General features: G+C 38.8%; 1 protein-coding gene across 2 annotated transcripts; it reads right to left on the bottom strand.

The window, feature by feature from the left end:
* Nucleotides 1–44,726: 44,726 nt before the first annotated feature.
* MYOM2 (myomesin 2) lies at nt 44,727–121,560 on the bottom strand. 2 transcript variants are annotated; one of them, XM_069851540.1, is made up of 38 exons: nt 121,477–121,560; nt 116,913–116,992; nt 114,672–114,805; nt 113,144–113,263; nt 111,399–111,540; nt 111,031–111,188; nt 110,043–110,135; nt 101,332–101,420; nt 101,201–101,251; nt 100,762–100,926; nt 95,423–95,584; nt 93,361–93,502; nt 91,576–91,775; nt 90,363–90,416; nt 87,600–87,727; nt 84,238–84,421; nt 80,888–81,062; nt 79,427–79,548; nt 77,828–78,015; nt 75,161–75,287; nt 70,667–70,845; nt 70,383–70,497; nt 69,635–69,791; nt 69,427–69,533; nt 67,279–67,323; nt 66,683–66,819; nt 62,942–63,086; nt 62,770–62,829; nt 61,605–61,672; nt 57,750–57,863; nt 56,232–56,319; nt 54,522–54,560; nt 53,782–53,887; nt 51,485–51,648; nt 51,141–51,177; nt 50,992–51,014; nt 50,089–50,144; nt 44,727–46,217 (listed from the first exon to the last, which is right to left on the bottom strand). In XM_069851540.1, the coding sequence occupies exons 3-38, from the start codon at nt 114,776–114,778 to the stop codon at nt 45,873–45,875; spliced, it is 4,392 nt and encodes a 1,463-aa protein (XP_069707641.1). In that variant the 5' UTR covers nt 114,779–114,805; nt 116,913–116,992; nt 121,477–121,560; the 3' UTR covers nt 44,727–45,872. The 2 variants fall into 2 exon arrangements, with proteins under 2 accessions (XP_069707641.1, XP_069707642.1); XM_069851541.1 differs by lacking the exons at nt 116,913–116,992; nt 121,477–121,560 and adding an exon at nt 115,357–115,375.
* Between the last annotated feature and the right edge of the window lie 8,633 nt (nt 121,561–130,193).

Here is a 130,193-nt window from a genome sequence, read left to right on the forward strand (position 1 = left end):
AATTTTCACTTCTCTTCTAGATCACTCTGATAGCAAGTTTAGAATTGAAATGCTGCTGGATTAGTAGCATTACAATCTATCAAATGTGTAGATGATTAAATTATCTTCTCTTCTTATTGAATAAGTGATATAGAAATATTGATTTAATAGTCATATGCTACTACATCATACTGAATGTACCAGCTCAGTCTATAATTAATGCTTTTTGCTCAGAAAAAAAAAAAGGTGAAAATCTATTTTCAGAGAGTGACAAATGTCAACATTCAGCACTCTGTGATCAATTTTAATTTCTGTATGGTGTAAACACACATGTTAATTTCCTGTCATTACAGTAATCTTTCAGTAATTATGATTAAAATAAACATGTATCTGCAGTTACTTTATAGTTGTACCTTGAGCTATTACTGCTATTTCTCATTCTAAATGTGTGTACCTAACTGCAAACACCTCACGGAAATTGAACAGCTAGATTTTAGTGCAGGAAACATCAAAACAACAAACATTACCGGTTCTTACAATTTAGGACAGGAGATGAGTACCCTCGTGTATTTAATGAACTGATGAAGTGAGAAGAAAGATTTCATAAGCAAGATATTCTCATACAAAAGGACATCTGGGGAGATTTGTATTATTTTGTTTGGTCTTTACTGAAAGTTAGAATAAAAATCGATAATTGATTCCTGACAGTTATAAACGTGTGAAAAGTTCAGGAAGCAGAACTTTTAAAGTATATATAATATTTTTAGAAATGCAACAAATGAAACCTTGAAACTTTTCCTTTTGGTAAAAAGTATTTGGTTCCTTTTTTGTTGTTGCTGTTATTTAAAGAAAAAAATACTTTAAGAACAAAATTCACCAGCATGAAACAGATTTTCTTTCCCATCAGGTTAAATGCTTTGGCTTGTTTATAATCAGTTTTAAATATATTTATTCATTGTTTTATTGGGGTAATGAAAACAGCAGGTATTGAAAAATAAAAACCCTGTATGCTTTATATTCCAGCATTTGACCCCTGCTGAGGGAGGGCTGTGAAACACTGAGGAAGAGCTGAAGATTCCTGCTGGTACATTGTGCAGCTTTGTAAAAGTGTTTGTTATTCTTGCAGGCTTCAGCTGGGCTCACATGCAAGGACGATCTCAGCTGTGATCTAGGATCCTGACTGCCGTGGTACTTGCCTGCCCTCAAAAACAGCACAGCAGAGTTTACGTTGCAGAAAAGTCAAACTTAGCAATGTCCAACCTTAAACTGGTCTTCCAGCACCTTCTCAAGTTAGAACTGGCCCAACTCATCAGGTACCAGAGATAAAAATGTGGTTTGTGTCTGCAGATGACACATCAGTGTTTGCTTGCCTTCATAAATAAGATGCCTACCTGTCACGCTCACCTGGACAATCAGGCCACTCAAAAAGCACCTGAGGTCTTATCAGAATGGAAGGCATTCAGCTGAGAAAAAAAGAAAAATTCAATCTCATTAAGCTTCATATGACTCCCAATAATTTCTTTTCACTGAAGGAAATCTCCCCTTTTGCCACCTGCCCCATCGACATAGGAGTGTGAAGGGCTCTAGACAGAATGGATCTAATGTCCAGAAAGCCTGCTTGATTTTTAGCCTGGAGAAGAGGAGGCTGAGGGGAGACCTCATTGCTCTCTACAGCTACCTAAAAGAAAGTTATGGAGAGGAGGGAGCTGGCCTCTTCTCCCAAGTGACAGGGGACAGGACAAGAGGGAATGGCCTCAAGCTCCGCAAGGGGAGGTTCAGGCTGGACGTTAGGAAAAAATTTTTCACAGAAAGGGTCATTGGGCACTGGCAGAGGCTGCCCAGGGAGGGGGTTGTGTCACCTTCCCTGGAGGTGTTTAAGGGGCGGGTGGATGAGGCGCTGAGGGACATAGTTTAGTGACTGATGGGAATGGTTGGACTCGATGATCCGGTGGGTCTCTTCCAACCTGGTGATTCTATGATTCTATGTTGCAAATTGAATACCTGCTTTACATTTTCTGGGAAAAATAGACCTTTGATCATCATCATGGCATTCTTTTGGATGGCCTCCAGTCTACCCTCATCTTTCTTGATTTGTGGGATCAGAGCTGGACACGCTACTCCAGCCTGAAAAGCATTGTGGAGAATAGCCTTAAAGAAAATGGTCGCACCCAGGTTACCTTTGAAGGTAGTTTCTGGCTTGTGCCAACTTCATGGCATGCCTGATTGATCAGGACAGTACCAGCTGGGCAAGACCATAAGATGTGCCAGGGAGCACTGCAACAATTTAGCTGTAAAAGCAATTCAGTTCCAGTGCATACTTGAACTCTACTTAATGTACTTATATAGACAAAGCCTGCTATTCTAAGTGATGGGAATGTACCCTAGGTTCTAAGGGAACTGTTCCAGACTTCCCAGCATTTAGGATAGGTGGGGAGGATCACCTCTCACCGTGAAGGCACTTGACATCCCCTATGGGTCACACACTGTCTTCATCTTCAGCACTCTTAGTTGACGCACCAGGTAACACACTTGGGGGCTGCAGGAACTGGACACACAGGAAGGAAAGCAAAAATTTTAAAAATTCTTATGTAGCTGATTATCCCTTCCCTTCTTGCAGCCTTCCTCTTTCTCAGCACTTCCATATCCATCCTCATTACCCTCCGTCCCACAGCTTCTTACTCTTATCCTTGCAAAGGCCAAAATACTGAGCATATGTCTCCGTTGTGAATGCTTGTCATTTCCCAGTTTTCTGTAGCTATCAGATCCTTACAAATATGTATATACGTATAGACTGTTCGTGAGATTTGATTTCTACTTTGACATTCACTGCAAATCCAATAGTCTTTCTCATGTTATAAAGCCTGTTCTTAGTAAGGGACGAGCATAAGAAGAGTTGTTTTGGAAGCTCCTACTCCTCATGGACCTTTACATCATTCTTAACATATGATGAACCCTGAACTAACTGAGTTGTACCATTGCAGCCTCTTCAGGGTCTTAAGGAAAAAATCCAAGATATTTAAGAACACCTTCAAGCAATTGAAGCTTGTGCTATTGCATTTGGAAGTCATCATTTCAGCTGTGATTGATGGAATTCCTTCAAAAAAAATACATGAAGGAAACATGAGAACACACTTGCTGCATCTTGGGTTTGCTTCATAGCTTGTACATACTAAGAGTCTGAAAGGAAAGTTTCCCCTGAGCACTGAAGTCGCAGCAGGGTAAATGTGTACAGGACTGGAAGAGATTTCTTGGATCAAATCTGTTCTTCCATTATCACAGATGATGGTAACTGTGACAAACTGATAAACTGGCCAAGATATAGCTAACTCGCATTCCTCTCACTAGTCATAATAGAGCTTCTCAGAGCTTCAGTACTGTGGTGACAAGACTCCTTCCAATTCCCAACCTAAACATATTTACAGCTCCTTTACACCTCTGTTCCTACACTGGTATTGTCTAAATACGAGTACTTTTGTTCTTTTGCCTTCCTCTCAATTTTTCATCCTTTTTACTGTCTCAGAATCCTTGAATCATCTTTATTGAATGCATTTTTCTAGTGCATTATACTAATAATGCTTCTCTATCTTTCCTGGAAAAATCACCACCCAATAATGCCCATGTTCATATTTATTTTTTTCACGGCTACATCACAGCGTTTGCTTCTAGTCATCCTGCTATTAATGAATGCACCTTCTTCTTATTCTTTTTTCAGTGGCATGAAACAAATATGAGCCCCTATCGTTTAGGTCTCATCTGGGCTAAGATTAGCTTAAAAGATAGGAAAAAGAAATCTCTTTGATAGGTTCACCTATTACTGAAGCAGCATTTTATAGCAACTTCAGTATCTAAAGCTGCATAATTTTACGTTTGAAAAATTATTTGTTTTCATTTGTTTTTGCTATAAGTAAAAGAAGTGGAATGACTTTTAAATCCAGATATTCCCAAGTTTTCTTGATAGCATGTGTATCTATAACAAAGGAACTGAAATAAAGAGGAATACATTAAAAATTCTCTATGATTACGTTTATAGGATAATATAAGAACCTCATCTCATTCAGCTGAATTGAGCAAGTGAAAAGACCAACAGGGAGACAAGGAAGTGCTTTGAGTCTTCTCTAGAGGAAGGCTACACAAAGGCAGCAGTTAGATTTATCTTGCTGTTGGGAGTCTGATGTTGTATTCTGCACTGTCTGGAGCTTCCAAGTAACTGGTGATTATTTCTCTTCTCTTCCATTAAAACAGAATTAATCTTAGAAGAGGAATGTTAGAGCCCAGAAATTTTCTTGGCTATGAGTGGTCTGTGTTGAAAACAGGGCTTGACCTGCAGAGGACAAAAAACTTCAAGACCAAAACTTTAGTAGTACACAAACTGTGCCAAGCAACGACTTTTAAGAGAGACCTGTCTAGGCAAAACAGCTTTCATCCATACTACTAAATCATCCTCCAATACAAGACAGTCAAGTTCAAATTATCTAGTGAGTGTGACCCGTGACCCATGTTAATCCTGAGCTATGCTAAGGAACCATTTGTGAAAGTGCTAGCTCAGAAGCATGCCAGGAACTGCTCTGGCAACTGACTTGTTGAAGTTTCAGCATGCAGAAATGTTCCTCAGCATTATAGCATTTACTAGTCAAAGGAACAAATAGATGTGGTCACAGTGTACAACATTTATGCACTTTAGCAGGTTTCAGCTTGTGTTAAATGACTATTATTTTCTACATGGTCTGAGAGAAGGATTAAGCATCTCATAAACTGTGACTGTAAGAAGTTATGGCCAATACCCAGTGAGATATATGGCAGAGAACATGCCTAAGTGTGTCTCCAGAAAGACCTACATTCAACTACGATGCCAGTACTGTGAGCCTGAACCTCAGATAGGTCTGAGTTGCCTGCTCCATCTCTCATTTCTGAAGCTGTTTGATGTTACCTAGTCTTCTAATAAAGTCTAGAAATAATCCTGTGAGTAAAGAAGCCACATCATCTGTCCAACAGGAATATCTCACCATACAAAGTCATGCTTATTCATATATGTTCTTATTGTCCAGAAAATCTTGTCATCACCTTTACACAGCAGTGCAGAAAATGCAGTTCTATGGAAAGGCTGCAATGTAGTTCTACCCAGAAAAAGCCATTTTCACGTGGTTCAAATGCTATCATGGGGAACATGGTCAGGAACACACAAGCTGAGAAGGGAATCGTTTGAAAGAACTTAAAAAGAAATTGGCAACAGCAGATGTATTTTGAGAGGTTCTAGATACCATCAGTGTGAGTCAGGACACACTCTGAAAATTCAGCCTCAACTCTGTTTCTATAGACTTTTCTGGAACAATTCACTTATTTCTACATCTTCACTGAATTTGCAGATTAGATGGGCTGCTCTGTCAACCTGGATCTCTCTGGAATATTGTGTGACATCAAATTCTACTTCTTTTACACTGTCTTTTATGCTTTTTTTTAATCACAGTTTGATACCATAACCTTTGGCTAGAGAAAAATAGGAAACAAATGTAAAGAAATTATTCTTTTTTCTTAAGTCCAATTACCAGCATTCCACATAAATACACATGTTTCAAAACTCCTCTCCAAATAGGTCATCTATAAGCACAGAGAATGATAGGAAACAAAATAATTTCCTCCACTTACATATTCTATTTTCTGTGTAGCTTTTATAATGTGCAAACCATCTGAGTGAAATAGTTTCTTGGATCAAACTGAGCTGAAAAAGCATTAGTGACTGCCTAAAGCAACATAAATAAAAGAACAAAGTGATGGGGTTTTATTCAGTGTTTGACTTTTGTTCTTGTTTTCTTTTCCATTGCTGAACCACACTTCTTAACAAAAAAAACACCGAATGTTCACAGGTCACTTACATAATTTCACCTGGGGACTGTGAGCTTTAGTTCTCCGAAATCTACTCCAAACATAGCCAAGAACACGAACAAAAAGATCTACCACTTATAAGCACTAGGATGTTTCCAATTTTGAATTCTGCTGTAAAGGAAATACAAATTTCAGCATGTAGACATAAAGTAAGCGCCCCTGTAATTAAGTCTTCAAGACCTCATATCCTCAAATACTGCAATAATAAAGGATGTGAGGAGATTCAGGTGCAAGGATAATATCAGTATGGAGAGAGCAAACCTTTCAGAGGAGTGACTTCTCAGCTAAGCTGTTTGTATTGCTTATGCGCATACATCACTTGTAGGGCTCATGAAACAAAGGGATTTAAAGATAATTTACAGGTCACTCATCTGAAAATACAGTAGTGAATATCTGCCACCACTTGCCAAACAACAGACAGACCACCTTATCAAGCTTGATTTTCATTTTCATCAGTGTAACCTTGAGCATGCCCTAGACCTGTGTAAACAGATATTTATTTAATATTATAATTCTTATTTAAATGAAGTGGAAAAGTAATAATTCTACATATTGCAATGCGAAGTTAGGGATCTAATTGTCCTGTTGTGTTTCATGTATATTTGTTTGTCGGCATGAAGCAGCTTCTTATCTCTTTTCCAAGCCCAAGGCAAACAAAGTTAACATTTAATTAGAAACCTCAGTTTCTAAACTTATTGATGTTGTTGCCTTACAGTGATCTCCCTGCTCACGGACAAACACCCAAACAGCACATCTTTCCAAACACTTGTATCAACTAACATGGATAAACTTGTTATTAATATCACAGATTGCCTGTTATTATGTAAATTCCCTTATATCAATGTCATTTGAAGAACCACTGAGCAGACAAAGGTAGATGGTTTAACCTGGTAAACTAACCACTACTGGTTTAGTCCAGTGAATGCATATACAAATGGCTGATGATGACTTTAATGGAAATTTGCCTATATAGACATTACCCATAATGGGGAAGGGGGAAAAAGAGCTACTCAGAATTTATATTTGGATCCTGTGGTTCATAATCCTTTTAAAGGAATGGGCTTTATTGTGTTTTTATGTACTACTTTGATTAACCTTCCATCGCTTCATAGACTTTGAGGCTTCAGGGATCTTCAGATCATCTAGGCTGATTTCCTGGATATCACAGACCATTTATTTTCAACCAGCAACCCTTTTATTAGTACAAAACAAGAGCTCCAAACCTAACTGCCTTATGTTAAGGCATTTCACTCTGCAGAAACTGGAACTGTTGCGTAGCTCGAGGAGAAAAACAGGAAAGCTCAGGGTACAGCAGCACTTCAGGGCCCCAAAATAGCAGAGTACTAAATAGAGGATATAAGCCTCAATAATCCTGCAGGTGCTCTCTGCTTCAGGTTGCCAAGGAAAGGAAAAATAAAAAGGAGGAATTCTGCAGACCTATGAATCTGAATGGCAAGAATATTTCTTTCAATCTCCAGTGCTGATCGTTGCTCATGCTGTAGTTTTCTGAACAAAAATGATTGTTTTACTCCCCAGACAGGTGATGCGATCCACCTCAGAGCTCTGCCTTACGTTACCTTGGTCACCTCGAGGGTGAGAGAAAGGGAAAAAAAATCAAAATAAAATTAAAAAAAAATATAAAAAATACTTACTTGCTGGTGCCTAGAAGAAAACCTTTCTTCAAATCCTGGAGAAAATATTAGAAATGGTACTCTCTAATCCTGTTTGTCCTAATGCTGAACTGTACTGTTTTGGGCAATATCAATGATCTCAGAAGGTAAAACTTGTTTATATTTCTCTGAACTACGGTAAGTCCATCACCTCCCTTGTGCTTAATCACCTGCCCTTCAGGTAAAATTCTTCTTACCTTAAGGCCAATTTGTTTAACATTATCTTCCATTCATTGAATCCTGTTTTGACTTTTTCTGGAGAAGTTAGAAAATTTCCACCCATCAGATCCATTTGTGTGTGAAATGATGTTTCAGCCTGCTTTTCAATAAACTCAGTGAGTTGAACACTTTCAGTCTTGCGTTGTTTTGCTATTCATAGGTCATTTTGCATGTCTTCCTTCAATCTGTCCCCATACATCTCCCTTAAAATAAGAAAGCAGATGCAGTGGATTACCATTTCAGCCTTAACAGTGGTGCAGCCAGAGGCAAGCTCACGACCCTATTTTTACTCTTTACCTATACAAGGATCACATTAGGTTCTTTTGCCCCTAGCATTCCACTGTGGAGAACACGGGGAGCTGGATATTCCTGGTATCTTAAAGCCCTGTTTCCCAAGACTTATATTCTCCTCCTGTAGACTCTCTGCATTTCTTACCTAACCTAACTTATTTTTCTGCATTAAAGTGCATTTAGTTGGCAACTGACTACTTATCCTGACAATTTATAACCCTGCAAGAGAATACGCAACTGTCATGCCATGGCTGGATTTGCCTACAAAGTTGCTTCATCATCATTAAGAAAATTGCTATATAAGTAAATTATAAAGTAAATTATAAAGTGATAGTCCAAAGAGAGTCTTCTGTTATTTATGACAAATAAGAAGTAAATTTAGAGATTTGCAGTAATTGTTGCAGTAATTTGTCTATTGGCAGGAGGAGAAGCAATGGACACAAACTGAAACACATGAGATTACACCTGGCACAACAAAGCCACTTTTTACTGTGAGGGTGGTCAAACACCAGAACAAGTTGCCCAAGGAGTTTGTATAGTCTCAATACTTGGTTGTGTTCAAAACTCAAGTGGACATAGGACAGGATAACTTGGTCTGCCCTGCAGATGTAAGGGTGTTTTAATGTTTGATTCTCAGTTTTGTTGTTGTTTCACAGAATCACTACATTGGAAAAGAACTCTTGGATCATTGAGTCCAACAATTCCTGTCAACCACTAAACCATGTCCCTGAGCACCTCATCCACTTGTCTTTCAAACACCTCCAGGGATGGTGACTCAACCACCTCCCTGGGCAGCCTGTTCCAGTGCCCAATGACCCTTTCTGTTAAAAACTTTTTTCTGATGTCCAGCCTGAACCTCCCCTGGTGAAGCTTGGGGTCATTTCCCCTTGCCCTGTCCCCTGTCACTTGGACAACATCCATTTCCCAACATCCAAATTAGTAATGATATATTTATATTAACTGGCAATAAATTAATTTCCCCAAGTCAGGTCTGTTTTCCCCACAGTAATAACTGGTAAATGATCTCCCTATCCTTACCTCAACCCAGGAGTTTTCTCATTCTGGGTTTTCCCATTTGCCTCCCTGACGCACTGAGGAACGGAAAGGATGGAGTGAGGGAGCAACTGCAAGGTTCCTTGGCTGCCAACCATAGTCAACTCACTACAAACTGGAGAGATCTGACATGCTGTTGGATTCTTGAAACTTCATGTCTCCCAGAGCTGCAATGAGGGCAGGCTTAAGCAGGGATCTGACTTCCTGTATTCACTGGAATCAGAGGGGTTTTTTTGGATATTGCTAACAGCAATGTTAGGAGAAACTCATAATTTAGAATCATAGAATCACCAGGTTGGAAAAGACCTACCGGATCATTGAGTCCAACCATTTAGGTTTGAGTTATTTATGTATATTTCTCCGTTCAGAAAATTAGCCTTAAAAAGTCTAATAGAATTCCAGGTGATGTTGCCTTTTGACAGTGGACTGCATGTTAGCAGAAATAACCCACAGAAAAGGGCTAGGATGGTAGATGTCTAGCTTTTTCTGAAATGTAAACACAATGGTGGAGGGTTCAACATGCCTTGTGTACCTGAACCAGCCTCCCTAGGTTGTACCTGAATTTATGTATATGTTTTATTCATAAACATTGGTTCCTTTTCTTCCCGTAAGAGCATTCTAAAGTGCAGTTTCCTACTTTCCTCTAAGTAGATAATCATGGCCTATAAAGGACAGAAAGCCAGCAACAAGAACTATGCTGCTTGCTACTTCATCCTGTAGTGCTTAGAGTTTAAGGAGTGGGGCTGGATAACTTGGAGATAAAGCTTTCCATCATCTCCTTGAACTGCAGGCACAGGTTAAGCTCAGGTTTTTACTGGAGGCTGCCTGTGAGTGTGGTCTTAAAGCTGACTTAAAGCTTGATTGCAAAAATTATTGTGCACTGATATTTCAGGAGTGCTCAAGAACTTTCTGAGAAGATTATTTATCAAAGCACTGGCTAGGTGAATGGAAAAGCCATTCAACCAAAAAGTTTTTGGTTTTCCGCTTTACAGGGAAGTCAATGTAGTTAATTGTTCTTTGCTTATGTTTGATTGGCTTCCAGAAGAAGCATATTAATCTAGTCCTCAATTTTAGACAATGTTTCTAAGGGACAGAAACGCTACTGCCAAACCAGAGAGGTCTCAAAGGTTTGTTATGGTCTTCAAAAATGTTAGGACTCCTTGCACAGAAACATCTCTTTCAAAGCTTATTGATGGCTGCTGATTCAGAAACACATTCGATAAAACAGCTAGGCAATTTGAGAAAATGGCAAAGGCAAATAACAAACACTCCGTTAGGAATGAGAATATCTGGTCATTTTTACCATGTGGAGGAAAAACTACAGCACTTAAGGCCAAGCTTCAAACATCTTCTGAATACGTTATCACAAACATCCAAACTTATCGGCTTTCTCTGTAATTAATTTCAAAGAAAATATTTCACAAGGCTTTGCACAAGAAAAAAAAAAAAAGCAAGAAAGCAAGAAAGTGCATTAATAGTGTAATATATGGCTGAAATTAGGACTATAAACTGAAAGTGCCATCAGCTCAAATGAGAATAAATATTTGATAATCAGACATGTCCAACATTCTTAGGAAAGCCGAAAAGACAGGCTTATGTTCCTTTTCCATAATGTTCCAATAAAACCAGTACTTTCTACCACAAACTGTATCCATGATGTTGCTAAGAGCAGACAAGATGAACCCTGAAAGATCACTATGCATTTAAAAGCATTGTGAAAACCCTATGTACTTCTGCATTGCTTCTATGAGACATAGTGACTTGTTTTACCTGTTTAATTTGATGCATGGCAGAGGTTAAGGGTGTACTTGTTTCAACAGACACTCCTTGCCAGTGATAAATAGGATGCACAAGTTGTCTGCATCCTATTATCAGATCTGTTGAGGCTGAGCAGGCTATGAGGACTTGCACATTCTTGAACATGCTTGCCTATGTAAAACTAGCATATACAAGATAAGTAAAACAAATTCTACTGTTCTTCTATAAATTTGAACAAAAGATTAAAAGCAGATGAGCTGTTGTAAAATTAAGCTCAGATATAATCCATAACACATATTGCATCTGTGTACTAACATACTCCATTTCTCATTTGAGTAAATTATCCTTCATTTAGCTCTATGCTAGACTGCCAAACTGCTTCCAAGCAGTTTGTTTGTTTTTTTTCTCTACTTAATCCTGCAATTTAGACATCCCATTGAAATTAAATATGAGTGCAGACTTTAAAATTACAGAGCTGGGAAAGAAACTATAAGAGCATGCTCTTGTAGCATGGAGTTTGTTTTTCCTATTCCATCTATGAGTGAACAAACACAAGTGGAGAAAAAGGAAAAAAACAGAGAAGGAGTAGTGCTCTGGGAGTTCACGAGAGAAAGAGAAAGCATAATTAGGAAAAAACAATCTGGAAGGCTCCGAACATACGCCAGAGATTATTTCTGAGTACTGGATGTAATAAGCAATATGTACGGGTGGTTTATTTCTTGTATTTGAACCCACACACCATTTGGGCCATCAAAATTAAAAAGTAGTTGTCCTATAATCCTTTTGGCAAGCCTTCAGTTTTGTGGTTGTACCGTAGATTGACCGTGAAAATATTTGTTTGATGACAGATACTCACACAGCAGCCACGGTGAGTGTTGGCCCCAGGCGGTCGGGTAGCTGGATCACAAAATTTGAGTGCTGTGAAGATCAAATAAGAGCCTACAGAGCATAGCACTGAGACCAAAGAAAGGGAAAATTATGGAACTCACTTGGACCATAGGCATGACAACAGTCCTCCGTAAGGAGACTCAGTCACAGCGGGTTCGTACATGTCAAATTCTGGGCTTGGGATTTTTAAACAAATCTGCCTGATTCTACGAAGGATAAGCTGCAGAGGCAAGAATGTGCAGTATAGATTAGAGTATAAGCACGCAGATATATAGGAATAAAATATTTCTAAAATTAAAACCCCAGGAAAGTAAGTGTTCTGTGGATGTTGCTGGAAATCACATGATTTTGGTACAATGGCATGAAATAGTGAGGAGCACAGAGAGCATTCAACTATGATGAGAGATCACAACCCTAGAAGAGAGGAAAGCACAGGACTGGGAGTTTAGCTTACTGTGACACAGAATCAATATGGAAAATAGTGTTGAAATCATCCTCATTCCCCTATCTTCTTCTTTCAAATACTCTTTAAAATTTTCTTTTGTCACAGTTCCTACAAGAAGCTAGACCACATGGCACCTATTTGCGCACAGAGCTAACCAGAATTCACTCATTGTCTTCTACACTCCCATCTTTTCCTGTGTCTCTGCTGACTCCGGATTGTAGCTTCTCCAACATAAATATTTTGCGCCCTATTTTTCCAGTGTGTGTTTCATACATTTGATTTCTCTGTATCACAATATAAAACTATTACAGTGCAATTACTTTTGCTCCTTGTAACATGGCATATCACAAAGATTTTCTTCTGTAAAGAGTTTCGTAGGAGGCAGACATGAAAATGCTTTATTGTCAAAATATTACTGTTTCTTATATCTCTATTAATCTACAGATTTACATTTATTGTTGTTATAACTAAACTGCTTTACCAACTCCTACTTTTACTGAAGTAGATTTAGCAGACTTTGTACAAAAATCTAATACCTATGATAATTGCGGTGGAACCAGGCTGCTTGTAGGTTTATTTTACATTTTCTAATTAGCTCCAGGGGGTATTCACTTCTGAGTGACTGACAGAATACCTACCAAATCAGTTTAGAAAAAAATCCAGCGATTATTCCCCTAACCATATCAATAGAGACAACAAAAAGGCATAATTCAGTAAAGAACAGAGGAATTCACTGTTTTATAAAAAACTAAGTGTTGTTTCACTAAACAAATTTTTCCAGGGCAGCAATGTTGTATTCATATCTGAATTGAGCCTTGGAAGAACATTCACACGCTTTCTTTAACTTCATTTTAGACAACTTGTAATGAAGAAAAGAACTCAAATAATTGTAATTATCTTCTAGGAATAAAAAAAGTCTTCATGTAACACAGTAAATTCTGTTAAGCTTTTAATACCTTCTGAATGTGTTGTTAGCAACATGATTTGAAGACTGAAAAGGAAAAAAGAAGTGAAAAGGCATTGTATTTTTACATTTCTATATGAGCACCAGGTGTAACCCAAAGCTTTTTTGTAACATTGGATATTTTTTGTTTTGTCCTTCAGCCAGGAAGATATCATTAATAGTATATGTTCCTATAGATGTGTTGGGAATGCATGTGATGATTGTTGTCACTTCAGTGTTTTTAACATTACTATATCCCTCGCAACAAGGAGATATTGAGATGGTGGTATTTTGTTCTGCAGAATAGTGCTTCAAATTCATTAATTCTCAATCATTGAATCTGTTATTTACAAACACAGAACATTTCATAGAATCATAAAATCACCAGGTTGGAAGAGACCCACCGGATCATTGAGTCCAACCATTCCCATCAGTCACTAAACCATGTCCCTCAGCGCCTTGTCCACCCGCCCCTTAAACTCCTCCAGGGAAGGTGACTCAACCACCTCTCTGGGCAGCCTCTGCCAGTGCCCAATGATCCTTTCTGTGAAATATTTTTTTCTGATGTCAAGTCTGTAGTAGGGAAATTTAAACCTTGATCAGATATTAAAAATGTACTCCTGAAAACTGGGGCAAACCTTCAACTGGAGTAAATGATCATAATTGCATTGTCTTCAATTTAATGATGTACCCTTATTGCATCCTGCTTTAGAAGCAAATACATCGTGGTGATTTGCTTGAGCCAATAGCCTGGGAACAGCTCTTCAGTGGTGGAGAAAATAAATTAGATAGGGAACCACTGCCCCTTTACCCTTACAGTGAGTAAAGCCTTTCTGCTTTGCAAATAGCATCTTTAATAACGTCAGGCATGCTAGGTTTGTATGAGTGGAATGGCACACATCACTCCAAGGGAATGAAAGGGAACATCAGGAGGCAGCCTAAATGGCAGTGTATTTACTTCAGCACTATTCATATATTCACACCAGCTGAGGATCTGGCTCCTGAAGCTCCTTTTCAGTCCAAGAAAGCAAAGTACCTCATCACAGAGCAGTAAACTGCTCACAGTTGGTGCCATTCAAGATGCAGTGTGCAAAAGCAGTACTTTGGAAATACTGGAATAAAATGAAAGGACTGTGGTTTTTTGTCCAGTTCACTCTGAATGTCACAGAAACTCTTCTCAGGTTCATGTGAATCACCAAAACACTTTAAGATTTACTGCCAGTCCATAAACTACTGAGGAAGCAAAAACCTGAATAGTTACCGATGTTTATGTTTGAAAATTAATAACTCTTCTGTTAACATTTATATCATGCTATAAAAAGTGTAGAGAGTGGTTTGTGGATATGAGATTTTCTTGTTTTCATAATTCACAAAACTCCCTTCCTCAAGCAGGCAAAACACCCACTCAAGTAAACGTATAAATCCAAAAGAGGCAGATCCCGCTAAGATGGATTTAGTTCAACAGTGCAGAAAATATGCTTTGTTACAGAAAAATTGTTCTCTAGCAAGGTATATGAACAAGTAAAGTAATGATATTGGATTTTCATGTATTTCTTTATCAAGAACTGATTTAATTTACAAGCTAAGGCCAGAAAATGCTTACAGAAGTAACATTGTTTAATTACATCCCATTCAAATTATGCTGTTTATTATTTTTCAGGATGAATGAATTTCTTTTGCCTCATTTCCTGTACAAGCTTCAGCATCACAGCCTAATTCATGCTACTAGGAGGCTTTGAGACAGGTTAGGTTTTGGAAAGATAGGACTGAATAGCGGGTGACTACCCAGCAGTATTGCCTACTAGCAACCTAGCTGGCTCCAAAAGCAGCTATATTTAAGTAATAGCTGACATCTACAATACCTCTGCATGCTATGTATATGTGGAAGAGGAAAGTATGCAGAATAGGCAGGAATTCTGACTGTGGTTGTCCTTTCATAGCAGGCCAGCACAGCAGCAATCGGCAAAGAGCTGCAGTATGTGCTGCTGGGACCTGTGCCAGGCAACATTTCTGAACTGCAGAAAGCCACTAAGGCAGGTGGCTCAGTGCTTGTAGTGGACCAGTGTTGGGTAACACAGAGAAATCTGCATTAGCCTGCATCCCCTTGCCTTTTTGGACACCTGTGTCGAAGAATTTGCACTTGATTTCTACCTGGTTCCTTGGTAAACAGTCCCATCTGCCTCTTTGTACTTTAGGAAAATGAAAAGATTAATGGCTTAAAAGACACTGGAGAAACACAGAGAAAGACAAAGGCAGAGAGCCCATATAAAGAACCTGAAAGAGAGAGGGCAGCACTCTAAGAGCAGCATTAGTTTATTTGGGGAACTTGGCTGTGCATCCTTCTTGTGAGAGATTTGCTGTGTTCCTGCTGAAAGCTCCTCCACAGTCACAAGAAATTCTGACCCATAAGGATGATGACGGAGCTTATGTTCTCGGGCTCCTGAGCTTGACCCATTATCCTTCTCCTCTGTCATACCACGTACCATCTTCAGCGAGTGATTCTGTTCAGCCCATTTCCCCGAGTCTGTTTTCATACAACGCCACATAAACATGTGTTATGGTAGCCTGTGGGCAAGCAATTTCTGCAGAGCACACAGAGGCTGTTCCTATTTGAGGAAGCAGGTTGGAGCTCCAAATCTCTCCCTGACTGAGTTTCTGTCAGTCTGCTTATGATTGGAAAGTGTCATACTGGGAAAGTGTCATGGGAAGGAGTGGGAATTCAGGAAGGAGGGAATAAGCAGAAGCTGGGGAATGAGCAGCCTTATGGGACTGGCAGGAGGAAATTGAGATTGGCTAGTTGTTTAATTGGAAGGCCATCTTGAGCCCAGACTCTGCATCTTACTTTGAGCCTAAGTTTTATATATCACAATTATTGTTATGTTCTCTACTCTGCACTGGAATCACCAGTCTGGATACACTTTCAAAAGCCATCTGTAGGCTGTATAAGTGGTCAACATGCTTCTCCATGGCCAAAGGCTATTCTTTATCAGCTATGAGCAGTGGAAATAAAAGTGATTATGTACCACATATTTACAGAATCATTGAATGGTTTAGGTTGGAAGGGACCCCAAAGCCCACCCAGTTCCAACCCCCCTACCACAGGCAGCGACACCTCCCACTGGATCAGGGGCTCCAAGACCCATCCAACCTCACCTTGAACACCTCCAGGGATGGGGCAGCCACAGCTTCTCTGAGCAGCCTGTTCCAGGGCCTCGCCACCCTCACGGTGAAAAAATTCCTCCTTATGTCTAGCCTAAATCTGCCCCTCTCCAGTTTATACCCATTGCCCCTCATCCTATCACTACAAGGCTTTGTAAATGTCCCTCCCCAGCTTTCTCTGGGCAACACTTCTCTGCAGCCAACATGATACACCGCTGCCTGTGCGTAACCCATACATTCACACTTAAGTTTCCAACACAAACAGGAAAGATGAAAACATCCCATGATCTTTATTGCCATATGTTCAAAGGATAAAGATCTAGACAGAATCAGCCATTTTCTATATAACACAAGTATTAATTGGAGTGAGGCTAATTAGTTGCCTACCTTTGATGAGAAAGAAGAAATGTGATATCCTCCTCCTCCTCTCTTTTTTAAAGTGAAAGATTTACTGCTCAATTTTAATGGCATTTTAAATGTTTCCTTCTCTTTTAATCTGTGGTACTAATTTAATATGGATACCTCTGCAGCAGAAAAGGTATCTGCAAACAGATTCTGATACACAAAACGCAACGAGATCATTTTTCAATAAATTGTTGGAGCCAACAGTAAGCTGAATATGATTCTCTGCTTCTGAGCTCAATTAATAAATTTGGGCTATGGATTTAAAATGTCAACAGCTGATGCAAACTCTAATAAATTAATTATAATTAGTATCTCTGACCATAAAATATCCATTCCAATCTCTTTGAAAAGCAAGCAAACTAATATACCTCACAACTTGTTGTGCTGACCTAATAAAGCCATGCTGATTACCACAGAGTAATGAATATATATCACACGTAGTTTCAGTGGCTTGAAGCAGCTGTAGTGAACATAAAGTATATACTAATGGCAAACAGCTTTTCTAGAAACAAATTATTTAGTTCTGCTGAGTGTAAGAAAAAAAAAATCTACTCTTCAAATTCACTGAGATTTAAGGAATGATACTCATTGTTCTCACTTCTATGGCATTGGCAGGATTAGTATAGCCACCATGTCTTGAAAATATAAAATACTCTTCATAGAAGTATTCTTCTTCGCTAGAAGAGAACTTAAATGAGAAAGCTGAATGTTCTGAAAACATTTTTGTTAAGGAAAGAAGTATATAAAACAGTTCTCCCTCGGATTTTGCAGGATTTGAGAGGTTCTAAAACAGCTAGACGTCTGATAATACATTTGATGAGTTAATGGCATGAAAAATTGAAGAGTTTTATCTTAATGAAAGCTTCATGGACTACCTCAAGTATCCTGAGGCTTATGCAGAACAACCATAGTTTTTCATAGGATAATTCAGTAGCCTGATTTCTAGGGCACTAACTTAGAAATCAAAATGGAGCATCATTATTTTGGGCAACAACGAGATAAGCATAATTTTATCAGTAAAGTCTTACCAGGATCCTCAGGACCTTAGCCTCAATGTTGAATTTCTATCGAGGACTTCACTTCCCCTTAATAAAACATTCAAAGGTAATCAACCACGTAGATAAAAGGTTTCCTTACATAACTTCACATTTGCAAGTAACAAAAATCATAATCTTTCTCAATCTACGTCTTTGTAGTACTATAAATTTAGTTTTTATATTAAAAACCTCCTTTACACATAATTTTATTTAATTGGAAACTTTTGTAATGTTACACACAGGATAAAAATACTGCACACTAAAAATTACTTTTGAAGTAAAAAATTATTTATGATGTATGATGGAACCCCTGTGCATATAATATGTTATTAAGGATTAAGAATAATGATTCTTTGCATGGCAGTTTTGTTGATAACTTCCATTCTGTAATTTCTGAAATACTCCACCAAGCACATATTACTACTTAGGGAAATATTGCAATGCTGAACTTGCTCAGCAAGTCTGATTTAATGGAATTCTTGTCTGTGTTAGCTCTGGATCAGGGTCTAGACTGTTTTCACAACGTCCAAGTATCACCTAATTTTTAATCAATGATCTAGCTACTGCTGGGACATGCCGCGAATAAGAGACGGGACGATAGCCTGATGCAAGCAAGTGTCCGATTTATTGCGTTTAAAGCACAAATATTTATAGTGATTACAAGAAGCGTGTTTCAAACTAATTGGTTCTTACAATACACTAAGCAATCATGGATTGGTTAATACAAATGAGCCTTTTTTAAACATCTACTTGCTTTTAGCAACAGCAACAGTTTCTCTTATCTACTTGCTTTCAGAAACGGCAGCAGCTCCTCTCATCAAGGCCACTGCCTCGCAACCACAGACACCCGTGCTCATCCGCACGGAGCCAGCAGTCTCCATTCCTCTTTAAACAAAAGCCTTATCTCACTCCTCCCAGGGTCTCCAACTAACAAGTTCCAGCATGTCCTGTCCTACATCTCCCCCTTCCTGTTGCACAGCAAGAATCTTATCCACCCATTCTTTCAACAATCGATCACCCAGGGACATCCTTTAACTACCACCCATAAGATTAAGAGCATCCATAATGTTAACGTCCTCCTCATTCTCGTCGACTGCTTTCGTGGCTGGGGCTCAACAGTTGTCACGCAGCAACGTGGGCTTGATCCACCTCGCAGGTGCCCAAACTGGTCCTGTATCTGTTTAAACACAAGCAGAACCTCGTCCCCATGTTAGTAGCTTATACAGACCTGTCCATTGCCCATAATAACTGTTTTTCAACAGCACTTTCACATTGTCTTATATTTGCTCTAATTTTGATGACATAGTTTGTACATGCTTCAACTTCGGCACAATTTGATTATCTCCTGCTAATCGCAAAAAATTCATTGTTAGATTCCTCGGTTCACTTATTATCGACAAATGTTTCAGGACCTTTACCCCCCAGGACACAGGCTCTGTTGCTAGTCAGATTAAGGGTTACCCCGAGGGTTTTCCTGCTTCCCCAGGCAGCCAGATCAACCAGAGAGGAATTATTGTGATAAATTCTAGCTCTGAAAGGAATCAAAGCTGTTTTGGTAAGAAGTTAGGTTATTTTTCTTCAACAAGTCTGGATCTGCCGTTAAGCTAACATCTTTTCTGAAACACCTCCTCTTGGCCCCTATCAGCTGAGACTCTGGAGTGAGCTGTATGAACCTCGTTCACCTCTTTTCTCTCTCTGTGGAGTGATTTGGGTTTAGGATTTCTTTGTTCTTCTGGATGCTAGCACCAAGATGAGATCTGTGCTCAGCATCCTATTGGAAAATATTCCATGCCTGGGTAAGCGCTTCATGTGGGAATATGTAAAAAAAAAGTTTCTGTACCTACTGGTTGATTCCATGTGTTATATGAAAGTCTTACTTTACAATAAAATGTATTGATTTGGGGGGAAAAAAAAAAAAAAGAAAAAAAAATTCATTACATATTGATCCATTGCTCCTTGGTGTCTCTCCTGATTCCCCCCTTTTTCTGTTTTGCTAACAATGTTTTTATTACTTGATAGGTACGTTCAATAATGATATGATTTGGTAAATAGATATTAATATTTTCTGGATAATCAATTAGATCTGCTCATAAATTTAAAATATTTGTCATGCAGCACTTAGCATATTCTTTTGTCATTGGGATATAAATGATTGTTAAGCCTTGGCCTAATAACTGAACACTTCTTTTTCTTCCCTCGGTGATTATCATTATAATAATTTCAAATTTAGTGAATATGGTTTTTGGGGTTAATGTGGTAAAATATCCACTCAATAATTTGCAATGAAGCTTTTGAATTTTCCTCTATTATTGCCTCAATTATCCCTAAAGGTTGTCTGCACTAGGACCCAGCAATTGCTGACGAGCAACATTGGAATGCAGAGTGTTCTCACAACATTTTCCTAGAAAGATAACACGGTTAACTCCTTTAGACTGCTGCAAAGCTGAAAGAAAGAAAAAAACTTAGAAAGGAAGGAGAAAAAAGGAGGGGAGGGGGGGTGTCTCACACACATACAGTTGCATGTTTTGCTAGGTATTTTAAAACTTTTCCTTCTGAAGCCTTTCATTCCAAAGATCCCCAGGTAAATTTACCTGTTTGCCGGCTTAGTGGATATTTGAGATTGAAAGGTCCCAGAAATGTATTTTCAAGATTGATTAAAACCAATTTTTAAGTCTTACAAACGTTTGAAGTACTTCAAACACACACACATACAACCACTCATTTCTCAGCTAGCTGAATACATTCATACAATGTTGGTTATTACTATTGGATCCAAAATTTTTCCATGTTACGGATATTTAAACTACACACGGTACCGGGAGTAAACTTAAAATACATAGATGCATTATCTAATAAGGCTTATATCGATTGTCTAACAAATATTTCACTTATGGTAGATATTTTTTTCTTTTTTTTTTCTTTTTTTTTTCTTTTTTTTTTTTCGAGACAGCCTCTGTCTCCCCATACGCCCATATGCCTATTCCCAACCAAATTATTGATAATCATTCTAATTACAACTTAGTAAAGCCACCCTCCAATGGTCCTTTTACATTCTGTGATATTGTGTGAAGTGCAGGCGCTTGCAGCACTACTGCGGTGGTGGTGATCACGTCTATGGTGGTGGTGATCACGTCTATCTTGGTGCTGCCTCTGGTTCTTGCTCTGAGGTGAGAGCTGCTGCTTGCTGCGGAGGCGTCTGTGTTGGTACGTGCCTCTGAACCATGCTTTGTTCCTGGTTTTCTGACAATACTGTCCCGTTCTTATCCCATTTTGATTTACACCACGGCTTGGTTCTCTTTTTACAGTTTTTTGGAATCTCCTCTATTGCTTCGTCACTAATTAGTTCCCAGCGCGGACCGCCGTGCCATGCACGGATCAAAGCTTGCAATATTTCAATTTCTCCCCGCTGCTGTGCCTCCCTCCTGGCTTGCACCCGTTGGTCTGAGGGACAGTGAGGGGGGGGATCGGGCTCCTTGTTGTTGTCTATCGGACCCGGATCAAAGGGATTGTCAGCCCTCCCGTCGAGGGGTGCAGAGGCAAGCGCAGCCAGTTTAGGGGGGTGAGGGGTTAGTACAGTTGTTGACGATCCTGCACTCGGCTCGAAATTATCGCTCTGCTTTTTTGAGCCGACATGCGCCTTTAACGCTTCAAAAACTTTCTGCCAGGGAGCCCTCAGCTTTTTCGCTCCTTTTTTTTTCTCTATCGTAGCATCCCACAGTTTCTCCCCCACATCATCCCAGAGTTCCCGCGTAAAGATAGTGGACGCAGTTACGGTGGGTATTTTCACCTGTACCCATTTAAGTATTACTTTAAGATCACGCACAGAAATATTCTTCCCATGCTTTTGAAGGAGGGCTTTCCTAAGTTCATATACGTCTCTTTCAGGGGAAGAAACCTGATTCCCCATTTTTCCCACAGCTCACCTCTATGCTCCAGAGGGATTTTTGACCGGTCGGTTTCTGCTTCGTTTCAGCAACTTATTCGATTCTGCTTCTTTTCAGCAACTTACTCAATATTCCGTGGGATTTCGCAGCATGCCACGCAGCCCTGTGGTTCTCTGACCCTTTGGTAATCTCATCCGTATCACGTCGGGGTCACCAATTTGCCGCGAATAAGAGACGGGACGATAGCCTGAAGCAAGCAAGTGTCCGATTTATTGCGTTTAAAGCACAAATATTTATAGTGATTACAAGAAGCGTGTTTCAAACTAATTGGTTCTTACAATACACTAAGCAATCATGGATTGGTTAATACAAATGAGCCTTTTTTAAACATCTACTTGCTTTTAGCAACAGCAACAGTTTCTCTTATCTACTTGCTTTCAGAAACGGCAGCAGCTCCTCTCATCAAGGCCACTGCCTCACAACCACAGACACCCGTGCTCATCCGCACGGAGCCAGCAGTCTCCATTCCTCTTTAAACAAAAGCCTTATCTCACTCCTCCCAGGGTCTCCAACTAACAAGTTCCAGCATGTCCTGTCCTACAGGGACACTCTAAACAATTTATGAGGTTCCTGTATTACACAAACCTAGTAAAGTATAGTACACCTAGTAAAGAATTAGTATACCAAGTTATTTCACAATTGAAATTAATTTTTAAGTTTCTGTGTGCAGAGATATGACAAAGTACAAATCAAACAGAGATGAAATCGGGCAATGAGAGTTTAATTCTGCTGCTGTTACTAGATTTAGCCATGTTTATTCCCACTAGTAAATCACTTTTCTATGTCCCACTTCCCCATCTCCAAATCAAAAGAAATAAAACACACCTTGTGCAGTTTGCAGGAAATTTGCAGTTGACTCTTGCCTTGCACACTTAGTAACCAAGCCTGTATTTGAGCATATAAAGGTTGCATGTTGGGAGCATCCATAAATCTTCCATCTACTGAACTGAAAGTCTAGAGTAACAAGCAGGTATTTGTTTTGCACTGGTTTTATTTTGCTGCAAAAAACAACTCTCTTGCCAACGACTCTGAGCATCCCCTCTCATGGCATTCACCCCCTGTGTGATCCAAAGCTGCCTGCAATCTTCATTAAGTGCCTTTCCTAATGGGAAAAAGCTGGCTGTTACTGGTGGCTAAGAGGATCCAGGGGCAGAGGTTTCCCCAGCTGCCAAGACTGCTCATGCTAAAGGGGTTTGAAGACAGTGGTACACACGTCCTGGTTCTCCTGTCAATCTTCCTTGCCTCTCTTCCTTTCATTGTCTTTCTTTGTGGCAGCTGTTCAGCACTAGCCACATTCAACCTCAAATATTTGTCTCTAAAACACAAAAAACCTCAGATGTTGAAAGTGGACACGGAGGGAGGATAGACTTGGTGTGTAAAGGGAAAACCAAATGGATAAAAAATAGCTCATTGATTGTGAAGAAAAAAGATTTGCATAAATAGCTATTTATTTGGAAATTAGGAAAATGTAATTTAGCTATGTTTCTATAAGGCAAGTTTAACACAAATTCATTACAAACCAAAGATATTTAAAAAGCAAGTTATGTTGAGGTCCAAAAACCCTTAAGATCATGAGATAGTTAACAATGAGATAATTTCACTTAAAAGAGTTTTGTTTATGGCTTTGATATTTAGGAGATCCATGGTTGTCAGGCACTTGCCATCTTTCTGAAATCAAAGATGTAAGTGAAACCCTCCAGTAATACATTACATGCTTCTCCCAAAATCTAACGTAGTACTTGTTACATCCGTATATTTTTCCATGGGAGGATGTACTCCCATGGAAATTTCCTCTCTTATTCTCTCCTTTACAAACTATTAATTCTAATGCAAATGCATACAAACTTATGTTTACCTGTTCATAACCCAGTGTTTACTGTTGAAGCTGACAGCAAATCCTTCTTTTCCCATGAAAAAAAATGCATGCACAGTTCTGCACAGCAATCCAGTAACACGACTTGCTTAGGAACTGTTGAAATATTTCCTCTTTAAATGACTATTGAGTGACAGAGACCTAGATGATGGTCCTCACGTCCTTGCTGAACCCTGCCCTGCTCTGCTGGAAGTCCAGCTAAGCTGCAGCTTTCTGAAAGGTGAGTCACAGCTGGCTTTATGGCTTAATTTACATGCACTCATTTCAAGAAAGGACAAATAAATTCTCCGAAGTATCGGGCTGTCTCAGAGCTCATCAGGTGCTTTTAAAACGTTAGCTGGGAGACTGACTAATGCAAAGAGGGCTGTGGTCAAGACAGATTCAGGGACGATATTACACCTGAGTGGGCCTGCTAATATAGCAGAAGCTTAAAGCATTAGAGATGAAAAGAAACCCAGTTTGAAAAGTCTGTGATTGGTAACAGAAATCCAGCAACTTCAATTAGACTTGCCCCCAAGGAATGTCTGAGGCTGCAATGTGGGTATAAATTGCATTGCATTGAGAAAATACAGAAACTGCCTCTTTCAGAACCACGAAATCTACTTTGAACAGACAATAGGCCTACCAGCATATCGAGTGGAACAAATTAAAACTGTCAACATCAGAGCAACTGTTTTAAATTGGTAACTTAGCATGACCCTAAAGTGGAATAGAAATTAGATGTGCTGATAACGTTCAGAAAAGTGACAGCAGAGATCAGCAGCCTGCCCTGGCAAATAGCGGAATTGTAATGTGCAGAGCCCTTCTGTGAAGCGTTGGCTCACCCACACAAAACACAGCTTTAAAAACTTTCATATGTTGTACAATAATCTCCGTTGGAATAATCATCTGCAGAAAAGACATCATCAGCATTGAGTAATCATCAGACGAGTGATTTAGCGTTGGTGTTCTAAATAATTAGTCATGGTGATCATGAAAACTTCAGCTAATAGTTTAAAAATATTATGGAGTCAACTTATAATCTCTACTATATTGCAATAGGTAACCAATAACAACATGAAGGATCAAGTATTATGCACCACTGCTGTCTTCCTAGTGCTGCTATTTGGTTAAAAAAAAAATGTATATGTATATAATTCAAGAAAACTAAACACCTGTTCCCAGGATACTTTTTCAAATCCAATTGACAAATTGAGAAATTTTGTAACTTGTTTAGAAAATTCTTACTCCTAAAATGTTCCCCATATGGACAGCAGTCACGATCAACCAAATATAAGACCCAACAAGAACTAAGGAATAAAAGTCTTAAGCAGAGTGGTACCTAACCATGAGGCATAGCTAGACCCACAACAAACAGTATGGAAAGCACAGAGCGGTCTGAGGGGAATAGGCTCTGCAAAGGGATCTGAACAGGCTGGACCGCTGGGCAGAGTCCAATGGCATGAGGTTTAACAAGGCCAAATGCCGGGTCCTGCACTTGGGGCACAACAACCCTGTGCAGTGCTACAGACTAGGAGAAGTCTGGGCCCCTCACCACAAGAAGGATGTTGAGGCTCTGGAGCGAGTCCAGAGAAGAGCAACAAAGCTGGTGAAAGGGCTGGAGAGCAGGCCTTATGAGGAGCGGCTGAGAGAGCTGGAGGTGTTTAGCCTGGAGAAGAGGAGGCTGAGGGGAGACCTCATTGCTCTCTACAACTACCTGAAAGGACGTTGTGGAGAGGAGGGAGCTGGCCTCTTCTCCCAAGTGACAGGGGACAGGACAAGAGGGAATGGCCTCAAGCTCCGCCAGGGGAGGTTTAGGCTAGATGTTAGGAAAAAATTCTTTACAGAAAGAGTCATTGGGCACTGGAACAGGCTGCCCAGGGAGGTGGTTGAGTCACCTTCCCTGGAGGTGTTTAAGGCACGGGTGGACGAGCTGCTGAGGGATATGGTTTAGTGTTTGATAGGAACGGTTGGACTCGATGATCCGGTGGGTCTCTTCCAACCTGGTTATTCTGTGATTCTGTGATTCTGTGATTCTGTGAAGTCTGTCTAGAAAGCTGCCTGGAGGAGAGGGACCTGGGGGTGTTGGTTGACAGCGACTGAACATGAGCCAGCAGTGGCCCAGGTGGCCAAGAAGGCCAATGGCATCTTGGCTTGGATCAGAAACGGCGTGACCAGCAGGTCCAGGGAGGTTCTTCTCCCTCTGGACTCGGCACTGGTGAGACCGCTCCTTGAATCCTGTGTTCAGTTCTGGGCCCCTCACCACAAGAAGGATGTTGAGGCTCTGGAGCGAGTCCAGAGAAGAGCAACAAAGCTGGTGAGGGGGCTGGAGAACAGGCCTTGTGAGGAACGGCTGAGAGAGCTGGGGTTGTTTAGCCTGGAGAAGAGGAGGCTGAGGGGAGACCTCATTGGCCCAGGGTGCTGGGCTCTTCTCCCAAGTGACAGGGGACAGGACAAGAGGGAATGGCCTCAGGCTCCACCAGGGGAGATTTAGGCTGGACATTAGGAAAAAATTCTTCACAGAAAGGGTCATTGGGCACAGGAACAGGCTGCCCAGGGAGGTGGTTGATTCACCTTCCCTGGAGGTGTTTAAGGCACGGGTAGATGAGGTGCTAAGGGGCATGGTTTAGTGTTTGATAGGAACGGTTGGACTCAATGATCTGTTGGGTCTCTTCCAACCTGGTTATTCTATGATTCTATGATTCTATGAACCTAGTGAGGAGGAGGTTTGCATTGAGTTCATTCCCTGGCACTAGAAGGATGCACAGTCTTCCACTGGGAATTTGTAACCTGGAAACCTCTTTGATCCTTTCTCTGTGCGCCTTCAAAACAAACAAACAAACAAAAAATTAAAAAAATATAACCAGCCTAAAAAGAGAGAAATATTTATTCTTCCTTTCAAAGTACTGCTTTTCATAGGAAGACTTGTCTAAGACAAAGACTCCTCTCTCTACAAATACTAGCTCGGTACACAGGGGGAAAAGATAGAGTCACACAGAGGTGAGCTTGTCCCAGGAACTCTCTGGCCTCGTCACAATTGAGGTGCTACCAAGAAGCTTTAGTGTTCTGTGCCAGGTATTGAGCAAATGTAAATGGTGGGGATTAGACAGAAGCCGGGTGAGGGTTTGAGGATCACGGTTTTGGTGTTAGGTGTTTCCATTCAGCCTAAATCCCCCATCAGACACTGTGGCCTTTTTCTGATCTTTGAATGAACAGCTTTAGGATGGCCTACAAAAGCTGCCTCATTCGCTCAAAGCCAAGGAAAACAGAGCAGGGGACTGCAGCTCATTTAATGCTGGCCTGATAAATGTAATAATGTGGTATTATGCTGAACTGATGTGCTTGACTGGTTGCTTGCTCACTGGCCCAAAATGTGCTGGAACTGCAGTCAGTGACCTTTCAGAGGTGAAAGTTGTTCCACGGCACTGACATTTACCCAGGCTTTGGGAGTTTCTGTCTCCTAATATAGTGACTGCTTTATGAGAGTTCCTGGCACATTCCATTGGAAAAAGAAATAAAAAAAAAATGAGCTGAGGGCGGTGTAAAAAGGACTTCAGCAGCCGAGGATAGCAGGAGAAGGAAAGGAGAACGTACAAAATCTAGACATGTGTTCTGACTGTTATCCCCAGGGAGCAGCAACTCACCAAAACCCCATTAATTTTACAGCTGTGGCTTAAACTGTGTGGATTTTATTGCACAGATGAGCAGTGGCTGTTCCCTGCCTGGGTCTGTCCTAGTTTCACAGGATTCAATTGCTACCTCCAAACTTCTGTTCACTGGTGTCCCTGGCTGCAGATCTTTCTTCCTGTTCTCCCACCAGATTAATTTTTGTTAGTTTGTCTGTAACAATTATCTGTGGGTGATAGAAACCTGAAGATCTCAAAATATAGTCAGAAAACTGCAAAATATACAAGGCTCTGACCAAAAGCACCTGCAATATAATAGATAATACTTATCACTAAAAAGCAGGAAGCAGAGCAGGCAGGCAGCTTTAACGTGCACTAATATCATCACACTATGAAAACTGTAGAGAGGATGCTGTAGCACTGACGGATAATTTTGTGAATAGCATTGCTTTTAAGTTACCATTTTTTACCCAGGTGAATAGCCTTTTGATATCATTAAAGGCATTTTCTTGGACCCAGGCTTTACAATTAAAGCAAAATTAGTGTTCAAGCTATTACTATAAAATAGGATGTAAAACAGAAACAAATGCAAATCGAGGGAAAGTACATTGCCTCAGCTTCCCCCTTGAGTTCGAAATGACTTACAGCATTTTACTGATTTGAAAGGTCCAGGAGCAATGCAAAGATTAATCAGGAAGGAGTAAGTTTCTAGCAGGGCAGAAAAAGTGTAGCCGTTCCCATGTTACCTTCAACCCTACAGCCAGAATATGGAAAAAAAAGGGAAAAAATGCCTGGCAGGGACTCAACATGACAGTGACATTACATGGATGCCACAACAGCCATTCAGGACCACCCATAGCAGCAGTTAGAATATTGTAAGTTATGCCACCCGTTTGGTCTGATACACAGCTGGCCCAGGGTCGTGGTAACGGCATCCAAAGTAATTTACAGCGTCTGTGCACCTCCCCCAAGTTCCACTATGTGCCTCGCGGCTGCAGTGAAGAATGCGGATCATTAACTTTAGAGTCATTTAACTTATGCTTGCATTATGACTGCTGCCTGATGGCATCCTACTCCTCTGCCTGTTCCTGGGTTGCCATGACAAAGTAAAAATCTTGATGCAATGAGAAGTTAGTAAATCAGATGGGTTCCATGAGAATTTAGGGGACAGCAGCTCTGCCTCCGATATCTTAACAGATAATCATTTTCATGGCTACTTGACAGTGGCAACAGTTATGACTTCTGCGCACTGCTTCATTAATATTTCTTGGATTCAGCACCCTGCAAAGAAGTTGCTGTTCTTTGATTCATGAACACTGCAGCACCGCACAGATACACATGGCCAAATATTCATTAAGCTGTGCTTAGGCACCTATGTACGTGACCTGTTTTTCATCATTATTGGGAACCTCTAACACATTTCTTTGGCATCACAAGAGTGTTTCTACTCCTATTGTGATAAGAAATTGGCGCCTCTTTCTCCTCCTCGTCTTAACCCTTAAACTAAAAGAACATCAGCTTCATCGATTTGTAAATTATCATTTTGGACATTGGCAAGTTCATTTTTTTACCTGTGAATCACAGAATCATAGAATAACCCGGTTGGAAGAGACACACCGGATCATCGAGTCCAACCATTCCTATCAAACACTAAACCATGCCCCTTAGCACCTCGTCCACCCTCCCCTTAAACACCTCCAGGGAAGGTGACTCAACCACCTCCCTGGGCAGCCTGTTCCTGTGCCCAATGACCCTTTCTGTGAAGAATTTTTTCCTAATGTCCAGCCTAAATCTCTCCTGGTGGAGCCTGAGGCCATTCCCTCTCGTCCTGTCCCCTGTCACTTGGGAGAAGAGGCCAGCACCCTCCTCTCTACAACCTCCTTTCAGGTAGTTGTAGAGAGCAATGAGGTCTCCCCTCAGCCTCCTCTTCTCCAGGCTAAACACCCCCAGCTCTCTCAGCCGTTCCTCATAAGACCTGCTCTCCAGCCCCCTCACCAGCTTTGTTGCTCTTCTCTGGACTCGCTCCAGAGCCTCAACATCCTTCTTGTGGTGAGGGGCCCAGAACTGAACACAGGATTCGAGGAGCGGTCTCACCAGTGCCGAGTACAGAGGGAGAAGAACCTCCCTGGACCTGCTGGTCACGCTGTTTCTGATCCAAGCCAAGATGCCATTGGCCTTCTTGGCCACCTGGGCCACTGCTGGCTCATGTTCAGTCGCTGTCAACCAACACCCCCAGGTCCCTCTCCTCCAGGCATCTTTCTAGACAGACTTCTCCTAGTCTGTAGTTGCACAGGGTTGTTGTGCCCCAAGTGCAGGACCCGGCATTTGGCCTTGTTAAACCTCATGCCGTTGGACTCAGCCCAGCGGTCCAGCCTGTTCAGATCCCTTTGGAGCCTCCCAACCCTCCAGCAGATCGACACTTCCACCCAGCTTAGTGTCATCCGCAAACTTGCTAAGGGTGCACTCGATGCCTTCATCCAGGTCATTGATGAAGACATTGAACAGGGCTGGACCCAGCACTGAGCCCTGGGGAACCCCACTTGTCACTGGCCTCCAGCTGGATTTCACACCATTTCCCACCACTCTCTGGGCCCTCCAGCCAACCAGTTTTCCACCCAGGAGAGTGTGCACCTGTCCAGGCCAGAGGCTGACAGTTTCTCAAGCAGAATGCTGTGAGAAACTGTGTCAAAGGCTTTACTGAAGTCCAGGAAGATACATCCACAGCCTTTCCCTCATCCAGCAGCCGAGTCACTTTGTCATAGAAGGCGATCAGGTTAGTCTGGCAAGACCTGCCTTTTGTGAACCCATGTTGACTGGGCCTGATCACCCGGTTCTCTTGCATGTGCTTCATGATAGCACTCAAGATCACCTGCTCCATGACTTTCCCTGGCACTGAGGTCAGACTGACAGACCTGTAGTTCCCTGGGTCCTCCCTGCGGACCTTTTTGTAGATGGGCACAACATCAGCCTCCAGTCCAGTGGGACTTCCCCAGTCTTCCAGGACTGTTGGAAGATGATGGAAAGGGGTTTGGCCAGCACATCCACCAGCTCCTTCAATACCCTTGGATGAATCCCATCCGGCCCCATAGACTTGTGGCTGTCTAGTCAGGCTTGTTATCTTTCACAGACTTGGCCAATCTGATTTCTAGCTGAGCCTTAGCCCTTCTGATTTTTTCTCTACACAATCTCACTTCCCTCCTGTAGTCCACCCAAGAGGCCTGTCCCTTCTTCCAGAGCCCATAAACATTTCTCTTCTTCTTGATATCACTCAAGATCTCTCTGTTCGACCAAGCTGGTTTTCTCCCCTGCCGGCTTTTTTTCTGGAACATGGGGATGGCTTTCTCCTGAGCTGCTAGGATTTCCTTTTTGAAGAGCTCCCAGCCCTCATGGGCTCCCTTGCCCTTAAGTACTGTAAGGTAAACTGGTTGATTTGTGCATCTGTTAATAAACACATCCAGGACTTACTACTTCCTAGACCATAGTTTTCCACTCTAAACAGAAAATACTGAAGGTTTGCCTTAATGTGAGCTCAGTTCAGACTAAGCTTCATTTTTATAAAAGAACTTCTAGATGATTTTTTTTTATTCAAAATGCATGAAAAATAAGGGATTGAATTTCTCTTGTCAGAAGCAGAGATAATATACAACAATTATGTTAATAAGAATATAATTTTTTTCTTTAAAGTAGCACAATCACAAGCTTCAACAATGAAAAGGATAGCATATTTGGTTGGAGAAAGAAGCTTATTTGTGAGTTTAAGGTTGAAGATAACAGTTCTGTCCTTAGAATTGTATATCATTTTATTGTATGTTGTGGTAAGAAGACTATTATGTGAATATGATCAGGATGTCTTCTTGCACAGAGAAGGACATTGCTGTGCCTGGAAATCAGAGCCTTGTATGAAGGAAAGCTGTGGATTTGGGTTTAAGCAGGTTCTTTTCTCATTAAACTTGATTCTCACAATATTTTAATTACATGTTAATTAATTAAGGTAAAATTCATCTCACTGTTTTCAAATGTAATTAAATATCAGCCAAACGCCTTGAGGTTTATGATAAAATTATAACCCAGGGAAACTCGACCCCACATCCTGTGATGCTTCTTGTGACCCCTCAGAAAAAATAATAGTTTACAGCTACTTTCAGCATCCCTCTCTCTGCAACCAAGGAGTAGAGTTTAAGTCTAACAAATTAAATTGCTTCTGTCATGTCATGAAGGAAAGATCACAAAGAAAAATGGTAGAGGAGCAGGTTGCAGTTGTAACAAGGACAGTTAATGCAGCTGGAGGAGACAATTCCCCACCCCATCCTAACTCCAAGGAAAGAGACTTCATAGCAGATAGTTCTCTAAGTTGCTCCAGCAGCGTCAGACCACTCCTGGATGCTTTCTTTTAGGTGCACCTGGGGAAGCCACACTTTAGAATGATGTGGTTAGAGTGGACAAAATAAGTCCAGTTCTGGGAGGCGTTAAACGCACTTGACTTGTTTCCCTAGGAAGGGTAAATTCTTCTATTCACTACCTTCTAGTATTTCTGACCTTTTCAGGTTCACGTTCTGAAGCTTTTCTGCACCACCAGATTAGAAATGCATTCTTTTGCTGTAAATTAAACTGAGATACTCAATGAGTCTAGGACATTTAATCTAAATTTCAAGGTGGTACAGCAGAAACATTGACAACATTACATCTCATTGCTGAATCTGGCGTTACCACTTTTGGAACCATTCTGCCATGACTTTTAGCAGAAATTTTAATGTTATTGTAACAAAAATAATGAATACTTATAGTTTTAGTATGGTTGTTGGACAAGATTTTTTATCTGTCCTGTATCACAAACATCACTTGAAAGATAAATCATCCTGCTACTGAAATACAAAATGATTTAATGAGACACAGTACTGTAAATTCTCTTATTCTCATCAGCTTTTTTCATTATCAAGGGAGTTTAACTACTTGACTCACAAGAGAACACAAATTGCTCACAAATTAAGATTCTCCTGCAAGGATGTTCTAGTTCCAGGATTAAATGTGAACAACAAGTTGATTGATAAGCAGAATTAACAGAGGTGAGTAAGGTCCTTGGAGACCAAACCTTCCCAGTGCCCAAGAACATGTTACTTAACATAACCCCATTTATTTCAATAATATGGCAAGCCTGTCATTTGAAATGATAGACAGGGGGCTATACTGAACTCAAGATCATTAGTGACGCCCCATCCCTGAATGCAAAGACAGCTGTATCTTGTCATGTATCTTTTGCACAGGAAAAAAGCTTTGTCTCTCCTCCTGAGTAAGGAAGGAGATGTTTCACACAAGCATCTAGTTGAATTTACCCTTTTGGTTACTTCTAACTGGTACTGAGTTGTACATCTTCATGATGACAGAGTCACTTAACCTTTTGGCCAAGACCTTGTCCATAAATCCACGATCCAAAGAAAGAATTAAGGATTCATTTACTATTCCAAGATTATATGGAGATACTGCAATTGTTTAATACATTTTTAAGGCAGGAAGAAAATAATTGACCATCCTGAAATAGTCCCCCAAAAACTAAGTTGAACAACTGTTATTGAATAACTCATGATTTAACTAATGTGTAACTATGCAGAAAAATCCGCTGTCTCAATGCTATTGAAAGCTATGCCCCATATGTTAATTGAGTCTTACTGCTGAAAATTAGCTACTTGCTTCCAATTTGAATTCCACAAACCTCAAGGATGGTTATTTCATCCTGTTATACAGGTTTGAATATTTATCAGTTAGCCATGTCTCAAGCAACAGGATGAGGGTTGGACTTTAGTACTGCTGGTATTTTCACGCGTTGCTTTTTTCACATGTTCATGGATGTCGTGTCACATAAGACACAGAGTCACCTAGTTGTGTTCAGAGGTGTATGAGCTGTATCCTTCTATGAAGAACCTGTCCCCGTAGGGAAGGTTACCCCAGAGAGAAATTGAGTTGTTGTGGTGGATCAGTCACCATGTAGAAGTGCTCAACTTGTTTCATTTTTTTCTTTAAATTCTTCTTGAAGTTTTAACAAGTGGGACAAGCTACAAAACATCTATTTTCATTTGGTTATGTTGTCAGGAATTCCTACATTCCCTCTTGCTGCTTTTACTCCAACTCACTACTTTTTTTTTTTTTAAGAAAGTCTCACTTGCCCATGATATATTTTTCTTATGTCTGAATTGCTTTACCTTTTCTCTGCTTTCCTGTCTTCTTCATTCTGATTTTCTGGGAGGAGTTTAAACATAATCTGTTAAAGCATTTTGTTATAAAATATACTTCCAGTAAATGGTAGCTAAGATGTTGCCATTCTCTCTTGAATAGGAATATTGCAGCAGTTGTTATCAAGCTTCCTAAATGTGATTCATACTTATGCATACTTAGAGCTTATGCACTCAATCAAATCCTTATTAAAAAAAAATAGGATGGAATACTTGTGTGCCTTCTGGGATTAGCCAACAAAATAAAATTAAAATAATAGGAAAATAAGAATTACCTGAAGCATCTTCCAGTTTCTCTTCTAAATTAGGTAAAGGTTCCTCAGTGAGGTATTTATTAATATTATTCAGGAGAATAAAGAAATCTAACAGGGCAGAGCTTAAAAATCAGAAAATGGCAGTTAAAATATAGAGATCTGGTTTCTGCAAGTGCAGTGTTACAGCTCTTCACACAATAGCTCATGGCCACAAAAGCAAGGTAATGAAAACAAAAGAAAACCTTGAAAACAAAATACTTTCACAGATAAGAAAAATATAAGCAAGGTTCCCGGGCTTGTTTTCTACGATGCCAGAAGAGCGAGGGAGTAATAAACATTAAGGTTATGGCCACAATGTATTCCTGGAGCCGGGTACAGAGAACCAGGGGCACATCAGTGAAACTGGCAGACCATGGTATCTCTTATTGCTTTTTCTATGAAAGATTTTGGCTTTGTAAAACCAAAGCAGGAACCTGTATGCAGCTTAACAGATGAAATCGCTGCAGAGAGAATACTGATAGCTATGCAGTTCCTGCTTTGCTCTACTTGGCATCCATCCTAGTGCCAGTCGACTAGAAAAGAACCTTTAACCAGGTTGTGTAGCCCCAATATGAACTTTTTTTGTGTTGGTAGTTTTGTTGTTAGCACTTGGACAGCTAGTAAGGCAAAGAAACTCCTCAAACTAAGGAATTCCCAGCATCTCTTCAGATACAAGACAGCATCCTGCTTCTCATGAAGAGTAATGTATTCAGATCCCTCTGTGTATTAAGTTTAGCAGATCCTCTGCTGGACAGAAATCTTGAGAAGGGGACAGTTTTAACTACCAGGAAGTTTCAGACTGAGATTTTTCGGGTTCATCTTGAGGGTCTGGTTGCAGACTTTCCTTTATTTATTTAGAATCACCTATCTGAGACCTGTAGAGAGCTTGGTAATCCTCACCTGTAGATCAAAGCTTTGCAGGAATATATCTGTCACAACTAAAGGAACAACTGCTGCATTCATCTGACTAGCCTGAACCTTCTTGTCCAGCTCCATCATACATCTCTGCTCCTGAGGCCAGTGTCCTCTGCCACCTAACACTTTCAGCAAAGGAAAGCTGAAATTCTGATGCTCTTACTGCAAATATCATCATGTAGCCCTGAATACACCCACTATCAGTCTCCTTCTCAGCCTGCAAGCTTGCTTGAATGTTTAATTACTCTCTTTCTTCCCTGCAAACTCTGATTTGTGTTAATGCCAAGTCTTGCGTTAGTATCTTGGAGCCGGTACCTTTTTGTATCACTCTTGTCTTGTAGTCTGACAAGTTACAGCAGTCTTTCTCAGTTATGGCAGCACCTTTTCCTCAGTTTCTCTCTTCCTGTCGCTCCATCTTACTGCTTAGATCCTTCAAATCTCCTGAATTTCAGCCCCACTCACCTGCCGTGCTCTGCAGCCTTAGAAGCTGCTACCAATAATGATTTAGACTAATCAAAGACATATTTCATAAAATATTCTGCTCTAAGATACACAGAGACATCCACGATCTCAAGCTCTGGAGAGAAATCTGTGTCATTCAGCCCATGCTTTTCCCCTTGCTGATTTTGATCCTTCCTATCCAGCTGTCTTCCATTTCTCTACTGCCTCTTCCACACATGTATCTGGGTACTCATCTCAGCCTGACTGCCCAACCCCTTCATCGTAGCATCCTTCCCCTCTAGCTCATGTTTCCTCTTGTAATTCCAAAACTCTTCTCTCACCCTTCTATTGTCTTTTTTCACAGTCAGGCCAGTATCCCCATGTTCAGCTGCTCTCTGAAGCTGTTCTGTTCACTTACAGTATTAGGGGTCCCCCCAACATCCTTGTGGTTTCCCTTCTCCTCTCTTCCTCGGGCTCCCCGTGGTCCTGGGGTTTCTGCAACTATCTCCCCTCACCCGCTCTGCTCAAGCATCAGCCAGCTCTGTCTTCGTACCCTGCCTTAGTCTCCCAGGGAAGTAGGAGGAAGAACAGAGGTGGTCTTCACTGCAACATCTAGTTAGGAGGAGAGCAGGTGTTGCCTCTGGCATCCTAGAGGAATCATCTCAGGGAAAGGGCAAGATAAGGTAGGTTAGAGCTTGACCTGTGCACACGGAACTGTCAGAGACTTTTGCTTCTAGGAAATCTCTGCTCATGTGTAAACTACAGTTTACCAACATGGCCAGATTTAGACCAGCTTTCAAGAGGACAGCAATAGACAATTTTCTTCTGCAGATCCCCTTTCCTGCTCACCTCCATTCAATCTCAGGAGAAATTTCAAAGCCAAGTCCCAAATGTCTGGGAGATTGAAAAGAAAGAGTTTTGAGTAGGTTTTAGTCAACATAAAATGGTTAATAAACACATTTTGCAGATATACTTTATATTATAAAAAACTTACATGCACATAGGTTTATATATTTTATATATAAGTTTATATAAGTTCATATAAATTTATATATAAGTTTATATAAATTTATATATAAGTATATATATAAGTTTATATATATTCATATGTGTATAATGCACTTCATATAATTCCTCCTGACTTCAGTCATAGGAACAGCTGATATGTTTTCAAAGATACTTCCATTTTCCTCAAAAAAATACTACAATACTAAAAGAAAACTTTTCTGAGGTAGAGATCTACCATAAAGTATTTCAGAAAAAAATATAATAGTCAAACAAAGAAGAAACTGCAAGCAGGATTTTTAAAAAGGAATTGCCATTGAGTTTTCATATGCACTACCTTTAGTTAGTGGGAATGCAAATTTCAGAGGGAAAGAAATATGCTTAAGTTTATTCACATCACTAGATCAATGAAAGAAAAAATTTCCCTTGCACAATGTTACTACTAAAAATTACTTTGAGCAGCGTTGAGATTGTTAAACTTGGCTTTTAGTGTGTATTTTATTGCATTGCAGGTAGCATCATGATGGCAATATTCAAACAATGAGTGAAGGTACTATTATCTGTTAGCACAAATACTGTACCTACTGTATGCTTTTATGTTTGTATGGTTCCGTGTGTATTATCTATCTTATTGTCCTTAATAAAATTGGCTGATTTTGTGGAAAATAAAAATTAAGAAGTCCCTGAAAATGCTTTTTAAAAAGGAATACACTTTAAAATTAACACAGTTAAGAATAAGCATCAATAAAAATAAAAGGGGTTCGTGTATTCTTTTTCATAAAAAATATCTATTGCCTGTTATTTTAATAACACTATCAATTATTGTGTGTAAGGAATTGAAAGAAGATATTTAATTGTTATTTTTACTATACTTTTTCCCTTTCTCTTGGTTGAGGCAATGAGTTTAGACCAGCCAATTGATATTCTGCTTGTCTGTTTCTAGTCAATTCTAGTTTCTCTGGCACAAACCCAGTTTTGCACTATTGAGTTGCAAACACTGCAGAAATCTGTTTATCTGTTGATCCAAAACACCTGAACGTATTGGGAATGATCAGAGAATAAGAATGCTGCCAGTGGTCTTAGATTTTGATTTTGCAGACATTGTAGAAACATTATGAGGAAACACATATTGACTTGAACAGATTCAGAGTTTCTTCAGTGTAGTTTTAGACTTGTTATCATTCCTAGTACTCCTTTGATTAGGAATTTGAAAAAAAAATATTCTGCATGTATACTTCGTATTTGTCAGCTGTTTATTCACAATAGCTTGCCCTGAACGTTAACAGCACAAAAATGTTTAGGACATGAGTGCTCCCACTCCCTGTGCTAGCCCATCTTTCCATCTTTTTAAAAGGAGACTGGAGAAAGGCAAGATTTATGTGCGTTAAACAATGCAGGTGACCGAGTATAAGCAAAGAATTAGGCCATTTTCTGTGAAAAACAGAAAAGTAAGTTAGTCCTTTGTCCATATCAGCATAGTAATTTTGTTTTCCTGCTTCTTTTTTTTGGATTCTTCCTGAGAAAATGAATGACCTAATTCAAGCCTCTAGAAATCCCTGAATGCCTCCCTTGAATTCAGCAGCTCTGCTTCCTACTGTCTGCGAAGGAACTGGGTTATATTCTGCTTACTTTCATGCTCTAGCACGAGATAAGAATCAAAACATTCCACCAAGTACACGATTTCTTTTTCTATTAGCAATGAAACCATGTGGTCTTTTTGTCCATAACATTCTTATTTATTTATTTATTTATTTTCTCCAGTTATCTGGCCCCAGAGCATTCTCGCTTAAAGGGAATAAACACAAAGGGAAGCACGTACATCAAGGTTTTTGCTGTCCCAAATAATTTTTAGAGACTATGTTGAAAAAATCTTCATGCTATAAAATTAGAATAATGCCGAAGTGTTTGAAACAAATGTTCCTCCTACAGTCAGCACTTACTAGCTCCTCTGCGTCTCTGAATAGATCCTTAGGAGCCGAAAGCCTTCAAGGCAACATCTAGAGATGAACAGGTACAGAAGGCAGATTTTCTACCATTTACTTTCAGTTTATGAAGCCGAGGAACAGGCAAGAAAGGATGATGTAACCACCAGAACAGCAAAATACAAGATAATCTGAAAGAATAAAGATGAATATTAGCAAGCTGCCAGTTCTGAGATGCTTGTGGAGCATCTGTAATTACAGCCTGAGGCCTCAGGAGGAGACATGGGAGCACAGTTACTGCAAAGTCATTGGCCCATGGCATTTTCAATTAAAGCCTGTCAGATCCAAAGGGACTGTGCTCAGATGGAAGAAGAATTACTAGCTATGCTCTAACAGTCCTATCAGTTCACATTTTAGCATGGGATACACATGAAGCCTGACCAGAGCCCATCAGAAACATCATGCGGAGCTCTCAAAGTGATGGAAATTGTGTGTCTGAGTCTTCAGTACTAGGAGGTAAAGATAAGGCTCTGCAAAGGGAAATTATGGTTAATTAAATGGAGTACAATGCAGGTGACTTGATGATACAGGAGACGGACGTCTGCAGGACATACTCTCTGATTTGCAGTGGGAGGCCAGGCAACCACAACAGGATGGAATACAGACTTACTTCAAATGAGTAAGCCTGAAAATAATAAGATCTGTAGAAATTTAGCTGCCTGAGACCAGTAAAAGGAGACCTGTGCGTGTAAATGGGATTGTGTTTAAAGGGAACACAAAAGCAGGTTTAAGACCTACTGACAAAGTGAGACAGGTCTGAACATTACACTTAAAGAAAAAGGACGTATCTGAGGCAACCATGAAGCCTGTTGACCAGGCATAGATGCCAAACAGGCTGGAGCAGCAGGGAATATGGACCAAGACAAGGAGAAAGGACTCACAAAGGCTGTCGTGTACTTGAAAGGTCAGAACATAACCTTTAATAGCATCGGCCGCCGCAGGTGTTTGATGTGCATGAACTGGAAGGCTAGCCTAAAGCCATGAAGAAAATCAGTAAGTTTAAGGTCTAAGCCTGCAAAGGGCTTCATATAATACCGAGGAGCTCAAGTATTAATGTGCCAGTTAATCATAAACCATTTTTTCCTCAAAAAATTACCCCAAAATCAGCAAGAAAAAAAATTAGTGATGGATGCTGATTAAAATTCATAATAGGAAAGGGAAACGCTTTTATCCACAAACGCTGGGTTCAGCTACCAGCAGTACAGAGAGACACAGGCTGCTGAACCAAATATTTCATTTTCATTAGGGTAAGCTTGCTTGCTGGAAGTGGTTATGAGACCAGCAGGACACGTAGGCTCAATTACTTACTTACTAACAGGACACTAAGTCTTGATGCTATCACATACACATTTCATATGGCTACTGGTGCTTGGACACTTTAGCTACAACCTCTGCTAGTAAATTAACTGGCGCTAAGGCATGAGCACTGAACTTAATTAGCTGGTACTTTTATTTGCTCAGACTGGCCTTAGCAAAGTTTTGGTGCAGGTCAGCTCACACACTCCTAAACATCTCCTAGCCTGAAGTTAGGGCGCATAAATACTGCCTCCAGTGGGCAGTTTAGATGACATCAAACTTTCAGGTAGATGCTAGAAGAGGTTAATGTCATGTACTACAGGATGTTGGCCTAAAGATTAGGTAATTAAGCCCATCTCTGTTTTATTTCCCTCTACAGATTCTGCCATTAAATCAGTATTGAAAGAGAGCAGACTGAACGAAAGAGGAACACAGGTCATACCAAGAAACCATGAAGTCTAGGCTGTAACAGAAAGATACCTGGGGACTATTTAGAGAGAACAGGAAGGCAGAAGCAGACAGGTCAATCCCAGGACCAGGGGGATTCAGGGCTTTGGCTAATTGCTGAACTGCCTTAGACACACTGGAAGAAGTTTGGCATATGAGAATCACAAAATCATGCATGACAGAGAAACTGCCCATTAGGCACGTCTTATGGGCTTAACAAAAAGGCACTAGTTGAGTATTAAAGTCTTACAGCATCTATTGATTGAGATGTTGTCACGGAGAAATGGCACTGAAAGAAGCAAAGGTAGAAATGAGTCCCACACTAACAGCAACGTCACCACCAAGCAAAAACTGGGATGAAGACAGATATGTAAAAGAATAGAAGGCCTAACACAATGCCTTGGTAAAGGCCAAATCATGGGAGTTGACATCAAGTGGCACCTGGAATCCAGCAAATGCTTGCACAGAGATTTCAGAATAACATGGATATCAAGAGAAGACAACAAACACTGCAAAATACAGGCGTTCAGTAGAGAAAGTTAGCCTATAAAAGCATAACAAAAATGCCTCTGTAAATAGATATTTTTAATTAAGGAGTTAATTAAATTAGAGAAACATGGTGTAGAATTTATCACACCGAACTGCAAACACCAGCCAGGTAGAGGTCTCCCATCCAGTTTGGTTATACTAAGCTCCTTTCACAGTCAGTGGAAAGAATAGACATGATTTATCTCACTTATTTGAGACACCTGCTTTGGAACGACATGACTTGTGACTTACTAGTACTTGTTTCTCTCCATTTTCCAAGAAGGGAGTTTCAGTGATTAGCTCAGATGGAGACATCTGCATGTGGCCTCATAACTCCCAGCCAGGGAGTCGTCTTGTGTTTTACCTCCCATTAAGCACCATGCAGGAGGTTGATTGCCATTTTCATATGTGGAAAGCATTTTTTCCCAGACAGCAAAAGTGGCACACGACTATGTGGGGTTCTTTTTTTACACATTATCTTGCAATCAGGAGGTCTGGCTTTGTGGTTGATTTACAATTGTTGGATTGGCTTTTAGTGCACCTCTTCATTCAAAACGGTCCAGTGGAGGTCACGAAGTCAGCAGACTAAAATTGTGATCATCATTTTTACCATGATTTAAAATGGTAAAGAGCTACCCTGGCTCTGACTTTAAGAAGTTGTAGGTCTTGTCTCTCTTCTACATGCTGCGTGCACCAATGTCATTGGATGGATAATGGTTTCCCACAGAGGTTCTCGCCAGGGTGGAAGTCAAATTCCCTCTTGGCACACACTAGTGTCTGGTGAAATCTGCATGGGACAAGTCTGCTAGATAGTTTAGGATACCATGGGAAAGGCTTTAGCTGCAGCTGTTAACCATATTGCTTCAAAGTGCAGTAGGGTGTATAAGTCTCCTTTTCCCATCAGACTCAGATGCACCATATTGATGTAGCAGAGGAGCAACAATAACAGAAAGTGGAGTTACATTAACTTCAAAAATGAGACAAGTTTATTGCAAGTTAACAGTCCTTCAATGCACCCACCCAAAGTTCAAATGTCCATGAAGGAAATTATGTGAGTTCAAGTGTGCTATTTTTAAAATATAACAATCTGATAAACCTTGAGCTAATAACGAAGGACAAAGCTGGTAGTGAGTTACTGCACAGTCAAATGAGGAATGAAATATTAATATAAAAGGGTACTGGTAGCTTCCTACAGGTCTCAACATCACTGAATCTTGCAGTGGCAGCACTGAGAGCCAGACCCTGTGCTCTTTGCTTCCAGACCTCCAGTTAATTTCAAATGGAATCATCCCTCTGTGAAGACTGAACAACAATAAGGCACGGGCCCTGCAGCATTAGAAACAGCATCTTGAAAACCTATGGAAGCTGCTAAGACTGAGATGTCTGCCTTTAGAGCTTGAATTTAAATCTCCCTGTGAAAATTTAGTCGATATGCTGTTGTTTTCATATCCTAAAGAGAAACTTGATGTAACATGGGTCTTGCATTCTTTTACAAGGCATGCTTAACCTCTCAATGTGTATCATGCAAAGATTTAGAGGCAGCGTTATTGCTTGCAGAATCACCTGCTATTTCCGGGAAACGGGCACTTGCTGGACCTGTCCTTGTCACTGGTGAAAGTATAATGCTTTTAATAATCTCCCATTCCCTAAATGATGTGTTTGCATCAAAATGATGGATATGCTATAGCTGGCAGGTTTTTTTAAGATCTGCTCGTTTCTATCTTGTTCTTCTGGTGCCATCTAGAGGTTTTATTCTTAGTTCCACATAATGGAAAATGAAGTGCTTTATTATATTTGAAAAGTTTCCTTTAAAAACTGTGTGTTAAGAGCACTTAGGGTGCTGTTATCACTGAACCTGTGTCTCCATACAAGAGCAGATTAATGAAGTGAAGTGTGCACAAGGCTTTGAGCTTGGGATGCAAGTGAACCTTATGAGCTGGGGAAAAGTTTACACCGGAGGCAAACAATGTCATAAAAAAAAAAATCTTTTTCTCATAAAAAGCACCTGTAAATTGGCCTTAGGAGGAATTTTCATAGAACTTGTTTTCAAGAAAATAAACAGTAACATATCAAAGCTGGTTCAAAGGAAGCAGGTGCTTGGAGAAAAGGCAGCCTTGCCAGCCTTGTAGCAAAATGCCAAGACGACAGACACAGCCTCAGCTTTGGCCCATCAGCACAACTGGCTGACATCTTATCTGCCTCCTGTGACAGGTTGATGATGCTCCATTTCACACAAGCATTGCCTAGAAAAGCGCAACATGAAACTTAGACAACACAAAACTCAACAGTGTGACAGAAAATTTCTTCTCAAAGGAAACAGAAATAGCTAATTCACTGTAATGGTCTCCTCCAGCAAATCTTCTTTTCTTCTCTTCCCCCTTCAAAATGTCCATTAATTAAACTAATGCTGACCCCAAGCCTGTGAAGGGTGTATGAAAATGTTAATATGGCTCATCAGGTCTTCCATCTGACTTGATTATCAGAGTATCCTATTTATCTCTCCAATATCCACCCAATTGTATTGCCCTTGTATAGCACCGATAACAAGATTTTTATATGTGTACAAAAGAATCACAGGTACACTGAATGCTGAAAAACATGAAACAGTTTATAAGAAGTCCTTAGGCTTTTGAATACAATGCTCCTGTGAATGATAATTTCTGTGCTTCAGCAGAGGATTAACTGTCATAATAAATGATTTCTGTTTGCCTGGAAGGAAATAAGTGAAGCTTGCTTAACTAAGAAGGCCAGCTAAAAGTACAACTAAGATGAGAGTAACCTTGTCTCCTGTGCCCAAGGATACCTCTGAAAAGCTGCCATAACATGCAATAATTTGATAGTCTCAGCTAAAATTAACCTGTGTACTGGAGAAGGAGATAAGAGTAATATTAAATTCCTGCTGATGCTCACTTTGTATGCTACAGAGACCAGCTCTGACGTTTTCTGAGCCTGTATAGCAAGATTTTAAAAACATTAAAGGCCTTTAAGAAGAAATTAGAATAGCAAATAAGAAAATTTCAGTTATTTTATCGAGAGATTTGCTGAAGTTCTTGTGATAGCAGATTCATATAAAAACATAGTTTCTAATTTTGATAAATGTTTGGAGCATAAATCCTTGCTATGCTTTGTGTCCTAAAATCACCTAATTAAGCTGTCTCACAGCAATATGATGTTCTTGAATCTTTAACCCTCTTAGACACTTCCAGCCAATGACCAGACACAGAATATGGCTCTACAGCAACAAGAATTTTTCACCCAAATGAAGCATTTTTCAGCAGTGTCCTATGTAATTCTTAGGGTTTTTTATACTGCACTTACATATAAACTCACTATTCATTGACTTTAAGTACACAAATCTTTCAAAAAGCTGTTTATTTAAAATCAAGGTAATATAGTGTGATTAAAAAACTATTCTCTTTCCAGAGCTGACCCGGTGGTTTTTATCAGGACTACTTGCAGAAACTACAATCAACCCATCCTTACCATTATCTGTTCAAACTATCAGGTTCTTAAATAGTCTGCAGTACCACACCCTCAACCCCTCTTTCAATACTGAAAACCAAGATAAAGAACAAGAAAGAGAGAAAACCTCTCATACATATGTGACAGGTAGGATGCTTATTTCTAGTTTCTTTTTAAGAGTCTGTTCACACAGTCCTAAAAAGTTAAAAAGAATGAATAACTGGGAAAAGTAGCGCTTCCAAACACAGGAATAACTGGAGATTAATGCACTAACCTTGGTGGTCAGATACAGGTTCAAAACCCCATGGATGGAGAGGAGAGGGAAGGGGAATGCTGCTCTCCTGTCTCCCAAATAAGTGCTTTAACCTACCACACCTGACAGCTTTTAAATTGCCTTTTCATTTCCTCTGCTTTTCACCTGTCTCAAAAATAAAACGTATTTTGAATCAAGTGAAGTATTTGCTTGTCAAACAAAACAAAGGATGGCCTCTGTCACCTAAATAGGGAAAACAAAAATGAAAAAAAAAAAAAGAACTAAGATTAAATTTACTCTGAAACAGTTCATATCCCTGGGTTTGGGTTATTTTTTTTTTTCACTTTGTCTGCTGGGAAATAAATAAATAAACTAATTAATTAATCAAAGCCAGAGCAATTATTTCCATATTTTCCACACTTAAACTCAGAAGTTGTCAGAGGCTCAGCGCCGGCTTACAGCTGTGACCTCAAACACAAGCTACTGTCCCAATGCTTGTGCTGAACATTTTTATCTGGTTACTCCAACTGAAGATTTTTCAGGGTGCCATTTCTCCAGGTCACCCATCATCCAAGCTTCCCTGTCCCCCACAATGTTTTTTTTTCTTTACATTTATCCTAGGGACTGGGAGATGTCACGAGAGAGAAGGGCTGGATCCAGCATGGTTTTCTCTCCAGTGTTACTTACCATTAGAAGAACTCTGCTGGAAGCTGGTCAGTAAATTACAAAGATTCAACTGGGTAGATAAACAGTCTTTTATTAAACAGAGAACCTGATCTCAAAAAAAAAAACAACAAAACAGTGCTGCAAACAATCAATCATGTATTGTATGACAGGTATGCAAGTAGTATCACTCAAGCCCATTCTTTTTGAACATTTTATGATAAGCATATATTGAAATCTTTGCCTAGCAAAACATGACTTCAACCATTGCAAGAGTTCTGTTGTTCATTTTGGATACAGGAGGATCAAAGACATAATTATCTTAAGTGACTGAATTGTATACATGTCTTGGTGCTAGTTTAAGCTTGCACTTTGATCTGTATTATAAAGACTAAAATTAATGTCTCCAGTGCCACCCAGTGACTGTGATTAACCATAATTTGCATTCTTTATTGAAAGTCAATAGTCTGCATGCTACCAGCTGTGAAATTGTGCAATAAGCAATAATTAAACAATGAAAGAGAGCAAACAGAACTAGTTAGGTGTGATTTGGCAGAATGAGTAGCAAAGGTGACTTCTAAAAGTTTTATTAGCACAAAGCAAGAAAAACTAAACGCAACCATTTGAGCTATGCTTCAATGAGTAAACAGTGAACACTTGTAAAAGTTTACTAAAGATAAAGTCGCACTATAAGACAGCAGTATCACTACTTAATACAGACTAACCACTAAACTTACAGTGTCAGAGGCTTCAGAGCCAAAGGAGTTGTGCGTGTACCAAGGCAGGACTCATCTCTGAATATATATCTAACTGCACTTTGCTGCCTTTACAGGTGAGACGCTTGTTCTCAGAGGGTTGTTAAAGTTTTCTGCAGAGGGCTGGGGAGGGTGGAAATAGAGTTTTACTGTAGATTTGTGCAACATGACATTGCATATGGGAATCTGGCTTTTTTCTGTTTTCAAGTCCCACCCTATTACACGTAATCATAGGGAGATTGTAACAGACATGTACAGCAGCACAGCTACCTCCCTAGAATCATAGAATAACCAGGTTGGAAGAGACCCACCGGATCATCGAGTCCAACCATTCCTATCAAAAAAAGGAAACTCCTAAAGCCTCAGTTTCCCTTCAGATATTACCAATTAGTTATGTGCGGGAATACCTCAACTACAGCTCAAGTATTCTATTCTGTTCATCAAACGTAGTGCCAAGCTTTACTTCGTACTGGATTTTGCCTCACCCTCAGGTTTGAGGACTTCTTCTGATGGGGGTATTGGCCTGGGTTTAGCAAGCTGGCCAGGCTTAATTTCAGGCATTTTTTCTCCATGTCTGTACACACTTACGGTGACATCCACTGTTTCCCCACCGTACTTGTTCTTGACATGGATGCTGTATTTGCCCGAGTCTTCTGAGGTCACTCCCTTGATTGTTAAACTAGCGTATTTCCCTTGTTCCAGTGAAACCGCATAGTGCTCATTAAGTTCAAAGGCCTTGTCATTCTTAAACCAAACCACTTCGGGGTCAGGATTTCCAAATACAGTACAGGTCAGATTCAGCGTCTGAGGGAGGAAAAAAAAAAGTGATTTTGAGGATCAGCCAGTTTCGTTTAACCATAGTACTCTCAGTATTGCTTTCAGGCACTTCTTATTCCTAGTCAATTAAAGATGGATAGATATCATGTTCTTGAGGACTGGAAAATATATTCTTTTTCCTTTGATGCAGTCTATCCACCATCTTACCAGGGACTGTGATGCAGTAATAGCCTCAGGGTAACAGTGTCTGAAGATGGCAAGTTGGACCGTCATTGCAGTCCTGCCTGCAGGAGGTTCCTGACAACCCATTAGTCTGACACAAGGTTCAAGCAATGATAGCTTTAAAAACATCCTTGAAGTTTCCTGTACACAGCAGGGAGGAGAACTGAGCAAATCTTTCCTGACCAAGGCCTCCTGAGGGTATTGCTTGAGATTATTTAAAAAAAAAAAAAAATCATTTAAAAAGAGAGGACATAACAAGAATCATTGGACATTGATTCCAGGTGCTGCTGCCTAGTAAAATGGAACTATTTAATGAAGAATAAATAATACGTAAATGTTGTAAAGGTGTTACACGCATGTGGAGTGTATTCAGAGAACAGATGAAACGTTCTAGTTGGCCATCTTGGCAGATCAGGTATTTTCTAAGGCCTGAACAGAGATTGAAGAAGCCCATAATATTTTCATGATGGTTCTTCAAAATTTTAAGGAAGGGAGGGAGGAAGGGAGGGAGGGAGGGAGGGAGGAAGGAAGGAAGGAAGGAAGGAAGGAAGGAAGGAAGGAAGGAAGGAAGGAAGGAAGGAAGGAAGGGTAATCAACAACCTAAATTTCCTTATATTCCTTCCCCTCCATATTTCCCTTCAGTTTTGCTGAACCCCGACCCAGAGGGAGCAGAGAAAGTCCATCTGTGCACACATGTGCACACTTTAGTGCAATATTGTACCTGAATGATTCTGACTGAATAGGTGTGATACAACTAAGAGGAAAAAATAAAACAGGAAGATATTTTAAGTGAACAGAAGTGTCATACGTTCACAAACAGAAGCTGTCCTGCTTACTACATTCCTCCTAAGTCAGAGGGGAACGTTGAAGGAAGATTTACATGCTGTGGCTGCAACCTAGTGACAAGCTAAGCGTGTGAGTACTCTTCAAGAATTCATATCAGGCAGGATATAAAGACAATTAATAGCCTATAGGAACTAGATTTAATATAAAATATTTAAAAGGATAATGATGTAGACACAAAAATAAAATGTGGTGAAACCAAACAAATGTCTAATAGCATGAGTTTAAATCTCACCATCCTTTCTGTAAGTCGGGCAACCTTTCATGACTATTGCCCTCCAAAGTGACCTCATTTAAAATGAATTAATAATTAATTCATAATAATTAATCAAGTCTTAATAAATTAATATTAAAAACTTACCAGAGAACAGATATATTCAACAGTCATTTTGGATCACTTGGACCTATTTTAATTTACTAAATTATAGATATGACTGAAATCATTTGTACTCTTTTAAGAAGCACAAGTAAAGCTTTGTCTTGTGTCCATATATTTGTGTAGTTATACCACTCAATTACATGGGAAAAACCCTCCACTACTCTTTTTTTTGGTTTGTTTTCTACAGTTATTTCTCACACTTGTACTTACACAACTCTTGCATAGTACTCAGTCATTTTTACTTTAGAGGTGATTTTAATGCTCACTTCCTTGTGATCCGTGTTGTTTTGCCTGACTTCAGGAATCAGAGATTTTCTCTTCACATAATTGGCTATTTTATCTTCACATAATTAGATTTCCTTTGAAGCCTTTTACTTCTGGAAAACCACCATGTAGCATTTCCTTAATTTAAGTAAATTTTGGGGCATGACTGTATGAGGAAACTGCATCTGGCCTGTTCATGTAGTCAGGGGTGACTTTACTGAGCTGTTTCTTTACAGTTAGTCTACTTTAAGATGCTGCACGTAGAGTGGCTTATACATAACCAGCTAAAGACCAGCTTTCTTGCTGTGAGGTGCCTCTGTCTACCTCAATTAGAAGGCACCTCATGTGAACACCCATTTGAGATGAAGGAATAGGACAAGAGGAAAATTATCTTTCTGGTCTAGAGTTGAGCAGTTTTCAGTATCCATTGCAAGGACCACGTGTTCCCCCATATGTCTAAGAGATTGATCCTGGATATCCAGAAAATGGTCAAGTACACAGAAAGTTAGAAGAGTTGTGTGCAAACTCTTACTCCAGTGATAAGAAAGAGTTTCCACACAGAAAATGCAGCTATAGTCGTTGAAAATGCACTTCATACAAGAGATGAAAACAGCCTGATCAACATGTTCTTGTTAGCCAGCAGATGGTAAAAGTCATAAGCTCATCTGCTATGGTCAGTCAGACTGAAAGTCCATCTAGCTCTTTTAGAGGTCAAAAGCAACTGCTCAACAAAATATACAAAAATACTGAAAACGAATATTGTGATCCTATTCCCACTATGCCTTCCTGCTTTTCACAATTTGGTGTCTTTTAAAGTGGTTATAAGCACAAGTTGTATCAGAAACATTGTATTTAATGGCTCCTGTAGGATTTCCTTTCATGATATTGCCTTCTTTCTTTTTTGGACCCAAATCTATTTTCACCTAAGGTACTACGGTACAAATTAATTATGAACCATTTGAAAAAAATACTTCCTTTTGATTCTTTAAAGCCCATAATGACCATGTAATTAGACACTTCCTAGTTCTCGTTCTGTGAGAAGTGCTGGTTAATAATTTCCAAGTACCTCTTCTGCACCAGGCACAATGCTACAGTTTTCTTTCTTTTTTTTTACCCTGTACCCTTTCAGTAATTTTTCTTCACAAACTGAAGACCTAATTTCTCCCTATAGGGAAGGACAGGGAACACAACACAAGATGATTTACATTAGGAGAAAGAGACGAGTACTTAATGTCTGAGTGGAATGTATGAAAGGAGTTTGTCTTTCTGGGACTGGAGGCTTGGGTGTCTAGAGTCTGGAACTCACCCCCAGCGATGAAAAGACTGAGTTCTAGTACTTCCTCACATCTGTAACGACTAACAGCAGCTCAGATTAATAGTCTTCTATTCTGTCTTATTATCCAGAGAGTTTGGGCTAAGGTTGTTTGAGAACCCACTCTAACATGAGAAAAATCCCCGTGAGGGATCCAAGTCAGTCAAGTATCATGAAATTGCATCTCTACCAGTCAAGCTGACCTCGGAAGGCACTTTGCAAAGATTTACCAATTTCTACTTTGTATCTGGGCATTCAGTTATTATTTGTGTGAATAGTATGGATATTCACTGGCCTTCAATCTCCTATAATTATATATTGTAATGGGGAATGCCAATATATAGGAATTGTGAATCAGCCCTTTGACCCAAGTGGGTTCTTTACCCTCTTTTATGCTTACCAGCCACAACAGTCTATGTCTGGCATGCTGGAGAATGGGACCTAATTTTTGTTTCTGTTATACTGTCTCTCAGAGAGTTGCTGCTTCCTCCTACCTCTTCAGTTTCTTCTGCAGAGCAGGAGGTGACTCTCCAATTTAACTGCTCTGCTTAGTGCACAGACGGAAAGCCAGCCCAGATTTGAGTGTGCAGTTAACTCAGAGCCTCTACACAATCAGCACAAGACCAGCTCCTCTTGAGGCTGACCTTACTGGCCTAAGATTTCAATCGGGCTGTGCCTCTTCTACCTGTACAGTCAGCTTACGGTACCCGTGTGCGCTTAAACTTTGCGTGTGTTTCACTTAAATTACTACCATTAGCTAGTATAATTATCCCCTTATTCTTTCAGCTTCTACAAAGTCATCTGCATTTCCTCCCCTTTTGACATAAAAGCATGTTGCTCACTTGTCAGCGTGTTTTATTGTCCATAACTGGCCTTACCTTCCCATCCATTATTGTAACAACATCAGGCAAACCACCAATGACTTTACCACGATCTAGAAATTAAAGAAAAATATACAGACCATGTAAAGTTTAGATGTGAAAATTATTTATACTTTAATGTTTTTATAACTTGGTGCCATCTTAATCACAACTTTCATTAGGATTTATCTTAAAAAAACTGGCCCCTGGTTAATTAAAAAAAATAGTATTTTTGTGATATTTTGGATTATTTCTTTTTAATGCATTTTATGATTCCCTCAGATTTTTTTTTCAGAGGTTGTGCTACAGCATTCTAAACTGATACGCATAAAAACCTTGAGGCTACTGCCAAGCTTGACAGTTTGTGTTTTAGGCATACAGCAAAGCAAGGAGGATGCTTTTAGCATCTTGGTGGTATCTATGATCTAAGAAAAATTTGTTCTGTCACTCTTTCTGTGGGCAGAAGCGTCTTGTCATTACCAGGGGAACTGATATCAAAGTACCAGAATTTGCTACAGCCCCTAACATGTTTTCTCATGGTCTGTGTCTCAGCAAGCACAGCCTGACAGGCATTAGCAATTAATTTTTTACTTAATAGATAGATCCCAATATTCAGTATCTGCAGCAGCTTTCAGAGTCAGCACCTCCTTTTAAGACACCCAGGAGCCCACACCTCACAAAACCTCTGCAGACACAAGATACAGTGGAGGCCTTAAAATATCTAGTGAGTTATCTTTGGAATTAAAAACAGATAAACCCACAAATTACTATTATTATTATTATTATAGTATTACATGCTAACAGAGGATTTCTGCAGTCACAGAACACTAAAATCTGTGGCAGCATATAATGATGGATGTTTTAAAGAGAACTCTAGACTACATTGCAGAACACCTTCCATAAAAGGTAAAATAAACTTACTCTTTTCAGCAAACGCAGCTGCCCTAAAATTGTTGAGGAAGAGAGAAAGAAAAATATGTGATGTTATTAATGAAATTATTACTAAAATATTTCTAGTGTAAGTTAAGACACTTATTACAGCATTAAAATACAAAAGATGTAGCACTTACTTGAGTCGCTGGAATTCTGCAAACGCGTCATCAAAAGCTGTAGCAAAACAATTGAGAGAGTTGTCGGTGAACACAACTTACATTTGGGGCTCGGTATAAACATTTAAACTCAAACCTATGTTAAAGATCTTTTAAAACCTATGCAAAAAACGGGAAACCACACTCCTTAAACCCAGTGCCATTGGGCATGAAAACAGACTGAAAATATCATAAGAGTTAAGCAACTAAGTTACAACTAGTTCTGGCCAAAGGCTTTCTGTTTTCACTTATTCCTCTGATTATTGCCAGCAAATTCCATTTAATCCATGAAAAATCACCATATTAGTATGGTCTTATAAATATACCTTGCCCAGACAGATCAAGCGTGCGTTTGTAGGATGTCTTGTCCCCAAAGATTTCAAAGGTGTAGTTCCCCTTATCCTTTTCAGTAGGTTCCCTTATCTGCAGCCAGGCAACATCCTCTCCGCCTCCAATCTTCATCTTTTCACCAGAAGAAATCTTAGATTCCCTGAAAAAAACCCAATAGAAATTAGTTTCAACATTCTTCTCATGTATCTACTTCATAGGAGATCATCTCTAAAAGTTAAAAAGGATCACATGTTATTATTAAACTACAGATAAACTGTAACTAATAGGAGAAATTTCTTTTCTCTGTGGTGTAGATATGAAACACTTTGGAAACATTAGCTTGAGCTTTCATTTGAGGTACTAATCCGTTCTTCACTTTCTCCTTCTCTCCATATACAAAATCATCTGTATTCATGGAAGGATTGAAATACTATTTGATCAAAATCTGTGTTCAGTGGTCTTCAAGACAATCAATGTGTAAGATCATAGAATCATAAAATCATAGAATCGTAGTATAGTTTGGATAGGAAGGGGCCCTAAAAATCATGTAGTTCCAACCCCCCTGCCATGGGCAGGGACACCTCCCACTGGATCAGGTTACCCAAGGCCCATCCAACCTGGCCTTGAACACCTCCAGGGATGGGGCAGCCACAGCTTCCCTGGGCAACCTGGGCCAGGGCCTCACCACCCTCATTGTGAAGAAATTCCTCCTTATGTCTAGTCTAAATCTGCCCCTCTACAGTTTATACCCGTTGTCCCTAGTCCTGTCAGTACAAGTCTTTGTAAACAGTCCCTTCCCAGCTTTCTTGTAGACCCTTCAGGTACTGGAAGGTCGCTATAAGGTCTCATTGGAGCCTTCTCTTCTCTAGGCTGAACAAGCCCAACTCTCTCAGCATATTCTTGTATGGGAGGTGCTCCAGCCCCCTGATCATCTTTGTAGCCCTCTTCTGGACCCGTTCCAACAGCTCCATCTCCTTCTTATGTTGGGGATTTGAGAACTGGACACAATACTCCAGATGAGGTCTTACAAGAGAGGAATAGAGGGACATCATCACCTCCCTCAGCCTGCTGGACACGCAGATATATCTGAAATATTAGGAGGAGGGAGGTGCCTGTATGCAAATATTAATACGCACTCTGATCTTTCTATGTTAGCCATGTAACATTCTCTAGTTTTATATTTCTTTGAACTGGATAGTGGAATGGTCTAAGTCACCTTTAAAACTCAAGCAGACATAATAAAACGCAGAGGCAAAAAAAAAAAAAGTTTCATTCTCCTTTCCATCATATTCCTGTCACAGTTATTGAAAGAAGGAGCAGAATTTACTGAATGCAAAGCTTAAGTTGTGAGTACAGCTGCACACCCTTACAGAAGACTGCTTGAGCTCCCTGAACCCAATGACCACTGACACTTGTGTTCCTGTATTCATAAAAATCAGGAGCTGGATGGCATTGCAAAACTAAGACGATGTGGTGATCCGTCAGCCTCTAACGGTCCAAGTCAGACTAGTTTCGCTGTGTATTACCTTTGTAGATCATAAAGGACTGGGAAAGTTGAAACTACCTGGAGACCTTTAAAATCTTTCCAAACACTACCTGTGGTTTCAAAGAAATGAGAGACTAACGTAGCAAAGCATTGGAATACACATTGAACACAGGTGAGTAAAGAGTACCTCCAAAGTCAAAAAATAATGTAACATGAGAGTGGAAAAATACTGGGAACTATAAAGATCATTTCATGCCATATTCTCAGCAATCATGGCTATTCTAAATGTATTCTGTGCCCCACTGAATATCTTTTCAAAGAAGAGGAACAGAAATCCAATACTTGGAGTTACTGACTGCGTCAGTTTGAATAAAAAAATATTTTCTTAATACAAGATCTTTTATTAAATTGTGGGAGCTGATGCTTGGCATTCATCTAGTACTGGAGGAGAATTTCATTGCTCTAAAGAGAAGGGCAGCACTGAACAGGAAACTACCCTCGGATTTTTTGCTATTTCTGAACCAAGCACTTATAGGGGAAGACAAACAGCCCTGTGTTGAATATACTAATGGACATACCATAGATTATTTTTTCCTGAACGTGTTTGACAATTCTGTTAAAACTTCTTTTACAGTATGTACTATCTATCTGGAAGAGAATATGAAATGCTGGAAAGAGAAAGTCATTAATGTGGCTCAGTAACTAAATGAATGCCACAGGATAGTAAATAGTAAATCATTAAGGCAGCATTTTTTTCTCAAATAAAATTTCACATAGGCATCATCTTGAAAAAATATTTTCATCTACCTGTGAGACCAGTTGACTTTCATTTCTTCATTGTAATACTTCAAGAAACACTGAAGCCTTATTCCTTCCTCAGTACATAGGATCTTCAGTGGAGAGGCTGACTTACCTATGTAAAATCAAGTATAAACAGATCAAACAGGATAGTGGAATGAACAGGAAACAACCACATGGACTACTTGCACTGCCAGGACAGAAAATATTCAAGATCTGGGCCCCTCATAAGGATCTGCTGATTTTTATCATGTGAGAGTTCAGCATGAGCTTATGGTTTTATCATCATATATAAACATTATGACAAGCAAGATCCATTGTGAAATATGCAGCTAGTCATGCTACGAAATGGTACTGTCATGATTCTAATTGCATGCAAATTTTGTTCTCATGCAACCCCTGTTCTTTCAGTGGAATGAGTCCCAACTTCTTACTGGGGGTAGGATGTGAATCTCATTCTGTCTGTTATTAAGACTCACTTACTAATGGGAAATAGGAAGAAAATTATTGCTACAACATCGTCACAGTATTTAAACCAAACAAGCCAGGTGGAATAATACTTTGTTCCCTGTTAATAATGTCAATTAGCAAGGTCAACTGCCTATTCAGAAACTTAATAACGTGTCCATAATAATATAAGCATCATGACTTTCAGAGATTTCCCACTTAGAATAAAAATTTTCTGCCTCAAGCTCAGATGATTTTAACACAAAAAAACTATATGAAAATTCAAGACAGCATTGACTTACCACTGACGCCGCTCAGTGCCAGAAGTATATCATCATAAACTGGAGAAGGGAGAGGGAGAAGGAGAGGGAGAGGGAAAGAACATAAAAATTCAATTAGAATATAGCTTTGTTATGTTCAATTTCATTAAAGCGATAAGCAATATAGGAAAGTGAAATCTTCACATCCTTAGGCAAAGGGAATTGTTATAATTGCAACAGGTGTATGGGACAAATTAGAGACTGTGCATTATACGGTTTCTGTGCTGTTTCACTGAATATCTTAATTTTGTGTGGAGTCAGCTGTATGCTGTCAAATTTTTCTTTGTATCGCTCAGGCCAGAAGAGATAAAAGTCATTAAAACCGCATAGTTCACATTCAGAGGAGAGTGCAGGGGAAATAAAAATTGTTGCATTCTATGTGAAAACAGTTTTCACCTGCTCTCTGTGGGATGCCACTTGACAAATGTAAAAAAAAAAACCCTTCAACAGGAAGATACCAGGTATCATATCACACTTTTGAAATATCACAGGGCTGAAGGGTTTGCAGGAGGGGAGAACCCTGGAGACAAGGGCAGAAAAGCAGGGAACTCTTTCACAGCATCCTATTCAGTGTTGCCGTGTAAGATGGAAAAAAGAGAAAGAATGAAGGTCCATAGTCTGAAGAACTTATGTTCAAGACTGAATGATGTGGATTAAAGGCTGAAGAATTTTTATGAACAGAGAAGACAGTGAAATTCATGAAGTTCAAACAATAGTACTTGTATATTTGGCTTGTATTGATCTGTATTTGCACATTTTGTCTCTGGTAAAACAAATTGTGATTCTATTATGTAACCCTCTGCAAACTCCACCATGTTTCTACTTGTATGTTGATAAGAGGACATGAATTAAATACTATATATACAGTATATTACAGACGTCTGGGGAAATGAAGTTGCATTGCAAACACTGTCTAAATAGACCTTTCTCTGCAACAACAGTGGACAGAGTTTATGCAGAGAAAAAATGCCTGAGAGACTAGACTATCAAGTGATAATATGGCCTTCTGAGACAAACCACAGCTTAAGAAGTCAGTCTAATATTCATATTTTCCTCTTATTTAAGGTACATCCTCAGCCTGATGAAAAAAAAATGTGAAGCAGCAAATTAATTCCTTTTTTAGCTTTGCCTGCATGCACAGCTTTTGCCCTACCTATTAAACTGTCTTTATTTCAAAACAAGGGTTTTCTCACTTTTTCCTTTCTGATTCTCTCCCCCATCCTGCTGAAGGAGAGTGAGGGAGTGGCTGTGTGGGGATGAGCTGTGTGCTGGGGTTAATGTACAAAACAAATAACAATCAAAATAACTCTCAGTCCCCACTGAGTCCCACCTTAACATATTCAGCAGCTTAGATATCTTTAGGGGTTCTTGTAGATATTAAATCTTAACAAATTTGTGAGAGAAAGAGAGCTCTTTAAAAAAAAAAAATATATATCTCACACAGAAGGGGGTGTCTGTCTGATTAGAAACTTACTTAATTTTGTGTTTGTCAGTGTGCTACAGGTTAACGATTGCAATGTTTAGTGTTGCCTCTCCTAAACTAGTGATCTGCAGGTCAGGCCTCTATAATGAAAGAAGAGAACTGAACCATAAAGGACCTCAAAAATAACTTGCCATTTACAAAGACGGATCTTTGACTCCCCTTGAGAACATATGGAGATCATTATTTTGATATAATAAAGTGAATTTTACCTTTTCCTGATAACTCAAGAGTAGATACATCATGACCTCTATCATCTGATAGTGTTGCCTTATACACTCCTTCGTCTTTGCGAGACAGCTACAAGGAAAGCACAAGATGTTTACTGACAAACTTGATAATGGTGCAGCATTTACTCAACCCCTGTATGATTTTCTAAATCGAACAACATACGTTGTACTGCATTCTGGTCAAATGTCTTTCCAGAGATGAGATATAAACTATCAAATGCGCATGCAATTTTTTTATGGCGCTGTAATTAGTCCTTAAACCCAAAACATATTCTGATTTCAATTCAATCGCCTTGAGAAATCATGGTTTTCTCTTGTTCCAAAAAAGACAAACAAGATTAATCTTAGTCAGCAGACATTACAAGTGGTGTAGGAAGATGTAACTGAGGGCAACTTCAACCCACCCAAGTTTTAAGATACCTTCAACTAAAACTATTGGTTTTTTTTAATCAGTGTAAAGAATAACAACAGCTCTATATTCTTTAACTGTCCAAATATCAACTTAGTGGCTTTCATTTAAGCACTAACTGTAGTGAAACTATATCCATGCTAAGTAATTAATGAATTCACTACCCTTGGAGAGCTTACATTCTAAAATCTAACACAGTGATACTGCATTAGAGACAGTAGGGGATTCTGGTTTGGGGTTATTTTTTATTTTAATTTATTTTAAGATCTGAAGGATAATATATAAAAAATTATATAAAGATTGAAGATTATTTAATTGAATCTTAGATTTATATAAGTCCACAACCAAGTAAGTAGTGGTAAAAACATCAAATAATTGAATTACAAGTAACATGACCAATTCAAAAGAAGCGCAATACACCCTCCCTCAAATAATACCTGATCAAGAAAAATTAAGCCACTGTAAAGCCAGTATCCTCTTGCAAGTGAAATGAAGGAAGTAAATTAGAAGAATATTAAGCCAGTAAATAAAATAAACAAGTAAAATGAACGGGATTCACATCTATGCTGAAAACAGAAAACTTTGGTTAGGGAATGAATGGTTGGACTCGATGATCCGGTGGGTCTCTTCCAACCCGGTTATTCTATGATTCTATGAATGTTCACACTTGAGGGAGACAGCAACTATGCAAGCTAAGGCTTCAGACACAAGTTAGGTTATTCTGTTTGCATAAAGATAAATCTTAAGAAGCCATATACCTCAAACCCATTTATTTTAAGCAATAAAACTGAGGTACTGTCAGAAATGAGGTTCTTGAACAAATTGAAAAATTAAGGAGCAATAAGAAATAATGAGATAGATTTCACTCAACGATATTGAAGTAACTTGAGCATGAACCATCTGAGTGTAAAACCAAAAATAGATAGACTTTCGCTAGCATTAGTCACTCACCAGCTAATTGAAGGGTGGCAAATATGCCTTTTCTTAAAACGGTTCACAGAAGTCATGATAGCTGGCTTAGTGCTATGCCTGGCAAATCTATAGCATTTTGAGCAGCAACTGTCATTTCTAATCAGTAGGTGATACTGTACCTTGGGAATACTGAGGTGACATTCTCCCTTCTGTAGATCAGGAACTTCATCAACGTCAATCCCAGATCCATCCCTATACCACTTGAAAACAGTCTCCTTCTTCGTGTTTGCAGTCTGTACAACAAAAAAAGGTACATAATGCTGGCTGTGACCTGAAGAAATGTAGGTAGTCGCACGGGTACTTTCAACATAAAAAGTCAAGTTTCTTATAATGCACGTTAAATAAAGCTAAGTGGAAAAAAAAAAACCAAACTATTTCAACCAGGTCCTACTAAGTGAAACTTACCCCTACCACATTTATCTGCAGTACAGAACTGGTCAAAAATACATAGCTTACAGTTCCAGAGTCCTGTCAAATCCTTAAAGGTAATCCTGTCAATCTCTTATAGGGTTTTGCACCCTTGCTATGTGGTTGCAGTTTGTCTAGACATATCTGCGAGAAGTATCTTTGATATTAGAGCTGCTGAACTTTCCTTTATCTTTGTGTGCTTGTCGTGTCTCCAGAGAGCTCTAACACAGAACTTAGGTTCCTTTCTCAGAGAACCTTCAGCCAATTTGCAGATTTATCCCTGCTATCTAAGCAACGCCTTTCAGGGTTAAACTGCAGAGACCAATTGAAATTACCATTCTGAAAGCATTTGAGACTTCAAAATTGCAGGCTGCTCCAGAAATCCTTTTTTTATACTATATTGTGTCCTATGGGAAGTACAAAGACTTGAGGGATCCTACAAATTGCAGCCTCTCCCCACACAAAGGGACTTAACAATGTAGTTTAAATGTATAGAGGTTGCTTGAAAACTAGCATTTTGATGTAGTGGCAGCAGCTCATCGATGTAATGCATAAACAGACTACAGCTGTACCTCTAGTACTCCTATAATTTTGAAATATAAAATGTGCATTGGCGATGATTAAAATATTGCTGGATGAATGACCTCAAACTGCGAATTCAAAGAAGCTAAAAGCCTGGCTCTCTGTAGAAATCTTGGAACGATATTTTGGTTTTTTCCCTTTCAGAAGCACCAAGGTTTATTTGACATCAGTATCCTCACGCCCTTCAAAAAATCACAAAAACACAATGGTATTTCTGTATGTAGCCTGAATTCCTGGTCAGCATGGCTCTGGTATAAGGACAATGCTGGCAGGACATTTCTCAGTCCTCAGGCAGTTGCTTTAAAAAGCCTCCTTAAAAAAAAAAAAAAAAAATGGATAGAGGGCAGCCCAGAAGCTAATATAGATCTGCAACAGTTTTCAAGTGGCTTGCTTCAAGGGAATAACATGCACCAATTTCTAACCCTTTCACATTAGGGAAGTAATTCCAAAGATGAACAGCTCTATGAAATCTCTCTGTATAGATGACTAGACAAATACAAGTGCCTCCTATACTGATTTTTGGACGTGACTATAAAACCTGCTCAAATTAATCACATATATTGCTGCTTAATAACCGCTGTGGCTGCTATGGATCTCTAACAGAGTATTTGAGATCACAACCTGGCCCAAAGCAATGCCTTCCTTGAGAAAAGCAAGCAGCATTTTACATTTGCCGGTAACTGCAAAGTGGCTATTTCTGTAGTTATATGATGCAAGTGGCAATTTTATTTGAACAAAGCCTGGAGGAACAAGCCTTTAATGCTTTTCAGCAATTTTTCATCAAAGACTGTTAGCACTCAATCTGACAATAAACAGACTGAGTTTCAGACATACTCGATTTGCAGTGTCGAAGTTATTTCATGTTGACATTTACTATGAAAAGTTAGCTTTTTCGCTGTTTAGCCACACACAAAATCTTGCTTTTAACAGACACAGTACAAATAAGGGGTCAAAGTTATGCAAAAGTAGGTAGCTTCTCCATGTTCTGAAATTCAGAAGTACTTGAAGAAAAATGATAGTAGACACTGACATACGAAGAAAAATGATAGTAGATACTGACATATGAAGAAAAATATACACACAATAGAAAGGAAACACTGTCAAACTATGATTCAGATGGACAAACATGTCCCAGCAGCATGCAGGGGTTATAATACCAAGAACAAGGTCAACAATCCCAGCTATTTCAGAATTAAATACTAAGTCAATTCGAAGTCAACCAGGTCTGATCGCATAGCAAAGAAATGGTACATGAGGTAACGTATTAATTTTCATATACTCCTTTATAACATAAGTCATTATTGCTGTTAGGGGTCTGGATCAGACAGTCAGTCCTCTTCCCTACACAAGATCCCAGTTGTCATGGTTTCCTAACTCCCCTAGTTCTCACTACGACCTTTGAGAAAATCATGGCAAAAAGCCTTCTCTTACAGGTACTTTCTTCAAGTTATCCCAGGCTCCTTCAAGAGATAAAACATCCATGACATTTATTTTTGCACAGGAGCACTAAACAGAGCCTAGAAGAGACCCGGGCCACGTTCTCTGATACGGCCCAGCAGGGCAGAGATTGTTTCTTGGATGTTTTTATTACCATGGAAATAGCCCAGGGTTACTGAATGTCAGGTATTTGAAGCTCCTAGGACAAATACAGGCTTTAGTATTCAAACTCTTCCTATATAAAAATATCAGTTAAACAGGTATAAGTAACAATACCACATGAAATTAATGACCAGTCACGTGCCACCAGTAACACACATTATAATGTCAATGTCATAGTTAAAATGATGACTGTGCAAACAACCTACATCTAGATTTTGTTGATCTTTTGAACAAAAAGTTCACTGGTCAAAAGCATAGAATCAATGTTCAGCCTTTCTCAGTTTCAGTGGTATATACAGGCTCGACAGTCAATGGAAAGAAGGACAACTCCAGATTAATTTGTAGAGAATTAACACTAGTATAACCAGTTCAGGAACATTTAATTTCCCATGTGAATCAAAGGATAAGCAGGGTTCATGCCTGAGGCAAATGCATGTAGAGATTATAAAGTATCCAGCTATGCAGCTCAGTACCAGCAAAAGCACCGTGTTAGCTAATGAGAGTTGAGTCCTAAAACAGAGACAGACAGAATGGCAGCTTCAATACTCAGGTCAGTTCTGCTGGGAATAAGTTGAGGTTAAAGGTCTCCTAATTAGTGAGAAGAAAAAAAAAGAAGAAAAAAAATCCCACAAATGTGCACATAAATTGCTTATAATGAATGATTCAAGTTAGTCTAATTAAAAGCCAAAAACTTATTCAAAAGAAGTGGAGAAAATTAATACAAGAGAATCCATATTTCAGGAAAAGGCAGTGAAAAAGTCTGATGCCTGTTGAATTCAATTAACTTAGCTATTCAGACCTCTAATTAATCACTCTAGAAAAGCAACAAAAATGGAAATATATCAATTTAAAATGGCATACAAAGACAATAATAGCTGAATTCCATGCACATTAGCATTAGTTAAGATTCAAAAGTCATTAGCCAAATACAATAAAAATCATCACTTGTAACTTTAATCCTAGAAGTTTTTGTTGTATGTTTAGTTAGAGCTGATTAAATAACAGATGATTTGGTAGACGAACCTCCAAATCAGAAAAAAAGTGAGGAAAAAATTCAAACTCTGGCTTTCCATTGCTCTTTTTTGAGGAAAGAAAAAGAACCATTAAGGAATGAAAATTTTGTTTAAATTCTTTTTATGGCTCTATAATGAAGAAACAGATCAGCTAGCACATTCTGAAATGTCCTGTATTTTTTCTGTTGTTTTAGTGAAGACTACAGCTGAAGAGTAGTATGTCAGAAAATTTTATTTTAAATATTTCTAAATGCTAAAAAATTTTCCTGTGAAACTTTTCATTTTAAAAATATCAAATTCTTTCCTCACATTTTCCTACCACAATTTTTAATCAACACATTCTAACAAAATATTTCAAGCATATTTCCTCACCTTACAAGCAAGTAAAACTTCACATTCTTCTGTAACTTCCCAGTACAAAAACTCTGAAAAGTGAGGACCTAAGAAGCAAAAAAAAAAATATTCCATGCCAGACTTTTTTTGTCCAAACTACATAAAGTTAAAAAATGTGTTAAACATTACAAGCAGTACAGGTCATATTTCTTTTCTACACTGAGGTTCCAATCCCTCACAAGTAAATTTACAGCACACACAGCCTTTCTAAAGTTATTGTGGTTGCTCATGTCAATACTGTATATATTTTTATGTCTGCAGGATCATGGCCTGTAATTGCAACATCCAGAAGTGGAAGTTAGCAAAGTCCCAGGCTTTCATTTAAACATCTGGGAACTGAAAGATCTTGTGAGTTTATGTTATAAGTGGTATAATTAATTTCCTAAATCTACTTAAAAAAAAAAAAATTACCGTCCAAAAAAACCTGAAAATCATAGAATTACATGGCTTATGTAGAGCCTTTTTCCTAAGTCATTTAGAGTAAATGCATATAACTATTATTTTTACTTTCATCTTAAAAGACACATTCTTGCCACATGAAAAGTACAACCTAGAGCTTAATCTCATTTTTTAAGGATTGAAAAAAAATCACAGCAATGAAATTCTAGATTAGATGCCCAACAGTAATTCTTACTTTCAACTGCATCAATATCAGTAACAAGTCTATGGCAAATTCTGTAACAATCTAGAAACTAGGCAACAAATACACATTTGGTTCCTGCTCTTTTGCCTGGACATAAACCACAGGATCAGGTTCTTAATCTTCCTTGTCTAACACTATATTGTCTATTCTTCTGTCAAGTATATTGAAGGGACAATTTGTATGCTGAAAACTAAATGTGCTGAAATGTTTTGTTGGATCAGAACCTACAGGAATCACGCTTCTCATGAATACTGAGCAAAGATAACATCTTGTAAGGACTCCCACTTTATTTCTCTGCTTAGTGAAAGATCTGTCAGAACTTGCATGTGTCATACCACTGTGCTGGCAAAAAATATCCACCAAGAGCCTAGTGTTTACTCAAACTGAGCGATATACTCATCTTCTAGGGAAATAAGTGGAAGTTGGAAACTCTTGTTATTCACCAGGTTTGTATCACCGGCTGTAGACTGGGCCTAAAGTCATCAACCAGCTCTGTCTTACCTTGCTTCCTGAGGTATTCCTTTCGCTGGAGCTCAGACTCAGCCAATACTTCCTTGAATGCTAGATTTTAGAAGAGGTGGATGAAAAATTAGATAATTACAGAATTACTCAAAGAGTAATTAAATTTCGTTTCTTCATCAGAGTCAAAGCTTCAATGCTTCAGTGAACATACCATCTCCAATGAGAACCAACGAAGACTGGTTCTTGGCCTTTCCATCTTGAATCTGTACTGTGTAGGTACCTTCATTGTCAATTGTAAATTTGTCCATCACCATTTCTATAATGCCATTTGAACGGTCACAATTTATTTTATGCCTCTGAAATAAAGAAGTAATAACATTACCCCAGTATGCTATAAATTACATATGATTCCCTATCGAATTAATCATGTTTTATATCCCTGTCTCTACACTGAATCTTTTTCATGTCCTTTTAATTGTAAGCTATAGAAATAAGGCCATGCTTGTATTTAGTGTTGTACAACAAGGTCGCAGCTGTGACAGAAACCTCTGTGTGCAGCTGCATTTGGAATCCTCAAGTCAACATAATACATCAAGTTTAGATTTAAAAATAATAGTTTACGGCACTATGCATGTTTGAAGAAGAGCATACACAGCCAGCCTTTGGCTGCACTACAGCTTCCAGTTCAACAAGGGGAATACTAGGCTGAAATGTTATTCCTAGCAGTGTCCAGAAATGGATGGAAACATTATGTTTGTAAACACAAATGTGGATCTTCAAATAAATCCAACACAACAAATCCAAAAAGTCATCACTACTAAATATTTCTGAGGTGTATGTGGCAGCTCAATATTTAATTTCTCTGTAAAAATAGTTTATGCAGGAAGAGTTTAATGATTTGCTCATTTAATGCTAGTTATTCTTTTCAAACACTAAAGTGTCAGACTATAAGAAGGGTTATTTGTGCAAAACCAGCAAAGCTCCTGTGAACTAAAAGGATCAACCAAGTCTAGCAAAAAAAAGAATTAAAATTCTGTCAAAACATCTAGTAACCTACTGAAGTACTTGCAGAATACCCAAACCACCAAACATTGACCTGAAATCAAAGTTAAATATACTTTTCACTCTTTGTGTCTTTTTTGTGTTTGCTTTCTATAAAATATTCCAGAAAGATAAATTATTGGCAGACACTGTCAAGGAAACAGAAAATTTCAGGTAAATATTGGACAATACTTGCATAATATGCATTTTGAATTTGCAGGTTCTGTTTTAGATACAACCACCTTTTACTAAGTAATAGTACTTAGTAAACTTAGTACGTTGTTATTCTTTCAATCGGTGAGTAGCAACGATGAGGACGGTGTGTCCCACTAACAGTGATGCCCACCTAAAAAATTCTTAAAGCAAAGCAAAAATATTCCATAGAAGAAACTTGGTGAAAACTTCTGAGTAACCAATGTAGTCAAGGATATCACACATGAACTGTCCCATTCGTGATGGTGCAGAAATGTAAATGTCACCCTCTGGAATGAGTTCTATGCAGCAAATTAATACAGTCCCTGTTACTGTTAAAAAGAGACACAATGTCTTATAAACAAAATGTTTTTATTAACCTTTTTATTTGGCTCCAAAACTAGAAAAATGTACTTAAAGCCAAAGGTACATTAAGTTTAGGAAAGGAGAAGAAAGAAGGAAGCTAAAAAAGCTAGTGAAAATACTACTTATTATCACTTATTAAACTCTTTGAAACCACTTATATGGAGGAACCTTTAAATACTGATCTAGACTTAGTGGGAATGACCCCACAGATATATACGCTTCAGATTTGAGGATCACCTCTTGCCCAACCCCAATATCAGATTCACTGATCTATGGAAAACGAGTCTAGAGGAATAGTGTAGACATAGTCAAGATGTTTAGAGCTCTTAACTGGTACTTTCAAATGTAATAAACAAATAGTCCTTGTTTAACTGTTGATGCAGTAACTGAAGAACTAAGAAAAAGAAGAGGTAATGTAATTAATAAAGCCGTAGGCAAGAGATTGATTAGGATAATTCATTAACTAAATTACTCAGAAGGAAGAGACTGAGGTATAAAAATTATATAAAGTAGCAGGGGAAAATGCTCATATAATTTGGATATACATTTTCCCACATATAGTTCAAAAAAAGGTATAATGTCCAAGAAAAAGGCATTTAAATAATCAGGAAACTAAGTAGAAAAATTACTCATGTAAGAGTTCGTCTATAAGAGTTGAGGAGATAAGCCAGGCAGGTTAAAAATAGAAACTATAAACTTCACCAAACTATCAAAAAGTGCAAATTCAAATTCTCATTCACAGTCTCTTGCCCAGAGAGGTCAAGGACAACACTTGCATTCATTTCATGGCTTCTCAGGGAGAATATTAAATGGAGATTTGCCAGAAGCAGAGAAAGAACAGCGAGTTGTATGTTTTGATCTGATTCTTTATCACTCCTCTTTTCTTATCTCTTGCTTTGGGGTAAAGGAAAAAATAACATTAAAATATTAAAATGGCAGCTGTTTAAATAGGGCCCATTTCATTCCATTCCATTCTCAGATTATTTTGAAATCTTACCACAACTGTTCCCTGTTAGGACCTAGGAGGAAAAATTTATCACTTCAGCCAATGTCAAGAATCAGACTACAATTCACCAGCATAACGGTCTATTGAACATGTTCAGTGACTGTGGCCCAGTCTCCAGGCAGGTTTTAGAGTGTAATTAGGCTTCTAACTACTGCCATTATGCAGCAAGATGAAGTTCAATGATTTTATGGGCACCATAAATACTCGGCTTTTATGTGACTTTCCACAAAAATATCATCAGTCTCCAAACGTAAATGTCACCTGTGGGTTACTAATTAAAGAGGTGAAATAATGCAGCTCCACTTCAAGACTCTTTCTGATGTCAACACTTCCAAAACATATGTGAACTAAAAATAGCTCATTCTGTTCCACTAACATTGCCAAGACAGAATATTGCCAATTCAATACATTCTAGTCACTAATATTCAAGTTTTCAGTGCTATAGTTTATTACTTCTTAAATTAAGAAAAATAAAGAGGTATTTTACTCAGAATCCCTTCTCCTTCCGCTTGTCAATATGTAATTAAAGTAAATGCTCTTTGCTTTTCTACAGTATAAAAATGCTGATAAGCTTCTCTGGCCAAAAGCAGGCTTTGCATCCGCAGGAATAAACTGAACCTTCCAAACAGCTGCCCTGGAGGTGCGTTCCTCACAGGAAAAGGTATTTCCAGTGCTGTACTTGATGCCCAGCAGACAAACTATACTAGAGCCCTACAACAGCTTGACCTTGGTTTCTTCTCAGTCCAATCTGACCACTTTTTATGTCCCTTTCTATGAAAAGTATTCCTAAAGTTATAAAAATGCAGGAAGATGGTGGCCTGCCCTTTCATCTCCACGCGGTCATTCAATATCCATTTAGTGCTTACACCAATTATCTATGCACCTATGACCGTTGTTGCATTGTCCAGTGTCTCCCATATAATATGTAAAACTAGTAGTCACAGAAGGTCTCTGGGAGCAGCATGTCATGCTGGTTTGGAGCCCAAAACTATACTTGAAGCAGCTTTTTGTCTTTAACTATTTTCCTAAAATATTTGTGCGTTACTTTTAAGCAGATGTATTTAATACTGGTCTATGTTTAATTTCTCTTTTTCTTTGGCTCTTGGTTGCCTAGTTATCCTAAATGAATATGGACTTCTGAAGGTTAAACTTTGCTCTCTTCTTTTAGACTCACACTGCAATAAGGATTCAATTTTGTAAAAAAAAGATTCAAGATAAAGATTTACATTCTTGTCAGGTATTATCAGACCTCAATGGGTTTAAGCAACTATAAAAATAGAATAAATCATAATGCATAAAGGTTTATTAAACAAAATCACACCTATATAGTAGTTGATATGTACTCACATCACTGTTTTCAACTTCTTTATCATTAATTACGAATCTGAAGGTAGAATCTGGTGATAAGCTTTCAGCCTGAATCCAGAAACGGACTTCTCCTTTCTCAAGAACCTCATAAGCTAATTCTGATTTCAGAGGTATTGCTGCAGAAAGAAAAAGAATGAAAAGTCAATAATGCATGAATCCTTGTGAGAAAAAGTACTATTGTAGTAAAATACTAGTATCTCCCTATTAGTTATGGAATGCTGGATATAGAATAAATTTGATGCAGGAAAAAGCCTTCTAATGAAGTCTTCAGCTCATTTTTAAATTAATTGCTCAAAGGGAAAAAAGATCTTATAGCTTATAGTTTGCACATAATCTAAGGAACTGGCTAATAACAACTTATAGTCTATTGTCAAAGTTAAACATCAATGGACTTTTAGGCAATGATGATTTTATTCAATGTGTTCTTCTTAATGAATGGATAGATAAAGAGGCATAAAGTTCCATGATAAATGAAGCTGCCATTGTCTCAGGAAGAACCTTTCTGGAAGTCCAGTCATTTGTATGTAAATATAATTCTTCTTGAAGTATTAAATAAATTCATATCTTCAACTTACTTGGATTCCTTATTTCATTGCTTAACGCCATCAAACGTTCTAACTCTGAAATTAAGAAAAATATTCAAATTTTAATTTATTCTGAAAAACACAGAGAAAACAAGCATCAAAGAAGGTACATACCAGCATCAGTTAGATAATCTCCTTAAGTCTTGCATGCAAAATACCCAACCTTCTTCAGAAAATGATGATTGAACAATAATATTCAATAAATTTTAAATTCTGATATATATGTGTTTAGGGAATGTTCCTATTTCATGAATTTTCATGCAAACTTTCTTCTGCAAAAGAATCTAAGCAAGGGATTAAACCTATTTCAAACTCTATGGGATCTAAATCAAAGATGGGAGACAATAACTTCTAAGCAGTGTATGGGATTCCTTCATCTGCTGACTGCCTTTCTGACACTGTACCTCAAGAATCTTGTTTTACTGTGGCACGAAACAAGCCTGAGAGCATGTTAGACTGAAAAAGATACAGACAGTTCTATGTGATGCACTAAATCCTCATGTAGTCTGTGTGAGAGTCTAGAAATCACTTTGTTAGGTTTTCATAGTAAACCTATTTACCATATTCATTACTAATAAAGATTTGAAAGAGGAACATTACTGCCATTTCCAATTTTGCAGATCATAGAATCATAGAATAACCAGGTTGGAAGAGACCCACCGGATCATCGAGTCCAACCATTCCTATCAAATGTAAAGATAATGTAAAGAACAGAGGAAATCAGCAAGGGCATATGACATGGTCAAAGATTTAGCAAAATAACAAGAGAATTTATGAATTCATAACATTTGAGAAAGAAAGTGGTCGGTGAAATAATGGGTTTCAGTGCTAAGACACAAAATCTGACACCTGTGCAGGGATCCAGTATGAATAAAAATGTAATTTTGACTGACAGATATGACCAGGAAAACATGAGATAAGCAGGGGATGGGAAACACATTTAGTGCTCTTCTACAAAAGAAACTTTGAAGGTAGGACTGACAGTGACAAAAACTGTAGAAAGATTTCAGAACAATCCTCGAAAACTAAGCCAATGGGAAGTCCTCATCATCAAATACATATTTGTCTTTTCCTGAAGTATTCGTTGGAAAATTAAAAATATTACAAACTAAGCTTCCCTAGAAGAAGCAGATATTTGTAATGAATAAGAGTCTGTATAAATGGTCCATGTCCTGGAGAACCACATATTTTGTGGCTGCACATGGGCTTCTTCTCAACACCTATTTTGAATGGGAGGTTTGACATAGTTCCTACTGTGATTAAAGTCCTGCTTTTTGGGCTTGCACTTGCTCTCAGCTCCTCTCCTTAAATGGCTAAGAAAGAAGGCAAGCAGAGGTATGCTTAAGGAACCAGGGGTACCAATTATAGCCTGTGGAGTGGGAAAGCACCGAAGTAATTTTTGTGCTAATTAAAAACATCAGATTCCCCCCTTTGCCTTTCACCCCAGCATCTCTCCATGGTAAGCCAAAGTCAGACTGAGGAAAATTCATTCCAACTCCAATGAAACAAAATAGCTACAATGAAATAAAGCAAAATTAATCCAAATTTAAGCCAAATAATAATTTAATAGAATGTATTCAGATTTTGTTAAAGCAACATCATTTTTCTCATATCCTTCTTGCTAACTCTCTGCATCTCAGTTATATGAAACTATAGATCCTCCAGGTCTATATTAGGCTGCCTGGTAAGCAGAGATCTGGTAGGAGCTTTAAAGCTAACAGAGAACCAATCACTACAAGATGGGAAAAGCTTTAAATTCAAAGCACAGCAGAAGTGTCTCACCAGAGAAAGAGATTCACAAAACGGCAAAACTCCCCAACATTTTCAGACATTTAACAGAAAGTGTAACAGATATTTGCAAACAGAATTATAGTCCCATCGTAAAGAGAACATTTCTAATTGGGATAGTCTTTATATTTTTTTAAAGGAAATATCACCTTGAGTTGTCCCAACTGCCATTATTGTGATAATCAGAAAAATATATAAACACACAAAGCCTCTTTTGTACCTTTTTTCATTTTCCCTTAATCCATAGGAAAGAATGTGAGAGTTGTGGGATTCCTTTTTTTTTTTTTTCTTGGACAATTTTTAGTGCAGTTTAGGTGATAAAATTAAGACTTGTTATAGTAAGGACCTTACCTTCATCATCCATAACAAAGCTGGATGAAATCCCATCTGTGTCACTAACTGAGATAGAATAAGTTCCCAAGTCTGATTTATCAGGGTTTTTGAAGTACAGCTTAGATCTAAAATCATCAATAAAGGGTATAATTAGCAGGGTTTCTCATGTTATTGATACTTTTAATAGGACAAACTTCTAATAATTTCATAGACTCGCGTGACTTACTGAGTTCCATCTGTTTCAATCCTAAACTTGTTAGAATCCTCAATCTCTTCATAGGATTTACCCCATGCGAAATGAGATGCATCTGTAGCTTCTTTGCATTCAAAACCCAGGTAAATATTACCCTCATCATCCACACCTGAAAAGATTTCTTTTGTTCCTGCAAAATAGAATTCAACTCAGATGTCAAGGCTACATCTTTTCTTTTGTGCTGCAATTCAGATATTACTAAAACCTGTGCAAATTTTGTCCACCTTCGCTAACAGATACTGATTTTATTTGCAGATTTTGAAGTAGATCTATTTACAGATCTACAACATATGACACAGCATCACATACCAGCAAGATTCTTACTCTACATCAAAAAAAAAAGAGCACTGAGAAATGTTTATTCAGAAACAAATGTATAAAACGAAGCAATATGGGAAGATATAGTTTGAGTAAATTAATTTTATTGTCACTCTTGAAACTTTAATAAACGTTTTGTCATACTTCTTTTCAGTCACAGCAAGTCACCTCTTTGTTTATAAGAATAAAAATAAATGGCTATCAAATATTTCCTGAAATGAGCAAAGCAAAAAGTCTTGACAGTATCTTTGTATCCACATGATTTTTTTCTTTTAGTTTTAGGGCTAAGAGCTTCTTAACTCCTGAAATAGTTACCTGTGCTATAATATCAAATCCAATTGACTAAATTCACTCTTAAGTATTTTGGTATTTTAGAAGCAGAGGAGGTAAAACAGTTCATTACCTGGCCGTGCCTCGACAAGCACTGGTTCAGTTATCTCAGATGACTTGCCTACCCCAGCATCATTCACTGCGCGAACTTTGAAAACATAGGTATGACCCTCATGTAAATCAGTGACCTTGAAAAAGATAAAGAGCAAAGCCAATTTAAAAATCAATCTGAACTCTTTTGTTTACTTACTTGAAGATATTAGCAGAAGTCCAAGTTCAAATACACATCTTTGTTGTATTCAATGAGCTGTTTCTAGCACTCAGTTTTGAATTAGCACTAACTAATGAAAATGTTACCTTAAAATAGCGCTTTGAAGTAGGTTTTTCATTAGCAGTTACCCAGTCCTCTGCACCAACTTCCTTATAGTCCACTAAATACCCAGTAATAGGGCTTTTGCCTTCATACACAGGAGCTTTCCAAAGAAGAACCAGTGATGTGTTTCTGACCTCACAAGTTGTGAGACCATAGGCAGGACCTGAAATATTTCAAATATTGGAAGTTTATTTCAATATAATGAAGTTTTGCAAACTGAGAGAGGCAGAAATGCATCACTTTCATTTTGTTTTGACTTTATTTGCTTTCAAAAATCTCATCCTTTACAATAAATCTGGCATATGAGGAATTTAGGTCCTTTTCCCCTCATAGCTGTATAGAACAATACCTGCTTTATGCAGTGAGTGACATTGGTATTCTGGAGCTTACATTCTTTGCTAGATCTCAGTAACTCCATTTTAAGGGAAAGCGACTGATGTGGAAAATTCATGCAGTTTAAAATTTTCTAACAAGTAATAAATGTTTCTTGCCTCTTATTTAATTCGACAGCCCCAGAGCAAAGTTTTTTCACTGAGCCTGACCCAGGTCTATAATTTTAACATCTGGGTTTTTAATTTCTGTTGGTGTATATGAACCATGATCCTTCAGAGTAATCCAAAATCCACAGGCACTGGTGGACTTTGGATAAGGCTTCTCATTCCGTGATAGAAGAAATTTTCACTGGGAGGTGAATAATGATAGCCAAGAACTTTTCAAGAGGATGCATGTTAGAGCTACTTATGTCAAAAACATCCTGATGCTTTATGAATAAGTGAAAGTTCATACCTTTGCAGTTTTCAGGCTATGTTCTCCCTACTATACTTTCCTTTTCCTTCATCTAACTGTTCCAGTGCCATTCAATTCACTTTGCAGCAGTTGTTTGTTTTTTTTTTTACTACACTCTTGATATTTATTTATCCAGTACACTATAATGGCATAATAATAACAGTTTCCTACCATGGTGAAAACACAGTGATAAAATACTGATATTCAGCCTAATAACATAGCTGGAACCCTGCTTCTTGTGCTTTAAATTTAGAGTAAGGAAACCTGAAAGAACCTGAGACTTAAGATTTTCTCAGAGTGGTCAGTTTGGCCTAATTCAAGGTATTACTTTTGCCTACATCACATCTCACCATTTTAAAAAGAAGAGTAGAAAAACCTTACAAATAAGCCTGATTACCATTATTTTAACCAGTGATGAATGAATATGAAATGTTTAAAGGATGATATTCAGCAAATATACAGAGAAAAAAAAAGAGAGGAAAAGTTTTTCTCTGTAGTGGATAAGCACATTCAGAAAATAAACTTATAAGCACATAACGCAGACCTTATGAAGATAAATGCCAGATTTCTCCTGGAAACACTGCAATTTTCAGGGGGCCTAAGGCCTCCTCTCAGGGCTCTTTAAAAATCCAAGCTTAAATATCTATTTATTCAAGGATAATTAAAATTCCACTGGCAAATGCACCTGGTAGAAATCTAGACATTAGAAGGAAATAAGTAATGAAATATGGTCTATTCCGGGGATTCAGAGACCACAGACATTTCATTTTTTTTTAAGTCATGTAAAATAATTCATTAGCTATCATTGCTAACTCACAGAGGCCCTGAGATGCCTAAGACCAGAGTTCTGCAGAAGGATGAAATAATTATGGGCTGTGGGCAAGGAATTCATCACTCACACTGGAAATCCTGCAAGGGGTTCTGGCCTTCCTACGGAAACCTCCCTTCCATATAAAAAGGTAGAATATATTGTTGACCCTGAGGGTATATTGCAGTCACATTACATGACACTTCAGTATCTTTAGTGAGTCAGAGAGAAGGCTCAGCCTCTTTCTCCTGGTCTTAAATCTCAATCATTTTTTTTTTCTATTAGGGTTAAGCCATCACTTAAAAACTTATTCTAAAAGAAAGCTTGTGAAATATTTTAACCACTTTGATGATTTGCAGGTGATCAGGGCGTTGTCTGTTCGTGGTGGGTTTTTAAGCAGTAACAGCACAACATTGTTCAACTAGTTTCATAATGAGAAGAAGGTAATCAGCCAAGGAGTAGAAAGGTCAGATTGTTCATTAGGAAAATGGAAATTTTACTCTCTTCATTTCCTGAAAGCGCCTTTTATTTTATTTCTATATCTATCATTTAAAATGAAGGATAATCTTCACTCGTTTATACATTAGGCAATTCCATTGATGTTTTGGAAACACCATAGAGAGTACAAACCACAGATCCTTTCTTTAAGAAACATAATTATTCTACTGATGATGCATTTATACTAAATGTAACAATATTATAAGAAAATGTAATTAACACAAAAGGAATTAAGGCCAGGAGATTAAACATTTTGTTATTAACAGCTTTGCTATGTCATTAAATACAGAAAGTAAGATTTATGAACTCAGAGGAATTTCGCTAGAAAACATTGAGAACAACTGTCTGACAAGCACTTTTGCAGAAAGAATCTAGGCATTAAAGTGAAGCAAATTGGGAATTTAGCATAACACTGTAAAAGTTCTTTAAAAAGACAAATAGAATGGCATTTGTAAGCAGGTAAATAATTGCAGGAAATGTGGAGTTACCATTTCTCTGCTCAGCATTGAAAAACTCTGTTTGAAAGAATGTGTCCAGTTTGTGTATTGCCATTCAAGAAAGACATGGACCAACTAGAAAAAGTTCAAAGAATAGCAAAAAATGTTTTATTGGAGATAGGGAATGCATGAGTTTCATGAAGTGGATTTTGTCAATTTAAGGGGAAGTCTAGGGGCCTGATAAAGCCTTTAAACACAAAGAAAGGCTGTTGCAATGAGGAAGAAATAATCTCTTCTTCATTTCCTTGGACAAGACAAGAAACAAACAGGCTTAAATTGCAGGAACAATGATTCAGGAATATTAAAAAAAACTTTAATCATAGTAAAATTTTGAATAGATCCTGTCCAAAGAATCTGGACTTTTTCACAGGTAGAAGTCTTCAAGGATGGGTTAGACAAGCCTCTGTCAATAAGACAGGGATAGCTAACCCTGCACGTGGGCAAGGAGCTGGATTAGGTGACATTTGAGAGTTTTTCCTAGCAAATGATTCCTTGATCTTACAGAATTGTTACTTGTTCCAGGCATGAACTACTTTTACAGGCAGCATAGAAACAAAAACTGAAATTTTCCTTATGCCTTGTGCTAATTAAGCATTTTTCAAATCACTAAAAATTCCCATCATTTTATAAAACCAGATTTAGGTGTTAGATCTCTTTTATTTTTTACTGAGAAAATAACTGTATGAGCATTTAGGCATGAAACAGATTTGTGTAGGTGTTAGACAGCTCTGATGACATTAACAAGTACTAGAATGAATCCTTAATTGCATACCAAAGCTTAATGTTATAAATAGAATTCAGTTTAACGACACAGCAGTATTTTACATCTTTTTGGGGAAAAGAAGGTAGAAATATATTAAAGTGGTAGGTTCTTGTGTTTTTATTATAGGCTGTATGGTGACAGGCTTTGTTTAGGCAAATCAGTACCAGACATCAGAAACAGCTTCAGCAGTAGTGTTACACTGTATGAGCGAGGAAGCTATAAAATAAGCAAAACAGGCCTTCAAAACCCCTTCATAGTTTATTTACAGATCTCAAGCATTGCTGAGGGGAACCAACTCCCTAGACATCTAACTTTTAGATATAAATTTATATGCTCACATGAGGCAGACTAAACTTTAACTTCCTTTTGCTCAGGGTCCTGACTTCACAGTACTTATTTAACAATTTTTACAGAGTTAGCACTGCAACTAACAGTCTTCAATTACACCTACACTGCTAACCTACAGGAACCTAAACACAGGGTTGAGCAGTAGGATGGAGTTGTTCGTGTGCTGTGTGTTTGTTAACACATTTGTTCTAACACCTGGCTAATAATAGTTTCTCAGGTAACGCTTAGAGGAAATATATGAATAAGGGCACATCAGTTGAGACTGAGAGACTTCAGTTGTAAAGCGCAAGCTATACTGTGCTGCTTGCCTCTGTGTCAAGAAACAGGTTCCTGTTGTGCCTTATTTATGGCCAAAAAAACAATTTGGGAGCCTGAAACTTCGGGAATATTCTTAATAGACTGAAATTGTGGGGCAAAGACGCCTCTATGCTGTACAGATGGTGAGTGTGAATTGGAGCTTGCAGGGCTGAGGTTGAAGAGCAGATAGAGATAAAAACAGTCTAAAGGCTGAAGACTTTCTGCTCTGAGCTGATGTGGGTAGTAAATAAAGCAGACACTCAGCAAGCTAAGTTCACTCGCTTCCAAGGACATTCATTGTCATCAATGGAGATGTGTAGGTAGCTTATAACAGATGATCTTTAAAGCAGTGGCAATCTCAACAGGTAACATGACAGAAAGTAATCAAAAGACATCCCACAGAGTCTGGCTGGAACACGACGCTGGCCGTGTTTTAAGGAGCTTGTACTGAATTGGATTAATGAGGAACTAAAAGACTTACCAGGTTCTGGCATAGTCCAGGCTTTACACTTAAAATGCTCACTTGGATCTGAAGGTTGACCTATTCCAACTAGATTTGCAGCAGCAACTTTGAATTCATAGAAGGAATCTTCTATCAAATCCTCTACCTGTTTTGAGAAAACAATTCAAAATGTCAAAAGCCATCATCTATATTCTTTTAATAAACTAAATACCTAAAAATAAGAATTGGTTAATTAATAATTAGGCTGTTGTGTTGGAGTAGCAGAATGATTTAATTTGAACATCACACTCTTAAACCATACACACTGCAGGGATTTACGTTGTACTTATATGTGTCAGTCACATCAACCTAGGAATAACAGTACTCAATATCTTGGCATGGGAAATTATAGAAGGTTAAAGCAAAGGTCCAAAGATCCCACTCATTGAATAATCACTAGCAGATATTTATGAGTAGGTGTTCTGACAAGAAATATATTCTTGTATTGTTTACAAATGGCTCCTCACAAGTCTCTCTTCTTAAGCAAGAATTTGAATGGTGGTTTGGTCTAAAGAGATCATGCAGACTAACCAAGGAAATAACGAAAACAACAGGAAACTCAAGGAAAAGCCAATCCAATTAGTTCTGCAGTGTGCTGAGATAACTCTGGGAAGGATTGTCTTGGTAATTTTTTTCTGGCTTGTGTGCATCTTTTAATATTACCTACCATTACACTGTGAGGAAGTAAGCACTGGAAACAGAATGACCAGAATCTGTGCTATACCTCTGTAAATGACACCAATAAATGAACGCTGACTTATCTAATGAGTCTATCACCACAATACCACTCAGATTTTGAGGTCAAGGTATACAAACTATAAGACATGACCTTCTTTACAACCTGAGTGCCTCATGGCAACAGTCCTCCTCCATCTTTCTGCTTCCATAACATGACAAACCATAAACAAGCCTTCTAAACCTCAGTCATCTGCATAATTTTCCCAAATTCATATTTAATCATGTGTCTCAAGAGAAAGAGACATCTGAGGGTCTGAAGGTAGTAGTGGAAATACTGGACAAGTTTAGATGTTGATAAATAAATAAACTATAGCTATATTCTCTGGGAAAATGTGAGAAAAAAAATATTTGGGTGTGATATTTTTTAATGGTAACATATATATGACAGGATGGTAATCTGATGGGGTAACATCAAATACAAAACCAACATAAACTAGGAAAATTCAGGCATTAATACAATTTAGACAGAATTTTCTGAAGATAGATAGATAGATAGATAGCGTGATTCATAAAAGAGAATAAGAGCTCAGTCTGTAAAAATGGGTTTGAAATCCCATCTTATTAAGGGAAAGAATATTTGTGGGGTTCCCATAGAACTATTTAATCAGAGAGGGTTAAACCTTTAGTGATTTCCTGGTGCCCTACTGTATATCTCAAGGCCTTCTCTGCTTGCAGTGTGTCATAAAATATTCTGCGTTACTAAAATCTGTCTTGCTTTTATTTCCCATCAGTATTTCAGATCCCAGTCATTCAAACTAATGTATGAAGATCACCTTCAGGCACGAATACAGTTACTGGCAAGACTGAGACTTAAATATACAATTAATTAAACTCTGAATGGTTTCCCTTAATTTACATCATTCCTTTGTTTACAAATACATTAAAAATGAAAATATCTGGAAATCATTGCTTCGTATTGCCCTTTCATGCTTATCCAACCCTGCCTTTTTTATTTCTCAGCATCCATGCTCCATCTGCTATCAGAGATGCCAGTTATAAACTCACTTAAAAACATAGATACACCTGAGTCTTGCCAGCTGCCTTCTGTTCATGAGTCATTATTCTTGAGCTCATCTACGTCATTAATTTCTACTTTGGTGTCAAGAACTACTTTAGCCCTGAGGTTTATAGGAAAGGATCTCACTTGCAGAAATAATTTTAAGAATTATTTGGGAATAAAATCTGATTGCTTAACTTAATTTAAAAAGTGTCAGATTGATTAATTACTTGCTGTATGCTATCTTCCTAACCTTTCCACATGGAACTTCACACCAAAATTTTCCTCTCAGAAATATTGAATACATTTTAAATGCAACGAGAAGTAATTTATTCCAAGACTAAAATCGTCGCTTTGGTTTTCTAGAAAGGGGGCAATGAGGCGGAATGCTAGGTTTATGAATATATTCACTTTTCCAGCTGAAGGCAGATATTGAGAGTACAAACATGGGCAGTTACATTTGTTCTCAGCCCATCTCCATTCCATTTACAATCCTACAGTTCTACAGACAACACGGTCATCTGTCCTGCTAAATGTTTCCGTCTTTTCTCTGCATGTTATTACAGCGGTGATACATACAGTGCTGATTAACAAGTGTAATTTATGAAGCATTTTATAGCTCATCTTGTTCTTTGTGAAAAAAGTGCTTCACAACTTTTTACTCAAAAGTTCCCTCATCTGAATGGCCTTATTTGTCTTAGAATTTCATAGCAGCAGATGGCACTGATTTTCTACCCTAATTTTTAGGCTTGTTGCCTAAATAAAAATATACAAATCAAAATATACACTGGAAGGGCCTGGTTTTGCTATAGGTAAGTATTTAAAGAGGTTTTCTGCGAGAAAGAACTCTGAGAAAAGCAAAGAAAGAGCACAAATCAACTCCAGAAAGACAAGGATTGAAAAGTACCAACCGTATAAATTGTCTGGGTAATAGGGGAAGAATTGACTTCATGCCAGTTTCGATGGTTAGCTTCCCGTTTATCCATATAATAGCCAAGGATTGGTGAACCTCCACTGTACCTTGGTGCTTTCCAGCCAAGGGTCATCGAGTGACCGTCACAGTTCAGAAGTGTGATACCATGAGGATATGATGGACAAGCTACAAGGAAACAAGCATCCTGAGAGTTAGGACAGAGTCTAAAAAACTGTGGTGCAGAAGTTGTACAGTGGGTTTTGTATTGCTTTGGTTTTCTGCAGCTTACGGCTGCCAGTTGCATGTCTGTAACTAAGCAGTTGTAAAGCTGCTAATCAACATTAATTTTATCACCAAATATAATCATGGAAGCTTTGGAAACACCTGTTTAATATGGTTCCCTCTCAAGAGTCAGCAAGAAGGAAGATGACCTTTGCTATGGAAATGATCACGCCTGCAAAAATGCAGAACCACAGAATCAAAATAGTCCTATTAAATTCCTGTTAAGGCTACTGTAATGGATGAACTCCATACACATCCCATAAACGTGTGTCAGATCTGTGTGCTCCGTGTTTGGTGACATACCCCATGCAACCCTCATCTTCAAAACACACAGTAACTAAACAAAATGTGCAAGTGCATATGAGACAAATAGGTGATAGACGAGAAATTGTTTGTGCACCACCTACCCATATGAGATATACTTTGCCCTAAAAAAAAAAAACAAAGTAAGTTTGTCAGTAACATCTCATCCAAATTTGTTTTCTAATGCCCATGCGAAATCATAAATCTTCTAGAGAATTATGTCTGACAAGTATGAATGTTGGTCTTCTCCAAGAAGTGGTGGCCATTCAGGTGGAGGAAAGGTGTTCTATCTTAAACTTTTCAGCTTGAAACTGAAACTGAGCAGAAATGAAAATTGAACCATAATCGCTGAGTTCTGTGTACTTATTGTTATAAATAATTATCCAGCCCTCCACTCAGTATGTATCATTCCTACTGAAGGTTGCACAATGGACTGTTCTTACACTGAAATGTTTCTTGCAGGGTACCAGAGGAGGAAGATTATTCTCCAGCCTGAAGCAGTCAAAGGGAATTCTCTGTTTGGTCCACACAAATGAAGTTTCCTAAAATTCTTCTAAGCTGAGTGGATTCCATGCTAAACCGATCTGCAGCACTCCAAATTGCCCAGAAGCTGCTTGTCAAATTTAATCAAGATATATTGTTTCGTTGTTAAAACTGAGGAGCAGAAAGCAGCCTGGCCATTACAGAGAATCTGACCCAATAGTTCAATCAGATATTATGAACAACTTTTATTGTAATAATATCTTTTCTCTGTAGAACTGTCACGTGCCAGAACATGAACTTCACCACAGGGATGTGTTCGATAGCTGGAAAATGAACGGTTATAGCAAATCATAGAACCATAGAATCATAGAATCACCAGGTTAGAAAAGACCTCTTGGATCATCGAGTCCAACCATTCCTATCTTCCACTAAACATGTCCCTGAGCAAATGAGACCAAAGGAGTTGATTGCTGAAAATATGTAACTCCTTCAAGAAACAAGAAGCTGAGTTGCACAGAATCATACTTACTAAGGGCTGCCTGTACTGTTATAGCCTCCGACTCCTGTGAGTTTTCACTGAATCCTACAGCATTCACAGCTTTCACACGGAACACGTACTGCTCTCCAGTTTCCAAACCATGAACGACAAACCTGGGTTACATAAAAATAGTCTCACATATTACAATGTAATTTACAGGAACCATTCTGTGCTGTAATATCATGGCAACAACAAGAAAGCTCAGATTCATTAGTACTTCACAAAGGAAAATATTTCCAAGAGGTTAAAAATAATGCAACAACGTGTTGTAGTACAATATGGGTGGATGGGACACTGGAACAGAAATTACAGTATTCATTAAACTGCCAGTGCTAGTGTACCAGGTAAAATCAGATAAACTATAACATATTCACTCTAAACTGTCTTGCTAAATTCTAATCTATCTGGGGACTGGACTATATTTTTCACTGTCTTTTCATAGTTACTATCAAAAATAACTTTCAGGTTTGATCTGAAGTTCTAGGCAATTATGTAGCAGACAGTATAGTCAGAACCATACTGTTGTAGGATATATTCGCATATGAACAAATGTAATGTTTTTCTTATTTTTGTGCTGTCCCAATCACCTTGACCAAAAACTAGCCTCTACTTCTTCTTTGATCAAATTCCTTGACTACTTGATCAAAGGATTCAGCAGAATAGAATTACTCAAAATTAATTAATAGCTGACAAAATACACTAAACAACGTGATGATCTTGTTATATACCCATAACAAAATATAAATGACACATCTAAACTTTGCATTTTGTGAGTGATTCCAATAAGAGTAAGCACGATTGTCACAAAAGAAATTACTTGAAGAATCACAGAATGAAGTGAGATATTTTCAGGAGGGAGTTAGAACGCATCAGAAATTGATAGGACTAGAGTTATGACAAAGGAACTAGAAACAGGGGCTACCATCCTTTACCCAGAGATGTAGCAGATCTGGGAGCCCTGATGTTTCTGGGGTGGGACACTTGGATCTCCTGCACTTTCCCTACCACGTTTGTAGCAGACGTGGCCTGCCCTTTTGCATTGATGTCCATGGGAAATGCCCTGGAAAGCTCATTAGTTTCCTCTCTTTCTCATACTTCTTCTCATGTGCATGAGGTCTGTTTACCCAATAACATAATTCAGTCTTTAAGAAACACATTTATTATATGCTTACTCATGCCCAAGAAATACAGAACCACGTCTCTAGAATCTGCTTTTATAACTCAAAATAATGGAACAGACAAAGGATGCTTCTCTTCAGAGAAAAATAAAAGGGCAAGAGCAGAAAGACTGCCCTGTAATCTAAATATCTTCGCTCTGACAATCTGCAGACTGTACACCTTCACATTCATTCAGCATCCACTTTCCACAATAACACCATTGCTTAGCATCTGAATTGGCTTTAAAGTACCTTTACAGTTTTCAGAACTCTCCAAAAGAAGCATCATCAATACCTGTTATATTTAATGGGTTTATGGTTACTAGGTTCCCAGTGATTTGATCCCACCACAGAATAGTCAATGTAGTAGCCATATAAGTCCTCTTCATGTTTTGGTTTATCCCATTGAACTACAACAGATGTTTTTGTATTTCTTGTGGCCACTACTCGACCAGGTGCAGATGGGACAACTAAAGAAAAAGAGATAAAACATTTACTATTATGAAATGCATAAAAATGCAACTACCTTGAGGTAGATACAACACTGTACGATTTAATTGTATCTAATCACTACGGCTATGACTTTTCTAATCATGTCAATATTGCTATCCAATGCATATTTTAGCATTTTTGTTTCATTTTTCTGCAAAATTATACGAATGTGTGTATATATGCATTTACTTTTGCATTTGTTTACTTAAACAATGCATTGTCCTACCTGTCTGGTTTCATGTACGTTTTCTGAGTGAGTTATAGGAGAAAATATTTTCAAATATCAGTGTGTGTAGAGCCATGCAGATAAGAAAATGTGATTTCTCAAAAGTTCACTCTCATAAAAGAGGCTACTACTTCATCAATAAGAAGTGTACATAAACTATAACGGTTTAACAGTCAAGAAATGTTACCTTCCAGTCAACTAATGGCAACCCCAATTCAGAAGAGGTCAGCTTTTCAGGACAGCTTTAAGCATACATTTTGATGCTAAATGTTTAGCTAAACCTAACTAGACAGATTTCATGGAAGCATAAAAATCGTGATTGGAAAGGATCTCTGAGGATCATCTAGTCCAACCTGTCACCAATACTAAGCTGGATTGTCAGTCACAGGTTTGTCTGAATCTTGAAAACTTCTGACAATAGAAATTTCAAGCGTCCATGCACAACATCCTCCAGCTTTGCCCTGTTTCCCCCTTTTCACTAAGAGATTAAGGTGCAATTTGAATCTTCTGAGTTTGTGGTTGCTTCTTTTTCTTTTGTCATCTGTCATTGCTGAGAAAAGTTTTGCACCGCCGACTTTGTAAGTGACCAGAGTCCACCTCTCTCCATAGGTCACAACCTGTAGGCTCTTGGTCATCTTGGTTACCATCCAGTGGACCTCTCTACTTTCTCTTCATCCACCCCTCTAAACTAAGGGAGCCAGAACTGGATCCTAGTACTCTGGAATCAACCCTGGCAACATCCAGCAGGAGAGGATAAAGCTTCCTTCAGCCTGTTGACTACAGCTCTTCAAATATAGCATAGTACAGTTCACTTCACATGCAGCAAAAAATCATCGTTAGTTGATATTGATCTAAATACCCAGCATGTGCATAAATAGAACCAGAAACATTAAGACCTTAGTAAGGGCAAAACATACAATCTCTACACTATGAAATATCGATCCAAGTTTTTGTAATGTAAGAAACAGAGGCAATGTCTCAGTTTTTCATGACAGTGTGAGAGGCATCCAAACTTGACTACTGAGCACTTTCATTTCCTCAAATCTATATGTTTTGGGTACCTACAGGCAGCATGACACAAAAGAAAGGCACCATTTTTTTTCATTTAGTCTTTTAATCTCAAGATTAAAAAGAATACTTGCACAGTATTGTGCTTTATGCAGTAAGTCAGTAAGATCAAACAGGTTCAGTTTGAGATAAAGGTACCTATGTTTAAGAGTTTATGTGTGTCTACAAACACACATAATTATGCTGCTAAAATAGTTGAGATCAAGGGCTTAAATGAGTTGCTCTAACAAATTAATTTAGTGCCATTTTAGAGCATCTGAATCTTCATGGAGCTGGCAGATATGACTCAGGAGACACTGAAAACATACAATCATCAGAAATGGCAAACTGAAAGCATTTCAAAAGATACTAATTAGGTTAATTAAGACCTAAGTCAACTGAGCTTCTGATCAGTGGTTGGTAGAGTCCTGAAAATTACTCATCTCACTGCAAGGTAGACACTCCATGGCTGGGTACCATGGAACAACTTGTGGCAACATCAGCCAACTTATCCTCCAGGCTCCACAGTAAGAATAGAGGACATCTGGAGCACCTGTAGATGCCTACATGGAAACACCTAACTTTAGATGTTAATCTCAAACTGAAAACTCTTTTACCACTCAATCCAACTGCATAGCATTAAGTGCCATTTTGGAAGGCTTAGGATACCCTATCAGTCCTCTAGTTTCTCCCAAGAGTGAAAGCTACCCAGAATTCCTGTGCAATGTTGTCTTAGCTACCATCAGAAATTCAACTGAAAGGAACCATGTGTTTCTGAAGTATTTTCGCTCTGGTGGTAAACCCCACCTCTGAAAATACTCCTGTCATTTCCCTTTAAAACAGCATCTTCTGCTTTTTGCTTTCAGCTATAGCTATGATTTATTCAGAACATCTTGCATTAACCCCTGAAGGATAGCCTATTTTCTGTACTAAGTGGAATAAATACAATATTTTTCTTCACTACCTTGGGGAATGTTGAATGATTTAAATAATTTATATGCATTAATGAGACGTCAATTCAGGAACACATAAAAGCCAAAGATGTTTTTATTTCATCCTGTATAGCTACAGACCAAGCTAAAGGTGATGGATTATATTTTTTAAAAAATTATGGTAAACATTAAGCAGGCTATATCCATCAACATTTAGTGACCTATGGCATATCAGATACTGTAAATATTTCTTGCAAGTGTAGTAGTAAGATACATGCTCTTAAAGTATGTCAATACATACAGCTGTCAATATATGGGGCTGTTATTTGTGGCTTCTGTAGAACTGCAAGAGCTAACCAAATATTTGAGCAACAAGATAAATAACCACTCTCTAAATTTTCTCTCATTTTTTTCAGTGTGATCTCTAGATAAAAAATTCATTTTCATTTGGAAAGCTACCACTGAATATATAGATGTATCTTCTCTGTCCCTGAAATCTGCTCATCTGCATGCTGTAGAAATGCTGCACCAGCAGTAATTTGCAGCTTAGAATACTAAGAAGGAAATGAAAGGCTAACTTATCTGGTTGAAATTGTAGTAGTGTATGATCACTTGAGTTAGACTATATATACTCTTGTTAGCAATGAACCTATGCAATCATATTTTTTACGAGACACATTAATAGGACCCTCTGAAAAACGAGTAACTAAAATTAATCTGATTTTTTAACAATTATTGGTCTCAGCAAAGAGATCATTAGGAAAGTTTTGGAATATTTGTAAAATTTAGCATCTTGGTCTTTTTTTAAACCCTTCACAGTACTGTACACAAATCAATTCAATTACTATTATTTTATTATAGTGACCTAATTTTAATGGGAGTTGTCTATTTCCATCTTATAAAATACGAATCACATTTAATAGTAATGCCTTATAATTAATTCCTTACCAATGGTATCTTGTGGTTGAATAGGTTCTGTGATTTCAGATGGATCACTGATGCCATGCTTGTTTGCTGACAAGACTCGGAAAACATATGATTTTCCTTCTGCAAGGTCAAACACTGCATAGCGAGGAGATTTTACTGCAACCTGTGCATTGACTCTTTGCCAGCTTCCACTGCCAACCACAGACTACAGAAAAGGGGAAGAAAAAAAAAAGCTGTGAATCTCTTCTGTGAACCGTCAAAAAATGAACGTATGGCTGTGTTGCATCCTGTCATGAATTTATTTAAGAGCTAAAGGAGAAGGATCACTCTCAAATGCCTTGCTTTAACGTATGTAAATTGTCATGGCTCATGCATTCGATTACTCTACAAAGAGGTCTGAACACCCCACTGTCTCCCTGCTTGTCTAGACTTGAATATTTGTACGCTTGTACATACAGTTAGCCTTCAGGTAGGGCCATGAGTGTTGATGGTGATTGGTCCCAAAAGAATTCCTCTCATGCCCTGCAAAACTCACTTGAACACCCAAAAGTTCAGTATGCAGCAAGCAAATCCTAATCCAGATCCTGCAGAAAGGTAAGGAGGGAGGTGTTTCCTCACTCTTTGCTATATCTTTATATATTCCGTTGAATAAGGCCATGTCCTAAAAGCATTAATCAAATTAAATAATTACTTTTAAATATTCTCAGTGCAGCAGCTGAGCTAATCATCATCACAAGTGCACATGGAAGAGAGCCATTATATCAGCACTTTGAGAGAAGTCTGCCATCCTTTAGGTTAGAGTCATAGAATCATAGAATCATAGAATCATAGAATCATAGAATCATAGTATCATAGAATCATAGAATAGTTAGGGTTGGAAGGGACCTTAAAGCTCATCCAGTTCCAACCCCCCTGCCATGGGCAGGGACACCTCCCACTAGATGAGGCTGCCCAAGGTCCCATCCAACCTGGCCTTGAACACCTCCCCAGATAAACCGTTAACGCAAACAAAAAATTAGTCATGAGGCCTTTCAGCAATTTTGGTAAAATCCAAGTGCTCAGTAATTAACTTAAACAACATTTCCATTAAATACAGAAAGGTGCATGCAAAGTATATGTTATAAAATTTTGGAAATGAGAGTCTGTGAACAAAATCCAATAAACTGTTAACTTCTTAGGGGAACAGTATTTCATGAATGCCTGGAAACAACACTACATATGATGTGGCCAAGTATAGATAAGTAATAAAAAGTTAAAGAAGTGAAGCCTGCATATCAAAAGCTTTTTCATAGATAGTGAACCCACCTAGTGTTCCTAGAAAAGAAGAAACATAACGTCCATTTTCTTCAGGATAAAAAGATGGAAATATTAAATAAACACTACTTTGACGTATATTTTACTTCCTGGCAAGAAAAATATTAATCGTTGCATTTCATTTTCACAGAGGAAAGAATCAACATCACATTATATTTTGTAGATTGATTTGATTTATCTGTTTTTATCTCTTTCATTTCTATGCAGCATGGAGAACTTGCTTCAATTTTATATTTGATTAATTTCTGTTTTTCAGGGCTGAGACTTCTGTATTTCAAATAAATTAATTAGAAATTTTGCTCTTCTGAACTGACACAATGGAGGAAAGCAAAAAAAACAGACATTTATCTATGATTTTAGATTCAGGTACTAATTAGTATAATGAACTATTTTCTCTATAAATAGGCTCTTAATACTCATTCTCACTTTCCCTCAGTAAGTTTGGCATTTAATTAAGACTTGTTTAGTCATCATTTTCATTGCTCTAGACTGTTTCTGAGGCTATATATAGCTATTTCTGTAAAATTTGCAGACACATATGTTTTCTAATTCAGAATTAGAATGAAATTCAACTAACCAAGTGTAGGTGTCCACCCAATAGAAATCTACATCTTAGCTTTTTACATGGTCTATTTCTACATATCTAGAAACAGCTAGATATTTTCATGCCAAGGGTTCTTTCAAAATTCTTAAGTCAGTATGCTTGATATATATCAATAAGACTAGATATATAAAACTGGGAATAATTAAAAGAAGATGTGATATGAGTTTTATTGCCTAAAAAGAAAGCTAGATACTTATTTCCATGAAAATTTTCAATATTTTTCTTGAACGTGAAAGGTAGAGTGGGAGAAATCATGGATATGCTTGCTGGGAAACTTAGTTAGCAACTGGACTTAACTTTATACCTCTTGTTTCAACATCCAGTGGGTAATAGATGACAAAGGATGTAGAGATTGGCTGTAAAGGGGTTTTGAAGTGGAGATTTTGATGTGAATGAGAAAGAAAAAAACAAGATGGGGGGCTGCAAAAAGAGAAGCAATGCAAACAGAATGATTGGCTGGAAAGTCAACTTTAGAGGAATGTGCTGAACAGGTGTGAGAAGGGAAAAAAAAGTGCATGATAGGGGTCGAAGAAGAGGCTGTCGATATTCAAGACTCAAATTGAATGTCTGGCAGTTTTATGGATAGTTCTAGTGTTTGTGGATCGTTAAGAGGGGGCATGTGCTAGAGGCATAATTCATATAAACTAAGTATAGCTTGGCATATAAGTGTTTTAGAGGTCAGGTATGAGACCAAATTTACCTACAGAAGTAACAGGGGAACTTTGTAACAAGGAGGAAAGATTACGACCTCTGGCTGTGATCCAATGTACCTAATACAGACACCTGGATAGGGGCAGGTGCGTACACGCTTTAGTAGCCTACATGGGAGAAGAACAAACCTCCCTTACTGTGATCACTGAAGACCTCTGTCAGGTTAAAGGGAAGAGGAAGGCAGCCACAAAGACTACCAGCAAGCAGTGAACCTGAGACAGGTTCTACTACCAGCAAGCAGTGAACCTGAGACATCTGCCTCTCTGTTGACCTTACAGAGAATAAATCAGAAATATCAGGGTAGAGCAGAGGGTGCCATAAGCCTGTAAAAAGGAAAGTGAGGATCAAATTGTGAGTCAGTGTTTGTTCTTTGCACTACCACAGGACTACCAGAAGCTTCTCTTTAGCACAGTCAGACTGTGAACTTCCAGTCTCGTCTATTGGACTGTGAAATCTTAAATGTTTCTTTTCCATTAAACACTACCTTACATATGCAATTTATTCTCATTTTAGACAGCAGTAAGCAAATAGCGCAGGGGCATCCTTTTCCCCAGACCTCAAATTTCAATGCTTATTAAATCATATAATAAGATGTTTGATTGTCCATGCTTCTCTAGCACCCCATTACCAAACCCTGCAGGACCTCAGAAAGTGTTAGTTTTATTATTCATTCTGCAGTTCTAAAAATGAGTTGGCTGTAATTGCACGAAGCAATGAAAGCCTTACAGCCAAATACCACTGTACAGTACAGTACCTTCTCAATGAAATATGTCAGTGGCTCCCTGCCACGGGGAACAGGTGGATCCCAGCTGATTACAACATATGTTTTGCTGATTTCTGAAGCATGTACATTGGTGGGAGGGTATGGAATCTGAACATCGCCTGGAAGAGTAATAAGCATAGCAAGTGTCAAACAGCAGATTAATCCCTGGGTCAGCACTCATGCTACAGCTCATCTTTCTGAATTCCCACCCTGCAGTGAAATGCTCAGCTATTAGGGTGTACAATAACTTCTATGCAGTTCACTTGCTCGCTTCAATTAAATTTTGAGAAATAATCAGTATTAAAACGTAGTTATTTACTTTTTCAGTAAAAGTTAGATATGCCCCTGAAAACCTCTACATCTGTCACACTTCTTTTTATTTGATCATCTTTGAATTACTTCTAACCACTGGGCAGAATGCTTTGGGAAATACCTACTTGCTATATGCAAAAAAAGAGGGGTTTTGGTTTTTTTTTTATTAAAGACAGAGAACTAAAGAGTTGTTATGAGAAATTAGACTAGAACATGATATCTGGAAGGGAAGCACAGTAAGGAGAAAAGCAGCTTAAAACAAAGTGGAAAGCAGAAAAGGGAGCAGAACCTATTAGCAAGGTATCCTGTAACGTGATGGTACTACCAGTTATGTGGTCTAAAGCATTGCTAAAAACTGTGGATCAGAAACATCAAAATGCGTCACCAGCTCCCTGGTGACTTCATGAGTTGAAGGAGCCTCATCAAAGCCCTCTCCTGATTCACCCTGCAGGGTTACCAGGAATGAGAGGCAGGACCTGCATACCCTGGGCCAGGCTGGAGGAATTGGGCATGGTCCTTTGCGGTCACAGTCACCCACCGCAGTATGAGGAGTTGGTTTCACTATCTAATTAATTAGAACAGAGCAAACCAGCGTCAGATAGGAGAGGCTCAGACCTATGACAGACCGCTTCAAGCACAGCTATACAGCCCAGAGGAAGCTTCCTCTTGGTAATTGGTCAGAAACAGCAACCTAGTAGATACCTACATATATTTAATTATTATGCCTTGAAATAGGGAAAGCAAAAAGATTTGTTCTTTTAAAGTTCATTTTGCAAATTCTCAGGCTAGCAAGAAGCATATAGCCTCATATATAGCATATAGTTGAGGATTTGACATTAGAAAGAGAAAAATGTTTCAATAATAATCTCTAAATCACGGAAGTGATGTTTTAATGGTTTATAAACATCTGTAGAACCAACCAGGCTCAAAATGTACACTAAAGTTATTTCACCACATACGTTTCCCATTCAAAATCAGACTTTTCTTAAAGCAAACTGACACATCCAAAGAAAATTATTTTCTCTCAAAGCTTTCTATACTTGATTTCCTAAAAAAACCCCACTTTTCCTTTAAGAAAGTCACTGAAATCAGATGAGCTTGAGAAAATTGCCAATGCACAGTCAGAAAATTACAATAATCCTTCACAGCATAATGCACAGAGTCAAAAGGTTTCCAACTGGTTTCACATAACTAAATCTCAGTATTTTTTCTTACACCCTTAAAAAACCCAAAGCCAACATAATTCATAATGATATAACATGATGACATAGTCTGCTCTTTCAGAATGGAAGGTCATCCAGCACTGAAAGGGAAATCCATTTGTGATTGATGAAATTGCTTTTTCAGAAACAGTCTCCAATCTTGCAGATGAAAGTAATCTATGTAAACAATGGTGCCCATATATTTGTCCTCCTTTATTACATGCGCACATTCATCTAACAGAAATACAAATACGATGATTCATGCTCATGCCAGAGAGACCATTTAACGCCTCTGAATGTTCTCAGACAAACCTGAGAGCAGAAGTACATTCTGTGAAGCCAAACAAGTAAGACAGGTGTATTCTGATCCTATAGTGTGATTCCAGTCCTATAATACCCACATCAATTCATTTAGGATACCTTTGTAAAAACAAAGAAGCTTCATCTGTCTTGCCCATGCACTGGGGAAACCATTTAATGTCTGATTCTCTTACAAACTACACCTGTTCTCAGGTGGTTTCTCCTTCACTTTGTTATTATTGGAGTTACAGCTTTACAACCTCTGTGGAAGAAAGTAGGCAGACTTTTTTTACTATTGAGCCATTATAGTTAACATTTTTGACAGTTTAAGTGAAAAGAAGATGATTATGAAAGCCTAAAAAAAAATCACCAAATACAGAAACAACCAAAGAGAGATTAAATTCAGGATTTATCTCAACAGTTAGTAGTGATCTTCCAAGCCCTCCTGAAAAAAAACAATATTTAGTGTATAACTTTAACCTTAAGAACAAGTTCCTTGTTTGGATACCTTTATTAATTAAAGAATTGAGATGGATTTTATGTGTTTTTATGAGAATAGCTTGCTCAGATCATCGAATTCAGTCTGAGGAAGCTACATTTAGCTCCCAGAAGATCAGGAAGAAGGGAACTATGGGCAGTAAAATGCAACATTCAGCTGTTTGAACTCAGTTTAGCACTAGCCCGAACACAAAGTTGAGGACATGTTGTCAGCATATAATGAAAGTAGTGTAGACAAGAGTGTGACATTCTCTGTGGTTTTAGACTTCACCTTTCACTTGTGTTCTCTCAGCCTTGTAAAACAAAATATCAGGGGCTTTTTTATTATTATTATGAAGAGTTTATGCACTGGGTTGGTTACTTTTCAAGCTATGTTTCTAATTATAATGCTAAATTCCTGGAATATAAACCGATGGATTGAAATCATAGAAATGGTACATACCTTCAAGGTCATCCTTACTGATCACAATCTTTCGCCCTTCATCCACATGAATAGCTGTTAATCAAAATACTCAATTAGTTTCTTGAACCAGTTTAATGTGTTTACAAATTTTGAGAATTATTGTTTGCCTGTTCAAAAAGACTCTATACCTGTCTTTCCACAACCTTGTTATTAAATCTTTCCCCATCTGGAGTCAACTTAAAGTCATACACTGGTTCATTTACTTTCCTAGGAAAACAGATCATGATAAGATAGTACTATCTAAAGATGTTCTAAAAAGCAAGAATCATAGTCACAGTAATGGAATCAATTCTGTGACAGATTGGTAAACAATTGTATCATTAATTGGAGTTTTGTTATAGGAATTAGTCATAAAGCTAACAGAAACACAGCACGTTCAACTCAGAATTTGCAAGCAACACCGGGGCTGTGCTCTGCAGTCTTCATAATGAGTTTAATTCCCCTCTGAGTAAAAGGAGCACACAAAACAGAAGGTGTGCAAGTATATGATATACAGAATCAGCACAAGGGTTTAGGACAAGGCTAAGTCAATAGAATTACTCCCCAGAGGAAGTCAGCTTACTCTATTCATAGAGAAGATCTTATAAGGCTTTGCAGCTTGCAGTGGCCTTGAGCACAAGACCAACTTTCAGAAAGAGTTCATCAGATTGACTTTTTCCACCTGCCACAATACCAACTGGTTGGAGTCCCTCCAACCAGCATGTGCTGGTACTGCTACTTCAGTGAGGAAAAAGATATGGATAAATACATCGATCGGTCTGTGGGCCAATGAATTGATATGACAATGTTATTTTTTTTTCTTTAACTAAACTAGACGTGTTCAATAGCTTTTCCAGAATTTACTACCAGCAAATGCAGAACTTTATAGGAGCTGAGGGCACATCTCCCAGTGCAAATGATACAAGCTGCCAGGGCATATTAGCCCTTTTAAAAACATTGCTCTTTGTTATAACGAGTGTCTATATTTAAAGTCAAGTAAAACCAGCCTTAAATTGAGATGGAGTCCCCAAGTCCTGCCAAACTGTCTTTATAAACTTTGCCAATCTACCTACATCGCCCACCTTGAAATTAGTGAGCTATTGAATCAAAGGAAAAAGTAAATTCTGCCCCCTAGGTTAACTAAGCAAACAGAATCTGGAACGAAAAAAAAAATTGAAATATTCAACATCTTTTTTCAGCCTTGCATACATACTTTGTGTTCTCTCCAGGTCAACAGGGTCAAGAGCTGCAACTGGTTCAGAGACTCGAGAAGGTCTGCTAATGCCAGCGCTGTTCACTGCTCTCACTCGGAATATGTAAGACCGTCCCTCGTAAAGACCAGTCACAGGATACTTGCAGATTTTTACAGGAGCATCATTGCACTGGACCCAGTTGTCCAAACCTACTTCACACCTTGGAGCAGCAGAAGACAGCATTTATCAGCACAAGTTCACAATAAATATACACTATCCTACACACACCAAGCAAGAATCGGAGAAGTTGAGGAACTATATCATACACCTCATAATGAAAGTCACACGCTTTATACACTCTTTCCTCTGATCAGACAACCAATTCCCACTTTGCTTATATTTATTCATAATGCAATTGCAAAGGTCATTTGTCTTGCACAATTTTTGCCCTTTTCAACTCTCTGTTTCACTTCCTTTTGTCTCTTTCCCTTGTCATCTGAAGAACAAGTTATTCATTTCTATTTTCAACGTGCATTTCCAGAGAACATGCTGAAATTGCACCATCACCTAATCTTTCTATCTCTTTCTTGTCATATTTTTAAGCAAGCATCTTTGTGCTTTTTCCTCCAACAACGGTTGGGCCACAGAGTGTAGGAGTCATCAAGAAGTGGAGTGATGTCCTCGTACTGGCTCCTTTGTGTGCACGAATTTCTTTTGTGTCCTACTACTATAAATTTTGTAGAGAAGACTGTCTTTTGCCCTGATAGTACCAGGAAAAACAGAGTCATGATCAAGGACTCCTTGGTGCTGCAGTATTCCATGCAAAATGTTAAAACCCACTGCTGACTAGATCATACACAGAATAGGTGAAATACTCTCATCATCTGTGTACTGCACAAATTAGATATAAATGGTAGAGTCCCCATGGCTCAAGTTAATTTCCTCATACTGACTATCCTTCATAAGCCAACATTTTCCAGCAATTCCCAGACAGCTGTCTCTGAACTCGACCAAACTACAGGGTAGCAAAGAGCAATGAGCTCCAAACATTACTTTTAAGTGTAGAGCAGTGCACATTATGAAATTATTTCAGTAATATTTTTGCTGACTGACAGTTTCAGACACTAAGGATCAGACGTCCTGCTCCGGCTACAAGGGGCAAGCATGCACTTCAGTGAAAAAGACATGCAAAACAGTGCCTGGATCCCTGGTTCCCCAGCTGCCTGCACTGAGCTGAAACCTCAGCAAAGTGCAAAGCAGAGTGGAAGAGAGAGGACTACCATTCAGATTTAAACCACCAGCTCCTGGGAGCCCATGCCTTGAGCTCTTGATGTACCACAGCTAAGGCAGAAATAAAATGATAATGCAGTAACTCCCAGATTTCAGCTTTTGCGGTGTACAGATTAAAGAGAGTAAACTGAATTTAAGATGCCCGTGGATTCTGGCTTCCATAAATTAAATATTGCCAAGGCTCATTCTCTGATTTGGCCATATCCATTTAATTGAATCATTTTAATATCTGATACAGTGTGGCTGCCTGGAAATGTTTACTGGGATTGGCCCTTGGCCCTTGCTGACTCCCAGAGCGTGTCCAGAATTGCCTGAGAAGGTACTAGGTCATCTGGACTAAAATTTTGCCAGGGAAAAATTTAACAGAGCAAGCAATTGAATTCCAAAGTGTAGGGTCTGTAAAAATATGTCTAAAGAACCCAGATATTGAAGGATTTAACTGTAACTTATTTTTCTTCAATACATACATGTTTTTGGCAATAAACAAAATTAAAGAAATCCTAATGTTTACATACTTGTCAACAAAATACCCAATGACTGGGCTCACGCTGGTTGTGTTTGGTGGTTTCCAGGTAACAATAACATAGTCTCTGTTAGCATCATGACATTTAACATCCATCGGTGCCCCTGGAGCTCCTGCGATCAGTGCATCAGCATCTGGACCATAAATAAAAATAAATCACTTTTGACCCTGATTTCATTCCCTGAAATCAGCTACAAAGACAAAAGGGAGGATTTCTGGTTCACTCTGTTATTTTTTTTGTATTAATGGGAGGCCAAAGACTTGATCACACACTGATTCATGGCACTAACGAATCAGACCCATAATGTCTATATCTCTGCATGGATAAAAATGTTCAGGGATATTTCTGATTGCAGAAAAGGAGTTAAGGCATCAATCACCCATTACTTCTCATGAGAATTAAAAGCCCAACTACCCCATGTGCTTTTGATGCTCTTTCCCACTATAAGCTGTAGCTCAAGGAGTCACTGATTGGAGCAAGGTACTCAGTAAAGAGCTAAGGAAAATAAATCTCTTCAGAAATAAAAAAAATTGCAAACAGTTGGTACATTTCTAAGGCTACTTCTTATGTAAAGTCTTACAATAACTAGAGACATTAGTAATCAGTGTTCTACCGTTAAGATACCCTTCTGCGGCTTCATTTTGAGACTCATTGGCTGATGTGGACCCACAACTCCTAATGAAGTCACCTCACAGGTAAAGTTCTTTCCTTTCTAATAAAGATTTCCACAACAAAAATACATTCCATATAGAGTATAAACCTACAGAGTCCAGTCACAATCATTTGTAACGTGGCTGGTGCCCAGTCTTAGATCACAGCCTACATGAATAAAGGCAAGAGGAAGGCTAAGAGAGGGCACTAGAGACTCCAGAGGACATAGCTTGAGACCAGGATCTTGCACATGCAAAGGCATCAGGTACAGTATAAAAGGAACAATAGAGGTACCTAAAATTGACTCAGCACTACAACTAAAGTTTCTAGGAAAGCTTTTGTATATTAGTGGGACTTCTTCACCAGGGTATTTACGTCTTAGAAGGTAATTGGGAAATAGAAAGCTCTAAAAAATTTTTTCCAGTGACCTCAGGATGGCAGAGTGACTTGTTCAAGGCATATTACAAAAGTGATGAAGCCCTTGCACTAGTCCAGTGAGGGAGATGGTACTCAGCACTCTGAAAAAGCAGTCGTGTCCTTCTACCCCACACAAAATATCTGGATGACACTTCTGCAAGACACATATGGTCCAATGCGTTTCCAAGAACAAAATTTAAAATTAACACAACTCCAATGACTTCAACGGGTTGCTCCAGTTTGCCATGATCAAAGATGTTGCCCAAGGTATTCAAGAGAGTGAAAGAACTGCTCAGCCAGAGATATATTCATCTTTCAAAGAAAAACTAAAAATGTGAAAACTGAGTTCTGCTCACAGGTGCACGTGGAAGCTCATTCTCACTTCACTCAGAGTTGTGCATGCAAATGTGAGGGAAAAATTCTGACCTTTATTCTATTTTAATACCTTTGCCTCCTTTTATCTATGTCCCTTGTGAAAACTGTATGTCTTCAGTGATCTAATTTCTTACTTTCTTCTTTTCTCTGATCATTGAGATGACTGTGACTGTTATAGCAGTGGGAATATTTCTTTTGATTTCTCCTGTTTCTCCCCTAAGGCCAGGTAAGGGATAGAAGAATGCCCAACAAGGCTCATTCCCAGCTGGCAACCTCCAGAAGTTTAAATGATCACAGGGAGGACTGCTAGCATGCAAAGGTGTTTATTTCCTACTGGGAAAGGAGATGGCAAAGAAACAGGCTGTATTTTTACAAGAATGATTTCTCTGCTTCTTCAAGAATGTCCTCAGGAGCATGTTCCTCTTGAATCTCCCCATTCATGTAAGGTGACTGTTTTATTCTAACAAAGACTACTATATAAATCAAATTACTGTGAAATACAACAAAGCTAGATTGCTTTTGTACTTCCGTCTTTACATGGGACTGTTTAATAAAGCTTATCTTTCTACACTCTTTCCAATTTCTCCCCAAGACAAGGATGAAATTTTACCTCTGACAAACAAATATGCACTGTATTCGCTCACGCCACCTTTTGTAACCATGCGCAGGGTATATAAACCTTCATCGTCTTTGTTCAGATGAGTAAATGACAGAGCTGCCTGGCCTTCTCCAAAATACAGTTGTGTCCACTTGGAGTCCTTTATCAGCACATCTGGAAGAAAAGACCCACCAGAATCATTACTAGGCTGGTCAAAACAACTGGTCAAGACAGCAGGTCTGGTTTGAGATAAAGTAGAATCAATTTTCCAACTTTTCTGCTAAGCCTCATCTAAGCAACTTCATTTTTCTGAAAGTTAACTGTATGTTTTTCAGACAGCGTTTCTCTCTGGAAGTAATAACACAGGGCACTGGGATGCAGAAAGGACATTATTTATACTTATTCCTACAGAAACCAAGGCCATCCTGGAGCAGGTGGAATGTCGTAAGTGAAAAGAATGAAAAAGAGTCGCCCCTGCAGGGAAGAGTGGATAGGATTTGGTTGAGTCACCTTCCCTGGAGGTGTTTAAGGCACGGGTGGATGAGATGCCAAGGGACATGGTTTAGTGTTTGATAGGAACGGTTGGACTCGATGATCCAGTCGGTCTCTTCCAACCTGGTGATTCTATGATTCTAGGACAGGTGACCCAATCCTGACCAACAGAGAATTCCATTCCATATGTCATACTCAGCTTAAAACTGAGGGATAACAAGGGTCAAGCTCTCTTCTTTGATGACCATTGTCCAATGAAGACCTCGTCAGTCTTTTTACCTTGATCCCTGATCTGTGCATTCCTGAATCCAGTTCCTGAGTCCAGCTCCTTCTTGCCACTGAGTCCAGCCCACAACCTTTTCCCGGTGCCTGTTTTGTGGCATCTGTGTTTATGTAGTCATCGGGGGTCATATATTTGTATATATTTTATTATTTTCTTAGTAACAGTTTTTTCCTTATTCTTCTTATTATTGTTTCATTAAAACTATTCTAGTTCATTTCCAATACACAAGTCTTTCTCTTCCATTTCTCTTTCCCCTTTCCTTGGGGTCCAGGGGAAGGGAATTGAGAGACCATCTGCCCACATTTAGCTACCAGTCAGGCTGGGTTGGGGCTAAACCATGACAATCTTCATCCTAGTGCAGCTCTGTGCTAATCAGGGCACAAACTAACCTCTATGCCAGCTTTATTCAGAGTTATAGTACTTTGAAGCTATGACAACTCCACAGAGAATAAGCTGAATTAGCTGAATCAGTGAATTAGAGAATATAATGTGTCATATTACCCTGTGCAGTGTCAACAACAGAATTTCCATCGCTGTAATTTTTAATACACTGGCAGGGAAAAATATTATCCACATTTTGAAACAATGACATGAAAGCCCGTCACACCCTATAATGAATGCAAGGTGGAACTTTGTTTCAGTTTGAATAAGTTTTGCTACCTGTTCAGGTCAGATGTCAGATTACTCAATTTCCTCCTTCAGGTTTAAAGATCAGGTTTCTGTTTAATCTGAAGGCTGCTATAAATATACTCTAAGTTTAAATCTTCAAGGAATGCCTGTTGAGCAGTGAATAAAATTAAATTTGAATCTCTCACGGGTGAGAGGTGGTGACCCATGATTAATGCAAATTAATCTGATTTCCTAGTGAAACCAGAGCAAAGAATGAGTAGGGTATTTTATGCTAGCCAAGGGACTTTCTCATATCACCCTTTTTAATAATTGATTGGATTATTTTTGATTTTTAACTCCCTAAGAGCTATTGCATACTAATTTATTTTAATCAGTGCAGCAGAACTGTATTTAAAGGAAATATCTAGCTGAATATCTAGGAATGTTTATTATTCTACTGCTTAAAGACACTTTGGAGCAGATACTCAAACAGTCGCAAAGGAATTAGCTTTCCCACTTACCAGCTGAATTTTATAAAAAGGTGTAAAAATATTAAATACATTCAGACAATAAAGTATCTGGAAGATACACATTACTAAAAGTAACAGCAGTAAATTACATAATCACCTAAGCATACAGCTGTTTTCTGAGAAGTGCATGAAGTAAATTCATTCACATTCCTTCCTATGAGATCTTTAATCATGAGATACTTACCTAGAAAATCTGCATGTCCCCTTTCTGTCATGCATGTCACAATGGTACTTAGACTTTGCATAGAGACACAAAGTGCTTTAAATTAAATCAGAAAATGTCTTAACTTAGAAACTTTAGCCAATGTGTGAGTTCTGTGGAAAATCTGAACAAAAAAAATGAAGTTGAGCGACCAGCATGTCTGAAAAGCAGGTCACTTATTTGAACTCCAAGCTAGTGCTGAATGGTAGATACTCTAATTTGAATGTATAGAAACTGTAGGAAAGCCCCTATTGTCTGTTAAGGCCAGAATCATCCATTTCCACCTTTCATGTGTATCTGAGACCAGAAACTGTGGAGATACTTGTGCTTGATAAGAGCCAAAGACCCACCAGATGCTCTAAAAAAGCAGGAGCTTTCTTTCTGAATGCAGTCTGGATGAAAGAGCTTCTAGACAAGCCAAGAAGATGATGATTAAATTTTGGAGGCCACAAACATATTTAGAAGTTATAATAGAGGAGGTATCCATGCACCCGCCACCGCAATAATACGATTACAGGGTCTCACTACTGCGCTCAAATTCCCAGTCTATTCACATCTTGTGCTCTGTCACTTCTCCCAGCACTTACCAAGGAATAAACTTGCAGGATACTAACCCTCAGAGACAGTATGACTCAAGCCTTACGTGCAGTTTTCATTACATGAGATATTCTTCCTAAAATATTACTCTGCTGAGAATTCAGTTAAAGAGTGGGGAATTTCTATTTACTGAAAATTCTTTTCATAGTGTATTTTTGATGCTGAAATTTCAGCTAAATTTTGCGCTTCATGATTTTTCACTCTGATTTCAATTATTTTATTCTAGATTAGAGTATAAATGGCTGCAGAATGCTGGTACATAGGGCTTTATAAAGTTTATATTACATTCGATATCAATAACAGAAACATTCTGTTACCAGCTGAATTCATATTCAGGTTAGATATACATTCATGAAGCATTATTTTTATTTAGTTCTTTCAGTATCTTAAATTGTTCTAAGTGGGCTGTGAATGATATACATCAAATTCATGTTTGTCAAATCCCATATCACTTCAGAGGATTTTATTCAGTTGACTTATATGCCCCTAGGAGTCTAGCAGACATCCTCAACAAGGTTCATTCGGAAGAAACTTATTAATGCTGGCTAAACACGTATTTCTCTTGTGTATAATTCTCAGAAGTAAATCATATGTATCCATCTCAGGGCTTTAGTTGATGTTATTTGATTAACACAAACTGAAAAACTGTAGGAAAAAATATGGTTTGTCATAATGCAAGAGCAGAATAAGTATTACCTCTCAAAAAAAACAGAACGTCTGAAGCACATGACATTGAATAAATTATTGTTTACATTTACGCACTGCTTCCAGCTCTCAAGAGACTCAACAAAGGGAACTGTAGCACATAGCCAAAGTTTATAGTGCAGGAATTCTTGCTCTGTCTGGGAACAAGCTCTGCCGGTTGATGGATCTGTGCAGCTGTTGGAAATATTATGATCCATATATGACCACCAAAGTAAAAATGTAAGCTTATTGTGACACCTTATTTCCTGCAGCATAAGAAGTTAATGAGATGAAGACCATTCTGACTCACTATCAAAAACCTATTGGCTTGAAAAAGACCAAGTTTTCATCTCATGTCTTCACAGGGAAGGCAAACTTAAGTCAAATAACTAGGAAAACAAAGAGCATAGTATTATTACACACTAAGAGGAAATACTCATGGCATGATGAAGGGTTAAAATGAAAGGGCCATAAGTCCTAGTTCACCTGTCTATAATGCAAGAATAATTCATGTTGGATTAAAGTGGAACAATATGGGGTAGTCCTTGAAAATCAACAGTTACTTAGGGCTACTGTTCCAACCTAAAATTTGAGGGCATTGCCACATCAAGAAACTGGTCCCAGTAGGAGACAAAGCAAACGGAACACTGAAAACGATGGCTGACCTCAGTGTGATGTTAGTGAGTATTTCCAGGGATTGCAAATCCTTATACGCTTCAGTAGGAAGAGAATGTGGGTTCAAGGATGAGCCTTAGTTTTTAGGTTATTCACCAAACAAAAGAGCTATTTTTGCTTCAATAACAGCCAGTAGTCCCATCACAATGAAGTATCCAGTGTGACAGACAAATAGGAATGAAACAGTAAGCAGCAGTACGTTCCCTGAAGGTTCGGATGCAAATCTAGGTAAAATTGTGATGTACATGACAAAAAAAAGGCATAACTAGCAGCAATAAGAGAGTCCTTTTTCTGATTCTCCTTATTTTGAATATTCTTGGCTGACTTTGTTAACATTACTGTTACTTCTTATTTTATACACCACATTTTTTCAGCTATAGAAACTTCTACCAGCTTGTCTGGGACCTGTCCAAACATCAGTCTTAGGAGTTTGCCATTATCAAATATGGTCCTTTGGGGAAAAGGCTCAGCACTCACATGTAACCAAGGTTTTCCTAAGTCTTCAGGCAGAATATTTATTTCAGATTCCTACGCAGAGCTTGTGGTTGGTGAAAAGTGGTGAGATAAATATCTACAATAGCCTGCCATCTGTCAAACTAAGTATTATTTTTATGTTTCAAAACCTTTTCTTGTGGGATGAACAAACACTTCTCATGCAGGGCTTGTGTATCACCCACCAGAGTACATGATGTGCTTCAGTGATGTTATTTTTCACTACTTCCAGTTAAGACTGCTTCACTTGCCATAGCCTCGTTTTTCACAGACAGAAGAGGCAAGGAAAGCAACCTACCAACATGGCAGTTAAGCAGCAGAGAAAAGGCATGTGTTTCAGGCCTGGCTCCTATAAGTATTTCTCAACGATTCATTATATTTATTTTAATATAAAATTCACGATAAGCACCGGAACAAGATGGAAGTTGAAATCCACACCCACAACTCAGTGCTTCAGAAGTAAGTTTGCTGCTCAGTGAGCATCCCCTCATCTCAGTGGTCACAGCATTCAGTTATGGTCAAATCTAGAATTGAGCTTGGATCTCCACCAGTCACTAAATGTTCAACATATTGCGTTATTAGATAACATGAGATTATCTCCTGTTCCTTTAAATGTTTGCCTAAGAAAAGGTTGACCAAGTCAATTAACTGAAAGAGAAAGCACGTCTCTGCGTTATACAGATGTTTGTTCTAGTCCAAATTTAATTCTGAGAATGTCATTTTCTAAGCCTGATTTGTGTCCTCAGTGTTTCCTTCCAAGCAGCTTCTATCCAATGTCCTAACTCACCATCTCTATACCACTCAGCACGAGGTCGTAGTCTTTTCAGGTCTGGGGTGACCAGCATAGAACACTTCAGGGTCAGCGTTTCACCTTCCGTTCCAAACGTGACTCCAAACTTCTCCAGAAACTGGACATCAATGTGGGTGAAACAAACGTCATATGACAGGGGCACTGTGCATGAGAAAAAATCAAAACATTCTTGAGTGTAAGTGAACTTTACTTGGCACAAATTACTGTCTGATCTGAACAGGAGATGGAGCTCTCTATTATGCTGTTTGCTGAACTAGAAGTGCAACTGGGAAAGCAAAAGTATCCAGACAGCTCCTGTTGTAACTGAATGCTTAGAAAGCAAAGCCAGAAGCAACAAGTTGTATCCAATTTTCCCACCTGCAAAATGTTATCCTGATAAGAGTACATAAACTAAGCAAAAACTAAAAATGCTTACAGTGGAAGGGCATTATCCCAGCTGGGCGAGGCTCTTCATCCTCTCTGTATCCTATAAATAAACATACAATAAGTATTCAATGACATGAGCATGACATTTATTCTTTGCTTTAATCATGAAGTAGGACTTACTTCGCACAACCACAGCACAATTAGTTGATGCCTGCCCATGGATATTTGTTGCAACTGCTGAATAGGTAGCAGAATCATCAAAATCGGCTCTGAAAATGTGAAGGAGGAAAAAAGATGACTCTTTGTAATAATAAAAGTATTCTTAATGATTGATATTACAAACCAATTTCTATCAACCCCAAGGAAGTGTATAACGCTCTTCGCTGGTGTCACACAGTGCAAGACATTGATGAAAGACAACTAGAAAGCTGGTACTGCTTTTACTGCAATTTTTCACAGCTTAGTGTGCAGGCTGAATTATCTTGAACAAACTGGAAATGACCTTTAGAGAACAATCAAAAGCAGATGGTTGGAGGATGCCAGTCTGACTATTCCCTTTCTGAATGTAGCCTTCTTCCTTCATCCATCTTGCCCTCCTGCCACATACTTTAAGGAAGAGACAGGGAAGAAAAGTATATGTGATGCTAGCAGAAATTCCTCCTTCAGTGGCTGTTCCCAGCAGGCAGATACTGGTATTTCTTTTGCCTCACTCACATCAATTAGGCAGCCCAGAGGAAATGATACAAAACCACAAAAAGCTAACCAAAATTATTTACGGGCATAAATGTTTTGAATCGATATCAATAAGAAAAATGCAGTCATTATGTAAGGACAAAATAATGAAAATTAAGTAAAAAAATAGTTACTTTGTGTAAAACAGGACCCAGTGATGGGTTTTCTCACCAACATCCTTCCTTGAAGAGGAAATTACATTAGAAGATATATGGACAGATGTTAACAGAGGCACTTCAATGTCCCAGTTCTTTTCTTACTTAAAATGGGGTCAGTCAGGAGAAGAAATATTGACATAAAATTGAAGTAAAAGAAAGAAAACTAAAATATTTCAAAATTTATATTCTTGGTGCAGTTACTCAAATCTTCAGTTGAAATAGTCTTATTTGCTGTGTTTCAAATAAAAATAAATATAAGTTACTACTGACTAGAAAAAGTTAAAAAAATGTTGGACTAATTTTTGGTAAATTACAGATTTGAGCAGAATGAGATTTCCATAATTTTGCTGAAAGAACTTAGTCCAGATGAAGAAACAGCTTTGAAAAAGGCTGAATATATGATTTTTCTATTTCAGAATTAACAATATATTTTAGGAATCTTTTCAGAATTTACTTCTGCTTTGTTTTCAGAAGCATACTAAATACTCTAATATGAAATAAAACATTTCAGTTTTCAATGAAAAACAATTTTTATTTGGTCCAATTCAATATTCTTCATAAACTTTTCCATGACTCAAGTATTCTAAAATATCTGTCAAACAAAATCGTTGATTTTATTTATCTCTAGGAATTTCTATCAGTTTGAGCCATCAGAGTTCTGTCTGAAATGTACACAATTAAATCCTATGTCTGAATAGTTAATTTAGATGTGCGCCTAATGAAGGCTACTCTGAATTTTCCCCTGATGAGACACAGTGTTCTGAGTACATGCACTTATTTTCCCCTCAGAAGAACAAATTTGTATCTTCTTGGCAACTGCCAGATGAAAGGGATGAAATTCTGGTTGTACTTGTCTTCTAAGAGGTCATATATCCCAGGTGTGAGAGAAAAAAGAATATGGAAAAGTGTTTGATGTAAATTGCATAATAGGATGACAATTTTGGGGTATGCAGCACCTTCGACAGGCACATCAGACACCTATTTTTCAGCTCCTGCATGTGTTCTGGACAGTGTCGTTTCACAAAAAAAGATACTATCTGCACGGTGACGTCTAAAACAGAACTTGATGAAAGTTCTGTTAGATTAAGATTTCTCTCTCTAAATGAACAAGACTAACAGCTCCTCCTAGAGGGTGATCTTCAGCCACACATTTCACAAAATAAAGAGGTAAAATACAAAGTTTATCATTCAATTAAATCCTAATATCAGGCCACATAACCAAAAAGCCTGCAGCTGAGTATGAAGCACTTGAGCATCCTATTAGTCTGGACAGGCAAATAAGTCTGAAAAAAAAACAATTAAAAAGAATTTAAATAGTAGGCTTGATAATATTCAACTTTTGTTTGTTTTCTGGAAGGATTTAAATACCTATTCGCAGATCTACATAAAACTTAACTGATTCTGGACTTGCTTGAAGAGTGTTTGACTCAGTGACATTTCCTTACACTGACTTATTAAAAATAAGGATGATTTTTATACTATCCTAGTTTCACACTACTTGACATTTGGATGATAAGATGCCAAATGCAGGGCAAATCTGCAGTAAAACTGCAGATTTCTTTCCTAAGTTATATATAATGTCTCTGTACTGAAATGTACCTCATTTGTACAATTCTCACAGCCCGGTTCAGTGTCTTGCAATAGTGAAACAGGCTAAAAAAAATGAGACATCTTGAAAATTTCATACAGGAAGCTGCATTGCAGAATTGACTCTGGTGGAACTGTAAGGTATTCCCATCACTCTACATCCCCATTTTAAGGAGATATATAGAGTATAATACAGAATCATAGAATCATAGAATCATAGAATCATAGAATCATAGAATCATAGAATAGTTCGGGTTGGAAGGAACCTTAAAGATCATCTATCCACCTGCCATGGGCAGGGACACCTCCCACTGGATCAGGCTTCCCAAGGTCCCATCCAACCCGGCCTTGAACACCTCCAGGGATGGGGTGTTCTTTCCTTACTGAAATACGAATAGCACTTAGTACATACTATATTTAATAACATGTATTGTGCATTAGTAAATTAACCAGTGTTAGATTGTGTCCCCAGAAACTGGATCTTGAACCTCTAATGCTGATATGTTAGAACAGTCCTTGGCACTCCTTGGTTTGTGCTGGTTTGTCAAAAGGATTCCCAGAAACAGGTCAAGATATAGCCTGTGCAAACCTCATGAAGTTCAAGAAGGTCAGGTGAAAGGTCCTGCACCTGGGTCTAGGAAATCCCAAGCACAAACACCGGCTGGGCAATGAATAGACTGAGACCAGCCCTGAAGAGAAGGATTCCTGGGTGCAGGTGAATGAGAAGCTCAACACGAGCTGACAATGTGCATCTGCAGCCCAGAAAACCAACCATACCCTGGGCTGCATCAAAAGAAGTGTGGCCAGCAGGACAAGGGAGGGGATCCTCCCACTCTACTCTGCTCTTGTGAGACATCACCTGGAGTATCATGTTTAGTTCTGGGGTCCTCATCACAGGAAGGGGAAGGATCTGTTGGAGCGAGTCCAGAGGAGGGTCATAAAGATGATCAGAGGGCTGGAGCACCTCTCGTATGAGAACAGGTTGAGAGAGTTGGTCATATTTAACCTGGAGAAGAGAAGGTTCTGGGGAGACCTTCTTGCAGCGTTCCAGTACTTAAAGGAGGCCTACAAGAAAGCTGGAGGGGGGCTTTTTATGAGGGAGTGTAGTGAAAGGACAAGGGGTGGTGATTTTAAGCTGAAAGAAGTTAGATTTAGATTCAATATTAGCAAGAATTTTTTTACTGTGAGGGTGGTGAGGTACAGGCACAGGTTGCCCTGAGAAGTTGTGGATGCCTCATCCCAGAGGTGTTCAAGGCCGGGTTGGATGAGGCTTTGAGCAACCTAATCCAGTGGAAGGTGTCCCTGCCCATGACAGGAAGGTTGGAAATAGACGATCTCTAAGGTTCCTTCCAACCCAAACCATTCTGTGATTTTATGATCTCAAATATAACTCTCCAGGAGATAAATTAAACCAGCTTAGATAGCCTAGCACTCAATAGCCTGCCTTCAAATCTGGTACTGGAAGTCTACGGGGTTAGTGAGTAAAAGCTACACGGCACATTTATTTAATATACACTTTGGAGAAAGTTGGGCAGATGACAACTCACTTAAGGTCCTGATTCCCTCTTTGTGCCAGGTAACACTTAGACTGAGGATTATCCTGGAAATTGTCTACTTCCCTGTATGCTAAAAAGCCTGGATTTCCTGAAACGCATTGTAAAGTGCATTGAGTTAAGACCAGTTAGAAATGATATTTGAAGTACCCAGGAGGCAAGGTGCGGCCTCTCCAACAGTTATTCTTACATCATGATGGAGAACATGTTTTCCAACCTTTACAAAGGTCAGATAAAATATGCATAGAGTATATTTAGATAGCATGAAGAGTGAGCGCAGAGCTGTATCTGTCCCAAGGTACTAATACTTTTTGTGAAAATTAAATTGCCCTGAATCCACATGAGGTTCTGAAGTGCTAATGTTTGTGCAGGGAATATTCCCCAAGCAGACACATCTGTTTAAAATGCATATATTTATCTATGTGCCTAGTGTAGACTTAAACACAAGAGTTAAGAGTGAAATAATATTTTTGCCTGAATTGGAACATAATTCAGTGCATGTCAAGAACAGGAAGCAGAACGTAGTAAATTACACAGAGTAAAAATTGAATTCAAATGACAAAATATTCAGGGTTATGGCTGTATGATATCAAAATATGGAAATATTCTACAGGATTACCATCTCATGTACCGATTCTCCAGTCTGACTGGTTCTTTTTGGCTGGTTGGGTTTTGATTTTAGTGAAGAGGGAGCCTCTATTATGAGGTGACCACTTCCTCAAGCTCCCAGCTGTCGTGGTTTAGAGGGGACAGCGACTGACAGGTCGAAAGATCACAAACCATTAAATTTGGGGGCTGTTTCAGTAAGGAAAGAAGAGCAGATGTACACTGTGCCTGCTGCCTATACATTTACTGGTACTGTGTACCTGCAAAACTCTGGGAGCTGCAGTTTATCACCTGATCATCCCTATACAGCAAAAAAGCTCTACATCCTTATGCTAGATGACTGCCTTTGCTGCAATGCCTCTTCCCTGCCCTCCCTCCACCTGCAGCAGAAGGAAGGATGGGCCTCATTCTCTGTCTCTCCAGATTAAATAATCTCAAGCCTTTTGTTCCTAATCAAACTGAAATAGCACTGCACTGACTGCACAGTGTCATTTGTTAAATGAGAAGAGTTAGAAGAGAAGGTTGATTCAGTTTTTAAGCTTTTTTTTCTTTTTTTTTAAAGCAATGCTGCTGGTGCTGAGGGGCTGAGTGGCTGAGCGGCTGAGTGGCTGAGCAGAGGGTAGCTCTGCTGCTGGCAGCAGGTATTAGACTGCACTCTGCTGGCTCTGTCACACATTTGGGTTGAGGCAACCACAAACCTTTTCTGTTGCCATTAGAAGCGATTCTTCAGCGACAGGAAAGAGAGAGAGCATTAACGAAAATACTGCCACACTTTGAGCCCTGTATAGATGAGACTGTGCAGCCACATCACACTGACAGAACTCTGGAAAATCAAATTTCCTGCCCTGCTCCTTCTCCTGTCCAGCCCTCATCAGCTCACCTGTGTACTGCTGTCTCATTTATCATAGAATCAGAATCATAGAATTACCAGGTTGGAAGAGACCCACTGGATCATCGAGTCCAACCATTCCTATCAAACACTAAACCATGTCCCTCAGCACCTCATCCACCCGTCCCTTAAACACCTCCAGGGAAGGTGACCCAACCACCTCCCTGGGCAGCCTGTTCCAGTGCCCAATGACCCTTTCTGTGAAAAATTTTTTCCTAATGTCCAGCCTAAACCTCCCCTGGCGGAGCTTGAGGCCATTCTCTCTCGTCCTGTCCCCTGTCACTTGGGAGAAGAGCCCAGCTCCCTCCTCTCCACAACTTCCTTTCAGGTAGTTGTAGAGAGCAATGAGGTCTCCCCTCAGCCTCCTCTTCTGTCCCAGTCAACATAGCAGGGAATGTAATATATCTATCCTCAGTTGCATAAAGCTAAGTGATTAATTTAAGGAGGTATCACAGTAAACAAACAAACAAAAAAACCCCAAAAACTGTTGCGGAAACAAGTAGAAGCAACTAAGAATTTCAAAATATTATGGCTTTCAATTGCTAAGACATCCCCTAGGGCAGAAAATACTTTGCAGCTATTCTATACAGCAACAGGACACCTTCATCTTGAGGATTCCTCTGATATAGGAATTTTCTCTTGTGTTATGTGTCTATTCATAGTTAAATTAGGTGGGATGAACAAACCCTCACACTGTCAGCTGTCTATCGATCACTTCAACTACCTGTAGCTTTGCCTTAGAGAATCCCTCAGTCTTCTCTGAATCACCTGTCAGAAGTGAGATGAAAGATGAGATGAACCACTACCCCAGTGTGGTTTGCAAAAAAATATAATGAAGCTCCAAAACCCTTTTCTTCACTCGCAATTGAAGAAGCCTAAAAGGAGGAAGAAAGCAGCACTATATGATAATGATAGTGCTGAATGCATGCAGAAAATGTGGTAAATTGAGTACAGAGCCTCATAAAAACATAAGACAGAGAAATAAAAATGATCTGGTTACTGTATGGGCTTGTGGGCTCTAGAAGACAGCAAATGGGGTGGGGGTGGGGTGAAATTGTGTCCAGTTACTACTTTAAGATGACAAGGTGACGTTCTGGTTTTGGTGCCTCAAGAATTTTTCCACTGGGATCAAGGAATACTCATAGGAATAAATATCACACTTGCATCAGAAGGAAAAGTTCACTCCCCAAGCTTCACTGAAGCTCTAGAATAGTAGCCAAGAAATTCCAAGGCCGTTCTGAGCTGCTGTAGATCAGATGACATGCAGCTCAGCACTTTGGTATGAACAGCTGAGAAAAGCACAGAAGTGAATAGGTAGAAAATCTCAACAGTTCTACTTCCTGGAAAAAAAGTAGTACTCCAAATATATATGCATAAAGATAAACGTGTAAAGTCCAGAGTTAACAGATACATACTTATATAAAAGCATCAATAATACATATATTTCAATCACTACCAAAGCTGATTGTGGATGGTGTCTGCATGACAGATTGCAAGCACAGGAAAGAGAAATAAAGCACCAAACGGATAGAAGCCATTAATACGTTTCAGTCTGATGGCTACAGATACTCAGAAAGTAGTATCAGCACTGATTCTCATTTCTTAAAAAACATCTTTACTCTCAAAAAGTCACAAAAGGAACCTATGTACTACATATGTGGCAGCTGGACTTACCAAGCAGCTGCGCATGGATACGGAGGCAGATTTAGGCTAGACATAAGGAGGAATTTCATCACGATAAGAGTGGTGAGGCACTGGAACAGGTTGCCCAGGGAAGATGTGGTTGCCTCATTCCTGGAGGTGTTCAAGGCCAGCAGCCTGATCTAGTTAGAGGTGTCTCTGCTCATCACAACCAGGCTGGAACTGGATGGGCTTCAAGAACCCTTCTAACCCAAACTATTCTATGATTCTATGATTCTACAACACTAACCAAGGGAAATAAACATGGTCACAGCCACTCCATGGCAGAAGTCACCAAAGTTTCATTTCCTGACTGTCAATCCAGATGAAGGAGAACATTTTCCATCTTTCCTGCTTCCATTCCTTTCCTGCTGCAAGGGAGAGGATTGCAGGAGGGCAACCTGGTTTTATGTTTTAACCTCTCACTTTCATCTCCAGAAGTGGTGGAAAGAATCAGCTGTGTTGAGACATATTTTGATAGGAATGTTTGGACTCGATGATCCGGTGGGTCTCTTCCAACCTGGTTATTCTATGATTCTATGATTCTATATTGTGGATACAGAGAGCAGTCAGCAAGTTACCTGTAGCCTGTGGGTAGAAGAATGTGAGTACCTTAGAAGTACTTAGAGGTACTGCTACTCCTTGAGAAACATCCCTTAAAAAGCAACAACCTGGTGGTTCTTGCTGACAGCTTCTGTATAGGAATATGTTTCTTCTCCCATGCTGAACTATGGAAAAGTGGAGAATGGGGCTGGATGTTGCAGGATGACAAAGGCAAGGAGTCCTTCCCAAAAGCAGGAGGAATGATGCACTTATTTTCCTTGCTAATGCCACAAGGCTGTGCTCAGAGCTGCTTCCACTGCTGACAGATGGAGACAGAGTAGAAGATGAAATGTTTGGCTAGCCAACTTTAAGCCACAAATATCCAGCTATTTCAGCACAGCTGATGTTCATGTTCTGGTGAAATTAAAAGGAAGGGGTTGTGTCTCTGCTCTAGATATGAATTTTCTTGTTAAATACCACATACATGTCCTCATTTTTCTTTTTCATTCATCTTTTTACAAAAGCTTGTACCAAGTTGCATATAATGTGCAATATTTCAATTATTTAGGATGGCATGGGATTAGTTTGGAAAGCTGTTCTACCCAGCCATTTTCTATACTACAAGGTTAACATCATTTTGAAAAATCTAATTAATTAAAGTAGAACCTTTGTTGAAAAAAAACCTTACACTTCCTTACATTTTTGAAAACAAAACAAAAACGGGAGATCAGATAGTGAACAGAATATAACGCGTAACAACTGGATGTCCACTTAAATTTTTGCTTGCCTTGAAGAGCTTCATCATGGTAAGAATATAAAATACATAGACAATGTTCCACTTTGAATATGAGAATATATAATTCTAATGAAAAAGGAACCACCATTCTTTCAACTACTTACTGCTTCTTTTCTACCTTCTGATAGATTGCTGGAGTTAAATAATAGAAATACCTAATTTTTCATTTCATTTTCATGATCTAATATTCAGCTATTCAGTGAAATTTCTCCAGACTAAATGTGAGCACCAACAGAGAAGTGTGCTCAATTTAACAATGCTCTTGCAGCCTTTCTGTGAATTTTCAATTGCATATAAAATACTTGTGTAGAGTATAAAAATTTGTTGTATTCCCCAGAATAATGTACCTGTTTATATGCAACACGTGTACTCCAAATTTGCTTTCAATTCTGTACTTCGCTGGATCACTTGCAGGGGTAATCAATTCCTCATTTTTGTACCTGACAATCAAGAAAAAATGGACTCATTAGTATCAGCTACTATTCACTGCATTAATTTAGTAGATTTTTACATCCAGATATCATTTGCCATCATCTGAACTCTCTCTATAAATCTTTGCCACCTGTATAGAGTATTTTCCAGTACGTATGAATAGATACACACTGGGCAATGAAGGAAAAGGAAGGTGATCATCACAGTAAGAAAGTGGAAGAGGAGATGTACACCCAAACCAGAAGAACAAGCAGGGAAGTAGTGAGAAGATGGCATGTGACTTGAACTTTCTCGTTCACCAGCCCTGGCACAAGATGAGAAGCAAATTTTGTCTTGAATCACAGCGCTCCAGCATGAACAAAGCAACAGGATTGTGCCTCAGGTTAGATCTTCACAGTCCAGCCTGTCACATATACAGGACAGCACTTCTGGAGAGGAGGGTAGCACCTCTGGAGAGGAGGGTGGCACCTCTGGAGAGGAGGGCAGCTTCAGGCATGCAATTCTAACACCCACCTCAACAAAGTGAACATGGATACAGTCCATGACAGCAACGGTGCTGTACAGGTTTACCTAAACTTAGCAAGTAGCCCGTGAGCTCTGTGTATTTTGCCTTTTTCTACTTCATCATCAGGGAATTCAACAGCCAGGAAGACTGGAAAGCATTCCTCACTGCCTTCTGAAATAATAGAGTTTGCTTCTCACACTGCACAGGGCCACTCAGCAAGCTGTCCTCCCACTCCTTCCACTGCAGTATCAACTGCTACAATCCAGCTCATCTATGAGGATTATAAAGGAGGTTTAACATAGCCATTATCTATGTGACACTTATCTGTTCTGCCATAACTTCCAAATGAAAAAAGCTTAACAACATTTTTCGAGGGCTAGGAGAGGCCAGCCACTTACCATTGTACAACAGGGGTGGGATATCCTTGTACAGTGAAGCAAAGGCTCACAGACATCTTTTCCCAGACAGTGTGAGACCTCAGGCGCACTAGAATTTCAGGAGCTCGACTTATAGTTTCCTCAAGAGCGTGTCTTTCCAGAGACATATTTTCTTCTACCTATTAGACACATGAAAAAAAAAACCAAAACAAAAAAAAACCAAAAAAAAAGAAGCCTGTAGCATCAGACTCAAATGGGGTCAAAGTTTTAATCTTAAATCCACAAAATTAAAGCATGCTAAATCACTACTGGTGTTTGAAACACAGGCATAAATTTCAGTATATTTTATGATTCCACTTGCATAGGAACAAAAAGTTTGGGCACTGTACCATCCTTTGTATAGCAAGTCTATCCAGATGTTCTCTAGCACGGTGCCTGGCTGTATGAATCTCTTTTTCCAAAGCAGACAACTCACTGGCAAAACGAATCCTCTTCTCTTCACTTGCGTGAAGAGACTTTTGTTCATGAGTCCTGTAGGACAAGAAAAAGTATCAGGTAAGAGTGAGCAATATGATGCTCTAAGATTGTAGTTCATATGCATTAGGCAACTGAGGGCTATGAAACTGTACCACAGGATGTAAAATCTTGTTTAGGAATTATTCTTAGAGTTTATCTGCCTATCCTAGTAAGCACGTGAAATTAATATGAATTTTCCTTCATTTTCTTTCCCCCTGTATACATGGTACATAGTTTCAGCTCTTGAAAACTGTCATGGTCATGTTGACATGGTATCCCACAGCCTTAGTCCTTTGGTAATCAAAGATTTGTCCTCCCTCTAGCCCCCAGTCTTTCTTCCCATGGGGGCGAGAAGGCAGAGCAGTGAAGGCATGTTCTGTGCCTTTTCACACCCTGAGAAGACCTGGGCCTCGCTTTTGCTGTGCCCTCAGTTCTGCTAGCTCCGTGGGCTCTGTCGACTGACCTCACCTGAGAGACACACACCAAGGAGCTAACGGGGATTTCATGAGTGGCTGTATGCCAAAAAGCTGTCCTCGGACAAAGGTGAGTGGGAAGTAGTACAGAAACTATCAGGAAACAACAACGTTTTGAGAAATTGTGGGTTTCTCCCTGAAAATCTAAGACCAGAGACGTTTCAGTATTCCTGAAAAAAAATAAACTGATAAATCAAGCTCCTGTATTCATGCTGATTCAGTAAGCAGCCTATGATACTCTGCCTTGCCAACAGGACAAAAGAAAGGAGCTGAATATCAGGAATTTCTAACGTGACAGTCATTATAGAATATGGCAAGACTCTTAAAGCATAAAGCAACATGTTGTGAAGCAAATGAGGAGACTTGCATGAAATTCAGGGAACAGTAGATCAAGTTATTATTTGTCTGGTATTTTAAAAATATTTCTTTATACCATTTCAATGTACTTTAAATACTAGCCTTGTTCTATCATTATTTTTTTATACTGATAAAATTTAAGACAGTTTTAAACAAAAATTAAATTAGAGCATACAAATTAGTTTTCTTAGAACCTTCTGTTCAGGGTTATACATTTCAAAACAAAGTACCAAAACCATACAGATGTATATAACTTCTGTAACACATTTTCTACATACAGGCAGAATTAGCTCTTATAATTGTAAATTCTCTGTGTCTTTGGTGCAGTCACCGTAGAGCATGGCAGAGCAGAAAGAGTCAAATTCACTAACAGGAATATTGCCATCAGCACATCTCTTATAACATTCCATAAACTGAGACGTGACAATGAGCCCTCTTGATATTAAGGAAAGAACTCAAAAGGTTTAAATTGATCTAAACCAGAAATTCAGGAATAGTGGCGTAGATCTGTTCAAAAAGGAGTTTTGGATCCCAGGCAGGGTCTGAATTATTTTGATTTTAAAGGTGTTTCCAAGGGTCAAGGTGGGGATTAGGGGAACAACTCTGGGTTGAAATACGAGACTGAAAGTGACACTCAGTCATTTAGTATTCCAGCCAAAAGAGATTTGTGAAGAACAGTGACAGAGAAGCCTCCAGTCTTGTCACTCTGAAAAGAGTCCTGGTGAAAGAGTGATATTAAATGGGACCAAAGCCACCACACAGGTCAGATAGGACCAACAAAGCTTTACCTTTTCCTCGATTCTTGTATTGCTTCATGAGCCAAGGTGCGTGCCCTCCGGGCACAGAGTCTACATGTTGTTTTTCCCAAGCCTGTTGATTCATAATAAGCAGCCTGTCTGGAAGCAGCCCTTCAAATATAAAAGTCATTGTCATAACCCAGCAATCCTGGTAGAACACGAACTCACAAAAGCCAAAGAAATTACTTTAAATGAGCTGAATACCATGTCTGAGCACTGTTCAGTGAGAAACCTGCTTTGCATTCCTCACTAACTGCACTAGGGCGTTGATTCTTGGTTGTCCTTCGAGACCTCATTGCTCTCTACAACTACCTGAAAGGAGGTTGTGGAGAGGAGGGAGCTGGGCTCTTCTCCCAAGTGACAGGGGACAGGACAAGAGGGAATGGCCTCAAGCTCCACCAGGGGAGGTTTAGGCTGGACATTAGGAAAAAATTCTTCACAGAAAGGGTCATTGGGCACTGGAACAGGCTGCCCAGGGAGGGGGTTGAGTCACCTTCCCGGGAGGTGGTTGAGTCACATTTCCTGGAGGTGTTTAAGGCATGGGTGGACGAGGTGTTAAGGGAAATGGTTTAGTGTTTGATAGGAACGGTTGGACTCGATGATCCGGTGGGTCTCTTCCAACCTGGTTATTCTATGATTCTATGACTTAATGTCAATCATGTGTCATTGGGGATCATTAGTCATTTTGTTTGATTCAGTTCTGTTAAATTTATACTTGTCTCGGCCTCCAATCATTCAAGTGCTTTGATAGCACTTCAGTGAACCTCGAGGGTACCTGGTCGCCTCATATACAATTCACACAGAAAGTCTATAACATAGTCTATTTCTAAATATTCCTGCCTTTCTATACTTCACATAAGCTTCTGCATAAACTCTTCTCTTTCATAAATGACAATGGACACCCAGCTAGGCTTGTTAGGCATCTTAATTACTGAGGAGAGAGGGTCTGTGATTCTTAAGCAACCAAGATTCAAAGCTCTGGACTTTGAGATACATAGAACATGCATCTTGTGGCTAAAACTCTGAAATTACATGTGAGAGGAATTAAACTTCATTAGGAATAGCCAGGTTCAAGAGAAGGAATATCCTTATGTCAGATATAGTGGACACGTGCAGTTGGGTGTGATGATCTCAAAGGTGTTTTCCAACTTCTAGGATTCCATGAAGAATGGGTAAAAAAATATTTCTACGATATACAATAAATTTCATAGCGTTTTCTCTTCTCAGACTTTCAGCTGGAGCCTAAAAGGAGGAATTTCCAACTTGGAGGTAGTAAATGGTACAGATCTTGAGCTAAAATATCTGTGTAGGTGAATCACAACATAGCTACAAAGTCTAGCTATGCTGGTGGGAGACTATAGACAAAATACATCCCAGCAGAATGAAATGGAAAACAAGTCTTCTGAATACATCACAATTTTAGAGGGTGGAGTAGGAAGGTAAATACCTAGATTCTAAGAGCCGATTGCCCAAACCAGAAAGCTCTCTGTGCTCCATACGTGAAAAACGTGGTACTTACTTCCTTGCTGCGTATTCCTCAAGCACATATCTTGTCTGAATGTTGCGATAGGACTGATCAAAGTGCTTGTGCCTCCTTTGGTAAAATGGCACTGCTACGGATGACATACTTCAGTTTTTTCTGATCAGTAATTCCTGTAGAGAATAAAAGCCGTATTTTTCAGACACTTAGGTTTGATATTTTTCATGCATACACATATGTGTACAAATGTATAAAATTCTATCAATTTATGACAAATAGAGCTATCAATGATGTCCACTGGCACCTCATGGCATATTTTGTCAGCCACAGAGTGAGCCATGGAATTATAGATAATTGAGCTAGAAGAGAATTCTTTTAATTACTTTCCCCTTCTTTGCAGGTGTCATTTAACACATTTATACGTTAACTTTATAGAAATTTCCAGGGATGGAAAGTTGACAGCTTTTGGGGCATTTTTACATGTTTCAGCTCTCTGTTTTTCCAACCTTTTACTTTGTCCCTTGTTGCAACTTATGCTCACAGTTTCTTGTCCAGTTGATCCAAACAACAACAAAAAGACCACATACATGCACTTTTGCAACACCCTCTTGAAGATTTTGTTCACGTTTCCTTTCAACTCTTGTTTAAACTACAAAAATACAGCTCATCCAATCTTTTCTCAAGGGTTATTTTTAGTAGACCCGAAATCATTCTGGTTGCTCACCTGTGGACTTTCTCCAACGTATGATATAATTTGATCAGTATTTGGATAGAAGGTTCTCAGGAGTGTTCAAGGAGCTCCCAGAAGCAGTGTGGGTGGGAAGAGCATGTTTACCACTGAGATGGGGTTAAGCAAATTCCCAGCCATGGTGACAAAATAGCCTGGAGGTGCTCACATCCCTTTAGGTTCATCAGAAATATGATGACTTCTTGCGAAAGTGTGGAATGTTACCCACCGCATCCTGAGTAGGTGCCAGCTTGTGTAAGGATTGTCTGCTGAATAAGTCCCGTTTACAGTCTCGGTTGGTGAGGGATTCCAAGGAGGAATGAATAGCCCACTTGATCCCCAAGAGATGGCTGCACTTCAGTGACAATGACACCCTCACAGCCTGGCCCTGCTCAGCCATAAGCCCCACCAAGAACAACCTGACTGTGTTGGCAATCCTCAGACCCACACCAAAAGCCTGCACTGGGCACAAAAAGTCCTATAAGCAGGCACGTAAAATGGAAACAGATTTTCACAGAAGTCTTATAAACTTATTTAGATACAACATGAGCTTCACTTAATTTTAAAGGCACGGCTACTGACTAGTTTTAGGCCACGTTCTCTCTCCTATCAACTGGAAATTTATGCTTTGGGGACAAAAATGAACAATACTCACATTAAAATTCAATTAATAACTGCCTCAAGGAAAAAAAAATGTTTTCTAGTGAGAAGAGATCAAATTCAAAACTGAAGAAATAGAGTCACCACATCACTGCAAACTTCCAAGTTTCACGTAATTATTTTTCTTTCTCAACAGAATATCACTGAAAATAAATTTCTAAAGGTTTATCGTTACTCTGAAGGTAGCAATGTTTCCTGTCACATAATGGATTTTTTTTTTAAGTATCTCATCTTTTGAAAAATCATTTTGCAAAATCCCCATTTGGGAAGGGGCAGTAATGACAAAATTGTTGAAAAATTATAGATATGTGCAGAAATATAGATATATAGATATATAGATATGCAGAAAAAAACAATTTTCTACATTTCATTGCATCAATTTATTGTTGAAAAATGAGAGCTAGATTTCTTATACAACATAACATATTTTTAAAAATAATAATGTAAGATTATCCAATAAAAGACTGTAATTCTTAGTTTAACAAGTGACTCCATTTTATGTGTTTGGCAATTTTGCCTTAATTGTATAAAATTAAACCTAAATTAAGTTTAAAAAACCTATTTTATAGACTAATGAAATATCTGTAAATACCATACTTCTAGTATATAGTATTTACCAACAAAAGGAAATGCTAGTTATTAAGTAGTTTAATAAATTCCATCTGCATATGATTGTGAGTTTCAGGTATTCAAAATCTGAGCCATATGCCCCCAAGTCATGGTGTTCTCATATCAGCTAGTTTTACTTTTCCAAGAAAAAGGTCTCTGGAGTAGAAGGCTCTAGGTATATTTAATAGTAGATACATCTTATTAAAAAAGTCATGAGATCTAAAAAGATGAGGTTTTGCAGCTTATCGCCTGGTAGCTGCATCTTCTGCATAACCTATAGTTACCTTTTCAATCCTTTATCAAGAGATATGAGAATGACAAGTCACGCGTTCAGGAATGAAAGCTTTAGGCAAAACACCAGACACTGCAAGACAGAAATAAAACAAATTCTCAACATTAGACTACGGAATATTAAAAAAAATATAGTACCACATTTCTTGAGAAATAAGAAAGTTAACATGACCAAAGTTAATACAACACAGGGCAGGACCTTCCAGAGATGCTATCTGACCTAGGTGCCCTCATGCAGTGTGGACACAATAATTCATCATACAGCACATTGTCTTAGCTACGTGAACACAGTTCCATGAGCAGGTTTGGCTTCTCCTAGGTTTGATAAATGTACATGACATTTTGCTACACCTGCAGACATCAAATACGGATTTTCTTCCTGTAGTCTGACCATATGACTATTGTGTATACGACATTTTACTTCCCTCTTACTTATATTAACTCGACGGTTAATGGTATAATGTTCCCTCTTTTCTATTTTTAATTAGCCCTTTCACTTAAATGAAGGTGTAAAGGGCAAACCCATAGATTAAGCTGACTCAGCTGTTAAGTGCTACTCATGTTTACATGTGTCCTGGTTAAATAATTCCGTGAATTTATCAACATGCAGTTTATGTGTTGCTATGTATATAACTCCCACTGAGATCTGACATACGAGGGTTGCACAGCAATGTCTGGATGGATCACACTCTGAGTCATTTTCATTTTTGAGACAGGAGTAAACTTCTTTGCCATCTGCAGTTCAGCCTTTTGCACTAAATGAAAAAATTGCATTTTAATTACCGTATCTTGTTCAAGCACCCAGCGTTTCTCAAACTTTGGGTGCGGATATTTTTCACATTTACCTAAACACCTTCAGAACAGAAAAAAAACTTAGTCATCCACTCCCAGCTTACATGCAAGCAATTAACCAAGCTTGTTAGCAGCCAGACTCATTTTGCCTTCTGTTAACACAGAAGGGAGCTGCCTGGCAACAGTTCCAAATGTAATAATCATCATCAGTTAATTACAATGATGCTTGCAGAGTATGTATTTAATACTCAATAGTGCTGCAAAGGCAAGAATCTGAAGAGCAAAATCATAGCCCCACTGTAAAACCAGCTCCAGCAGAGTCTACAGAGTATGTAGGGGATCTTGAGTTCATGATAAGAGAAGTTTCTATTGTCTTTCTAGGAACAATGTGTTGACTCTTCTCCTGGTTTCCCGCTCATGAGCATTTATGGGAGATGTTTGAAATTTAGTCAACCTACCACTAAGAGAGTTAGATAACATGATATGCAGATGACAGCTTAGCCCCACTCAAGTTATTGATTTAGGTGAACTGAGATTTTATTACTGGCAGTGACTGAAGACCTAGGTAGAGGCATTGAAGGAAAAAAAAAACATTCCAGATGGGAAATTGAAAAAAAAAAAAGCATAAATAGCCCAAGAGAAAGAAAAATTAATTTTCTGAATAATTGAATAATTGTAACTAGATGAAAAGCAAATCTCAACTTTTATTCACCATATTTTACTCATATGTGACTACAAGATTTACAGAGAACTTGCTGAAATACATGGCCTGTTTGTCAAAACCAACCCTTGAACTTCACCCAGACAGATTATTAATTTCTGTGCATTCTTTAAAAAAAAGACCTAGAGATACAGGACAAGATAGTCCTAAAACATTGTCAACTGACCTTTACTACTTTGGTGAAACACAGCACCATTGTACTCCTACTTTATTATTATTGCTGCCACTCCTGTTATTATTATTATTATTGTTATTATTATTATTACTGCTTGTTACTGTGAATGCTGGGGACGTCGATGGGACCTAAACCACACTAATCTGTGTTTGCCTGAACCACTCAGAAGACTATTAAGCCCAAACAAAAATACAAAGTCGGACAAAATGTCCTTAAGCATTAACCATAAAAAATAAAGGAATTAAACTGTTCAAACCAGTTTACACAACTACTCATTTTTACATGCTTAGTAGCACATATATAACAATTTATACTTGGTCATGAGTAAAAGGCATAGTTCCCAAGCCAGGATATGCATAGTTTCATGCCATAGTAATACTGATCTGAATAGAAAGCAATAATCTAGGACCACGTGACAAGGGACCACATTCTGGAGCAGAGAAGCCAAGGGTCTGATATAGACATTGTTAGTTTGATAAGCGAGTTAATTTAAGATTTAAAGGACAGGCAGTAAATTCTAGCATGGTTATTCACGTAGCCTCAGAGAGCAGGCACACAACCAAATAAATTGATGGATGGGATTGACAAATGCCATGGGAAGTAGAACATGGTTGTGCTCGCCATAGATAGACAACTGGCATTCCTAGACCCAGGAAGGTCCTGTCATGAGCGATGCACTATACAGTATGTACTTTCTCAGCCTGACCTGTCAGTGCTGTACCATGCAACATGTACTTTGCTCATCTCTGTCCTTGTCTATCTACAGAAGTGTCAAAAACCATTTGTGGGTTCTTGCCTGCCCTCGTGTACCCTATCCTCCTCATTCTGGCTGAAAGATCAGTACATCCTGTTCCTACATGCATATCCTCATTCTTCATCTTCCTCTGTACTTCATCTTTCTTAAATACCTTTGACCATTTGTACTGACTTGAGCATTTGTCCAGTTTGTCCCACAATGTAGACATTGTTTCCTCTATATGTCTGTAGCCCATATTGTTCAAAGTTAAGTGTTTTTAAGAAGCCTTGTTTTGCCAATTTATACTTCCATGGTGCACTAAAGCCCTTGATATTTAACTGATACAATAAAAAATATATTTAATTCAATACCACCTATATTGCATGATCAAAGATAAAAAAAAATACACCTCTAGTCATCTGTTGCTTCTAATGATCAGTTGAAAGCTAGGACAAAAAAAAATCTACTTTTATTTTCTGTCTACCTACAAACCCATTTTAAATAGAAATCTTGTAGAGAACAGGTTCAATCTGGTTCAAATCACCCCCAGAAATGTGTGTGCTACTCTTCTCATTAAACCTAAAAATGAAGTCCTCTCATCTGTTTCTAGTCATACGAATATCCAGCAAAGCAATATTTTCAAGCATTCAAATTGATGATGGTGGCCATCACAGGTGGGTCTATTCTTTATCAGTAATTTCATATGTTTCGAATGAGGAGGCTTTTGCCATTTCACTACATCAAGTGATTGTTCTGAGGAAGACACACAGGTAGGTTAAGCAGTTTCATGCAATCATTTGGTGGAGCGCATGTATTATTAGTTAGAATGCACACATTGAACTTTTAACAGTCCCGGAATGGTTTTCTCCACCCTGTAGCCATAACTGTTTTTGAGGTGGCAATTTGGTATATATACCATGGGTGGTCACGGTCACAGTCATAGCCACAACCATTGATGGAGTTAACCACCAGCAATACTCCGCAATGAATAGGCATGAGACAGAGCTGCAGGTACCCTTCCCTCACGTGAGGTCATTGTTGCAGATGGGAGTACCAGTTCCTGCCTTATTTTGAGTTTAAAAGTGCAGTTTTGGCTTTCCTATGACTCTCATGATGAAAAAGAGTAGAAGATGCAAGTTTAATTTCTCTATCCATATCGTTTTTATAAACTGAACTGTAATGTAGCCCTCAGAGGGTGTCTGTAGACACTTTCTTATGAATTCACTACCTGACATGACTAGGAATTAAATTAGGCTGAATTAAATTAGACTTAAATTTGGCCACATTGATTGAAGCCTTGTCATCCCAACACTCCGAATGGACAGAGTCACAACACATTCCATGAATTTTAAGGTCTCCCTTCACTTGGGTGAGTGTACTACATCCCTTCAACAGGACAGCAAGGGATGTGAGACGGCGGGGTAGTGAAATTCAGTCAACTCGCATTATCCCACCCTTCATTATCCTTCGTCACAATACTTCCATTGGCTCACAGGTATTATCAACACACAAGCATAGTTTTGAGAGCCTGAACATGATTTCCCACTAGCCTGTCAGTGATATTTAGCTGGAATTTTCATGGCTTGTAGCTTAGAGCAATGCAGACACCAGAAAGGTGTTTCCTGAAGCCATGTACTTGAAAGCATGGTAGACAGAAAATAAAAGTAGATTTATTTCTTTTTTGTCCTAGCTATATCCTATTCTTCTGCATGCCAAATAGTTTTGCCAGCTACTATAAAAATTCATGCTTAATTATTGACAAGCATATTTCATATAAATCCTCTTTTGTCTCTTATACATTTTAAGCATACAAGAAAGTAGCATTGCCAATATATGTGCAACTGGAGAAGCATGTATATCAATAGATGTATGGACTGGTGTAATGTAGTTCTTCATATGCAGAAAGAAACAGAGGAAATATAATACACAATAAAATCAAGCTCACTATGCACAGAATAAAACAATTCTACTTTATTTTTTTGTTTGTCTTTTCATAAATCAATGTATTTCCTCCTTATTGCTCATTTTCCCCGAGGAAGATAATTTATTTTTGACAGAAAAGCACCCAACACCCTCATACAATCACTCCCTTTTGTTCTGAACGAGAAAAACCTAGATGAAAAATGAACTTACCAAAGGATATAGAAAAATTGCAAAGCAGAGAGGAAGACCAGCCTTTCCCAGCTTAGTAAACTCCGACTGAGGAAAACAAAAATAATTCCCCTCTCTAAAGGCTACTGCCCCTTCAGTCCCATGTAAGGGCAGATGCAATGCTATATTTAGCACTAACCAAGTGATTCTCCCAAAACTGAGGTCAGCCTAGTAGGCACTAAGGGTGTGATATAAAGGCAGAAGAAAAGCTCTACCCTATACACAATCTTATACCGCATTTTAATAAAAATTAGTCATCATTCCTAAAAAAACAAACAAACCAAAACCAAACAGTTGTCTGTATTAAAAGTGGGGTTTCTTTTCCCAGCAACAGCAAGGACATGAGAAATAGTAAACTATTCCAGAAAAGAGTTTAAATATTTTATTTTAGAAATTATTGAATTTATAAAATAATCAGCAACTTAGACCAGTGAGGAGATGCCAACTCCAGGATCTTATCAGGAGAGACATAAGATCTCCTTGGTGCCTTAGGCTGTAAAATGAGCTTCCCCATTGCCTCTTTAAGAGTGCCTTGGATTTGATGACACGGCTGCACCATGTGAAGGCATAGCAACTATATACAAAGCCTGCTAACTTGGATATAAAGAAAGTCCAGCTCCTAATCACTGTTTCTAGCTCCATAACGTCACCAGCCAACCTAAGACAGATTTCTTTGTCTCTTATAGGTCAAGTTGGAAGAATTACTATGATAGGGATGTATACAAGCAGAGGAAAAAAACACAGCCAAAGCACTCGATTCTATGAGCTGCTGATAGCCCCTGATTATTACCAATTAAAAAGGAGATTTGGTGCCTGTAAGGCTCCCAGGTTTCTATTTAGAATGTCCAAGGGACAACAGTGGTGGCTCTGATATGTCCAGATGTGATGGAGTAGCAGAGCTTGCTCAGCAGAACTGGTGAGTGTGGGCTCAGTCCCTCTGCCCCATTCTGGAGGCAATATATTTGAAAATAACATCTATATTCAGTTTGCTTATACAGGAATGGGATCAGGACCAAAGTCATTACGTGACAATTAAGATCTTTCAGTGCTCTCTATAAGAAACATTAATATATGAACAATGGTCTCTCAAGTCATCCTTTTTCCTTACCCGTACACACAAGAGAAGCAGAGCAAGATGTGGAAAAGCCTTTAACCTATCGCTTCTACTCACCATCCACAGTATTCACTGAAGTTTCCTAAACAGCTCTGCTAAGGGTCTTCTTTCCCACTTCCCCATCGTCTAGGGCTGCTATTTACTTGACACAGACTTCTCTCTTCCTCCCATCAATCTCAAATTATAACTGAGCCTGACAGAATTAAATTTAAAGAGACAGACACAATGGAATGACTGTATAGGCACCAAACATAGATGTTGCTTCATAACCAGCTGACAAAGTAATCAGAATGCAGTAATCCAGAGTAACGCAACTCTAAATTAGACAGCTCCTTCTCTTCCCTCCTATTGTATTTTGCTGTGGGAGGCAAGTGGTGAGTTTTCAGGAGAACTTTAAAATTCTCATCACAGCCTCTGCTTTTCATTTTTTGTTCTATATTTGTTATCTTTAACAAAATGAAGGAGCGTACAAGCTGCTCTGTCTGCCTTTACACTTGAGCGGTCTTCTCTTTTAAGTTCTGTCTTCAGGGTCTGGTTGGACATGGTCAAAAGTGTGAAAGTGCATCCTGAGCGCTGTGGGGAATGTGCCATAGGCAAGAACCAGTTGTGCAGTGTGGCCACTCCCAGGCATTCTCCAGGTAAGTCAATAAATAAATTCTCCTTCTTTTCACAGATATTCACAAAATAGGATAGAAGGGATAAACACAATATTGCGTTATTCAGTGGTGTTGAAATTTAGGCAGCAGAGCACCTACCAGCCAAAACTTATCCAGCATTTTAATTGTAAAATAATTTGCATTACGGTCTCAAACGAGCTTCTTCCCTAGCACCAAAGGCATCTTCCCTTGATCCCCGCACTTCCTAGACACAAGTTCTTCCCTAAGAGGCTCTTTCTTAAAGATTTAGCAGGGTATCAAAAGGATTATTCAAGCACTTAAAACTGAGCATGTGCTAAAATCCTTTTGTGAATGTGGTATTTTAGAATTACCTCTCTATCTCCTACCAGCCCCTCGATGTGGGCTGTTTAATTGATACAGGCTTAAGTAATGGCTCAAGTACTCCCATAAAGGGGAAGACTGAGATCTGAAATGGAGCTCTGACAAAAAGAGATGCATTAGCTTTGTAGCTAGTGGAGGAAACATCAAAACAGTTATGAAAGGAAATGTAATGATGTTAGAATGTTTTTAGCCTGTGAGAGTGCCTTAATAGTGGTCTCGTGCTTTTAGCTTTCTCCAGATCCACGAAAACCTAATGCATCTTTGTACGGCAGCTTCTGAAGTCTGTCTGTTTTAATATACTCACTCTTGATTTCTTATCATGTTTTTAGTTTATTTATAGTTTCCTATGAATTAAAAGATGGCAACAAGGAAAGTTCCACATCTCTGCATCAGTCCTAATTATTCACAAAGTCCTGCAGTAAGGTTTCTCAAGCCACGCTAGAGCAATGAGTGCTGCACAGCGGTCAGCACAGAGCAGTGCCTTGGGTTTTCTGTACAGCTACCCAGGTCCTAGCATCTCCCTTGGTGTTACAAATGAAAGACAGAACAATGCATGCAAATTCAATCATGGGAAAAATAAATCACGCTCTTCCCTCAGTTACTGCCTTTGGTCAGAAGTTCAGGATTATCAAGTATGGGGTTCATATCTGTGACAAATAGAATGTGCCTTATCCAAAGAGAATATGACAGCCTGAAAGACTTAATTCAAAAAAAGGTTTTGGAGATAGTACCCCTGTGTATAAAGACTAGCTGACAGGAGAGCAGTAACAGATACAACAGACTTCTGACAGCATGGTAAATATCTTCACACGGCTAAGAACAAATCCCTAAGGGCGAAAACGACCTCATCCCAGTTCTTAAGATATTTCCCTCTCTACCTCCTGCTTTCTGCTTATTTTCATTTTTCTTGATGCATTTTCTCTTCCTCTATTAGAGACTCTTTATTTTCTTTTCCAGAACACAACTTGCAAGTATTTTAAGGCTAAGCACAAGCTGCAAACTGCCAAAAGCTAAAACTACCCCTCCCAGAAATGAGGATAATCTATGTGGAGATGAGACTAAAAGAGCCAAAATATTTGGAGAAGAGACACTTGCAGCCACAGGAAGGCTGTGCAGCTCTGAGGAAGGAGGACAATGACAGCTGCAAATAAACCTCTTACTAGAAGCTGTTTTAAACAATCAGGCTGGGATTCTCAACCAGCAATTCATCAGAGACAGGCTGAACTCCATCCAGAATATCAGACACTTCTAGAACTAGCCTTGGAACAAATACTTGAACATACAAAACACTGAGATTTTTTTCCCCTATAAAGTGAATGTCTTAGCAAGGATCTGATTTATATCTAAGATGACAAACGCACGACTGTGTTACAGTGAATCAATCCTATACAAGGTATTTAAACAGTAATGTGTCACCCTGCTGTCCAAGGACCCACTTTGGAGCATGTCAGACTGGGTGGCAAGGTTTTACTGACTCAGGAAAGTTCTGATTCATACTCCCTCTTGATTTAATGCCTCTTTAAAAAGTTGACAGAGGGTTAGCTCAGCCGCAAAGAGAAAATACAGGGTTGCCTTTAGGGTGAACCAAGCAAATTACCAGTGACATGAAGTTATGGCTCAGTTTCAAATGTTGGGGTCTATTAATTTAATTGGATCTTTTGGAAGTGTTTCTAATAAACTTTAATAAGAACAAAAGCATGTACTACAGTTTACTAACTGTAGTTACTTAGACAAACTGTACCATAGGTGCTAAGGGGCACGGTTTAGTGTTTGATAGGAATGGTTGGACTCGATGATCCGGTGGGTCATCCGGTGGGAGAGGGACCTGGGGGTGTTGGTTGACAGCCGACTGAATATGAGCCAGCAGTGTGCCCAGGTGGCCAAGAAGGCCAATGGCATCTTGGCTTGTATCAGAAACGGCGTGACCAGCAGGTCCAGGGAGGTTATCCTCCCTCTGTACTCGGCACTGGTGAGACCGCTCCTCGAATCCTGTGTTCAGTTCTGGGCCCCTCACCACAAGAAGGATGTTGAGGCTCTGGAGCGAGTCCAGAGAAGAGCAACAAAGCTGGTGAAAGGGCTGGAGAACAGGCCTTATGAGAAGCGGCTGAGAGAGCTGGGGGTGTTTAGCCTGGAGAAGAGGAGGCTGAGGGGTGACCACATTGCTCTCTACAACTACCTGAAAGGAGGTTGTGGAGAGGAGGGTGCTGGCCTCTTCTCCCAAGTGACAGGGGACAGGACAAGAGGGAATGGCCTCAAGCTCCGCCAGGGGAGGTTTAGGCTAGACGTTAGGAAAAAATTCTTTACAGAAAGGGTCATTGGGCACTGGCAGAGGCTGCCCAGGGAGGGGGTTGAGTCACCTTCCCTGGAGGTGTTTAAGGCACGGGTGGACGAGGTGCTGAGGGATATGGTTTAGTGTTTGGTAGGAACGGTTGGACTCGGTGATCCGGTGGGTCTCTTCCAACGTGGTTATTCTGTGATTCTGTGATTCTGTAAAGCCAGTTGCCCAGGACAATGTCCAGATGGTTTTTGAATATCTCCAAGGATGGAGACAAAACAATGGGGCAACCTGTGCCTGTGCTTGGCCACCCTCATAGTGAAAAATAAAAAAAAGAGGGGAGGAGGATCCCTGATGTGGTTCAGAACCCCTTGTGTTTCAGTTTTTGCCCATGTCCTCTAGTTCTGTTCCCTCCTCCTCTTGGGGTGACTCAGGTCAGTACTGTTGACACACACACAACACTCTCCAGGTTCACAAGTACAAATACATTTGCTGCCTGGTCCCCTATTCTCCCTCTGGTCTAGTTTGGTGCTCTCTGCAAACAGAATCATGCACTCATACGCTCATCCCACAGGCACCCCACACCCTGGGTTACCCCCCAGTACATACACGTATAAGGTAGGGGTAGCTACATCCCCAGTCTGACTCCAATTGCTGGTACCCAGTCCAGTCCCCAATATCTGGCACTCATTCTGTGCAGCACTCACACCCACGAGATAAATAAATATTTAAGAGAAGTTTTCCGGGAAACAAGGCAGGCTGTGGTGATGAGGTGCAGGGCTCAACCAGACAAACATACTGCCTGGCTCTGTTTTATACGTGACCAGCCCCTTTTATACCCCTTTCTGTCTGCTCTCTCCTTGTTCCTCCCTGATTCCTTTCCCTATACAGGTCTTTATCACCTCTCACAGATCTACCAATTCCTACTCCTCTGGTTCAGCATTCAGGTCCTTCATTCACCCCATCCCAACCTCTCGTTATAATCTTATCAGCTGCAAAGTTCTTCTGGAAAGAACCTTCTGGCAGGGTTTGATTCTTCTCACTCTTTGAAATTCAGTTGTCACTCTATCAGTCATTCACTAGCATCCTTTGGTCCTCAAGTTAAAGATTCAATTGATTTCAAAGGGTGTTTTTACCCAAGTAAAGACTGTTGGGTTCCCCACACAAACACTCTTCACATTGAAATGCAACTTAGTCAGGTTATTCATATTTTTTCTTTTCTAATTTTTTCTCCGTAAGTCATATAGCCTGCACCTGTCTCTCATGCTGAGCTGGCTCAGTCTTCCTCTGCAACTATATTTTTGTCACAAGTATATCACAATGTAATATTTACATTGCTGACTGAAAAACTTTAGAGATATAGATATAGATATAGATATAGATATAGATATAGATATAGATATAGATATAGATATAGATATATTTAGATTCCTGCTTTACTGATATCTGAAACAGACACTTTTCTCATTATTCTTAATATTATTCAGAGGAAGTTATGGGTTCCAGCTATGGAGAGCTTGAGATGGCAGTATTTTTTTTCCTCCACAGACAGTGTAGAACCTGTTTCTTTTGTTCTGAATCTCTATCGCAATAAGGCAGCATTAAGTACTGCTCTCAGTTCTACTGTAACATGCCCTAAATAACAGGTAGACTGATCCAGAGAGCTGCAAGACCAAAAAAGGCTTTCTTCCAGCTTAATAGATATCTTGAGGCCCATGTCACATCGGGGCACCACAGAATGCAAAGCTTTGAATGCTTAGGACAGCTGTCCTCCCTCCCTGCCTCGGTGGCCTGTCTGGTTACACTTGTACCCAATCCCATCCACTGGCAGTGTTCCCCAAGTGACACAAATACTGCAGCAGTGCAGGAGAGGCAAAAAATCTTGAGCTGAGCATAGTCGTCGAGATGTCTGGGAATTTACAACAGGACAACAGCACCATAACATCACAGTAACTGCTGGGATTGCTCAGGACACCTCAGGGAGTGACAGATAGCTACTCCCTCCCTGACAAAGGGACTGAAATCAGCTGCTCCAAGTTTCCAATGCATGGGAACTTTTGAATGGAAACAAAGATTGAGTCCAGAAGAATCATATGGATCATAGAATTTATGCCTCATAGTTTATGATGTTATGTTTTTTACTTCTATTCCGTTACATGATGCAGTTGATAAATTGTGTGATTAAAACACCACCGGGCTGAATTACTTGTTCTGTAAAAGGAATCTTTCTTAATTTGAACAAGTCCAGTGTGGAATATTTCCCTATTGCTCGTATTTTCGTCCAACATTTAATCATATTTAGTTTAAAAAAAAAAAAAAAAAAAGCCTTTTTTTTATTGAGTTTAAATTTGCCTAGTATTACCTTCCATCCAGTAATTCATGCTGGCTTCTCAGATTTAAAACATTGAAACACAGTATTTTCTGCCTCTGAAGCTGCTCATATACTAACCCTCCCACCCATCCTCCCACTGCAACTGCTAGACAGAATCTTTGCTTCTGACCGTATGATACTGGTGCCACCTGCTAGCACAAAGCAGCCAGGACTTCTGTGAACAACAAGCTAGAAGGGACCAAAGAATTAAAACGGGCTTGGGGCTGGGATGTTCATAATTGTCATTTTCCAGTCATGGGAGAAAAGAGGGCTTAGGAAATATTCAAAGTAGGCAGTGAAGTAACAAAGAAGTTGGCGTGTGTGTTGACTTTTGGAAAATCAGCCAGAAATCAGGGATAGGCATGGATGATGATAAAAATTAAGCAATGAAAGAAATAGTTGGCAATCTAGAAAGGGAAAGCTTGTAGAAAGAGAAAACTTGTGTAAAGGACATAGGATTATGATCTTTTCAGAAGCTATCTGAGAAATATTAACTGAGCAACCTGCATTGCATTTCTACACTGTATTCTAAAAGCTTCGACTTGAACTCCATCTGTGTGCATGTAGAAGGACAGTGCACTGTATCTTGCATATGTTTTTTTTCCTGCTTAACCCTAGGTAGAATTAGCATGAAGATGTAAAGAGTGTAATACTGATTGTGATAGCCGCAGCTGAAAGGCTGTCTGACAGTTTGAAAGGCCATGTCTAGATAGGAGTCATGAAAGGAGCCAGCAAATAGGTACGTGGCAGGGAAAGTAAGAGTTCTCTTCTTGTCTCGGTGAGTTCCGATAGGGAACAAAAATTGGTGGCTGGTTTTCTGTGGATCTTTGATCAATCATGCATTTTAAATTCATGATACATCTGAAACAGAAATATGATCTCCATTTTCAGCTTTTAAAAACATGGCTCTGAAAAGAGAATAGACTAATGTACATGTATCTCCCCACTAGCAGAAAGGGCACACGTGTAGCATTACCCCTTTTCTGATGGAAGTATGCCAGCAATTTCCTAGTCTGTCTGGGAAAAAATTGTGCCTCATGAGAGGAAAATGTCCATTAAAGTTCCACTCCCAAATAATATATAGCAGCTGCCTCAATATTTGGACTTCTGGCTTACCATAAGCCTTGCTCATAATTACCTTTCGCTATTCCTCCTCCTCTTTCCACGCTCACATCTACCCCCTCACTGCCCCACTCTCTATTAATATTCCTTAAGAAGAAATAAAAGGGAGATGTCCACATATCCCATTACTAGTGCCAACCCAGGGGATGAAAGAATGACAGGGAAGACAATGCCACCGCCTCTCACCACTGACAGAAACACAGAACAAGCAGGGTTACGTAGAACTCACCAGCATAACTAACCATGCCATCCAGCAATCTCCTGATGGGGATCTCTACGGGTAGTTGCACCTTCTGCAGATGGAGCTCACGGGCACCTGGGCATGGTGGGTGTATGCTGGTCCTGAAAGCAGCTCTCCACAGGAAAAGCTCTTAAACAGGAAAAGGTCAAATTGCTAGTTTGCATTTTGGAAGCTAATGAACATTCACTCAGTGAATGTAACTTGTTAAAAGACTAGGGAACAGTTACCAAGTCAGGAGGAAATATAAATGAGAGTGCACATAAAAGAAATTACAAGAGAAGCCAAGTACAATGACCTCTTTCTAGGTAGATGTATTACAGTTAAAGATCAACTCCAAAGACCAACAAGCCCCTCCAGGAAACAATTTAAATAGTATCCGTAAAAAGATGAGACTGTACATACAAGGTGTTTAAATATACCTATATTCAGAATCACCTGAAATTACTTCAAAAATTAAAGAAAGTTTCATGACTTGATAATTTTCATCACTATTTACCAGATTACCACCTGGCATGAAATTTACCAACACCAATTGGATCACTGAGTAAAACAATACCAAGCACCTGCACCTACCCACC

This window comes from Phaenicophaeus curvirostris, chromosome 2 (genome assembly GCF_032191515.1).
Source record: "Phaenicophaeus curvirostris isolate KB17595 chromosome 2, BPBGC_Pcur_1.0, whole genome shotgun sequence".
In the NCBI taxonomy this organism is placed as follows: Eukaryota; Metazoa; Chordata; class Aves; order Cuculiformes; family Cuculidae; genus Phaenicophaeus; species Phaenicophaeus curvirostris.

Excerpts from the sequence above, each read along its gene's own strand:
- MYOM2 (XM_069851540.1), bottom strand. The coding sequence starts at position 114,778 with ATGTCATCCGTAGCAGTGCCATTTTACCAAAGGAGGCACAAGCACTTT. Across the intron at positions 91,776-93,360 it reads ATTGGGTATTTTGTTGACAA|GTGTGAAGTAGGTTTGGACA; the intron begins GTATGTAAACAT and ends TGCTGCTCCAAG. Across the intron at positions 57,864-61,604 it reads AAGTTTTACTTGCTTGTAAG|ACTGCAAACACGAAGAAGGA; the intron begins GTGAGGAAATAT and ends TTTGTTGTACAG.